The sequence below is a fragment of the Bombina bombina genome, chromosome 3, assembly GCF_027579735.1.
Source record: "Bombina bombina isolate aBomBom1 chromosome 3, aBomBom1.pri, whole genome shotgun sequence".
NCBI classification, from domain to species: domain Eukaryota; kingdom Metazoa; phylum Chordata; class Amphibia; order Anura; family Bombinatoridae; genus Bombina; species Bombina bombina.
In genome coordinates, this window is record NC_069501.1 from 814,494,171 (window position 1) to 814,638,349 (window position 144,179).

A 144,179-nucleotide genomic window follows, 5' to 3' on the forward strand; every position below is an offset into this window, starting at 1 on the left:
GATGTCATCCAAGATGGCGTCCCTTAGATTCCTATTGGCTGATAGAATTCTATGAGCCAATCGGAATTAAGGTAGTATCATGTGTGATCCATTCTGATATTTACAGTGTTATGAATGTTTTTTAATTTGATTGATTTTAACAATTGCTGATTGGTGGCTGTACCTTTACATTAAGGGTCAGTGATTTAACATACTATCCTATGGCTAAGTACTAACAACAGTCACAAAATGCGTAAGGATTGTTCAGGGGCTCCCCACCCCCTGTCATTTTTATGCATTCTCATTAAAAGTTATATTTTAACCTTTATCTTGGATTTGTTGTGCGGCTGCTCTTTTTTTCTTTTAAATTTTCCTAGTCACAGGCTTCCACAGGCTTTCAATCACAGAATCAGAGAAACCCATATGTCTTAGAGCTAAACGTTCAATTTCAATACCATCAAGCTTAGATACTTGAACTAGATGGAAAAGTTTAGGAATAAGAGGCCTAGCCCCAGAGACAGAGTAAAACAAAGGTAACTGAACCTCTGTACTATGATTACTAAAACCACCAATGTTCTTCCCAGGCTCAGCTTGAAAACCATTCTGAGCAGAGGTACCAACAGCTACACAGGCTAAAACAACAAGATAAGTAGTAGAACAATTACTAATGCTATGTAAGGGACCCTGATCCTTACCAAGTGCCTGAGATGTTTGTTCAATGTCTGTTTGAACACCTGCTGAAGAAGAGACCTACTACTCCTCTATGAAAAAAACTGAGGACTGAAGAAAAAAAAATTCCTAGATTATTATTTCTAGAATTAGAAGTATCAAAGCTAGACAACAAGTATTATTTAGCTAAGAGGGGATTCCTTATCACCAGGAAACTGATAATTCCCCTCAGATGGATGACATAAGTCACTACTGTGACCCTGCCTTACTGCAAGAGGAAAATAAACTTTCTTTTCAACAGAGGCTAAACCTAAAGTGCTTTGAAGGTTGCACAGAGATTTAGAATTAACATTGGACACCAGACCCAATGTACTCTCCATGACCTCCATACAAATGACAGGATCTTTAGAAGCAAAAACTTGAATCCCAATTTCAGGAGAGACTGGAACACAAATTGAACTTCTCTCTAGAGTCTGTAGTCTGAATTCTATCTGATGTTTCTAAAGAAATTTGAGCAATAGGGGTAGATTTAATAAGCAGCGGATAGTGCTTTCTACCCACAAAGTTTCCGGCTCGCCTGAAAATTAAGTTAAGAAGCAGCTGTCATAAGACCGCTGCTCCTTAACTTGCCCGCCACCTTTTAGGCCCAGCATTTGTTAAATTTAACCTGTAGCCTGAGAATTTGGACAGACTGAAACTAAGCTTCTTAAAAAAGACTTAATCTGCACCTACCAGAAACACTGGATCAGGGACCGCATCTTCATGCGTTTTTATTAGCAGGAGCAGTTTTCCTAGCCTGCTTAGACTTATTCCAGTTAGCACTGGGTCTCCAAACTGAACCAGAAGTACTGTTTTTGATCAGAGGAAACTTCAGCCATTTGATTCTTAGGGGCCTATTTATCAAGGTCTGTTGGACCTGATCCGACAGTGCGGATCAGGTCCGACAGACCTCGCTGAATACAGCGAGCAATACGTGGTGCAACGCCGCTCCCTGCAGACTCACGGCCAATAGGCCGCCAGCAGGGGGTTGTCAATCAACCCGATCGTACTCGATCGGGTTGATTTCCTGAGATGTCTGTCCACCTGCTCAGAGCAGGTGGACAGGTTATGGAGCAGCAGTCTGTGAATAAGGCTCGCCAGAAACACGGGGCATTAAGCTCCATTCGGAGCTTGATAAATATGCCCCTTATTCTGGTGAAAGGAATGGAAATGATTAAAGGGCTTAGATTTTTTATCCTGAGGAAGAAAGTCTCCTTTATCCCCGGTAACAGTAGAAATAATAGAATCTAAATCTGAACCAAACAGTTTCTTACCCTTACAGGAAAGAGAACACTAACAATCTAGATTAATACACCATATCAGGAGACATAGAAATATAGAAATATAGAATTTGACTGTAGATAAGAACCAAAAAGGCCCATCAAGTCTACCCATATTACATGTTACTATTTTCTTAGGATAGCCTTATGCATGTCCCAGGCATGTTTGAATTCCTTTACAGTATTTGTGTTTACCACCTCAATTGGAAGTTTATTCCATGAATCCACTATCCTTTCTGTAAAAAAAACATAATTTATGCTTAACTAATAAATGTATTTCTCTTGTGGTGTATCCAGTCCATGGATCATCCATTACTTGTGGGATATTCTCATTCCCAACAGGAAGTTGCAACAGGACAAACACCATCAGACAAACACTACATCTCTGTTTACTCCAAACAGAAGGGCAGACACGTTTGGAGTAAACAGAGATGTAGTGTTTGTCTGATGGTGTTTGTCGTTTCCTTTATAAATATTACTGGTTTACACAGCATGAAAGGTGGCAGGGATTGCTATAGATGCACTTTTCGATATTGGGGAGCGATTGTTCCTTGGCACTTTTTGCTGTTATTCCCACATCTCTATTGTGAGGGCCAGGTAGGCGCCTCTGGACCCCCTATGTTTTGTTATATATAGAACATAGCGAGACCTCTATTGGGGGTTGGTATTTATGCTTGGGTTGCTATGGCAACCAGGTAGTTTGATGTGCAGTGGTTCGCTATGGTGTTACGGCGATGATCTTGGTATGGTTTTGGTTTTATAGCATTATTTTTGTTAAGACGATGAGGCGGTGCGATCTCCGGGCACTACAATTGTTGACGGTATTAGGGCGATGGGATTCAGCTCGGCTACCACTGTGCGTGTTTGTTTGTTTATATTTGTTGCCAGGACAACCGCCGGAGCTTGTATACGTCGCGGCGTGACGTTTGCGTATTTATGATTTTGTTAGACGCGGTAAGGTTGCGATATATGGAAATGTTTACTTGGGTTACCAAGACAACCGTTCACATTGCTGCTGTTTGTGACGGCTTGCCATCTGCGTCTAGTTAGCCAATTAGAACGCTTGTGGTCTTCAGAATGTTTGACCAATAATATCGAACAAGGCGTGACCACCAATGACGAATCTGCCTGACCTATCAAACCACGGGGGTATGTCATTTTCCACCTATCAGGCATTTTGTTGTTTTTATTTTTATGAGATGTCCGATATAGTTGTTTTATCAGGTTCAGTAGATCGGTCATGTCTTAGGGGCTATCAGACATATTTGTAGTTTGTTCACATAGGATCACGCATAAGTTTATATACATTTACTTATTTATAACATTATTCACTATATTTTACCCTAATTACAGGGACCTGTGCTTGTTTTGCACACGGAACATTCTCATTGGTAGTTCACCTAGGGGAGTGTTATATGTTTGGTTTTTTCACTTGTTGTTTGTCAGAGGAAGGGACGCTGTTGGTCCCGAAACGTCACAATAAATTCTATTTGATGTAAATTGCTGTCTACAGTCCAGTGAGTGCTTTCTACTTTTCGCTTTTACATACCTGGCTACAGCACCCTGGCAAGTTGTAGTGTGTTGGTGAGAGTGCATATACTACTATACATCTTTTTATATATATATATATATATATATATATATATATATATAAAGAAAAGCAGTAAAAGTTTCAAAACAGAACCACAAGACTATAAATTCAACCCCAATTCAACAAAACTCGCACACTTAGTCATAATGCATAAAGCATAAACGTATTTATTACTACACCACCACCACATTACAAATAACAGTTGTTTGACCGGTCACAAAATAATTCATAAACTCTATAAGGGAAACAGCACCATCCCAGGAGGTGTAATAGATCCAGAATGTCAAGAAAAAAAGTTGTAATAAACCCAACCATAATAATAGGGTATTCTGACTTGCAGGGCAAATAGCCCACAGTATCCTTTGAAAGAGTTAATGTAGCAGAGTGCCATTCACTTATAAGGTAAGGCTGTCTGTAAGAGGGAGCTATTGTCTTCCTGAGGTCCCTGTGTGTATGTGCAATTATTTAAAACCTCCTCAGAGATTTAATTATAGCCAACAGTATAAACCTGCTAGGGGTGGTGATATGAGAAAAATCCCCAAGTTGAATATAGAATTATCCACGGATACCCTTATCAGGCATTACCTCACACCTGACTCATGCTTAGATGGTCCATACTGATCCTTATTACGTTGAAATAGCTTCCACTTGACTCAGTAATGCAATTTAGCACTCACCACTTTGGATATAATCGTCCATCACAAACAAAACAGATACAGGGACCAAACTCCTGCAGGAGTTCTACTGACAACAGGGGGTAGCAGCTGCACCCCTGTTCTTTGCCTGGCAGTTGTTTTTCCAGCACCGGTCATGAGGTTGTAGATATTCCGTCCCTGTATCTGTTAAGTTTGTGACAAACGATTATATCCAAAGGGGTGAGTGCTAAATCACTTTAATTTCTATACATGGGAGTCAAGTGGAAGCTATTCTAATGTAATAAGGATCAGTATGGACCATCTAAGGATGGGTCAGGTGTGAGGTAATGCCTTAAAAGGGTATCCGTGGATCATTCTATATTCAACTTGGGGACTTTTCTCAGATCATTACCCCTAGGAGGTTTATAATGTTGGCTATACTTGAATCTCTGAGGAGGTTTAACAAGCAGAGGGAATGACTATGACCAGAGAGTCATAAGGGATGGGCTCCTAGATGGAATAGCTGGGGAAAAAAGGGGGGTGGAAAGTCACAGGAAGAATAGAGAGGGATGTAGATAAGGAACATAGGAGGGACTACAGAGATAGCTAGTAGTGGGTGAGGAAGAGGTATATAGGTGCCGAAAAACAGGAAAAGCATCATACTAACCTAACCTTTTTTGTTTCCAGGTGCTGCTTGTAGCTGTGTTGCAGAAAGTGTTGTTGAAGATGTTGACTAGGATCAGGAAGATTCCCAAGCGTTTTGTTACTGACGATGAGACCCTCTGGAGGACGACAGTGATAAGGGCGCAGAAGAGTCTGGAATATTTTTTTAGAAAAAGCAGAAGGAGAGTCAGAAGCAGCAGGAAGGATTTCCCAGTTGAGAGGAGGCGGTAATACCCCCTGAGAAAGTGAATGGGGCCAGCAGAGATGTAAGTATGAATAGGGCGATAGGGGAGGATGAGGGGGCCCTTCTGATGCATCATGCATGAGTATGGGGGAGCTAGTGTTATACAGCGATACTGATCGCTCATCCAGCCCAGACATACCTCTTGGCCAGGGGGACAGGTACGGGCAACTGGAGGGTAGAGGGGTAGCATCACCGGGGGAGTAAGGGGCGGTCCACTTCACAGGGGATTACGGAGCAAACTGGGAGGGCCAGCAAACAGGTGGGGGCCATGCTGGCAGCAAAAAGAAGAGTCAGGTGGAATCCGGAAGGCCTTTACCCGGGGAGGAGGAGGGCGTCCTCCATGTTTTTAGGCAGGACCGTAGCGTTTACCCTCCTCCTTCTCCGGCAAGAAAGTCACGCAAACACACGCCCTTTGGACGTCGGCGTGCATGTGACATCATGCCGCAAAAAGGGGCAGGGGCGGCCAGGGATAGTCAGGCCTACATGGGAGCCGGAGCCAGGGAGGTTTCGGTTGTGGACCCGGCGGTCCAAACTGTTCTTCCCGGGAAGGAGCAGGGAAGGGGGCAATGAATAAAAGGAGGGATGGGTACAGGGGGCCTCTGGGATATTTAGAAGTGTTTGATAGAAAGTCAGTTGAAGAGCAGCCCAAAAAGAGAGTGAGACAGGAGGTAGTTAGGGCAGAATGCCCCAGGATAATCAGGGACGTAGAGGGTAATACTTATATGATGATGGATACGGTGGAAGAAGGGGAGGGAAGGGAAGATAGGGGAGCAAGTGAAAAGTTGTACAGCAACTTAAGGGCCGGTCTGTGGCAAAACTTTTATAACAATAGCGGGGGGGGGGAGATTTTAACTCAAATATGGATATTTTACAGAGAAAGGACAGAGGGCATTCAATGGCAAAAGGAGCAAAGGACAATGCTGGAGCCGGGGACAGTGCGGCATTACAGGGAGTGCAGAATTATTAGGCAAGTTGTATTTTTGAGGATTAATTTTATTATTGAACAACAACCATGTTCTCAATGAACCCAAAAAAACTCATTAATATCAAAGCTGAATAGTTTTGGAAGTAGTTTTTAGTTTGTTTTTAGTTATAGCTATTTTAGGGGGATATCTGTGTGTGCAGGTGACTATTACTGTGCATAATTATTAGGCAACTTAACAAAAAACAAATATATACCCATTTCAATTATTTATTTTTACCAGTGAAACCAATATAACATCTCAACATTCACAAATATACATTTCTGACATTCAAAAACAAAACAAAAACAAATTAGTGACCAATATAGCCACCTTTCTTTGCAAGGACACTCAAAAGCCTGCCATCCATGGATTCTGTCAGTGTTTTGATCTGTTCACCATCAACATTGCGTGCAGCAGCAACCACAGCCTCCCAGACACTGTTCAGAGAGGTGTACTGTTTTCCCTCCTTGTAAATCTCACATTTGATGATGGACCACAGGTTCTCAATGGGGTTCAGATCAGGTGAACAAGGAGGCCATGTCATTAGATTTTCTTCTTTTATACCCTTTCTTGCCAGCCACGCTGTGGAGTACTTGGACGCGTGTGATGGAGCATTGTCCTGCATGAAAATCATGTTTTTCTTGAAGGATGCAGACTTCTTCCTGTACCACTGCTTGAAGAAGGTGTCTTCCAGAAACTGGCAGTAGGACTGGGAGTTGAGCTTGACTCCATCCTCAACCCGAAAAGGCCCCACAAGCTCATCTTTGATGATACCAGCCCAAACCAGTACTCCACCTCCACCTTGCTGGCGTCTGAGTCGGACTGGAGCTCTCTGCCCTTTAACAATCCAGCCACGGGCCCATCCATCTGGCCCATCAAGACTCACTCTCATTTCATCAGTCCATAAAACCTTAGAAAAATCAGTCTTGAGATATTTCTTGGCCCAGTCTTGACGTTTCAGCTTGTGTGTCTTGTTCAGTGGTGGTCGTCTTTCAGCCTTTCTTAAATTGGCCATGTCTCTGAGTATTGCACTCCTTGTGCTTTTGGGCACTCCAGTGATGTTGCAGCTCTGAAATATGGCCAAACTGGTGGCAAGTGGCATCTTGGCAGCTGCACGCTTGACTTTTCTCAGTTCATGGGCAGTTATTTTGCGCCTTGGTTTTTCCACACGCTTCTTGCGACCCTGTTGACTATTTTGAATGAAACGCTTGATTGTTCGATGATCACGCTTCAGAAGCTTTGCAATTTTTAGAGTGCTGCATCCCTCTGCAAGATATCTCACTATTTTTGACTTTTCTGAGCCTGGCAAGTCCTTCTTTTGACCCATTTTGCCAAAGGAAAGGAAGTTGCCTAATAATTATGCACACCTGATATAGGGTGTTGATGTCATTAGACCACACCCCTTCTCATTACAGAGATGCACATCACCTAATATGCTTAATTGGTAGTAGGCTTTTGAGCCTATACAGCTTGGAGTAAGACAACATGCATAAAGAGGATGATGTGGTCAAAATACTCATTTGCCTAATAATTCCACACTCCCTGTACAAAGAGCGGCGGCAGCGGACAAGGAGGGACAGAAGGAGTTTGCCAAGCAGCAGCAGAGACAAGGTAAGAAAAAATATTGTAGTGGCAGTAGTGACTCTGATTCATCTGAAAGTTCTACCAAAATTGATTCTGAGGAGGATAAACGTAATGGTAACGGTCATAGGAAAATATAAAAAAATTGTTAGAAGGATATATGCTAAGCAAGGAAAAGGAAAGGTAGTGAAGAGGAGGATAGCAGCGATAATGAGGTAAATTTAGATGACGAGGTAGCGGAAACCAAGCTTCTTCCCCTTGCCACTCATTTGAAGGCAACAGTGGTAAAGAAAGCGCAGAAGGGCAGGTATGTAGACGTGTTCGAGATGACTAGGGATGCATTGGCATTTAAGTCCAGGGGGGAGGAAGTTAAGGGGAAGAAGGTAAGGCAAATGTTCCCAGAGTGGGTGAAGGGAATATTCCTTTATGTGGAATGCTTTATAACGGCTAACCCTGAAAAAGCAAAGGGAGTACTGTGCTACATTTACTTGATAGCTGAGTGCTATACGACATATAGTGGTTTTGCCTGGAAAGATTACGATAGGGAATTCAGTAGGTAGTATTCATTTAAAAAGAAACCTTGGGTGGATTTGATTGTATCTCCCCTGGGAGTGGTACCTAAAAAAGAAAGAGGAAAATACAGGATGATACAGCACCTGTCTTATCCCAGGGGGAATTCAATGATGCAATTGATAAGTTGGATTCCTCAGTGCAGTATCAATCCTTTGATAGTGCTGTGAATATAGTAAAACAGTTAGGGAGAGGAGCCTTGATGGCAAAGATTGATGTGGAACCTGCCTTTAGATTGATACCTTTGAACCCGACTAGCTTTACATTGATGGGATGTAAGTTTGAAGGTTATTATTATATAAATAAGTGTTTGCCCATGGGGTGTTCAGTTTCTTGTTCAATTTTCAAAAAGTTCACTTCCTTTCTGCATTGGTTGTTAAAGGAAAAGACTGGGTGTGAGAATATAGCTCACTACTTAGATGATTTTCTGGTAGTTGGGAGGGCCGACGCTGTAGAATGTAGAATTTGGAAGGAGGAGTTGGAATTAATGTTAAAGGAATAGGGGGTGCCAGTTGCAGAGGAAAAGTCAGAAGGGCCAGGAACAAGGCTTGTTTTTCTTGGAATTATGATAGATTCGGTGAAGGGGCAGTGCGAGCTCCCAGATGATAAGATTGATAAGGCAAGGCAGATGATTAAAAGGATGATAAAGAGAAATAAAGTTACACTCAGGGAGATGCAGAGGCTGCTGGGAGTTTAAAATTTTGCATGCAGGATAATACCAGTGGGCAGGATATTTAAAAGAAGGTTGGAGATGGGAACGAAAGGGTCTAAGCAGCCGGAGCATATGGTTCGAGCAAATAAAGAAATGAAGGAAGATCTCAGAGTATGGGATTCATTTTTGAATGATTTTAATAGTCAGGATATGAGAAGAGGTGACATCAGTGGAGGAGTTAGAGTTGTACACGAATGCATCAGGCAGTATTGGTTTCAGGGCCTATTTGCAGGGTAGTTAGAGCATGGGTGAATGGCCAAAGGATTGGAAAGAGAAAGGTTGGGTAAGGAATTTGACACTGCTAGAATTATTTCCCATTATAGTGGTAATAGAACTATGGGGCCATATATAGTGGAGAACAAACGAATAATATGCTGATCTGATAATAAAGCAGTAGTTGATGTAATTAATCATTTATCCTCTGGCCCAGTAATTAAATATTTGAGATATCTAGTCTTGAAGTGTGTTAAGCATAATATCTGTTTCAAAGCTCAGCATATACCAGGGTATAGGAATGTGGTGGCTGATGCATTGTCACGTTTTAAGTGGGATGAATTTAGGAATGTTGTGCCAGGAGCAAAAAAGGAAGGTGATGCCTTTTTCTTTGGCAGATTGGCAGTGAATAGACTGAATCAGGGAAATGGTTGAAGTCTGTGGCGCCAAAAACATGGGCGTTATACAAGAAGTATTGGGAACAGTGGAGCGAATTTAGTAGGAATATAGGGCGGAGGGAGGAAACCAGGTTTTTGGAATGGCTATAGGTATTAAAGCAGGGTGGTATTAAGAAGGGACAACTAGGTACAGTGCTGGAAGGGGTAGCATACTTCACCCAGCTACACAGGAAAAGGGATTTCACAAGGGGATTTGTGGTGAGGAAAGTAGTAAAAGGGTGGGACACAGGAGAAAAGAAGGGAAAGGACAAAAGGGAGCCTATAACAGAAGATAGACTTGTGGAGATGATAGCGGTGCTTAAAGAATTATGTTTTGGTATGGAAGAGGCACTGATATTTAAAGTGGCATTTTTGTTGGCTTTCCATGCAGCATTACGGATAGGAGAATTGTTGGCTAAAAATAAAAAAAGACACAGATAGAGATTTAAAGCAGGAAGATGTTAGATGGGGCGAGTGTCAGGATGCCAGGAATAAGACTGAGATGAGAAGTGCAAAAATAATCACACCTTTATTAATAGCAAAAAAATAATAAAATGTCCACAAGTCAAATAACAAGCCAGGAATCAAAACCAGAGCTGGTAGTCAGACGAGCCGAGTCAGGATACAAAGCGAATAGTCAGACGAGCCGAGTCAGGAGCCAAAGCGAGTAGCCAGATGAGCCGGAATCAGGAACAAGGAGAACAAAAGAGTCAGGAACAAGCCAGGGATCAGGAACCAGGAGGGATGTCAGACAGCCGGTTAATACACAGGAGCTCACACAAACAGTTCTGAGACAACGCAAGGGCAAAGCATACTGAACAGAGGCCCTTTAAATAATAAGTGATGACATCACAATTCTGAGACTGCATCCTGTCTCACACGGATGATGTACACCAGTCTGGCCATAAAAGGAAGTGCAGAAAATGAACAGCATCATACAGTATGCACCAGAGTCAGCAAGAGAGGCAAATAAACTTGCTGCCAGCAGCACATGGCAAACAAAACAGGGAAAAAACCCTGACAATACCCTCCCCTCAACGACCCCTTCCCCGTGGGAGGGCAAAAGGCTTATTGGGGAAATGGGCATGGAAGGCAAGGAGGAGGGCGGGAGCATGAACATCAGAGGAGGGAACCCATGAACACTCCTCCGGACCGTAGCCCCTCCAGTGAACCAAATACTGTACGCGGCCCCTGGACATATGAGAGTCAATAATGCTGCTGACCTCATACTCCTCATGGTTGTCAACAAAGATAGGATGGGGACGAGGCAACACAGTGGTAAACCGATTACAAACCAATGGTTTCAAGAGGGAGACATGAAAAACATTGGAGATGCGCACTGCAGGAGGAAGGTCAAGAGCGTAAAGCCACAGGATTGACCCGTCGGAGTATTCAAAAAGAACCAACATAACGGGGAGACAGTTCATTGGAAGGCACACAAAGGTTCAAGTTGCGGAAGGACAGCCAAACCCTCTCACCAACCTGGTAGGAAGGCACGGGCAGAAGCCTACAATCAGCCTGGAACTTTTGGCGCTGCATAGAACGATGAAGGCAATCCGGAAACTGCACCCACGTGGAACGGAGATGCCAGAGATGCTCCTCCAAAGCCGGAATACCCTGAGACATGAATGAATCAGGCAACAAGGATGGTTGAAACACATAATTCGCCATGAACGGGGATAACTTGGAGGAAGCATTAACAGCACTATTACGAGCAAACTCTGTCCAAGGTAACAGTTCAGACAAATTATTGTGGTGATCTGCAACATAGCAACGGAGGAACTGTTCCAGAGCTTGATTAGACCGTTCCGCAGCCCCATTGGATTCATGGTGATATGCCGAGGAAAAGGAAAGCTGGATCCCCATTTGAGCACAAAAGGAACGCCAAAATCTGGAGACAAAATGGCTACCCCGGTCCTACACTATCTCCTTGGTTAGCCCATGTAAACGGAAGACCTCCCGGGCAAAAATTGAAGCAAGCTCCTGAGCGGTAGGCAACTTCTTCAAGGGAATGCAATGTGACATTTTAGAAAAACGGTCAACCACCATAAGGATAAGAGTACTGCCATTGGAAACAGGGAGCTCGACAATGAAGTCCATGGAAAGATGTGTCCAAGGATGCTCACCATTAGCAATAGGTTGAAGAAGACCCACAGGAAGACGTCGAGGAGTCTTATTCTGTGCACAAACTGAGCAGGAGGCAACATACGCAGCAACATCAGAACGAAGACCTGGCCACCAGAATTGCCGAGTGATAGACCAAATCATTTGGTTCTTTCCTGGGTGACCTGCGGCTTTAGGATAATGGTAAGTGTGCAAAAGTTTCGTTCGAAGATTCTCAGGAACAAAACATTTACCACTAGATTTCTCAGGAGGTGCATTGGTTTGTGCAGCCAGGATCTTCTCCCCCAAGGGAGAAGTCAAATTAGGACATATGGTAGACAAAATATGGTCAGGAGGTACAACTGCAGTAGGTACAGATTCCTCCTTGGACAGAGGCGAAAATTGTCGAAAGAGGGCATCAGCCCTAACATTCTTACTACCAGGCAGGTAGGAGACCACATAATTAAACAGAGACAAAAATAGCACCATCTGGCCTGTCTAGGCGACAAACGTTTTGCTTCAGATAGATAAGTTAAATTCTTGTGGTCAGTAAGAACGAGCACCGGCATGCTAGTATCCTTGAGTAGATGCCTCCATTCCTTGAGTGCTAAAATTATGGCCAGTAATTCCCTGTCACCAATTTCATAATTGCACTCTGCTGGAGACAATTTCTTAGAGAAGAAACCACACGGATGCAAGGAACCATCAGGCATAGGACGTTGAGACAAGAGGGTACCTACTCCATTTTCAGACGCATCAACCTCAAGAACGAAAGGCAGGACAGGGTTAGGATGAGCCAGAACTGGAGCGGCAGCAAAGGCAGTCTTAAGACTATCAAAGGCCTTAATGGCAGTAGGTGACCAATGGAGTGGATCATTCTCTTTATGGGTCATGTCAGTGATAGGTTTGACCAAAGAAGAAAAGTTTTTAATAAACTTTCTATAGTAATTGGCGAACCCCAAAAAACATTGAATAGACCGAAGACCAACTGTGCGAGGCCACTGCAGAACTGCAGATAGCTTGTCAAGATCCATGGAGAACCCTGCAATGGAGATAACATAACCTAGGAAGGTTACTTGAGTCTGATGGAACTCACATTTCTCGTGTTTACATTCTCACATAGTCTCTGAAGAACCCGTGTAACATCAGAACGATGAGCCTCAAGTGTGGGTGAGTGTATGAGGATGTCGTCTAAGTACACCACAACACACTGATGCAACATATCTCCTAGGACATCATTAATAAATTCCTGGAAAACAGCAGGAGCATTAGATAGGCCAAAGGGCATTACAAGATGCTCATAATGCCTGCTCCTGGTGTTAAATGCTGTTTTCAATTCATGGCCCTCCTTGATCCTAACAAGATTGTATGCTCCTCTCAAACCAAGTTTAGTAAAGACCGTAGCTCCCTTGAGGCGGTCAAAGAGTTCCGTAATGAGCGGAATAGGATACGCATTCTTAATGGTAAGATGATTAAGACTCCTATAATCGATGCATGGTCTTAGCTCGCCACTCTTTTTATTCACAAAGAAGAAGCCAGCCCCTGCAGGAGAGCAGGATTTGCGGATGATCCCCACGACAGAGCATCGGCAACATACTCCTCCATAGCACAATTCTCTGCAACAGACAGAGGGTAAACCCAGCCCTGAGGAGGAATGGCTCCGGGTTGCAGGTCTATGGCACAATCGTAAGACCGGTGAGGAGGCAACGTACCGGCACACACCTTGTCAAAAACATCTAGGAACTCTCGGTACTCCTCTGGTAATTGAGATACAGAAGAAGCGCACAAGACTTTAACTGGTTTCCGAAGACAAGTAAAAATACATTGCTGGGAGACCACGACAAAATTTCTGACCTGCTCCAGTCGAGACTGGGATTGTGCTTTTGGAGCCAGGGATAACCCAGAACAACTGGAAAATGCTGAGAGTTTATCACCTTGAACTGGAGGGTTTCAAAATGGAGAGCCCCAACAGCCATGGATACCGGAGCAGTTTTGTGAGTAACGAGTACGGGTTGAAGGGGCCTGCCATCAATGGCCTCAATAGCAAGTGGAACAGACCGAGGCAAAACAGGAATGGAGTGCTTTGATACAAAAGCACTGTCAATGAAATAGCCCGCAGCACCGGAGTCAACAAGAGCCTGTGTGTCTATGGAGGACAACCATGACCAAAGGTTTCTCCTTTAGCGGTTCCGGGGATAAGGATAAACCACCCAAGGTCTGCCCCCAAAAGGACCTAAGGTGTGAGCGTTTCCCAGTCGTGTAGGACAAGACTTCAAAAGGTAGCCCTGTAACCCACAATAGAGGCAGAGCCCCTCCCTCCTCCTAAAGGCCCTCTCCGCCTCGGAGAGACGCGTGAATCCCAACTGAATCGGCTCAGCAGTTCCTGGTGACTCGGGACCAGGAGGCATGGGAGGAGAGGGAGGCATGGGTGGGAACGAACACGTAGGAGACAACGGAAAAGGAGGCTCCCACAAGCGCTCCTTGAAAGAGGGCCTCTCTCTGAGTCTGATGTCAATTAGGATAAAAAAAGACACCAATGCCTCGAGATCCTCTGGTAAATCTCTGGCAGCAACTTTGTCTTTAATCGCATCAGAGGGCCCATGAAAGAAGGCAGCAACAAGGGCTTCATTGTTCCAACTTACCTCTGCAGCAAGCGTACGGAACTCAATGGCATACTGAGCAACAGATCTTGTACTTTGCTGAATGGACATGAGTTGTTTAGCAGCAGAGGAGGAGCGAGACCCGGAACATCAAATACCCTTCAAAAGGAGGCCACAAATTCAGGGTAATTTGAAATCACAGGTTTATTAGTCTCCCACAAGGGATTAGCCCAGGCAAGAGCTGTGTCAGAGAGTAACGAGATGAGAAATCCCACCTTAGCTTTGTCAGAGGGAAACACCTGAGGTAACATCTCAAAGTAAATGCCTACCTGGTTTAAAAACCCTCTTCACTGATTAGGATCGCCTCCATATCGCTACGGTAGAGGTGCAGAACCGGACATGCTCCTGGTAGGACTAGGTGCAGCAGCGGAAACAGCAGCAGCCATAACTTGCGGGACACTTTGGTCCAAATGTGCAGTGCAAGTAAGCAGGATTTGCAGGGCTAGTGCAAATTGATCCAAGCAGTGATTCTGTTCATCCATCCTGGAAATTATGGCAGGTAAAGGTGGATTATTAGCACCATCAGGATTCATGGCCCTTGCATAATGTCAGGATGCCAGGAACCAAAGCAAATAGTCAGACAAGACGAGTCAGGAGCCAAAGCGAGTAGTCAGACGAGCCGGAATCAGGAACAGGGAGGACAACAGAGTCAGGAACAAGCCAGGGATCAGGAATCAGGAGGGATGTCAGACAGCCAGGTAATACACAAGAGCTCACACAAACAGGTCTGAGAAAACGCAAGGGCAAAGCATACTGAACAGAGGCCCTTTAAATAATAAGTGATGACATCACAATTGTGAGACTACATCTTGTCTCACACGGATGATATACACCAGTCTGGCCATAAAAGGAAGTGCAGGAAATGAGCAGCATCACACAGTATGCACTAGAGTCAGCAAGAGAGGTGAGTAAAATGGCTGCCAGCAGCACATGGCAAACAAAACAGTTAAATAACGCTGACAGCGAGAGTGCAGTATTGGTTTTGATCAGGAGGTCAAAGGCGGATTTTGCTGGTAAAGGGGCATGGGTGTCAATGAAAGCAGTGGAAGGATTATCCTGTCCAGTAGTGGCCGTGAAAGAATATATGTTAGCGGAAAGAGCAGGAGACATGCATTTCGTAAGACATAAGGATGGGTCTAGTGTCACAATTTTTCATTTCCGAAGGGTATTGGAGCGGGTGGTAAGGAAATTAGGCTGGATAAATGCGTATTTTGCTCCGCATTCATTTAGAATTGGGGCAGCAACCAGTGCGGCAAGTAGTGGGTGCTCGGCGGAGCAGATTAAAAAAATGGGGAAATGGAAATCTGCAGCATACAAGTCATACATCAGGTTGGATAGGGGCAATAATAGCATCTAAAAGAAGGGTTTTCTCCTTAATAATGAACCAGCCTAAATGACAATATTTTTCTCCATCTTTTGGCAGGAAGAGCTTTGATGATATGGGTGGTAGGGCACTCATATGTATACTGGGCACAAGTGAGGGCCGCGGCATTGGCTAAAGGAGCTCATTTAGGTTTTAGGCACACTGAGGCCAGTATTAGGTGGATAGGTAATCGGGGAATGAAGTGGGACAAGTTGGTAGGCACCATACAGCAGGCAAGGCAGAGATGGGGACGCCCTTATGTGCTGATTATACACTTGGTCGGTAACGATATTGGGTCATATCCACTGAGAGAATTGGAAGAGAAAATAAAGGAAGTAATGAGTTGGTTGGCATTATCATGGCAGGGCGTAAAAATAGTATGGTCAAACATGATCTCGAGATTGTTCTGGAGGAATACGGACACGCAAAGGGCGGGCTATAGATCTAGAAGAAATATTAATCAGGTAGCAGCCAAGGCAGTGAGGAAAATAGGGGGTTTAGTGCTGGAACATCCTTTAATAGCAGCAAACAGGGAGGAGATATTCAGGCAAGACGGAGTGCACCTAAACAATGTGGGTAATGACCAGTTCCTGGAGGACATCAGGAGGATACTGGAGGATATGATAAAGGCGAGGAAAGGTCATGGGAATGACTAAGTGGTATATTGGTGGAAAGAGTATTTTTTGTTGGCGGTGAAATTGGGATCTGGCACGTAGGTGGGGCATATGAGGGGTGGAGGGGATCCTGTAGCATACCCCAACCTAAGTCGTGATTTGGTGGTCTAGCTAATGGTTGTTCTATGCTAGTAGGTGACTCGAGTGGTCTACACTAGTTGACGGTGATAAGATAGAACATGCAGCTATAAATATACGCATAAGTCTGTGATACAATGTTCGAAGTTTGCAGTGAAATTGGGATCTGGCACGTAGGTGGGGCATATGAGGGGTAGAGGGAATCCTGTAGCATACCCCAGCCTAAGTCTTGATTCGGTGGTCTAGCTAATGGTTGGTCTATGCTGCAGGTTCTCTCCCCCCCCCCCCCCTTGCTCTGCTACAGTGTTTTTTTGTGGTCCCCCCCCCCTGGCACGTGGGATTCAAGTTCATGTTCAAATGCTGGTGCATTTTGTGTAGTTGAATTTGATTTGGGGTATGTTATTACCCAATAAGAAATGTAAATAAATTATTAAATGTGACCTTTCCATATTTAGCCAAACTCTGGTGTCAGTGTCTTTATTTCAGGTGTCGCCATAATGGCAAGGTTTGTAGAATTGTGGGTTGGTCAAGTTACAGGTGTAAAGGTTAATGGTATATGAAAGATAGATGGAGCCTCTAAGACGTTATGAGGAATTACACATACATACAGGGACCTTAGGAAGACATTAGCTCCCTCTTACAGACAGCCTTACCTTATAAGTTAATGGCACTCTCCTGCATCATTAACTCTTTCAAAGGATAATGTGGGCTATTTGCACTGCAAGTCAGAATACCCTATTATTATGGTTTGGTTTTATTACAACTTTTTTTCTGGACATTCTGGATCTATTACACCTCCTGGGATGGTGCTGTTTCCCTTATAGGGTTTATGAATTATTTTGTGACCGGTCAAACAACTGTTATTTGTAATGTGGTGGTGGTGTAGTAATAAATAAGTTTATGCATTATGCGTTATGACTGTGTGCAAGTTGATTATTTGCATTTTCCTGAGTGACATTTGTTTTGCTGCTGGGGTTGAATTTATTTAGTATTATAGGTAGTGCTGGCCAATATAGTCTTGTGGTTCTGTTTTGAACCATTCTTTTTTTTTCATATGATTATAAACACTATTGCCAGGCACCTCCAGTCTGCTCCATACTTATTTACTGCCCCAATTTTGTTATTACTAGCATTTAGTGCTATATATATATATACTTAAAAATAAAACTATACCACATAGTGGCCATAACATAGCTATAGAGTGTCTTAAATAACAATAAAAATAATACTTACCAGTCCACCATCTAAGCCAAACCAGTACTAAAACATCTTCAATAGAGGATATGGAATAGCAGTATATTTTAGATCAATAAAGGTAGGAAACAGAAGAGTACTCGACCAGTTATAGAAACATCCCTCTGACAAGCAATGCACTCTTAAAGGGCCAATGAACCCAAATGTTTTCTTTTGTGATTCAGATAGAGCATGCAATTTTAAGCAACTTTCTAATTTACTCCTATTATCAAATTTCCTTAATTCTCTTGATATCTTTATTTGAAAAGCAAGAATGTAAGTTTAGATGCCAGCCCATTTTTTGTGAACAACCTGGGTTGTTCTTGCTGATTGGTGGATTAATTTAACCGACCAATAAACAAAAGCTGTCCAGGGTCCGAACCAAAAAATAGCTTAGATGCCTTCTTTTTCAAATAAAGATAGCAAGAGAACTAAGAAACATTGATAATAGGAGTAAATTGGAAAGTTGTTTAAAATTGCATGCTCTATCTCAATCATGAAAGAAAAAAATTGGGTTCAGTGTCCCTTTAAGTGAAACTTGGCCTCAAAAAACACTGAAAAAAATCTTCTCTCTGTAGAAAATCATGCACATCTTCTGTCTTCAACCACCTCCAGCAAAGGCAAAGAAAAGACTGAGATATGTGTGAGGTGGGTGGGGTCATATAGAGGGATTTGGGAATCTTTCCATTTTCCAAGTGGTAGTGAAGGTAATTGCAATGAGTAATGGATCATGAACTCTCACCTCCATGAAAGAAATGAATTTATCAGGTAACCATAAATTGTTTTTTTTTTTGACTTGCGTAAAAGATCTGATGGGAACGTTCAGAACATGATTTTAGAAACAGAAACTTGGCATTAGGACAATAGGATATTTGATAGTTAATATCAAAAACATTATGCAGAACAAAACAACTTCATTCTATGCCAGTAAGGAATCAACCTCAAACAAGCAGGACAGTATGAAAATGTGGCACATGATGGTTCACATTCAACTCAGTCATAGCAATCTGGCACTGCAACAGACATATGCACAGCCAACTGCCCAGTCAGCAAACCCTCATAAAAATGTATTGCCATGAATAATATAACAAGTTGTTGAAGAAATGTTTAGTAATGATGACACTAAGCAAATATTTAGGAAAACCAATCGTTTTTCACTTTTATTTTTTGAAAGTTTTGATCATTGCTTTCTAGCTATTCCAAATTATTATATATTTTTAGATACATACCACATATATTCAACATTTCACATCAAAGTAAAATTTCTAAAAGAACCAAGAATAACAGTGGATAATATTTTATTTTAAATAGCTCAGCTAGATATTCTTAATAACTTACCAGATTGGTGGTTACTTTTTTTTACACAATGAAAAATGTAATAAACAATATAATATTTTCATTTTGAGAATAGAACTTTGAACACACTGGCTTCCAAGTTGGAGTATAATTTATGTCCTTTTCTGTTGTTGAAAATAACATATAATAATAGCATATACACAAATATAAATATATATATTAGAATATATAATGTAAGTTCTTAACAAATTAGATCCATCAATATATATACTTGTTTAATTTTCACAAGTTTTATAGTTTTTCAAAACATAATCCATCTCAATAACACAAATATTTACATTTTTTTGTCTTGATGATAATACAATTCAATTTTTGAACAGACCAATTATCTTATAAATCATAAATATTTATTACAATAATGTACTTTTTTAATAAGCCTAGAGTCCGTCCTAAGACAAGGGGCCTACAATTTTGTCCTCCATTGCTTTTTAATATGGCCCCCACTTCTGAAGTCCCTATTGCTCCTCCTTGCCTTTTGTTTTCATAGAATTTGTCATGTCTTTTCAACTGGATCTGTCCTGTCTTTTATGTACATTTTTGTTTCTTTTGATAGAAAATGTGAACACTAGAAATGGACCAAAATGTCAGCTATTTTCTGTGCTGGAATGATCAGATATATCACACTGATTTATCTGGTACTAAAAAGAGCCAAATGCCGCAGCCTGTGGCGATATTTGGCATTCGTTTAGCAAATAACAAATCCAACATTTTGTCCATGTCTAGTGATCACTGATTCTGAGAGTGGAAAAAAAATATGTCATGGCCCCTCTTTTGAATAGTTTGGACACCCTTTGTTTGACCACTAACATACTTTCTACATAATTTTATACAAAACGGAAACATCCCGATAGTTCTGCAGAAATAAAAAAAAGTATTTTTTTCTGATTTCATACAAAGCTCAATAAATCTTCATGACATTAATATAAAGCACCTGGACATTTTTTTCATGTCATTTGTTATATACGTCAGATAGGTGGACATGTGCATCAACAATCTATATATCTATCTTTAGTTGGTACTGGATAACTTTTAATGGCTTTTTACAAGGTATAAACACTTTAAATGAGTTCCTTTCATTACAATCAAGTCTTTTTGTTATACTTACACCAGCAGATTTCTTAAGCTTTATCTAGTTTGATCTGTGTTGCTGACTCTGCCCTTTTAAGCTAAGAGCAAGGTCAGCTTTTAAATCAGTGCTAAAAATGTTGATAAAAAATATATATTTCTTATGTGTCTCAATAATATATACCACGTTTCTAACTGTTCTCCATGTTGTCTATAAAAGGCAAAAAAATAAGTCTAAGCTAAATTATCTCATGATCGTTTTTTCAGTTATGGTTCTACATGAAAAAATTTAGAAATATTTTTTCTTTCAGTAAGCTAATTTTAAACAACTTGTGAGTCTGAAGTTTTTACAATAAAAATATTATATCTGCAAAACCAAGAAGCCAGATGGTATACTGTACAACCTATACATTTTGCTATACATCTATTGTAATTTTCTAGGCAATTCGACATACTCCAGACTTGGCTGTGCTGTCATTCGCAACTGAACCTCTCCTTACATCATTTAACTCTGCTTCTAATTCCTCAAAAATACCAGTTTCAATCATTTCTTCTTGCCAGGGTATGGGTATATTTCCTGAGGCAAATTCATCAAAAAATTCCTTATCATTTTGCTCCAAGTTAACGCCTTTCACTGTTGAAAATGCCCCTACATCCTGAATATCTTTAGCATAGACTGTTTTTGAGTCTGGGGCAAAAGGTGGTGTGAGAATACCTATTTTGGTGTGAAACAGAATTTCATTAGCATACAATTTCACATTTAGCTATGGGAAAAAAACTTAAATAACATTTTGGTATTTATTTATGTTGGTATGAAAGAAAGAATTATGTAAACATTTTGCAGACAAAATATGAACAGAAAATCATTCAAAATGTTTTAGTTGAAATTGAGGTGATAACACCCTTATTCACGCTCTAACCTGCATGTCAATAAGCCCCCTACTCTAGCCACCCATAAACCACCACTTAGCCCACATCGCAAACTGCCTCGATACACTATTAGCCCCTAAATGCCATACCCCACATTGCAAACTGCACCACTATGCTATTAACCCCTAAACCACCACACCCCCACATCGCAAACTACTCTGCTTCCCGATTAACCCTTAAGCCGCCACACCCCCACATCGCAAACTACCCCCTAACTTAATAGCTAACCCACTAACCCAATTACCCCCTATGTTACAAAAAAACTTATACATTAAAGAAAGCAAAAATAAAAAACCCACAGTTATGCCTCTTCTAAAACTGAAGCCCCCCTTAAAAAAAATACCCACAGCAATATAAAAAACCTTATACTAACACTAAAAGTTACTATAGCAATAGAAGAGCTTTTTGCAGTGCATTGCCCTAAAGCAGTTTAGCTATTTCTTTCATGCAGTTGGCAAGAGTCCATGAGCTAGTGACGTATGGGATATACTATCCTACCAGGGGGGGCAAAGTTTCCCAAACCTCAAAATGCCTATAAATACACCCCTCACCACATCCACAATTCAGTTTTACAAACTTTGCCTCCTATGGAGGTGGTGAAGTAAGTTTGTGCTAAGATTTCTATGTTGATATGCGCTTCTCAGCATTTTTTTCAAGCCCGATTCCTCTCAGAGTACAGTGAACGTAAGAGGGATGTGAAGGGAGTCTCACTTATTGAATGCAATGGTTTTCCTCACGGGGATCTATTTCATAGGTTCTCTGTTATCAGTCGTAGAGATTCATCTCCTACCTCCCTTTTCAGATTGACGATATAAACTCATATTCCATTACCTCTACTGATAACTGTTTCAGTACTGGTTTGGCTATCTGCTATATATGGATGGATGTCTTTTTGTAAGTATGTTTTCATTACTAAAAACACTCTCAGCTATGGTTTGGCACTTTATGTATTTATATAAAGTTCTAAATATATGTATTGTACTTATATTTGCCATGATTCAGGTTTTCAGAATATTTCCTTTTTTGCAGACTGTCAGTTTCATTTCTGGGAAATGCTTTTTTATGAAAAAATTATTTCTTACCTGGGGTATAGTTTCTTTTTCAAATTGACTGTCTTTTAAATTCGCGGGCAAAATTAGGCTCTCGAGGGCGCAAAATGCCAAAATTTATTGCGTCATTCTTGGCGCAAGATTTTTTTTGGCGCGAAATTACGTTCATTGACGCAAATTCGTCATTTCCGGCGTCTTAGTTGATGCCGAGTCCTTTACAAGGTTGCGTCATCTATGATGCAAGTGTTTAGTTTCCGGACGTTTTTGGCGCCAAAAAATATTTTTCTGTTTGTTGTGCGTTATACTTTTCATTATTTAAGACCCCATTCCTTTTGCCTCTGGCCTTTTTTTCTATGTCAGAGGGCTATGCTGTTTGCATTTTTTCCCATTCCTGAAACTGCCATATAAGGAAATTGATAATTTTGCTTTATATGTTGTTTTTTTCTCTTACATTTGCAAGATGTCTCAATCTGATCCTGTCTCAGAATTCACTGTTGGATCCCTGCTGCCTGATAACAGTTCTACCAAAGCTAAGTGCCTTTGTTGTAAACTTGTGGAGATTATACCTCCAGCTGTGGTTTGTAATAGTTGTCATGATAAACTTTTACATGCAGAAAATGTATCCATCAGTAGTAGTTCATTACCTGTTGCTGTTCCCTCAACATCTAATGCACAAGATATACCTGTAAATTTAAAAGACTTTATTTCTGATTCTATTCAGAAGGCTTTGTCTGCCATTCCGCCTTCTAATAAACGTAAAAGGTCTTTTAAAACTTCTCATAGAGTTGATGAAATTTCAAATGACCGGCAACATACTGATTTATCTTTCTCTGATGAGGATCTATCTGATTCAGAAGATCCTGCCTCAGATATTGACACTGACAAATCCTCTTATTTATTTCAAATGGAGTATATTCGTTCTTTATTAAAAGAAGTGTTGATTACATTAGATATGGAGGAAACTAGTCCTCTTGATATTAATACTAGTAAACGTTTAAATTCTGTTTATAAACTTCCTGTGGTTATTCCAGAGGTTTTTTTCAGTTTGTGATGCTATTTCAGATATGATTTCTAAGGAATGGAATAGGCCTGGTACTTCTTTTATTCCTTCTTCAAGGTTTAAAAAATTGTATCCTTTGCCAACTGTTAGATTGGAGTTTTGGGAAAAGATCCCCAAAGTTGATGGGGCTATCTCTACTCTTGCTAAACGTACTACTATTCCTACGGAAGATAGTACTTCTTTTAAAGATCCTTTAGATAGGAAACTTGAATCTTATCTAAGGAAGGCTTATTTATATTCAGGTCATCTTCTTAGGCCTGCAATTTATTTGGCTGATGTTACAGTTGCTTCAACTTTTTGGTTGGAAACTTTAGCGCAACAAGTATCAGATCATGATTTGTCTAGCATTGTTAAATTAATTCAACATGCTAATAATTTCATTTGTGATGCCATTTTTGATATCATCAAAATTGATGTTAGATATATGTTTTTAGCTATTTTAGCTAGAAGAGCTTTATGGCTTAAATCTTGGAATGCTGATATGACTTCGAAGTCCAGATTGCTATCTCTTTCTTTCCAAGTTAATAAATTATTTGTTTCTCAGTTGGATTCGATAATTTCAACTGTCACTGGGGGGAAGGGAGGGAGTCTTTTTGCCTAAGGATAAAAAAACCTAGGGGGAAAACTAAACCTTCTAACCATTTTCGCTCCTTTCGACATAATAAGAAACAGAAATCTAATCCTTCCCCAAAGGAATCTGTTTCCAATTGGAAGCCTTCCTCAAATTGGAATAAATCCAAGCCTTTTAAGAGATCAAAGCCAGCCCCCAAGACCGCATGAAGGTGCAGCCCTCATTCCAGCTCAGCTGGTAGGGGGCAGCTGTCCAAAATTATTGGATTCAGAGTATTGTCTCTCAGGGGCACAGAATAGGATTCAGAGTAAGACCGCCTGTGAGAAGATTTTTTCTCTCACGCATTCCAGCAAACCCAGTAAAGGCTCAGGCTTTCCTGAAGTGTGTTTCAGACCTGGAGTTATCAGGGGTAATCATGCCAGTTCCGTTTCAGGAACAGGGTCTGGGGTTTTATTCAAATCTATTCATTGTCCCAAAGAAAGAAAATTCATTCAGACCAGTTCTGGATCTAAAGATTTTGAATCGATATGTAAGAGTACCAACTTTCAAAATGTTGACTATAAGGACTATTTTGCCTTTTGTTCAGCAAGGGCATTGTATGTCCACAATAGACTTACAGGATGCATATCTTCATATTCCAATTCATCGGGATCACTATCAGTTCCTGAGATTCTCTTTTCTAGACAAGCATTACCAATTTGTTGCTCTTTGTTTTGGCCTAGCGACAGCTCCAAGAATCTTTTCAAAGGTTCTCGGTGCCCTACTCTCTGTAATCAGAGAGCGGGGTATTGCGGTGTTTCCTAATTTGGACGATATCTTGGTACTTGCTCAATCTTTACATCTGCAGAATCTCACATGAATCAACTAGTGTTGTTTCTTCGAAGACATGGTTGGAGGATCAATTTACCAAAAAGTTTCCAGATAGATTTAGTGTCCATGACTTTGTCTCTAACAGACAAGAGATATTTCAAATTGGTTGCAGCCTGTCGGAACCTTCAGTTTCAGTCATTCCCTTCAGTAGCTATGTGCATGGAAGTTTTAGGTCTTTTGACTGCAGCATCGGACGTGATCCCTTTTTCTCGTTTTCATATGAGACCTCTCCAGCTTTGTATGCTGAACCAATGGTGCAGGGATTATACAAGGATATCACAATTGATATCCTTAAATCCCAATGTTCGACTTTCTCTGACTTGGTGGTTAGATCACCATCATATAATTCTAGGGGCCTCTTTAATTCATCCAACCTGGACTGTGATCACAACAGATGCGAGTCTTTCAGGTTGGGGAGCTGTTTGGGGATCTCTGACAGCACAAGGGGTTTGGAACTCTCAAGAGACGAGATTTCTAATCAATATTTTGGAACTCCGTGCAATTCTCAGGGCTCTTCAGTTTTGGCCTCTGTTGAAGAGAGAATTATTCATTTGTTTTCAGACAGACAATGTCACAACTGTGGCATATGTCAATCATCAGGGTGGGACTCACAGTCCTCAAGCTATGAAAGAAGTATCCCGGATACTTGTTTGGGCGGAATCCAGCTCTTGTCTAATTTTTGCGGTTCATATCCCAGGTAATTGGGAAGCGGATTATCTCAGTCATCAGACTTTACATCCGGGAGAATGGTCTCTCCACCCAGATGTGTTTTCTCAAATTGTGCAGATGTGGGGGCTTCCAGAAATAGATCTGATGGCATCTTATCTAAACAAGAAATTCCCAGGTACCTGTCCAGGTCCAGGGATACTGAGGCAGAAGCAGTGGATGCATTGACACTTCCTTGGTGTTATCAACCTGCTTATATTTTCCCGCCTCTAGTTCTTCTTCCAAGAGTGATCTTGAAAATCATCATGGAGCAATTGTTTGTGCTGCTGGTGGCTCCAGCATGGCCTCACAGGTTTTGGTATGCGGATCTTGTTCGTATGTCCAGTTGCCAACCTTGGCCACTTCCCTTAAGGCCAGACCTTCTATCTCAAGGCCCTTTTTTCCATCAGGATCTCAAATCATTAAATTTGAAGGTATGGAAATTGAACGCTTAGTGCTTAGTCATAGAGGTTTCTCTGACTCAGTGATTAATACTATGTTGCAGGCTCGTAAATCTGTTTCTAGAAAGATTTATTATCGAATTTGGAAGACTTACATTTCATGGTGTTCTTCTCATAAATTTTCTTGGCATTCATATAGAATTCCTAGAATTTTACAGTTTCTTCAGGATGGTTTGGATAAAGGTTTGTCTGCAAGTTCTGTGAAAAGACAAATCTCTGCTCTTTCTGCTTTATTCCACAGAAAAATTGCTAAACTTCCTGATATTCACTGTTTTGTACAGGTTTTGGTTCGTATCAAGCCTGTCATCTAATCAATCTCTCCTCCCTGGAGTCTTAATTTGGTTTTGAAGGCTTTACAGGCTCCCCCATTTGAGCCAATGCATTCTTTGGACAGTAAACTACTTTCTTGGAAAGTGTTGTTCCTTTGGCCATCTCTTCTGATAGAAGAGTTTCTGAATTACCTGCTCTCTCTTGTGAATCTCCTTTTCTAATTTTTCATCAGGATAAGGCAGTTTTGTGGACTTCATTTCAATTTTTACCTAAGGTTGTGAATTCTAACAACATTAATAGAGAGATTGTTGTCCCTTCTTTGTGTCCTAATCCTAAGAATTCTTTGGAGAGATCTTTACATTCTTTGGATGTGGTGAGAGCTCTGAAATATTATGTTGAAGCTACTAAAGATTTCAGGAAGACTTCTAGTCTATTTGTTATCTTTTCTGATTCCAGGAAAGGTCAGAAGGCTTCTGCCGTTTCTTTGGCATCATGGTTAAAGCTTTTGATTCATCAAGCTTATTTGTAGTTGGGTAAAACCCTGCCTCAGAGAATTACAGCTCATTCTACTAGATCAGTTTCCACTTCTTGGGCTTTTAAGAATGAAGCTTCAGTTGATCAGATTTGCAAAGCAGCAACTTGGTCTTCTTTGCATACTTTTACTAAATTCTACCATTTTGATGTATTTGCCTCTTCGGAAGCAGTTTTTTGGCAACTGTTTCAGTTTGATTCTTCTGCTTCTAATTTGAATTTTTTCTTTTCAATTATGAGACTAAACTTATGATTTGGGTTGTGGATTAATTTTTTTCAGCGGAAAATGGCTGTTTTTATTTTTTATCCCTCCCTCTCTAGTGACTCTTGCGTGGAGTTCCACATCTTGGGTATTGCTATCCCATACGTCACTAGCTCATGGACTCTTGCCAATTACATGAAAGAAAACATAATTTATGTAAGAATTTACCTGATAAATTCATTTATTTCATATTGGCAAGAGTCAATGAGGCCCACCCTTTTTATGGTGGTTATGATTTTTTGTATAAAGCACAATTATTTCCAAATTTCTTTGTTGATGCTTTTTACTCCTTTCTTTATCACCCCACATCTTGGCTATTCGTTAAACTGAATTGTGGGTGTGGTGCGGGTTGTATTTATAGGCATTTTGAGGTTTGGGAAACTTTGCCCCTCCTGGTAGGATTGTATATCCCATACGTCACTAGCTCATGGACTCTTGCCAATATAAAAGAAATTAATTTATCAGGTAAGTTCTTACATAAATTATGTTTTTTCTCAAAAATATACAACCCCATTCTGCAATAAAAGTAATCCCCCACGCCCCCATAAAAGCCTATCTAAATAAAATTAAAAAAATAAACTTACTCTAAAAATTGCCCTGATAAGGGCATTTTGGTAGGGAATTTCGCTAAAGTGATTACAGCTCTTTTTAAAAAAAACAAAAAAACATTGTCTACCGTTAAACCCCAAAGATGGAGCTGTATTCATCCTAGTGGTGGGGGGAGTAAATCTTCATTAAGGTGATGTTCCTCTTCTATCTTTATCCTGGAAGCGTGGTCCATCCTCATCCATCTTCTGCCGCCCTCCGCTAGGGAAGTCTTCATCCATCTTCCACCTGAAGCGTCTTCTTACCTTTTTTTCTTGTCATCTTTGGCAGAAAGGAAGACCCATCAGGTAGAAGATGGATGAAGACTTCCCCATTGGAGCGGGGGCAGAAAATGTATGAAGATGGACCATTGCCAGGATGAAGATAGAAGATGACCGCCGCCTCCATGAAGATGAGTCCCCGTCACCATGAAGCGGAGTACCACAGTTGGTGATCATGAAGGAGCAGGATTCAAGGTTGATGAGTACCATCTTTGGGGTTTAACAGTAGGCTTTTTTTGGGGTGGGTGTTTTTTTTTGTAGAATAGAGGGGATTTTTTGCACTGCCAAATGCCTTTTTCAGGGCAACCTTTTTTTAGGATAGGTTTTTTTAAGAATAGGTTTTTTTATACTGGGCCATAAAAGAGATTTAGGGCACTGCCCTACCAAATGCAATTTTATAGGCAATGCCCAACCAAATGTTTTTTTCAGGACAATCTTTTTTTTAGGATAGGTTGTTTTTTTTAGAATATGCAAACAACAAACAAGAGGGTGCTTCATAGTGTAACCAGACTTCTGAAGTCTGGTTATGCTATAAGGTACCCTCTTGTTTGTCATTTGCAGAATGTGAAGAGGTTTTCCCAGACCATTTGAAGAGGAGCAGACTCTTTTTTAGCATTTTCCGGATTTTTGCTTTATGAATACCATCATATATCTTTAATATATTTTTAATGATGATTATCTTATTTTAATTTTTTTTTCTACTTCGGTGTTGAATGCACAATTAGTTCATTTTTATTTCTTAAAGTTCCTTAGTGCCCCCTTGGAAACAGTTCTGTTTGAGCATTGATGCATTTTTTTAGAATATTTTTTTCCCATTGGGCAGCTTTGGGGCACTGTCCTACCAATTACTCTTCTAAGGGCAATGCCGCACCAAATGCCCTTTTTTAGCACAATCCTTTTTTAGGATAGTTTTTTTTTATGAATAGTTTTTTTGGGGGTGTTTTCGGTGGACAGCAAAAGAGCTTTAGGGTACTGCTCTACCAAATGCCCTTCTAAGGGCAATGCCCAACCAATTGCCCTTTTCAGAGCAATCATTTATTTAGTATAATTGTTTCTCTGTTGGGCAAAAAAAGAGCTTTAAAGCAATGCCCTACCATTTAAATGCCCATAGGGCAATTTTTAGAGTAGTTTTTTTTTGGGGGTGGGGTAATTTTTATTGTAGAATGAGGTTGTATGTTTTTTGAGAAAAGAGCTAAATTGCTTTAGGTTAATGCCTTACAAAAAGCCCTTCTAAGGGGCTTTTGCTATAGTAACTTTTAGTGTTAGTATAGTTTTCTTTTATTTTAGGATGGGTTTTTTTAAGGGGTGCTTTACTGTAGTTTCAGAATAGGCATAACTGTGGGGTTTTTATTTTTGGTATTTTTTTAATTTTCTGTAATTATAGTCTGTATAATTTTATTGTCTGTGATGTGGGTGTGTGGCAGTTTAGGGGTAATAGTGAAGCAGTGCAGTTTGTGATTTTGGTGTGTATTGGTTTAGGGGTTAATAGTGAGTTAAAGGTTATAACTTTATTATAAAGCAATTACCTCTATCATACATATTTAATTAACAATTACTTAATAATCTAGCCCTATAGTGAAAAAAGAAGCAAAAATGGGGACAGTTACTAAAATCCCCTAGAGGTAAAGCTTAATCAAACCAGAGACCACACAGCTCTAATTTGTAGTTTTTAAGTGACCTGTTTAAGAGGTGAATCCTAAGTGCCATGAGGAATTATTATTATTATTTTATTATTGTTATCGGTTATTTGTAGATCGCCAACAGATTTTGCAGCGTTATAAACATAGGCGGTATACAAGGTAGCAATTATAGGGATGAAATGGGCCCTGTCTAGAGTCACACTGTTGTAGTCACTGTCAGCTCTTGTGAAGGTGATCTGCAAGCAGTTGGGCTGTTAGGCTTACATTCTAAGGGGATTAATGGCGGATAGCAATGGAGGAGAGAAACTATTTTTAGGAAAGGTTAGTGTAGGTTGTATGCATCCCTAAACAGAAGAGTCTTTAAGGAGTGCTTGAAGCTTTCAAAACTAGGGGAGAGTCTTGTGGAGTGAGGCAGAGAGTTCCACAAGATGCGAGCCAGTCTGGAGAAGTCATGTAATCGGGAATGTGAGGAGGTAACAAGAGAGGAGGAGAGAAGGAGGCTGTGAGCAGAGCGAAGTGAACAGGAAGGAGAATATCTGGAGACAAGGTCTGAGATATAGAGGGGAGCAGTGCAGTTGAGGGCTTTGTATATCAAAGTCAGAGTTTTGTGTTTAATCCTGGAGGCAAGAAGAAGCCAGTGAAGGGATTGGCAGAGAGGTGCAGAAGATTAAGTGTGATGTGTAATGAAGATGAGCCTGGCAGATGCATTTATTATGGATTGTTAAGGAGCTAGACAGCAGCTAGAGAGACCAGAGAGGACAGAGTTGCAGTAGTCAAGGCGGGAATGGATGAGAGAGTGGATTAAAATCTTAGTTGTGCCTTGTGTAAGGAAATGTCTAATTTTTAGAGATATTTTTACGGTGGAAGCGGCAGGATTTAGCCAAAGCCTGAATGTGAGGAGTGAAAGAAAGATCTGAGTCAAGTGTGACCCCAAGACATCAAACATAGGGGTAATGATGGAGTTGTCAACAGTTATAGAGAGATGGGGGGTGGGGATTTTAGATGAAGGGGGGGAAATAAGGAGCTCAGTTTTGGAGAGATTTAGCTTAAGGTAGGGAGAGGACATCCATGAAGAGATGTGAGAAGACAGTTAGTGTCACAAGTTAGCAAGGAAGGAGATAGGTCTGGAGCAGAGATGTAGATTTGAGTGACGTCAGCAAACAAATTATATGGAAACCCGGGGGACTTTATTATGGAACCTAATGATGACATGTAGATTGAGAAGAGAAGGGGACCGAGGACAGAGCCTTGCGGTACCCCAACAAAAAGTAATAACGGGGCAGAGGAAGCCCCTGAGAAGGCTACACTAAAGGTACGATAAGACAGGTAGGAAGAGAACCATGAGAGGGCTGTGTCACAAATGCCAAAGGATTGGAGGGTTTGGAGCAAAAGAGGGTAGTTAACAGTATCAATGAACCTGCTGAAGGAGAATTTAGTTAAGTTCCCTTACCAATTTAAGTGACACTAAGAGCAAATGAGAAGGGAATTGCTTTTATATAATAACCCCCTTATTAGAGTAGGGAGGTTTTAGGACAGTGGGTCTCCAGCACACCTTGGCATGGTCAGAGTATTGCCACTGTCAATCCTATAGGTCATGGGAGCTGCATCACTTAAAGCACTAGTAAATAATGTATTTTATAGACTCAGCAGCATAATTTAAGTAGGCAACCTTATAACCAGTTACAACCCAAGTGGTTCTAGTAAGCCTATGACAAATAGATTTCAACCTTGTAGTGAGGCAGTGATCCCTTAAAACCAAATGTATTTAAATGTTATTTATAGTTTCACATATAATTCACACTTCTTAAATATAGTGCCCCTGTTATTGAAGTATGTCCTAAATACATACCAGCTTCTAGTTTCCTCCAGTTGATTTCTCTGAAAAAGGGCACAACACGAAGCTCATCACAATTTCCATCTTTAAAACCAATTCTTTTCTTAGGGTCTTTTTCAAGTAAGGCTTCACAGAAAGACTTGCACTCTTTATTAAACTTTTCATTGTATGTTACTGGATCATTAAGAACTCTATTTTTTAAATCCTTGTTTTCAACCTGAAACAAGAAAGAATTAATAAACAATACAATTTGTTTTAATGATAATACACAACTGAATATTCCAGTTTTTTCTTTTCAATAAATTTGCATACTTATTAAAACATAATTTGTCATTATGGGGTATTGAGGTTAGATTTACGTGAAAAAAAATATTAATTTCAACAATTTTAGCATAAGGCTGCAACATAAAAAAATATGAAAATATTATAAGGTCTAAATACTTTCTGTCTGAATGCACTGTGTGTGTGCGTGTACATATATATATATATATATATATAAATATATATATATATATATATATATATATAGAGAGAGAGAGAGAGAGAGAGAGAGAGAGAGAGAGAGAGAGAGAGAGAGAGAGAAAGAAAGAGAGAGAGAGAGAGAGTCAGTCCAAAGCACAGGCACTCAATAGTCTTTGTATAAAAAAATCCAGTTTTATTGAGTCAAAATTTAAAAGACATAACGTTTCGGCACGAAATTGTGCCTTTGTCAAATGTCAAAAAGCAGCAGAGAAAACCTAAAATCACTGACAAATATGTATAAAGCCTAACCTTTTATACCCATTTTGCAGCCTCTTACTGCCCAAGCGTTCCGCCATTCAACACGTGCGTGTGACTTCATCAAAGTACGCCGACGTCAATGACATCATGACGTACGTGGCAACGTTGCTATAACAACGTACGTACACATTAACATATGTAGCTATGTTGGCAATCAGCAGGGTAAAGGGTAGGATAATATATACCTATACTATTTTACACTGCGCACTATTTCTGTAACAGAAGGGAAAGGGGCAAAAATTATCAGTGATTAATGCATTGCACTATATTAGGCACACAGCGATATAGCATGTTAGTGCTACAAATCAAGCCCCACTATTACAGCAAATAGTATGCAGTAAAAAATAAGGAATGTACACACTTAAAACACAAGATGTTAAATATCACATTATATGGCATTGCGCATAATATGAAATTAGTAATTGCAACATCAAGTTACAAAAGGGTTGTATATCAAATAACAAAGCCAATGTTAATATGCACATGATCCCACACTATTAACAATAGAGACCATATAATACCCAAACATCAAACAAATAATACTAAATAGATTGGACTACTTCAAAGCCCAATGGAGTATGTTAGAAACCTTTATGTACAGTGAGAACCCAAACGATATCCAGATCTCATACCCCATCCTTCAATAGAAGGGACTGAAATCCAGGGAGGTATTAAGGCCCCTTGGGGCTAAAGTGTCCATCTGGTAAATCCATTTACTCTCCAATTATAAAATTTTTTTAGCTCTTTTGCCTCCCCTAGGCATGGGGGACATGATTGATCAGCATCGATCGCAGGCTTGAAACACCATGTTTGAACTTTATAAAGTGGCGTGCCACTGGCTGGTCTGATTCACCCTTGGTAAGTGCTTCACGGATGGCACAACGATGATTGGCCATCCGCTCATGAAAGGTGGTTATTGTTTTCCCAATGTATACCCTAGAGCACGGGCATATCAGCATATATTCAACAAACATACTTGTGCAAGACAACCTATGACGTATCATGTATCTATGGTTGTTATGTGGTGGTTGTTGGAATGTGTTGCCCCTAAGCATACCATTGCAGGTGATGCAGCTGCCACATGGGAAACAGCCCATCTTAGCTGATTTCAACCATATCTCCTTTTTGTAGTGTTTCACAGGATCGGTTTTGACCAACAGGTCTCTCAGATTGTTGGTCAAAACCGATCCTGTGATACACTATAAAAAGGAGACATTGTTGAAATCAGCTAAGATGGGCTGTTTCCCATGTGGCAGCTGCATCACCTGCAATGGTATGCTTAGGGGCCCCACATTCCAATATCCACATAACAACCATAGATACATGATACGTCATAGGCTGTCTTGCACAAGTACGTTTGTTGTGTATATGCTGATATGCCCGTGCTCTAGGGTATACATTGGGAAAATGATAACCACCTTTCATGAGCGGATGGCCAATCATCATTGTGCCATCCTTGAAGCACCTACCAAGGGTGAATCAGACCAGCCAGTGGCACGCCACTGTATAAAGTTCAAACATGGTGTTTCAAGTCTGAGATCGATGCTGATCGATCATGTAACCCCCATGCCTAGGGGAGGCAACAGAGCTAAAAAATTGTTACAATTGGAGAGTAAATGGATTTACCGGATGGACACTTTAGCCCCAAGGGGCCTAAATACCTCCTTGGATTTCAGTCCCTTCTATTGAAGGATGGGATATGTGATCTGGATATCGTTTGGGTTCTCACTGTACATAAAGGTTTCTAACATACTCCATTGGGCTTTGAAGTAGTCCAATCTATTTTGTATTATTTGTTTGATGTTTGGGTATTATATGGTCTCTATTGTTAATAGTGTGGGATCATGTGCATATTAACATTGGCTTTGTTATTTGAGATGCAGCCCTTTTGTAACTTGATGTTGCAATTACTGATTTCATATTATGCGCAATGCCATATAATGTGATAATTAACATCTTGTGCTTTAAGTGTGTACATTCCTTATTTTTTACTGCACACTATTTACTGTCATAATACTGGGGCTTGCTTTGTAGCACTAACATGCTATATCGCTGTGCGCCTAATATAGTGCTATGCATTAATCACTGTGATCATTTTTGCCCCTTTCCCTTCTTTTACAGAAATAGGCCTAGATTTGGAGTTCGGCGGTAAAAGGGCTGTTAACGCTCCACGGGCTTTTTTCTGGCCGCACCATAAAATTAACTCTGGTATCGAGAGTTCAAACAAATGCTGCGTTAGGCTCCAAAAAAGGAGCGTAGAGCATTTTTACCGCAAATGCAACTCTCGATACCAGAGTTGCTTACGGACGCGGCCGGCCTCAAAAACGTGCTCGTGCACGATTCCCCCATAGGAAACAATGGGGCTGTTTGAGCTGAAAAAAAAACTAACACCTGCAAAAAAGCAGCGTTCAGCTCTTAACGCAGCCCCATTGTTTCCTATGGGGAAACACTTCCTACGTCTGCACCTAACACTCTAACATGTACCCCGAGTCTAAACACCCCTAGCCTTACACTTATTAACCCCTAATCTGCCGCCCCCGCTATCGCTGACCCCTGCATATTTTTTTAAACCCCTAATCTGCCGCTCCGTAAACCGCCGCCACCTACGTTATCCCTATGTACCCCTAATCTGCTACCCCTAACACCGCCGACCCCTATATTATATTTATTAACCCCTAACCTGCCCCCCACAACGTCGCCGACACCTGCCTACACTTATTAACCCCTAATCTGCCGAGCGGACCTGAGCGCTACTATAATAAAGTTATTAACCCCTAATCCGCCTCACTAACCCTATCATAAATAGTATTAACCCCTAATCTGCCCTCCCTAACATCGCCGACACCTAACTTCAATTATTAACCCCTAATCTTCCGATCGGAGCTCACCGCTATTCTAATAAATGGATTAACCCCTAAAGCTAAGTCTAACCCTAACACTAACACCCCCCTAAGTTAAATATAATATTTATCTAACGAAATAAATTAACTCTTATTAAATAACTTATTCCTATTTAAAGCTAAATACTTACCTGTAAAATAAATCCTAATATAGCTACAATATAAATTATAATTATATTATAGCTATTTTAGGATTAATATTTATTTTACAGGCAACTTTGTTATTATTTTAACCAGGTAAAATAGCTATTAAATAGTTAAGAAATATTTAATAGTTACCTAGTTAAAATAATAACAAATTTACCTGTAAAATAAATCCTAACCTAAGATATAATTAAACATAACACTACCCTATCAATAAAATAATTAAATAAACTACCTACAATTACCTACAATTAACCTAACACTACACTATCAATAAATTAATTAAACACAATTCCTACAAATAAATACAATTAAATAAACTAGCTAAAGTACAAAAAATAAAAAAGAACTAAGTTACAGAAAATAAAAAAATATTTACAAACATAAGAAAAATATTACAACAATTTTAAACTAATTACACCTACTCTAAGCCCCCTAATAAAATAACAAAGCCCCCCAAAATAAAAAATTCCCTACCCTATTCTAAATTAAAAAAGTTACAAGCTCTTTTACCTTACCAGCCCTGAACAGGGCCCTTTGCGGGGCATGCCCCAAGAAGTTCAGCTCTTTTGCCTGTAAAAAAAAACATACAATACCCCCCCCCCAACATTACAACCCACCACCCACATACCCCTAATCTAACCCAAACCCCCCTTAAATAAACCTAACACTAAGCCCCTGAAGATCTTCCTACCTTGTCTTCACCATCCAGGTATCACTGATCCGTCCTGGCTCCAAGATCTTCATCCAACCCAAGCGGGGGTTGGCGATCCATAATCCGGTCCAGAAGAGGCTCCAAAGTCTTCCTCCTATCCGGCAAGAAGAGGACATCCGGACCGGCAAACATCTTCTCCAAGCGGCATCTTCAATCTTCTTCCATCCGGTGCGGAGCGGGTCCATCTTGAAGCAGGCGACGCGGATCCATCCTCTTCTTCCGTTGTCTCCCGACTAATGACGGTTCCTTTAAGGGACGTCATCCAAGATGGCGTCCCTCGAATTCCGATTGGCTGATAGGATTCTATCAGCCAATCGGAATTAAGGTAGGAATTTTCTGATTGGCTGATGGAATCAGCCAATCAGAATCAAGTTCAATCCGATTGGCTGATCCAATCAGCCAATCAGATTGAGCTCGCATTCTATTGGCTGTTCCGATCAGCCAATAGAATGCGAGCTCAATCTGATTGGCTGATTGGATCGGCCAATCGGATTGAACTAGATTCTGATTGGCTGATGGAATCAGCCAATCAGAAAATTCCTACCTTAATTCCGTTTGGCTGATAGAATCCTATCAGCCAATCGGAATTCGAGGGACGCCATCTTGGATGACATCCCTTAAAGGAACAGTCATTCGTCGTTCAGTCGTCGGTCCGGATGGATGTTCCGCGCTGGAGGTCTTCAGGATCCTGCCGCTTCGCTCCGGATGGAAGAAGATCGAAGATGCCGCTTGGAGAAGATGTTTGCCGGTCCGGATGTCCTCTTCTTGCCGGATAGGAGGAAGACTTTGGAGCCTCTTCTGGACCGAATTATGGATCGCCAACCCCCGCTTGGGTTGGATGAAGATCTTGGAGCCAGGACGGATCGGTGATACCTGGATGGTGAAGACAAGGTAGGAAGATCTTCAGGGGCTTAGTGTTAGGTTTATTTAAGGGGGGTTTGGGTTAGATTAGGGGTATGTGGGTGGTGGGTTGTAATGTTGGGGGGGGGGTATTGTATGTTTTTTTTTACAGGCAAAAGAGCTGAACTTCTTGGGGCATGCCCCGCAAAGGGCCCTGTTCAGGGCTGGTAAGGTAAAAGAGCTTGTAACTTTTTTAATTTAGAATAGGGTAGGGAATTTTTTATTTTGGGGGGCTTTGTTATTTTATTAGGGGGCTTAGAGTAGGTGTAATTAGTTTAAAATTGTTGTAATATTTTTCTTATGTTTGTAAATATTTTATTATTTTCTGTAACTTAGTTCTTTTTTATTTTTTGTACTTTAGCTAGTTTATTTAATTGTATTTATTTGTAGGAATTGTGTTTAATTAATTTATTGATAGTGTAGTGTTAGGTTAATTGTAGGTAATTGTAGGTAGTTTATTTAATAATTTTATTGATAGGGTAGTGTTATGTTTAATTATATCTTAGGTTAGGATTTATTTTACAGGTAAATTTGTTATTATTTTAACTAGGTAACTATTAAATAGTTCTTAACTATTTAATAGCTATTTTACCTGGTTAAAATAATAACAAAGTTGCCTGTAAAATAAATATTAATCCTAAAATAGCTATAATATAATTATAATTTATATTGTAGCTATATTAGGATTTATTTTACAGGTAAGTATTTAGCTTTAAATAGGAATAATTTATTTAATAAGAGTTAATTTATTTCGTTAGATAAAAATTATATTTAACTTTGGGGGGTGTTAGTGTTAGGGTTAGACTTAGCTTTAGGGGTTAATACATTTATTAGAATAGCGGTGAGCTCCGGTCGGCAGATTAGGGGTTAATAATTGAAGTTAGGTGTCGGCGATGTTAGGGAGGGCAGATTAGGGGTTAATACTATTTATGATAGGGTTAGTGAGGCGGATTAGGGGTTAATACATTTATTATAGTAGCGCTCAGGTCCGCTCGGCAGATTAGGGGTTAATAAGTGTAGGCAGGTGTCGGCGACGTTGAGGGGGGCATATTAGGGGTTAATAAATATAATATAGGGGTCGGCGGTGTTAGGGGTAGCAGATTAGGGGTACATAGGGATAACGTAGGTGGCGGCGATTTGCGGTCGGAAATTAGGGGTTAATTATTTTAAGTAGCTGGCGGCGACGTTGTGGGGGGCAAGTTAGGGGTTAATAAATGTAATACAGGGGTCGGCGGGGTTAGGGGCAGCAGATTAGGGGTACATAAGTATAACGTAGGTGGCGGTCGGCAGATTAGGGGTTAAAAATTTTAATCGAGTGTCGGCGGTGTGGGGGGACCTCGGTTTAGGGGTACATAGGTAGTTTATAGGTGTTAGTGTACTTTAGGGTACAGTAGTTAAGAGCTTTATGAACCGGCGTTAGCCCAGAAAGCTCTTAACTCCTGCTATTTTCAGGCGGCTGGAATCTTGTCGTTAGAGCTCTAACGCTCTAATTATTTTAAGTAGCTGGCGGCGACGTTGTGGGGGGCAAGTTAGGGGTTAATAAATGTAATACAGGGGTCGGCGGGGTTAGGGGCAGCAGATTAGGGGTACATAAGTATAACGTAGGTGGCGGTCGGCAGATTAGGGGTTAAAAATTTTAATCGAGTGGCGGCGGTGTGGGGGGACCTCGGTTTAGGGGTACATAGGTAGTTTATAGGTGTTAGTGTACTTTAGGGTACAGTAGTTAAGAGCTTTATGAACCGGCGTTAGCCCAGAAAGCTCTTAACTCCTGCTATTTTCAGGCGGCTGGAATCTTGTCGTTAGAGCTCTAACGCTCACTTCAGAAACGACTCTAAATACCAGCGTTAGAAAGATCCCATTGAAAATATAGGCTACGCAAATGGCGTAGGGGGATCTGCGGTATGGAAAAGTCGCGGCTGAAAAGTGAGCGTTAGACCCTTTAATCACTGACTCCAAATACCAGCGGGCGGCCAAAACCAGCGTTAGGAGCCTCTAACGCTGGTTTTGACGGCTACCGCCGAACTCCAAATCTAGGCCATAGTGTGCAGTGTAAATTAGTATAGGTATATATTATTCTACCCTTACCCTGCTGATTGCCAGCATAACTACATATGTTAATGTGTACATACGTTGTTATGTCATTGACGTTGGCGTACTCTGATGACATTACACGCACATGTTGAATGGCGCTTAGGCAGTAAGAGGCTGCAAAATGGGTATAAAAGGTTAGGCTTTATACATGTTTGTCATTGATTTTAGGTTTTCTCTGCTGCTTTTTTGACATTTGACAAAGGCACAATTGCGTGCCGAAACGTTATGTCTTTTAAATTTTGACTCAATAAAACTGTTTTTTTTTATACAAAGACTATTGAGTGCCTGTGCTTTGGACTGACTCTGTATATGCTTTGCAGGGCACCGTGGCACTTTAGAAATTTTTTAAAATTGTGCTGTCCTTCTTTGGATATATATATATATTATATTATGAATTAAATCTCAAATGCATTTGTGTTCTGATTTTTTTATGTATCCGTTGTAATAGTCAAGAGAAACAATACATGAATAACAAAAAAACAGAATTTCTTCTAATGAACATTACAATAGGATTTCCTGTCCACAGAAGATCAGCACACTTCTTAGAAACAACAGTATTTACAAATAATAATCTTCTCTACTTGAATAACATAAAATTGTCATTACCAGATTTACAAAGCTAAACTACTCTATACATCTATATGTTCAAGTACGTGGCTAATATGATTTATAGTAGTGTTTCTCAACTCCAGTCCTCAAGTACCCCTAACAGGCCAGATTTTTATTATACAGTAGCTGAACTAGAGCACATGTGAAATAATTAGCTGATGGGTGAGAGCAGGTTAGTAACCATGGTTACTGATCGGCAGATTATTTCACCTGTGCTCTAGTTCAGCTATAACGAAAACCTGGCCTGTTCGGGGTACTTGAGGACCATGGTCGAGAAACACTGATTTATAGCAGGAGAGCCTGGGTGTGTGCATAAGGGTCGGAGTATGAAGTGAGGCGCTGGCAGATTGCCAAACAAGATGCACCAGACTGCAGCTAATGTGTGTGTTACAATTATATTTGAATGTTGATTTTTAATTTTTATAACAATAAAGTATTTTGATTTTTATGGATCAGAATATGGAGTCATTTTGATAAGAGCACAAGAGTGTACGCTAGAGTCTGTGAGCAAGGGTGGGAGTCTAAAGGTGCAAGAATGAGAGACTGCTTGGTGGTTGTATATGACTAGGAAAAGGCTTGGCCCTTCAAGATGATCACTTGCCCCTAAAACTTGGGAGGGGCGATCAACTAGATAGATAGATAGATAGATAGATAGAAATTCTGCCCCACTTTCATTTTGTAAACTGGAGTGTGAATAAGGTAGTGTTTTAGTTGGGGCTATATCATATATACAGGGATATGTTGAAGAATACTGATGTGTATGCCACCAATAATATATGCCAAGCAATAAATATGGAGTCAGAAATCCCAGGTAACCATCAAAATGGTCATCAACAATTTAATACTAGAGACAAAACACCCTGGGCATAACCTTATAAGTCAAGGTCTGTATGATACAGCACAAATGGTTACCAGGGAACAGCACTACCAAAAGCATCAATAGTTTTGCCTCAATGTGTATTATGCAATGTCATGTGTAAAGCGTGTGGTGGCAGTGTGATGGTAATGATATGAAAACTGTGCCTAAGGTTCTGGTCAAAAATTATATTTTGAGATCCTCAAACAATCACTACTTTTAACATAAAAAAGTGTGAAACAAAAAACAAGTTAAAATGATGTATTACAATAAAAAATGGGACTTTATTATCTCATTATCTCTAAAAAGTGGTTAATAAGTAAAATATAATTCAAATGTGGTTTTTCACTGAAAAACCACAAGATTTCAAAGTACAGCTTTTTGTCTGAGATAAGTTATGCACTAACTCACAGATTTATTAGCAAGTTTTAAAACGACACATTTTCTATGATGTTATTCTAAACATATTTACTAAAATTTGGAGAGTTCTTTCATGCTATAGTCAATTTGCTTTACAGAATAAAATAAACATTTGAAAGATTTGCCTAATTGAACGGGTCACTGTGTTTGTATGAATGTTTATACTAGTGCTATTCCATTCATTTTTAGTCCACTTAGAGATCCATGTTATACGTATGACAACTTGCATCAACACATTTGCCTTTTTTTTTTAGAGATTCTTTATAGAAATAGTTATATTTACAACCAAAGTTTACTTTAAATTTAGGCAAGAGATAGATGCCGGTATTTCTAAAACTCTTTAAAAAGAAAAATACAAGGAAATATGATCATTACATTTTCAATGTACACACTGCACATTTTTTACATGATTGTCATATTTATTTTATAAATGATTTTTCACACTTATTGGAGTATATTTTTTTCTCCCTATCAAAAGTTGTTAGGGAGAGTAATTAATGTGCTTTAAATTGTTATACTTAACAACACAATTCTCTGAAATGCATGTTGAACTAAATGTTCTTTAAAATGTTCTTAATTTATACATTGTAAGTATCTAAATATGAGAATATTGCAAAAGCTATTAAAATTGATAAAAAAATGGTGAGTTGGCTCTGGCTTACTATGAAATCACCATTACTGTATAATCTGGTACTTAATTTTAAATTAATATAGAGAGTTTTTTAGTATAAATTGCTGAATTATATATAAAGGTAGGTGAGCAAATATTCCCACTACCTTCTTGTTAAAGGGATATTAAACAGATCTTTTTTAGTAAACACAAATATGTTAAATCAAGTAAACATAGAAAGAAACATACTGTGAAAAAAACAGCAAATAACCCTCCTTACTTGCAAAATGAGGGCTTAAATATTTTTTATGTAGCCACTGCCCTCAGAGAAATAAGAGAGTCGACATATTTGCAACTTATGTTGCATTCTGCCTATACTGAGCATGGGCCCATCTGACTCCCTGTTTATCTAGTATTCACTTAATAGTAAACCAGCTTATATTACTCTAGAAGTTTTATGACATCAAGCTAGATATGCCTTCCTATAGAGTCCTCAGTCACCTTGTAGGACTCTGACATGAAGTAATGGCCTCTGCACAAATGAAGTTTAAAAATAATAACTACAATGCAAAATACATATTGCTATTTCTATTAATTATAAGCCAATCATGACATTTTAAACAAATTTCCAGTGCACTTCTATTTTCAAAAATTTTTTATTCTCATGGTATCCTTTTTTTGAAGAGTAGGCTTAGGAGCAGCAATGCACTACGAGGATCTAGCTGAACACATCTGGTAAGCCAATGACAAGAGGCATATATGTAGGGTTTCCACCTTTTCTTGAAAAAAAATATGATAATAGAAGTAAATTGGAAAGTTGTTTAAAATTGCATGCTCTATCTGAACCATAAACGTTTAATTTTGACAATACCTTTTAAAATGGGGTTTCAAAATTAAAACGTACTTTTCACTAATGTCAGTAACAGTTCTTTACTATGCTGATGCTCTTATGGGATTGGTTAAAAGCTGTATACTATTACATATCTTCATTTCCTTTCCTGTTAACTGCCATTTTCTACTATGGGAGTAGCTGTGTATTTCATTTTTATTCTGTCCTTAGTATTGTAAAATCTGCTGCCCACAAACTCATCTTTGCCTCATGTTTCTCACAACCAGAGACCAGGCACATGTTGAGAGGTCTTGTGCCACCACTAGACAGCAGGGGTCATTGGTTTGTAGTAAAATTAATAAATAAAACAGAGCATAGGAGTAGTAAGGCACATGCCATAGAGACAACTCACTAAATCCTGCTGCCCTAGACATAGGTCTAGTTGGCCTAGCTTAAAATATACTCCTGTATGGGAGAGAATAAAGATACAATAAATATAGTATTTGCCTAACATTTTAGAACAAACATGATCTAAATTATAAGGGAAAAAAAACATTTTCTGTTTAATTAGAAATATGAAATATATAAAATAATCTTGTACCTTTTCTCCTCTACAACGAAATGGTCCACGGGCTGCAATCATTTCATACAAGGTGACACCCAGAGAGAAATAGTCTACAGAATAATCATATTCTTCTCCCTGCAATAGTTCAGGAGCCATAAACCCTTAAAAAAAAAGAAAGGTTAAAAGTTAAAAGCCAGTAAAAATGGATCTAAAAACTTTATATAGGGAGCGGTAGTTTGCACTCATGTTCAAGCGTTAAAACCGCTAGAAGTATTATTTTTTTGCGCATGGAGATCCATACTCGTATCATGAGCTGAAAGTAAAAAGTTTGAGCTCTCACGTTTGTAAAAACGCGGTAACAAATAGACTTCGAGAAGTCACAAACACAAAATTGTATTTCTCACATTCTTCAATGGAGCCAAAAAAGTTGAAAAAAACAATCACGTCACACAAACACGATTGCGGTTAACTTAAGAAGATAATATTGATATTTCAAAATCCAATGTTCTGCACATAGCAGAATATGTTCTATTTATTCTTAAAGAGATATTTAAATATATGAAATTTATACGTAAAGAGTATCACACAATTAATACCCTGAACAGTAGTACTAGCAAATAGTTACAATTATATGCAAAGAAAGAGAAAGTAGCATCCCTTAAGCACTCTAAAGAATCAAAGTTAAATAAGTCCAAAAAGAAGGACACACAAAAAAGGGGGGTCTGGATCCTCAGAAAAATATTTTGGGGAAAAATGAAAAAATAATAAAACTTAAAAGTTATTGTATCAAAAAAATAAAAATGAGAGCATGAAAGGTCTAATTCACAGTATTGATTCTATATGCACAGTAAGGATCTATGCAGTCAAATGAAATTGATGTGGTCCACTGGCTAGTGACGTTGGCGTGGTAGACTGGGGAGGCTTGCCCTGATGTGGCCCGTTGCAGCATAAGAATTGATGTGCCATAATAACTCTCTTGTTTTGTCGTCGTAAAAGTTGTGAGAGTTGCGGATGGACGCTACGGCTAGCCATGATTGGCTGAATAGTACACACCTTCTTTTTTCACCTAACCAATAATAAGAATTGGAGGTGGGTGACGTATATATAGGAGAATGGAATCGTCACTTAGAACTGACCAATAGATAGATGTGGCCCTCGTGGGCCATAAGGGCGTGTACACTAATATATCTCTAAAGGTAGAGAGAATATTTAAGAATAAACGGGTAACAAATAACAAGGATGTCTCATATAATTAAAAACAGCTGATTGCAACCGTTGAGAGTGGTGTGAAGGATGATTGGCTTATTCCTGGTGAGAAGTAATCATTGGCTTTAACAGCCTATTTAAACTAGAAAATAACAAACAATTTGCCTTTGATAAAGCAGGAGCGAAACGTGCATCAGGCATTTTGTGGCATGATTAGGTCCTGGACCAGGGCTCTTGGTATTGGTATTGTATCTCTTCTGTGGTTCTCCTTAGGGAGACCTTATAGTCACTGGTAGACTGTACGTGAGGGCTCTTTTTGTTTCATGTTGCACTATATAATGGGGATAGTTACCTCCCTTAAACTTTTCTGGTATTAGGCTTTTCATTTGACTGTATAGATCCTTACTGTGCATATAGAATCAATGCTGTGAATTGGACCTTTCATGCCCCTGTGTGTTTTTTAATCTTTTTAGTGTTTTTAATGCAGTTTTAAATCTCTAATTTCTCTTGTAAGGTGTATCCAGTCCACGGATCATCCATTACTTGTGGGATATTCTCATTCCCAACAGGAAGTTGCAAAAGGACACCCACAGCAGAGCTGTTACATAGCTCCTCCCCTAACTGCCATATCCAGTCATTTTCTTGCAACTCTCAACACGCATGGAGGTAGTAAGAGAGAGTGGTGAAAAATAGTTAGTTTATTTTCTTCAATAAAAAGTTTGTTATTTTTAAATGGTACCGGAGTTGTACTATTTTATCTCAGGCAGAAGTAGAAGAAGAATCTGCCTGAGTTTTCTATGATCTTAGCAGGTTGTAACTAAGATCCATTGCTTTTCTCACATATGTCTGAGGAGTGAGGTAACTTCAGCAGGAGAATGGCGTGCAGTTTATTCTGCTATGAGGTATGTGCAGTTACAATTTTTTCTAGGATTGGAAATGCTAGAAAATGCTGCTGATACCGGATTAATGTAAGTTAAGCCTGAATACAGTGATTTAATAACGACTGGTATCATGCTTACTCTCAGGGGTAATACCCTTATATAAATACAATATAAAACGCTTGCTGGCATGTTTAATCGTTTTTATATGTGTTTCTGGTGATAAAAATTATTGGGGCCTAATTTTTTCCACATGGCTGGCTTTATTTTTGCCTAGTAACAGTTTCCTGAGGCTTTCCACTGTTGTAGTATGAGTGGGAGGGGCCTATTTTAGCGCTGTTTTGCGCAGTTAAAATTACAGACTGAGACATCCAGTTTTCCAAGTCCCCTGAATGCTGCAGGACATATCAAAAGGGCCTAAAGTCTTTTATTGGGGAAGGTAGGCCCACAGCAGAGCTGTGGCAGTTGATTGTGACTGTTAAAAAAAGTCTATGTTGTTTTTTTGATCCGTTGTTTGAACTAAGGGGTTAATCATCCATTTGCAAGTGGGTGCAATGCTCTGTTATTGCTCTGCTTATTATACACACTGTAAAAATTTTGTTTGTGTAACTGCCTTTTTTCACTGTTTTTCAAATTCTGACAAAATTTGTTTCTCTTAAAGGCACAGTACCGTTTTTTATATTTGCTTGTTAACTTGATTTAAAGTGTTTTCCAAGCTTGCTAGTCTCATTGCTAGTCTGTACAAACATGTCTGACATAGAGGAAACTCCTTGTTCATTATGTTTAAAAGCCATGGTGGAACCCCCTGTTAGAATGTGTACCAAATGTACTGATTTCACTTTAAGCAATAAAGATCATATTCTGTCTTTAAAAAATGTATCACCAGAGGAATCTGACGAGGGGGAAGTTATGCCGACTAACTCTCCCCACGTGTTAGATCCTTTGACTCCCTCTCAAGGGACTCACGCTCAAATGGCGCCAGGTACATCTAGGGCGCCCATAGCGATTACTTTACAAGACATGGCGGCAGTCATGGATAATACACTGTCAGCGGTATTAGCCAGGCTACCTGAATTTAGAGGTAAGCGAGATAGCTCTGGGGTAAGACGAAATGCAGAGCATATGTCTGATACTGCCTCACAATATGCAGAAGCTGAGGAAGGAGAGCTTCAGTCTGTGGGTGATATTTCTGACTCAGGAAAGGTACCTGATTCTGATATTTCTACATTTAAATTTAAGCTTGAACACCTCCGCATATTGCTCAGGGAGGTTTTAGCTGCTCTGAATGACTGTGACACAATTGCAGTGCCAGAGAAATTGTGTAGACTGGATAAATACTTTCCAGTGCCGGTGTGTACTGATGTTTTTCCAATACCTAAAAGGTTTACAGAAATTATTACTAAGGAATGGGATAGGCCAGGTGTGCCGTTCTCTCCACCTCCTATTTTTAGAAAAATGTTTCCTATAGACCCCACCACACGGGACTTATGGCAGACAGTCCCTAAGGTGGAGGGAGCAGTTTCTACTCTTGCAAAGCGTACTACTATCCCTGTCGAGGATAGTTGTGCTTTTTCAGATCCAATGGATAAAAAATTAGAAGGTTACCTTAAGAAAATGTTTATTCAACAAGGTTTTATCCTACAGCCCCTTGCATGCATTGCTTCTGTCACTGCTGCTGCGGCGTTCTGGTTTGAGTCTTTGGAAGAGGCTTTACAGGTAGTGACTCCATTGGATGACATACTTGGCAAACTTAGAGCACTTAAGCTAGCCAATTCTTTTGTTTCTGATGCCATTGTTCATTTGACTAAACTAACGGCTAAGAATTCTGGTTTTGCTATACAGGCGCGTAGGGCGCTATGGCTTAAATCATGGTCAGCTGACGTGACTTCAAAATCTAAGCTGCTTAACATTCCCTTCAAGGGGCAGACCCTATTCGGGCCTGGTTTGAAGGAGATTATTGCTGATATCACTGGAGGAAAAGGTCATGCCCTTCCTCAGGACAGGTCCAAATCAAGGGCCAAACAGTCTAATTTTTGTGCCTTTCGAAACTTCAAGGCAAGTACGGCATCAACTTCCTCTAATGCAAAACAAGAGGGAACTTTTGCTCAGTCCAAGACGGTCTGGAGGCCAAACCAGACCTGGAACAAAGGTAAGCAGGCCAAAAAGCCTGCTGCTGCCTCTAAGACAGCATGAAGGAACGGCCCCCTATCCGGTAACGGATCTAGTAGGGGGCAGACTCTCACTCTTCGCCCAGGCATGGGCAAGAGATGTTCAGGATCCCTGGGCGTTGGAAATTATATCCCAGGGATATTTCTGGACTTCAAAGCTTCCCCCCCAAAAGGGAGATTTCACCTTTCACAATTATCTGCAAACCAGATAAAGAGAGAGGCATTCTTACTCTGTGTACGAGACCTCCTAGTCATGGGAGTGATCCATCCAGTTCCAAAAAAGGAACAGGGACAGGGTTTTTACTCAAATCTGTTTGTGGTTCCCAAAAAAGAGGGAACCTTCAGACCAATTTTGGATCTAAAGATCTTAAAAAAAGTCCTCAGAGTTCCATCATTCAAGATGGAAACTATTTGTACCATCCTACCTATGATCCAGGAGGGTCAATATATGACTACAGTGGATCTAAAGGATGCTTATCTTCACATTCCGATACACAAAGGTCATCATCGGTTTCTCAGGTTTGCCTTTCTGGACAGGCATTACCAGTTCGTAGCTCTTCCTTTTGGATTAGCTACAGCCCCAAGAATCTTCACGAAGGTTCTAGGGTCGCTTCTGGCGGTCCTAAGGCCGCGGGGCATATCAGTGGCCCCTTATTTAGACGACATCCTGATACAGGCGTCAAACTTCCAAATTGCCAAGTCTCATACGGACATAGTACTGGCATTTCTGAGGTCGCATGGGTGGAAAGTGAATGAGGAAAAGAGTTCTCTATCCCCACTCAAAAGAGTTTCCTTCCTAGGGACTCTGATAGATTCTGTAGAAATGAAAATTTACCTGACGGAGTCCAGGTTATCAAAGCTTTTAAATTCTTGCTGTGTTCTTCATTCCATTCCGCGCCCTTTGGTGGCTCAGTGCATGGAAGTAATCGGCTTAATGGTAGCGGCAATGGACATAGTGCCGTTTGCACGCTTACATCTCAGACCGCTGCAACTATGCATGCTCAGTCAGTGGAACGGGGATTACACAGATTTGTCCCCTCAACTAAATCTGGATCAAGAGACCAGGGATTCTCTTCTCTGGTGGCTATCTCGAGTCCATCTGTCCAAAGGTATGACCTTTCGCAGGCCAGATTGGACAATTGTAACAACAGGTGCCAGCCTTCTAGGTTGGGGTGCAGTCTGGAACTCCCTGAAGGCTCAGGGATCGTGGACTCAGGAGGAGACACTCCTTCCAATAAATATTCTGGAACTGAGAGCGATATTCAATGCTCTTCAGGCTTGGCCTCAGTTAGCAACTCTGAGGTACATCAGATTTCAGTCGGACAACATCACGACTGTGGCTTACATCAACCATCAAGGGGGAACAAGAAGTTCCTTAGCGATGTTAGAAGTCTCAAGAATAATTCACTGGGCAGAGATTCACTCTTGCCACCTATCAGCTATCCATATCCCAGGTGTAGAGAACTGGGAGGCGGATTTTCTACGTCGACAGACCTTTCATCCGGGGGAGTGGGAACTCCATCCGGAGGTGTTTGCACAATTGATTCATCGTTGGGGCAAACTAGAACTGGATCTCATGGCGTCTCGACAGAACGCCAAGCTTCCTTATTACGGTTCCAGGTCCAGGGATCCCAAAGCGACGCTGATAGATGCTCTAGCAGCGCTCTGGTCTTTCAACCTGGCTTATGTGTTTCCACCGTTTCCTCTGCTCCCTCAACTGATTGCCAAAATCAAGCAGGAGAGAGCATCAGTGATTTTAATAGCGCCTGCGTGGCCACCCAGGACCTGGTATGCAGATCTAGTGGACATGTCATCCTTTCTACCATAGACTCTGCCTTTCAGACAGGACCTTCTTCTTCAGAGTCCTTTCCACCATCCAAATCTAATGTATCTGAGACTGACTGCATGGAGATTGAATGCTTGATTTTATCAAAGCGTGGCTTCTCCGAGTCAGTCATTGATACTTTAATACAGGCACGAAAGCCTGTCACCAGGAAAATTTATCATAAGATATGGCGTAAATATCTTTATTGGTGTGAATCCAAGGGTTACTCATGGAGTAAAGTCAGGATTCCCAGGATATTATCCTTTCTCCAAGAAGGTTTGGAAAAAGGATTGTCAGCTAGTTCCTTAAAGGGACAGATTTCTGGGCTGTCTATTCTTTTGCACAAGCGTCTGGCAGATGTTACAGACGTTCAGGCATTTTGTCAGGCTTTAGTTAGAATCAAGCCTGTGTTTAAACCTGTTGCTCCGCCATGGAGCTTAAATTTGGTTCTTAAGGTTCTTCAAGGAGTTCCATTTGAACCTCTTCATTCCATTCTTTTTTGGTAGCTATTTCCTCGGCTCGTAGAGTCTCCGAGTTATCTGCCTTACAATGTGATTCTCCTTATCTGATTTTCCATTCGGATAAGGTAGTCCTACATACCAAACCTGGGTTTTTACCTAAGGTGGTATCTAACAAGAATATCAATCAAGAGATTGTTGTTCCATCCTTGTGTCCTAATCCTTCTTCAAAGAAGGAACGTCTATTACACAATCTGGACGTGGTTCGTGCTTTAAAGTTTTACTTACAAGCTACTAAAGATTTTCGTCAAACATCTGCTTTGTTTGTTGTCTACTCTGGACAGAGGAGAGGTCAAAAGGCTTCGGCAACCTCTCTTTCTTTTTGGCTAAGAAGCATAATCCGCTTAGCCTATGAGACTGCTGGACAGCAGCCTCCTGAAAGGATTACAGCTCATTCTACTAGAGCTGTGGCTTCCACTTGGGCCTTTAAAAATGAGGCTTCTGTTGAACAGATTTGCAAGGCGGCAACTTGGTCTTCGCTTCATACTTTTTCAAAATTCTACAAATTTGATACTTTTGCTTCTTCGGGGGCTATTTTTGGGAGAAAGGTTTTACAGGCAGTGGTACCTTCCGTTTAAGTACCTGCCTTGTCCCTCCCGTCATCCGTGTACTTTAGCTTTGGTATTGGTATCCCACAAGTAATGGATGATCCGTGGACTGGATACACCTTACAAGAGAAAACACAATTTATGCTTACCTGTTGTTGTGTATCCAGTCCACGGCCCGCCCTGTCATTTTAAGGCAGGTAATTTTTTCATTTAAACTACAGTCACCACTGCACCCTATGGTTTCTCCTTTCTTTGCGTGTTTTCGGTCGAATGACTGGATATGGCAGTTAGGGGAGGAGCTATGTAACAGCTCTGCTGTGGGTGTCCTCTTGCAACTTCCTGTTGGGAATGAGAATATCCCACAAGTAATGGATGATCCGTGGACTGGATACACCACAAGAGAAATAAATTTATCAGGTAAGCATAAATTGTGTTTTTTTATTTTTTTGATACAATAAATGTTAAGTTTTATTATCCTCAAAATCTTTTTCTGAGGAATGAGACCCCCTCCCCCCCCCCCCTTTGATTGGACTTACTTAACTTTGTTTCTTTCTCTTTCTTTGTGTGTGTATACACACATATATATATATATATATATATATATATATATATATATATATATACAGTATATATAGGTGTAGATATATACAGATAATATATAGGAATATATATTTTAAAATACTTATATTCTGCTATGTACAGAACATTGGAATATAAATTTACAGTAAATACATAATTAAACACTTTATTAAATATGAATATTACGTAAATTATTATTATTATTTTGTAATCATTTTTATTAGATAGTGTTATTATGAATGTAATTGTACTGGTAAATGTATTTGTGTTTTGTGCAACTTTTTTGTCTTGTGTAACAGTTAACCAGATCTCTGAGGTCGCAATAATCATTCTAGCATAAATCGTGATTGCTCTAACATGCTTGCATTTACTTTCAACTTGCAATACTAATGGAATTTAACTTTCTCGAAAATGACCGTGAAAACCCAATATCGCTTGCACACAAACGATACCACACCACTCATAATCTAGCCCATAGACAGCTAATACTATTTGTATGGGGAAAAAAACTAATTTTCCTTGGTAATATTGGAAAACTACTAAGACTTTGTTTAATTCAATCAAGTCATTCCTAAACTTATATTTTAGGTTTATGTAAACCCCGCACAATTTGTCTCACCTGGAGTTCCTGCATAACCCTTGGTTTTTGTTTTCTTCTCCTTCAGCTGTACAGCAAGCCCAAGGTCAGAAATACGCACATTTCCTGAAAAGTAAACATAGAGTTTGTTTTCAAAGGCATAATTTTAAAATGAATAACTTTACATGATAACACCACACAAACGCTCATAAACATACAATTTTATGCAGATTCCATTTTTTTTTTATTTTGGGGGTTTGAGGGGGATGGGGGGTTGTAATTTTTTTTTTATTATTTTGTAATTTTGTTTTTTTATTGTAATTATTTATTATTTTTAAGTTAGTTAGTATATTTTTATTTTAGTTTATTTTAATTAGGGTTAAGGTGTTAGGTTAGGGGCTTAGTTTTTAGTTTAATACTTTGCGTTGTGGGGGGTTGGTGGTTTAGGGGTTAATAGGTTAATTAGTTGTTTGCGTTGTGGGGGTTGGCGGATTAGGGGTTATGACTGAGGGAAGTCTCTCTAAGGGTGATGCAGGAAGCTAGACGTGGACCCGTTGCTCAGTGTGCCTAGAGGGATATGGCTGCACCTCACTGAGAAGGCCCACAATAGGCCAAAACGTATGTCTGGGTTTTGCCGTTTCTCTCGTTCAGAGAGGGATTTCATGGTATTTCCGACCAGACTGAACTATTAAGTCAGGATCAGACTAATATATTACAGGAAAGTTCTTCTCTTTGAAAGGCACATGTTGTACAAAAAGAGGCTGCTTCTTGGGTGGTAACTAGCCATAGAACAAGCTATCATAATATTGTTCGTTTCCAGGTTTAGCACCTCTCTGTTTTTATTTATGCAAATTATGACCCTGAGGGAAGTTTCCCTTAGGGTGATGCGGGAGGCCAGATGTGGACCCGTTGCTCAGTGTGCCGAGAGGGATATGGCTGCACCTCATTGACGAGGCCCACAATAGGCCGAAACGTACGTCTGAGGTTTTGCCGTTTCTCTAGTTCAGAGAGGAATTGCCTGGTATTTCGGGACTGGACTGCACTGTTAAGTCAGGATCAGACTGAAATACTACAGGAAAGTTCTTCTCTGTGAAAGCCACATGTTAAGCAAAAAGAGGCTGCTTCTTGGGTGGTAACTAGCCATAGAACAAGTTATTATGCTTGTATTCGTTCTCGGGTTTAGCGCTTCTCTTTTTTTATTTATGCAAATTGTGACCCTGAAGGAAGTTTCCCTAAGGGTGATGCGGAAAGCCAGACTTGGACCCGTTGCTCAGTGTGCCTAGAGGGATATAGATGCACCTCACTGACAAGGTCCACAATAGGCTGAAACCTACGTCTGGGGTTTTGCCATTTCTCTCATTCAGAGAGGGATTGCCTGGTATTTCAGGACTGGACTGCACTGTTAAGTCAGGATTAGACTGATATACTACAGGAAAGTTCTTCTCTGTGAAATGCACATGTTGAGCAAAAAGAGGCTGCTTCTTGGGTGGTAACTAGCCATAGAACAAGATATTATGCTATTGTTCGTTCCCAGGTTTACCGCTTTTCTGTTTTTATTTAATAGGTTTATTAGGTAGTTTGCATTGTGGGGGGATGGCGGATAAGGGGTTAATAGATTAATTAGGAGTTTGCATTGTGGCGGATTAGGGTTTAATAGGTTTATTCAGTAGTTTGTGTTATTGGGGAATGGTGGATTAGAGGTTAATAGTTTAATTAAGTGAATGGGTTGTGGGGGGTTGGAGGATTAGTTGTTAATAACTTTTATTAGATATTGCGATGTGGGGGGATGGCGGTTTAAAGGTTAACATTGCACATGCGTTAGGTGTTTGATAAGGCTTCCAGTGAGTTATGGTGCTTTTTTACTATGCGCAAGGCTTGCTGCGCCTGCCTATGTGTGACGAGCAGAAAATGGAGTAAAATATCTCTATTCTGTGCGCGTAAGTGCTTGCGCTGCATATGCAATACCGTCTGTCGACACCAGTTCTATGTTAGTTTATGGGAGTAAAAACTGCGCCCGACATGTAAAATATACGCGCGTAACTTGTGTGCTACACCGGGTATGTGATCGGTCGATTAGACTAAAAATTGCCAACGCTCATTTTTGCGGACGTCACCAAGTATGTGATCGCGCCCTTATTTAGCAAAGTGCAAAACTTGGATGGATTGGGTAATGGTTCCGATACAAAATTGCACTCTACTCTGCCACCACTAATTCACCATTATTCATTAATGGGTGCAATGTGTAGCAAAATATACAGCACATAGTAGAAAGATAAGTGCAGCACTCCGGATTTTCAAAAGTGATAAAACATCCCTACTGACACCTTTGTCAATGACATAGCAAATAAAAACAACAGTTGCTGTGCCATTGACAAAGGTGTCCATAGGGACACTGAAAGGTTTGGGAAGCATGGATTTTTAATATTTGAAATAAAAGTGATATTTTAACACTTTTGAAAATCCGGTGGGTGCTGCGCTTATCTTTCTACTATGATGATATATATATATATATATATACAGGGAGTACAGAATTATTAGGCAAGTTGTATTTTTGAGGATTAATTTTATTATTGAACAACAACCATGTTCTCAATGAACCCAAAAAACTCATTAATATCAAATCTGAATAGTTTTGGAAGTAGTTTTTAGTTTGTTTTTAGTTATAGCTATTTTAGGGGGATATCTGTGTGTGCAGGTGACTATTACTGTGCATAATTATTAGGCAACTTAACAAAAAACAAATATATACCCATTTCAATTATTTATTTTTACCAGTGAAACCAATATAACATCTCAACATTCACAAATATACATTTCTGACATTCAAAAACAAAACAAAAACAAATCAGTGACCAATATAGCCACCTTTCTTTGCAAGGACACTCAAAAGCCTGCCATCCATGGATTCTGTCAGTGTTTTGATCTGTTCACCATCAACATTGCGTGCAGCAGCAACCACAGCCTCCCAGACACTGTTCAGAGAGGTGTACTGTTTTCCCTCCTTGTAAATCTCACATTTGATGATGGACCACAGGTTCTGAATGGGGTTCAGATCAGGTGAACGAGGAGGCCATGTCATTAGATTTGCTTCTTTTATACCCTTTCTTGCCAGCCACGCTGTGGAGTACTTGGACGCGTGTGATGGAGCATTGTCCTGCATGAAAATCATGTTTTTCTTGAAGGATGCAGACTTCTTCCTGTACCACTGCTTGAAGAAGGTGTCTTCCAGAAACTGGCAGTAGGACTGTGAGTTGAGCTTGACTCCATCCTCAACCCGAAAAGGTCCCACAAGCTCATCTTTGATGATACCAGCCCAAACCAGTACTCCACCTCCACCTTGCTGGCGTCTGAGTCGGACTGGAGCTCTCTGCCCTTTACCAATCCAGCCACGGGCCCATCCATCTGGCCCATCAAGACTCACTCTCATTTCATCAGTCCATAAAACCTTAGAAAAATCAGTCTTGAGATATTTCTTGGCCCAGTCTTGACGTTTCAGCTTGTGTGTCTTGTTCAGTGGTGGTCGTCTTTCAGCCTTTCTTACCTTGGCCATGTCTCTGAGTATTGCACACCTTGTGCTTTTGGGCACTCCAGTGATGTTGCAGCTCTGAAATATGGCCAAACTGGTGGCAAGTGGCATCTTGGCAGCTGCACGCTTGACTTTTCTCAGTTCATGGGCAGTTATTTTGCGCCTTGGTTTTTCCACACGCTTCTTGCGACCCTGTTGACTATTTTGAATGAAACGCTTGATTGTTCGATGATCACGCTTCAGAAGCTTTGCAATTTTAAGAGTGCTGCATCCCTCTGCAAGATATCTCACTATTTTTGACTTTTTTGAGCCTGTCAAGTCCTTCTTTTGACCCATTTTGCCAAAGGAAAGGAAGTTGCCTAATAATTATGCACACCTGCTATAGGGTGTTGATGTCATTAGACCACACCCCTTCTCATTACAGAGATGCACATCACCTAATATGCTTAATTGGTAGTAGGCTTTCGAGCCTATACAGCTTGGAGTAAGACAACATGCATAAAGAGGATGATGTGGTCAAAATACTCATTTGCCTAATAATTCTGCACACAGTGTATATATATATACATACACTGTATATATGGAAAAAATATAAAAATAAAGGGAGAGTATTCTTACTAAATGCACCTAAATTGTAATATAAAAAATATTAGGGAATTTAGAATAATAGATGTGCCAAAGTACCTGCAAAAAACAGGGCAGTCAAGCTCGGTTTTATTCTTTATAAAGAATAGGTTATGGTACAGACCCTCAAGTTAAAAATAGAACAATATTTGTCAGAAAAAGACCTGGTCTTATATTTTAAGACCCTTGCTTAACTGATCTTTAAAATATAAGACCAGGTCCTTCTAACAAATATTGTTCTATACATACATATATATATATATATATATATATATATATATATATATATATATATATATATACTGTAGGTATATAAAAACTAGGGAAATAGTAAGGTATATGTGGCAAAAAGAACCAATCAGTAAAATCCTTGTTATGAAAATTATAGCAGAACAATTGCCTAGCAATATGAGTTATCGATATTCTCATCTTTTATATTGTTAAATAATTATTACCATCTGCTATAATATATAAACCCAGATTAGGAGGAAACATAATTTATGTAAGAACTTACCTGATAAATTCATTTCTTTCATATTGGCAAGAGTCTATGAGCTAGTGACGTATGGGATATACAATCCTACCAGGAGGGGCAAAGTTTCCCAAACCTCAAATGCCTATAAATACACCCCTCGCCATACCCACAATTCAATTTAACAAATAGCCAAGTAGTGGGATGATAGAAAAAGGAGTAAAAAGCATAAAAAAAGGAACCAAAAATATAATTGTACTTTATACAAAAAAACATAACCACAATAAAAAGGGTTGGTCTCATGGACTCTTCCCAATATTAAAGAAATTAATTTATCAGGTAAGTTCTTACATACATTATGTTTTCTTTCATGTAATTGGCAAGTAATACCCAAGATGTGGTACTCCACAGAAGAGTCACTAGAGAGGGAGGGATAAAAATAAAAACAGTCATTTTCCGCTGAAGAAAATTAAATCCACATCCAAAAAAATAAGTTTTTCTCATAATTGAAAAGAAAAAAAAATTAAGACAGAAGCAGAGGAAACAAACTGAAACAGCTGCCTGACAAACTTTTCAAATACATCAAAACGGTAGAATTTAGTAAATGTATGCAAAGAAGACCAAGTTGCTGCTTTGCAAATCTGATCAACTGAAGCTTCATTCTTAAAAGCCCACAAAGTGGAAACTGACCTAGTAGAATGAGCTGTGATTCTCTGAGGTGGGGCCTGACTCAACTTCAAGTAAGCCTGATGAATCAAAAGCTTTAACCAGGATGCCAAGGAAATGGCAGAAGCATTCTGACCTTTCCTAGGACCAGAAATGACAACAAATAGACTTCCTGAAATCTTTAGTAGCTTCAACATAATATTCCAAAGCTCTTACAACATCCAGAGAATGTAAGGATCTCTCCAAAGAATTCTTAGGATTAGGACACAAAGAGGGAACAACAATTGCCCTATTAATGTTGTTAGAATTCACAACTTTAGGCAAAAATTTAAATGAAGTCTGCAAAACTGCCTTAACCTGATGGAAAATCAGAAAAGGAGCCTCACATAAGAGAGCAGATAATTCGGAAACTCTTCTAGCTGAAGACATAGCCAATAGAAACAACACTTTCCAAGAAAGTAATTTAATATCCAAATAATGTATAGGCTCAAAAGGAGGAGCCTGTAAAGCCTTCAAAACCAAATTAAGACTCCAAGGAGGAGAGATTGATTTAATGACAGTCTACGGACCAAAGCCTGCACGAAACAGTGAATATCAGGAAGCTTAGTAATCTTTCTGTGAAAAACCCCCCAGAAAGAGCAGAGATTTGTCCCTTCAAGGAACTTGCAGACAAACCTTTTTCCAAACCATCCTGAAGAAACTGTAAAATTCTTCCAAACTCTATAATAAATCTTCCTAGAAACAGATTTACGAGCCTGTATCATAGTATCAATCAAAACCTCTATGACTAAGCACTAAGCGTTCAATTTCCATACCTTCAAATTTAACGATTTGAGATCCTGATGGAAAAACGGTCCTTGAGACAGAAGGTCTGGTCTTAAAGGAAGTGGCCAAGGTTGGCAACTGGACATCCGGACAAGATCCGCATACCAGAACCTGCAAGGCCATGCTGGTTCTACCAGAAACACAAATGATTATTCCATGATGATCTCTGAGATCACTCTTGGAAGAAGAACAAGAGGCGGGAAGATATTAGCAGGATGGTAAAACCAAGACACTGCTAACACATCCACCAACTCCGCCTGAGGATCCCTGGACAAGTACCTGGGAAGTTTCTTGTTTAGATGGTAAGCCATCAGATCTATTTCTGGAAGACCCCACATCTGAACAATCTGAAAAAAAAACACATCTGGATAAAGAGACCACTCCCCTGGATGAAATGTCTGACGGCTGAGATAATCCACTTCCCAATTGTCTACACCTGAGAAATGTACCACAGAAATGAGAGAAAAGCTGGATTCCGCCCAAGAAAGTATCCAAGATACTTCTTTCATAGCTAGGGGACTGTGAGTCTCACCATGATGATTGACATATGCCACAGTTGTGATATTGTCTGTCTGAAAACAAATGAATGGTTCTCTCTTCAACAGAGGGCAAACCTGAAGAGCCCTGAAAAAAGCACAGAGTTCTAAAATATTGATTGGTAAACCTCACTTCTTGAGATTTCCAAACCCCTTGTGCTGTCAGAGATCCCCAGATAGCTCCCCAACCTGAAAGACTTGAATCTGTTGTGATTACAGTCCAGGTTGGATGAACAAAAGAAGCTTCTTGAACTATACAATGGTGATCTAACCACCAAGTCAGAGAGAGTCGAACATTGGGATTTAAGGATATTAATTGTAATATCCTTGTATAATCCCTGCACCATTGATTCAGCATACAAAGCTGAAGAGGTCTCATATGAAAATGAGCAAAGGGGATCGCGTCCGCTGCTGCAGTTATTAGACCTAAAACTTCCATGCACATAGCCACTGAAGGGAATGATTGAGACTGAAGGTTTTGACAAGCTGAAACCAAATTTATTTGTCTCTTTTCTGTTAGATACAAAGTCATGGACACTGAATCTATCTGGAAACCTAAAAAGGTGACCCTTGTCTGAGGAATCAAGGAACTTTTTGGTAAATTAATCCTCCAACCATGTCTTTGAAGAAACAACACTAGTTGATTTGTGTGACATTCAGCAAAATGTAAAGACTGAGCTAGTACCAAGATATCGTCCAAATAAGGAAACACCACAATACCCTGTTCTCTGATTAAAGAGAGTAGGGCACGAGAACCTTTGAAAAAATTATTGGAGTTGTCGCTAGGCCAAATGGAAGAGCGACAAATTGGTAATGCTTGTCTAGAAAAGAGAATCTCAGAAACCAATAGTGGTCTGGATGAACCGGAATATGAAGATATGCATCCTGTAAGTCTATCGTGGACATATAATGACCTTGCTGAACAAAAGGCAGAATAGTCCTTATAGTCACCATTTTGAAAGTTGGCACTCTTACAAAACAATTCAAAATGTTCAGATCCAGAACTGGTCTGAATCAATTTTCTTTTTTTGGGACAATGAATAGATTTGAATAAAATCCCAGACCCTGTTCCTGAAATGGAACTGGTATGTGGTATGGGGGAAGGATTGTTTTCTGTTCCTTATTCTGTCGAAAAGAACGAAAACTATTAGAAGCTTTAGATTTACCCTTAGATCTTTTATCCTGGGGTAATAAAAACTCCCTTCCCCCCATTGACAGTTGAAATTCTTAAATCCAACTGAGAACCAAATAAATTGTTACCTTGGAAAGAAAGATATAGTAATCTAGACTTAGATACAATGTCAGCATTCCAATATTTGAGCCACAAAGCTCTTCTAGCTAAAATAACTGAAGACATAGATTTAACATCAATATTGATTATATAAAAAATAGCATCACAGATAAAATAATTAGCATGTTGGATCAAGTGAACAATGCTAGACAAATCAGGATCTGTTTCCTGTTGCGCTAAGCTTTCCAACCAAAAAGTTGATGCAGCTGCAACATCAGCCATGGATATAGCAGGCCTAAGAATGTAGCCAGAAAATAAATAAGCTTTCCTAAGATAAGATTCAAGTTTCCTATCTAAAGGGTCCTTAAAAGAAGTACTATCTTCCATAGGAATAGTAGTATGTTTGGCAAGAGTAGAAATAGCCCCATCAACTTTGGGGATTTTTTCCCAAAACTCCAACCTAACTGCTGGCAAAGTATACAGCTTTTTAAACCTAGAACAGGGAATAAAAGAAGTACCAGGCCTATTCCATTCCTTTGAAATCATATCAGAGATAGCATCAGGAACTGGAAAAACCTCTGGAGTAACCACATGAAGTTTATAAACAGAATTTAAACGTTTACTAGTTTTAGTATTAAGAGGACTAGTTTCCTCAATATTCAAAGTAATCAACACCTCTTTTAACAAGGAACGAATAAACTCCATCTTAAAGAGATAAGTAGATTTGTCAGTGTCAATATCTGAGGTAGGATCTTCTGAATCAGATAGATCCTCATCAGAGGAGGATAATTCAGTATGTTTTTGGTCATTTAAAATTTCATCAACTTTATGAGAAGTTTAAAAAGATCTTTTACGTTTATTAGAGGGCGGGATAGCAGACAAAGCCTTCTGAATCGCATCAGAATTAAAATCTTTTATATTCACAGGGATATCATGTACATTAGATGTTGAAGGAAAAACAGGCATTGTACTAGTACTGATGGATACATTCTCTGCATGTAAAAGCTTATCATGACAACTGTTACATACTACAGCTGGAGATATAATCTCCGCTAACTTACAACAGATACACTTAGCTTTGGTAGAACGGTTATTAGGCATCAGGGTTCCAACAGTGGTTTCTGAGACAGGATCAGATTGAGACATCTTGCAAATGTAAGAGAAAAAAAACAACATATAAAGCAAAATTATCAATTTCCTTATATGGCAGTTTCAGAAATGGGAAAAAAAATGCAAACAGCATAGCACTCTGAGCATAAAAAAGGCAAGAGGCATATAGCAATTGGGGTTTAAATAATTAAATTATTTGGCACCAAGTATGACGCGCAACGCAAAATGAATTTTTTTTGTGCTAACAACATCCGGAAATGACGCAACCTTGTGCAAGGAAGCCTAACCTCAACTAAGACACCGGACATTACGAATTTGCATCACCGAACGTACCTTCGCACCAAAAATTTCTTGCGCCAAAAATTACACAATAAATATCAGCATTTTGCGACCTCGCAAGCCTAATTTTGCCTGCGAAAATTAAAGAAAAAGCAGTCAATTTGAAGAAAAGACTATACTCCAGGTAAGAAAAAATAACTTCCTAAATATATTTCCCAATTTTGAAACTGATAGTCTGCAAAAGGAAATATACATAAACCTGACTCATGGCAAATATAAGTACAATACATATATTTAAAACTTTATACTAAGACATAAGGTGCAAAACCATAGCTGAGAGTGTCTTAAGTATTGAAAACATACTTACAGAAAGACACCCATCCACATATAGCAGATAGCCAAACCAGTACTGAAAAAGTATCAGTAGAGGTAATGGAATATGAGAGTATATCGTCGATCTGAAAAGGGAGGTAGGAGATGAATCTCTATGACCGATAACAGAGAACCTTTGAAAAGATTTCCCATGAGGAAAACCATAGAATCTATAGGTGATACTCTCTTCACATCCCTCTGACAAACACTGTACTCTGAGAGGAATACGGCTTCAAAATGCTGAGAAGCGCATATCACAGAAGAAAATCAAGCACAAACTTACTTCACCACCTCAATAGGAGGCAAAGTTTGTAAAACAGAATTGTGGGTGTGGTGAGGGGTGTATTTATAGGCATTTTGAGGTTTGGGAAACTTTGCCCCTCCTGGTAGGATTGTATATCCCATACGTCACTAGCTCATAGACTCTTGCCAATTACATGAAAGAAAAACAGCTAGTCATAATAGTGTACACATATTAAATATAAATAATATATTTTTAATATTTCATTCCATAACTGTGGAGTAAAATGAACATACCATCATTATCTAATAAAACGTTTTCAGGTTTGAGATCTCTGTAGATGATCCTGTTTTGGTGTAAATGTTCCATCCCAGATATAATCTGTGCAGTGTAAAAACAAGCTCTAGGCTCATCAATACCTGGATTTTCTTCATCAACATTGTAAATGTGGAATCTAAAAAAATAAAAAAGTTAAAAGTACATTAATCACTACAGTAATGAAATAATGAAATAATCCTTATTAAAAATGATCAGTTACCCTAAAAAGGGCTAGATTAATTTTGATAAAGTGTTATATTGTGTATTTAGTGTAAATATTTCACATAAAGCACATAGCAAAGTATTTCTAAATAGATATTCCTATATATATATATATATATATATATATATATATATATATATATATATATATATATATATATACCTTTATATATATATTAATATATATATATATATATATACAAACACTCTGCTAATCCGCATCTCCAGACCATATGAAAAAGAAAAGAGTATATGTCAAATTGTTAAAAGTTGAAAAATACAGCTTTATTTGGTACAAAAAATTTTAAAAATCAGTTGCATGTAAAAACATGAAAGAAAAAACAAAAGGGAAAATCAGCTACAGTCCTGTAACTGACATAGAGCAGCAGCAGCCAAACATGTTTCGGGCCTAATGTCAGCCCTTGTTCACTGGCATAACTAGTGCTGGGAAAAGCCTTAATTTAAAGGTAAAGTTAATTATCAATTACATGCATCTGTTGAATTAACCCATGACTACTTAGATAGTCATGGTTAAAGGTAAATGATCATTAATTGTTTTTTTGATTTCTTATATTAAACATTTTCATTTTAAAGCAAACATAAATGTTAAGTGTGTTTATTTAAAACTGTCAGATGGCTAGATATATATGAAAAAAAAATTATTACTCTGATTTGTTCCTAAATGGATGTAGAACTAAATCTCCACTTAGAGATATTTTTTACTTAAAAATATTTTTTACTTTAATTCAATTTCTTTTTTGTTAAAAAGGAGAGAAAATGAAAAAACCAATCATTAATCTATTAGTAAAATAAATCAACATCCATTATGGAATTTAGACCAAAGGGGTGCTTTGTTTTGAGATGGAAAATCCAAAACACTTCCCTTTGGTCCAAAAGTCTCTCTCTATCGCCCCCTCTCCTGTGTCTAGGGACATGGTCAATGCCTTGTACTGTCAAGAGGGTATCATTGGAATTATGTTCCTCTCTAAAGTGCTTAGCTATTGGTGTATTACAATCCGGGTTGCCAATATCTCTGAGATGTTGTAAGAACCTGTCACGCAGAGCACGTTTAGTGCGCCCCACGTACTGTTTTTTACATCCTTGACATGTAAGTAAATAAATGACAAATTTGGTGTTGCATGAAATGCTGAAGCGTATGTCAAACTCCCTATTTGTTGTACTTGATACAAATTTGGGACCCTGTTGGATGTGTTTGCAGGTTTTACAAATATTTCCTTGACATTTCATGGAACCTAATCTTCTCTTTAACCAGGATTGGTTAGTTTGTGACGGTAGCATTGAGGGAGCTAATAAGCTTCCTAAGGTCTTTGCTTTACGTGCTGAAAAATTACAGCCGTGTTGAACTATTTTGCTTAACTTGGCATCACTTTTTAAAATTGGCAAACAGTTACGAATAATGTCACAAATTTTGTTATAGTCTTTACTGTAATTTGTTGTAAAATATGGTTTATTGTTGTATCTCTTATTCTGTGTTTTACTCACACATTTGGAAGTAAGAAGATCATCTCTGTTTAATTTATCCACTCTATTCTTGGTTTCCTTTAATAATTTCATATCATAACCTCGGGCTTCCAATCTGTGGCCGGTGTTGGCTGCATGTGATTGAAATTTGTCCTCAGTGGTGCAATTCCTTTTAGTCCTAATCATTTGGCCATAGGGTATAGAATTAATGGTGTGTTTTGGGTGACAGGAGGAAGAGTGAAGAATGGTATTACCCGCTGAACTCTTTCTGTATAACTCTACCTCCAAAGAATGTGTGTCAGTATGTGAAGTGAGTGTGATATCCAAAAAGTTTAGGCAATCACTACTTTCAAACATGGTGAATTTAAGGTTTAGATTATTGCTGTTGGCGTGTTCAAGGAACAGTTGAACCGAATGACTGTCCCCATCCCACACCAAAAGCAAATCATCTACAGGGAGTGCAGAATTATTAGGCAAGTTGTATTTTTGAGGATTAATTTTATTATTGAACAACAACCATGTTCTCAATTAACCCAAAAAACTCATTAATATCAAAGCTGATTAGTTTTGGAAGTAGTTTTTAGTTTGTTTTTAGTTATAGCTATTTTAGGGGGATATCTGTGTGTGCAGGTGACTATTACTGTGCATAATTATTAGGCAACTTAACAAAAAACAAATATATACCCATTTCAATTATTTATTTTTACCAGTGAAACCAATATAACATCTCAACATTCACAAATATACATTTCTGACATTCAAAAACAAAACAAAAACAAATCAGTGACCAATATAGCCACCTTTCTTTGCAAGGACACTCAAAAGCCTGCCATCCATGGATTCTGTCAGTGTTTTGATCTGTTCACCATCAACATTGCGTGCAGCAGCAACCACAGCCTCCCACACACTGTTCAGAGAGGTGTACTGTTTTCCCTCCTTGTAAATCTCACATTTGATGATGGACCACAGGTTCTCAATGGGGTTCAGATCAGGTGAACAAGGAGGCCATGTCATTAGATTTGCTTCTTTTATACCCTTTCTTGCCAGCCACGTTGTGGAGTACTTGGACGCGTGTGATGGAGCATTGTCCTGCATGAAAATAATGTTTTTCTTGAAGGATGCAGACTTCTTCCTGTACCACTGCTTGAAGAAGGTGTCTTCCAGAAACTGGCAGTAGGACTGGGAGTTGAGCTTGACTCCATCCTCAACCCAAAAAGGCCCCACAAGCTCATCTTTGATGATACCAGCTCAAACCAGTACTCCACCTCCACCTTGCTGGCGTCTGAGTCGGACTGGAGCTCTCTGCCCTTTACCAATCCAGCCACGAGCCCATCCATCTGGCCCATCAAGACTCACTCTCATTTCATCAGTCCATAAAAACTTAGAAAAATCAGTCTTGAGATATTTCTTGGCCCAGTCTTGACGTTTCAGCTTGTGTGTCTTGTTCAGTGGTGGTCGTCTTTCAGCCTTTCTTACCTTGGCCATGTCTCTAAGTATTGCACACCTTGTGCTTTTGGGCACTCCAGTGATGTTGCAGCTCTGAAATATGGCCAAACTGGTGGCAAGTGGCATCTTGGCAGCTGCACGCTTGACTTTTCTCAGTTCATGGGCAGTTATTTTGCGCCTTGGTTTTTCCACACGCTTCTTGCGACCCTGTTGACTATTTTGAATGAAACGCTTGATTGTTCGATGATCACGCTTCAGAAGCTTTGCAATTTTAAGAGTGCTGCATCCCTCTTCAAGATATCTCACTATTTTTGACTTTTCTGAGCCTGTCAAGTCCTTCTTTTGACCCATTTTGCCAAAGGAAAGGAAGTTGCCTAATAATTATGCACACCTGATATAGGGTGTTGATGTCATTAGACCACACCCCTTCTCATTACAGAGATGCACATCACCTAATATGCTTAATTGGTAGTAGGCTTTTGAGCCTATACAGCTTGGAGTAAGACAACATGCATAAAGAGGATGATGTGGTCAAAATACTCATTTGCCTAATAATTCTGCACTCCCTGTATATACCTACCAAAATAAACAATGTTCTCACGAAAGGGATTAGTATCCCCAAAGATGTGGCACAGCTCCCAAAACCCCATATACAAATTTGCATATGAGGGTGCGAATTTCGCACCCATGGCTGTGCTACGTCTCTGGAGATAGTACTTGCCCTCAAACATAAAAAAATTGTGTGTAAGTAAATATTCAACAGCAGTGTGCAAAAATTGAATTGTCAAAAAATCATAAGTAGTGAAATTCGTAAGGAAAAACATTAATGCTTGTAATCCCGTATCGTGAGGGATGGATGTGTATAATGATGTCACATCCATTGTGACTAATCTGTAATTCTCACACCAAGTTATGTGTTCGACCTGTGCAATAAGTGCTGTAGTGTCTCGTAAATAACCATATAGATTAGTGACTATAGGCTGTAAAAACGTATCAACTAGATCCGAAAGTCTTTCATTAAGTGAACCAATACCGGCCACGATCGGACGGCCCGGAGGGTTTTTGGGGTCTTTGTGAAGTTTAGGCAAGTGGTGGAATATCGGCATAGTTGGATGTTTAGGTAATAGATATTCCACCACCTTCTCAGAAATCACTCCATCCAGTTTAGCTTTGTGAACTATTTCAGCTAATGATCTACGAAAATTGTCAGTAGGGTCACAGATCAAGGGCTGGTATACAGCCTCATTGGCAAGTTGCCTATTGGCTTCTGCCACATAATCACATTTGTTTAAGATAACAGTATTACCACCCTTATCTGATTCCCTAATGACTATATTCGGATCATTTTTAAGATCAGTGATGGCTTTTCTTTCAAGTGCAGTCAAATTGTTATTTTTATAACCTTTACTAGTAGTGCTTTTGTTTTTGCTGTCCAATTCAATGAGTTGAGTCTCAAGTGTCTGTTGAAAGACCTGTAAGTTTAAGCCCCTACTATGTATAGGATAAAAATAGATTTTATATTTAAATCTACCAAGATCAATATCTTTTTCTGAGGGGCCAAATCTTTGATCAACATTGCTATCCCTCATTAGCTCCAGCATGTCTGTCATGGCTGCTTGGTCGTTAAAGTTAAAATTGAAATGATGTGTTGACTCAATAGTAGTACTATTATCACCATCTTTTTGTGTTACACTATGTTCCTCTGACTCATCATTAAAATAATGTTTCTTCAAAGTAAGGTCTCTTACAAATCTATTTACATCTAGAATGGTGGAAAATAAATCAAAACTACAACTAGGGGCAAAGCTCAAACCTTTTTGTAAAAGTGAAATTTCCTGTTTGTTCAAATTTCTAGATGATAGATTAATAACATTATTTAAGGAGGTGTTGTCCTGTAAGACACTCTTTTCCTTTGAGGATACCTCTTGTAATTTGCACTTTCCCCCTCTTCCCCAACTCCCTCTACGTATTTTCTTTTGCTTTTTGTTTTTATCTTTATATTTGGTTTGCTGGGGCCCACCCCGTTTTTTGACTGGGAGGATGTACTGGGGTTTGGGGGATCTAATACAGAAATGGTGTCTCCTGCTGAATTTCCACTAGATGTGTTTTGTTGTGATGTTTCCTGGTCAGAAGTATCATAGTCGTATTCAGTTTCACTGAATGTAACTTTTTTGGATTGTTTAGGCCCTGCATTTGTGTTACCCATGCCTTTCTTATGTGTAACTCTATTCTTATATGGTGTCCTATGTTCATTACTACTGGACCACTTATAGACCTTATTAAGTTCATAATCAAGCTTGTCCCTGTGCATTTTTTGTTGTTTGAATAACCACAATTCCCTTTTAAAGGACTTCATGTTGTCCTGGAATTGTTTATCATAATCTTTAAATTCCTTTTGATGTTGATGTTTTTTTAGGTCTCCCTGTAACTCCTGCATATGTTGGATAAGTTGCAATCTCTGTTTCTTTTTGTATTCAATCAACAAATCTATTAATGCTTTGGAACAGGCTGTCAATAAATCATTCCATTTGGTTATAAAATCTTGGCAGGTCACTTGAAAAGAGGGAAATTTAGAAATTCTCAGGCCTCGTGGAATCCTAGACTGTTGTTGGTAAATCTGAAAAGTTGTAATGTCCAGTTCTAGTCTAATATCCCTTTTTCTGAGATTATCCATTTGATGAAATAAGTCATCCAACACAGTCTCTATGTCATCCAAAATGTCCTCCATATCAGAGGAATCACAGTCTATATTAATGTCCTTTAAGACATAAATGCCTTCCATTTTTATATATATATATATATATATATATACGGTATATATAGGTATATATAAGTATTGTACCAAAAACAAATTAGATATATGTAGAATTATTTATTTATGAATAAATAGAACATATTCTGCCATGTACAGAACATTGGAATGTGAAATATTCATATTTTCATGTTGGGTTTAGCGCAAATATGCGATAAGGTTTGCACGAGTGGGTGTTTTTTTCAACTTTTTTTTTCCATTGACTTCAATGGGGGAATGCATGAACACGCATGCGATATTCTAACTTTAGCTTTTTGCGCTTGCCAGGATAGTGCGAAAGCGAAAACAGTTTACTTTCCACCCATAATACCCGACGTGCAAAAAGCTTACTTCTAGTGCAATTAACGCACAAGCGGAAGCGTTAATTTGGGCTCCACTCATAATATAGCCTATAATTAGCAAAAACACTGTGAAATTGAAGTGTTTTAATGAAGCATGTCTAAGGATAGGAGAGGAATTGATTAAAAACACTGTCAATACGGGGCGTGTCCGAGCTGTGCTCTGAATAGGACGCATTTTCTGTGGGCTCCAGAGGAATCTTTAATAATCCGCCGGTTATTAACTTTATTCAGCAAGAATAAGAACATATCATATCAAACCCCACGGTACTGGCTATTGTGGCTCTATATCTTCCTATCTCTGGCTGTTTTCATGATACTGGAGGTCCAGATCGGAACTTAAAGGCCTATGGCGGCGGCCTACTACTCCTAGGCAATCATTCCCCCCCCCGGATAGAGCCGGGTGATCAGTGCTGTCAGAGTAACCTGACTTACTGAGTCTCTACGATCCATACCACTAGCTGGACTGAGAGCTGATAAGTTATTTAACAGCATTCTACTCTGGCGGGCCCTCAAGAAGGGTGAAGAAACAACATATGGCGGGAGAGAACTGCATAATGCTCTGGGAGGACATCCCGGCAAAACTTGCATCCCTTATGTACAGGCTCATAGAGTCTGCACCTTACGACTATCTGATGGATCGGCTATACTTGGCAGAGAAGGATACAGGGCTCCGGATGGAGGAGCCTGCAACTATATCAGCAGAGCTGAAAACAAAACAATGCCCTAGTCCAGGTGCTGCAACTAGTGTCGGAACTCCACAATCCGCCTATAATAAAGAAAGCTCCGGCGGCCTGCTTGAGGAGGATTATCAATGTCTGCAACCCATTCCAAACAAGGAGCTCCCTTACACATATATTTCTAAGCCAATTTCTAATGCTATGAGCACCTGTCAGACTGATCTACAATGCCAAACACTCAAATACCTGGTCTCTCAGATCACTAACCTGCCTGCGAGCACCTCGCGCAACTATCAGACTGAACTACAATGCCAAACACTCATATACCCGGTCTCTCAGATCACTAACCTGCCTGCGAGCACCTCGCGCAATTATCAGACTGATCTAAAATGTCAAACACTTGATCACCCGGTCTCCCTGTTCACCAGCCTGCCTTATCCGGAAGATTCACCACTGCACCATGCGGCCTGGTTGAATAGCTCAGGAAAAAACACTTACACTCCCTCGCTGCAGGTCGCTGGAGACACAGTCTCATTGACTTTATTACACTCTGCATGCCAGGCGACTGGCGGGGACATAAAATCATCGGGTGAGAGACTGATAGCAACCGGACCAATTATATATGCGTCCGGGAGATACCTTCTCAATCACAAAAGTACACAGCACTCTCCTTGCACTTTAGCGGTGCTGAATCAGACATACATGAGCTTAGACACGGGATGAGGGGACTGCTGAAAGAAGAGTACTAACCTGCTATATTATATAACCTAGTGGCACTGTATGCAAGATATGTTCATGAGTTTCTATGTTTGTTTACTGTTTGCTGTTTTAATGTTTTTTATTTGGCAAAGTTATTAAGTTAAGGGGAGGTTCTGTATACGCAATTATGTAACATATGGGTATAATATGCAGAGACTACTGTTGTAATATATGGGAACACAATCTGAACATATTGTTAATATTACTCTCAGACATTATGGGCGGACGAGCTGCAAGAGGGGTCGGTAAGCTCTATTGTTTAATTGACGAACATGTTATTGACGCCCGGGCTGTTACAGAGCCTCGTGCGCGGCCGCAGGTGGGGATTTCTACATATAATTACAGACATGAGCTGTCATTGCTTAATAGCCTTGAGGGGAAGTGGTAAGTCTCAGCAACAAACCCCCAGCTATATCTAGAGCCTTGCTCTCTTCTCCACTTCTCATTAGACAGTGTTACGTCCTGATTGCAATTCCCTGCAGAGAATTTAATCATAGGATAGATGGCAGAGATACCGCAGGTTATAATCATTTTGTTCTATTTTACTAGAAAATAATTCTGCTCCTTAATATAGGCATAATTCTCCCCCATAGCTCATTCTCTATGAGGACCTGCCAGATATAACTCCAGTCATGCTTATATTTTATTAATAGCCAATCATCCTCACTATCACTTATTCTTATTCTCACTTAAGTTACATGTACAATATAAACCCCTGGACTTTCATCAAGATAACAGATAAAGTCCAAGAGTGGCCTGCACTAGTGTTCTGTGTTCTTAGGGGCTGAAAAATGAGGACTATCATTATTCTTGCATATCAAATTATTGCTGTATTATTTTCTTTATATGATCTGTTCACATTTGTTTTTTCCTCAATAAATTTAAAAAAAAAAAAAAACACTGTGAAGACAACTGGCTTTTTTGTGATGTTGTGATGTTAAGTGTTATCCTATAATCAGTAGGTTTATCTTATATTGGATATTGCTGATATAGAAAAAAGGCTAGATTCTCTGAGTAGATTAATTTATGTTTATGCTCTTTTATCTGCTTGAATGTAAATAGCCCTGAATTGCAATACTGACCGTAAGCTCTTTCATAACATAACATTTTCTGTTTTTTTCACATTCATTTCCACTGAAGCTACGTAAGAAAATTTATTTAACTTGCTTTTCTGCAATATCTATTGATTCATCAGCCAGTATGCTCATAACTAGTGCTTTATCATTTGTTTTTATCATTGTAGTGGAAATAAAATATATGGTCACTTTCAGAGAATTCCTAGAAATTGCTCTAATTTAAATACACTTGATGCATAAAGTAGTATTTTTAAAAAACAGTTAGCAAGCACATAGAGAAAGTATTATACTGCTATGTGTTGAAAGCTTAAAAACACCATTTATTGAGAGATATTAAAAGACAGATAGCAAAGCAGACAAGGATGACGTCCAAGAGTGGGTCTCTCTGATGTGTTTCGTGCCCCCTAGTGGTGCTTAGTCATAGACTCAATAAAAAAACAAAATGTATGCTTACCTGATAAATTCCTTTCTTTCCGTATATGGTGAGTCCACGGCTTGAATAATTACTGTTGGGAATATCAGGAGGAGGCAAAGAGTACCACAGTTAAACTATTCAGTATAACTCCCTTACCCACAACCCCCAGTCATTCGACCGAAGGGAAATGGAGAAAAAGAAGTAACACAAGGTGTAGAGGTGCCTGAGGTTATAGTCAAAAGAACAACTGTCTTAAAATAAAGGGTGGGGCCGTGGACTCACCATATCCGGAAATAAATAAATTTATCAGGTAAGCATACATTTTTTGTTTTTCTTTCCTAAAATATGGTGAGTCCACAGCTTGAGTAATTGTTGTTGGGAATATCACTCCTGGCCAGCAGGAGGAGGCAAAGAGCACCACAGTTAAACTATTAAGTATCACTCCCTTACCCACAACCCCTAGTCATTCGACCGAAGGGAAATAGAGAAAAAGGAGTAACACGAGGTGTAGAGGTGCCTGAGGTTATAGTCAAAAGAACAACTGTCTTAAAATATAGGGTAGGGCCGTGGACTCACCTACTATCCGGAAATAAATAAATTTATCAGGTAAGCATACATTTTTTGTTTTTCTTTCCTAAGATATGGTGAGTCCACGGCTTGAGTAATTACTGTTGGGAACCAATACCCAAGCTAGAGGAAACGGATAAATAGGGAGGGACAAGATAGGCAGTCCTAAACAGAAGGCACCATCGCTTGAAGAACCTTTCACCAAAAGAAGCCTCAACCAAGGCAAAAATATTAAATTTGTAAAATTTTGAAAAAAGTATGTAGAGAAGACCAAGTTGCAGCCTTGCAAATTTGTTCCACAGAAGCTTCATTTTTGAAAGCCGAAGAAGAGGAAACAGCTCTTGGGGAATAAGCCGTAATTCTCTCAAGAGGCTGCTGTCCAGCAGTCTCATAAGCCAAACAAATTATATTTGGTAACCAAAAAGAAAGAGTAGAAGCAGTAGCTTTCTGACCTTTACGTTTCCCAGAGAAACAGACAAAGAGGGCAGAGGACTGGAGAAAATCAAGACTCCTGTAAGTAGAATTTAAGAGCACGTACAACATCCAAATTGTGTAACAAACGTTCTTTGGAAGAAGAAGAATTAGGACACAGAGAGGGAACAACAATTTCCTGATTGATATTTCTATTAGAAACAACCTTAGGAAGGAAACCTAACTTAGTGTGAAGAACCACCTTATCTGCATAAGATAAGATAAGGGGAATCACACTGCAGAGCTGAGAGTTCCGAGACACTTCGAGCAGAAGAGATAGCAACAAGAAACAAAATCTTCCAAGATAACAACTTAATGTCTATGGAATGCAACAGCTCAAATGGAGCCAGCTGTAAAACTTTAAGAACAAGGTTAAGATCCGCATGGTCGCCATTCCATTGTTTGAGCATGCACAACTGGAGAGTTCTCAAATGGAATTGTGTAAAAGGAATGATGTTCACGGAAGCCACCATCAGACCGATTACCTCCATGCATTGAGCCACTGAAGGATGAGCAGAAGCCTGAAGAGGGAGAGGCAAGAGGAAATTATTTTGTTTTTCCTGACCTCTGTCAGAAAAATCTTCATCAATAGAGAATCTATTATGGTCCCTAAGAACACTACTCTTGTAGCAGGGGAAAGGGGGCTTTTTTTCCAGATTCATATTCTAACTTTGGGAACCAAGAAAAGACAACAATATCTCTGTGTGAGATTTTGCTAGTTGAAAAGATGGCACCTGAACCAATATGTCATCCAGGTAGGGTGCCACAGCAATTCCACAAGAACAGATTACTGCCAAAAGAGCCCCCAGAACCCTTGAAAAAATTCTGGGAGCCGTGGCTAAACCAAATAGAAGGGCCATGAATTGGAAATGTTTGTCTAGAAAGGCAAATCTCAGGAATCTGTGATGGTCCCTGTGAATAGGAACATGAAGATACACATCCTTTAGGTCTATGGTTGTCATGAACTGACCCTCTTGTACAAAAGGAAGAATTGAGAGTATAGTCTCAATCTTGAAGGATGGAACTTGAAGGATTGAAAAACTTGTCTAGACACTTCAAGTCTAGAATGGGACGGAAGGTATCCTCTTTTTGGGGAACCACAAATAGGTTGGAGTAGAACCTGAGACCCTGTTCCTGCACTGGAACTATCACTCCCAGGGAGGAAAGATGTTGTACATTTCAAGAACGCCTCTCTCTTTATCTGGTCTGCAGATAATCTTGAGAGAAGGAATATGCCTCTGGGAGGAAAAGTCTTGAATTCCAATTTGTAACCCTGGGAAACTGTCAGGATAGGAAAAGTCCAGAGCCAGACCCAAATGCTAGAATTAGTTTAATTACACCCTAGCACTGTGAGTGTAAACCAGGACCTGACCCCACAACAGCTTTAATATAACAAGTACTCACTGATATAGGGTGGTAGTTAGCTCAGCAGGATCAGGCAATGAGTCTTCATGCAGATAGGGATTAACCAAAATAGTCAAACCAGCAATGTCCAGCAACGTGTAATCAGGCAGGTAGAGGTTAACCAATAGAGTAATCAAGCAAGCAATGTCCAGCAGCGTGTAATCAGGCAGGTAGGGGTTAACCAACAGAGTAGTCAAACTAGCAATGTCCAGCAATGTGTTATCAGGCAGGTAGGGGTTAACCAATAGAGTAGTCAAGCAAGCAATGTCTGGCAACATGTAATCAGGCAGGTAGGGGTTAACCAATAGAGTAGTCAAGCAAGCAATGTCTGGCAACATGTAATCAGTCAGGTAGGGGTTAACCAATAGAGTAGTCAAACTAGCAATGTCCAGCAACGCGTTATCAGGCAGGTAGGGGTTAACCAATTGAGTAATCAAGCAAGCAGTGTCCGGCAACGTGTAATCAGGCAGGTAGGGGTTAACCAACAGAGTAGTCAAACTAGCAATGTCCAGCAACATGTTATCAGGCAGGAAGGGGTTAACCAACAGAGTAATCAGGCAAACAATGTCCAGCAACGAAATATCAGGCAGGTAGGGGTAAGCAGAATCGAAGTCAGACAGGCAAAAAGTTCAATATCCAAGAGTTCAATAATATGTACTCACTTAGCCACAGAATAGAACAAACAGGCACCGGAGGAGTGAAGACGCCGGAATAAGAAGCCGCTCTGACGTCAGCAGAGAGGGACGGCTCAGTACAGGAGTTGCTAAACAACACAGCATAGCGCAAAAGCGCAGAAGAGGGAAAAAGCGAGAGCGATCAGCTGAGTGATCGCGACAATGCCCCTCTTCTCAAGGACCCCTCCGGGGGACTCAAACTGGTTTTGAAGGATTCTGGATGTGGAACTGTTTGATCAAAGCAGAGGCGCGGACATGAGAAGCAGGTTCTGAGGAGCGTTCAGTAATGGGATATCCCTTCCAATGAACCAAATAATATAAGCGGCTACCCCGCAATTTGGAACCAAGAATTTGACTGATCTCAAATTCAGAAGTACCATGCACAAGAAACGGCGGAGGGACTTTAAATTTAGTGGAAAATCGGTTTGAAGCTACCGGTTTGAGAAGAGATACGTGAAATACAGGATGAATTTTCAGGTTTTTTGGTAAAGCCACCCGGTATGCAGAAGAACAGACTTTGGAAACAATCCTAAATGGTCCAATGTATTTAGGACCCAATTTAGCGCAAGGTTGCTTGAGACGAATGAATCTGGTGGATATCCAAACTTTGTCTCCAGAGCGGAAAGTAGGTGCCTTACTGAGTTTGCGATCAGCAAACCGTTTATACTTCTGAGAAGAGAGGAGAAGAATTTCCTGAATCTTTTTCCAGTGTTTACAGAGATTCTTCACAGTACGATCAGCTCCAGGAACTCCAGAAGCACTAGAAGACATAGGAAAAGTTCTAGGTTCGAATCCATGGGCTGCCTTGAAAGGAGAAGTCTGTAAGGAAGAATTGAAGCGGGAATTGTGGGCAAGTTCCGCTAAAGGAAGAAGTTGAGACCAGTTGGAGTGCTGATGATTAACATAGTGCCTGAGATAGGATTCAAGGGACTGGTTTACCCGTTCAGTTTGGCCATTGGATTGAGGATGATGGGCAGTAGATAGAGAAATGGTAACTCTGAATTGTTTGCAAAGAGATTTCCAGAATATTGAGACAAATTGAACTCCACGATCGGAAACAATGTCCAAAGGAAATCCATGTAATCTGGTGATATGGAGTATAAAAAGTTCAGCGAGTTTCTGGGCAGACGGTAATCCAGGTAAAGGAACAAAATGGTCTGCTTTGGAAAATCTGCCAACCTCTACCCATATGGTCTTGTTTCCAGCTGAATTAGGAAGGTCAGTTATAAAGTCCATGGAAATATGAGACCAGAGGTAATATGGTACAGGAAGAGGTTGTAAGAGCCCAAAAGTTAAACAAGAAGACTGCTTATTTAAGGCACAAGAATTACAAGCAGCAATATAATCCTTGACATCTTTGCTCATGGAAGGCCACCAGACATGTTGTTTGAGTTTCCATAACGTATTGCGCACCCCAGGATGTCCTGCCAAAATATTATCATGAGCCCAAAGAAGAAGTTTGAGACGGAATTTAGGAGGTACATACAGGATTCCAGGAGGTAGTTTATAGGAAGATGGAATCTTGGCTTGAGCAGACTGTAAAGCTTGGAAAGGAAAAGTGGACAACTGAGCAAGAACTCTAGATGGATGGATAATGGGTTCAGAATCCAACAATGCTGAATCAGAGGCCTGAAATTGTCTAGATAAAGCATCCGCCTTGGAGTTCTTAGAACCAGGAATATAAGAGAGGACAAAATTAAATCTGGAAAAGAACAAAGCCCATCAGGCTTGACGTGAGTTAAGGCGTTTAGCAGTATGGAGATACAAAAGATTTTTATGATCCGTTAGAATAAGAAACGGTTGAACCGTGCCCTCAAACAAATGTCTCCATTCTTTGTTACCAATGTCGTAATTCTGTTCTGCAGGATTAAACTTTTTGGAGAAGAACCCCACAGGAAGGATTTTAATAGTGACTGGATTTCTTTGAGATAACACAGCTCCTGCAGCTATTAAAGAAGCATCCACTTCAAGGATTAATTGGAGATCAGGTACTGGATTACAAAGAATAGGAGCCGAAGAAAATGCTGATTTCAAAGTTTCAAAGGCCTGTATGGCTTTATTAGAGCAATGTTTGCAGTCTTGACCCTTTTTAGTAAGAGCAGTAAGAGGCACAGTGATGTTAGCAAAGTCTTTTATGAATTTTCTATAGTAATTGGCAAAGCCAAGAAACCTCTGAAGAGATCTTAAGCAGGTTGGTCTAGGCCAATCTTTAATAGCCGACAATTTATAGGAATCCATTTCAAATCCAGACTGTGAAATTATGTAACCCAAAAAATGAATAGAATCTTGTTGAAAAGAGCACTTTTCAAGTTTGGCAAAGTGAGAATTCTCACGTAATCTCTGGAGTACCAGCTTTACATGGTGAAGATGATCCTGCGAAGTCCGGGAGTATATAAGAATATCATCAAGATAGATAATGACAAATTGATTAAGGTAGTCTCTGAAGATTTCATTAACAAAATGTTGAAAAACAGCAGGGGCATTGCACAGCCCAAAACTAAATATTCATACTGGCCAAATCTAGTGTTGAATGCAGTCTTCCACTCATCCCCTTTATGAATTCTGACTAAGTTGTATGCCCCACGAAGATCCAATTTGGTAAAAATGGAAGCACCTTGAAGACGATCAAACAATTCAGGAATGAGAGGAAGAGGATAACAATTCTTGATGGTTATCTGATTAAGAGCACTATAGTCGATTCTCGGTCGAAGACCCCCATCTTTCTTTTCAACAAAGAAAAAACCTGCTCCTACAGGTGAGGATGATGGACGAATAAACCCTCAGGCCAAATTATCCTTGATGTATTCTCTGAGTGAGATGTTTTCTTGACGAGAAAGAGGGTACGTTTTGCCTCTAGGAAGAGGTGCTCCAGGTAATAGATCAATGGGACAATCAAAAGTCTGATGAGGGGGTAAAACTTCAGCATCTTTTTTAGAAAAGACATCACGAAAAGAATGATATTGTACAGGTAAAGAATCAGGAATGTCCAGAACTGCCAAAACAGAACTTGAAGGTTTGTGAGTATTTTGAAGACATTGTTTTAAACAAGAAGTTCCCCAAGCAACAAGTTCCCCCTTAGACCAAGAGAAATCCAGATCTTGTAGTTGTAACCAAGGAAGTCCCAAAATCAAAGGAAACTGAGGAGAGGAGATGATGTCAAAACTGATGGTTTCGTTCATGGAGACGCTCAGAATAGTGATCATCTAATTTGATACATAAATTCTTCTAGAGAATCAGGAAGATCCCTATAGACCAGTTCATCTTTTAAACAGTCACAAAGACCTTTGCGGAAAGCCGCACTCAGGGCCCCATGATTCCACATACAGGGAGTGCAGAATTATTAGGAAAATGAGTATTTTGACCACATCATCCTCTTTATGCATGTTGTCTTACTCCAAGCTGTATAGGCTCGAAAGCCTACTACCAATTAAGCATATTAGGTGATGTGCATCTCTGTAATGAGAAGGGGTGTGGTCTAATGACATCAACACCCTATATCAGGTGTGCATGATTATTAGGCAACTTCCTTTCCTTTGGCAAAATGGGTCAAAAGAAGGACTTGACAGGCTCAGAAAAGTCAAAAATAGTGAAATATCTTGCAGAGGGATGCAGCACTCTTAAAATTGCAAAGCTTCTGAAGCGTGATCATCGAACAATCAAGCGTTTCATTCAAAATAGTCAACAGGGTCGCAAGAAGCGTGTGGAAAAACCAAGGCGCAAAATAACTGCCCATGAACTGAGAAAAGTCAAGCGTGCAGCTGCCAAGATGCCACTTGCCACCAGTTTGGCCATATTTCAGAGCTGCAACATCACTGGAGTGCCCAAAAGCACAAGGTGTGCAATACTCAGAGACATGGCCAAGGTAAGAAAGGCTGAAAGACGACCACCACTGAACAAGACACACAAGCTGAAACGTCAAGACTGGGCCAAGAAATATCTCAAGACTGATTTTTCTAAGGTTTTATGGACTGATGAAATGAGAGTGAGTCTTGATGGGCCAGATGGATGGGCCCGTGGCTGGATTGGTAAAGGGCAGAGAGCTAAAGTCCGACTCAGACGCCAGCAAGGTGGAGGTGGAGTACTGGTTTGGGCTGGTATCATCAAAGATGAGCTTGTGGGGCCTTTTTGGGTTGAGGATGGAGTCAAGCTCAACTCCCAGTCCTACTGCCAGTTTCTGGAAGACACCTTCTTCAAGCAGTGGTACAGGAAGAAGTCTGCATCCTTCAAGAAAAACATGATTTTCATGCAGGACAATGCTCCATCACACGCGTCCAAGTACTCCACAGCGTGGCTGGCAAGAAAGGGTATAAAAGAAGAAAATCTAATGACATGGCCTCCTTGTTCACCTGATCTGAACCCCATTGAGAACCTGTGGTCCATCATCAAATGTGAGATTTACAAGGAGGGAAAACAGTACACCACTCTGAACAGTGTCTGGGAGGCTGTGGTTGCTGCTGCACACAATGTTGATGGTGAACAGATCAAAACACTGACAGAATCCATGGATGGCAGGCTTTTGAGTGTTCTTGCAAAGAAAGGTGGCTATATTGGTCACTGATTTGTTTTTGTTTTGTTTTTGAATGTCAGAAATGTATATTTGTGAATGTTGAGATGTTATATTGGTTTCACTGGTAAAAATAAATAATTGAAATGGGTATATATTTGTTTTTTGTTAAGTTGCCTAATAATTATGCACAGTAATAGTCACCTGCACACACAGATATCCCCCTAAAATAGCTATAACTAAAAACAAACTAAAAACTACTTCCAAAACTATTCAGCTTTGATATTAATGAGTTTTTTTGGGTTCATTGAGAACATGGTTGTTGTTCAATAATAAAATTAATCCTCAAAAATACAACTTGCCTAATAATTCTGCACTCCCTGTAGTTTCAGCAGCTAAAGTCCGGAATTCTATAGCGTATTGTGCTACAGAAAGAGAACCCTGTCTTAAATCCAATAGTCCAGCTTCGGCTGCCGCAGACCTTCCAGGTTATCAAACATGGAAGAAAAAATGGATACACAAGAATCAATATCACTGAGCAAAGGATAATTTTTTTCAAACAGAGGAGAAACCCAAGCTAAGGCTTTACCTTTCATAAGAGACATCAAAAAGGTGATCTTGGAAGAGGAGGAAATAAACATTTGAGGGTTATTTCTGAAGTGAAGACTGCATTGATTAAGGAATCTTCGGCAGTCTTCAGGATTGCCATCATATTTATCAGGCAGAGGGATTCTGAGAATTAAATGTTATGCAGGTTGTGGTGGATTGTATGCAAGATTAGAACTGGCCGCAGGTACAACAGGAGTTGCTGAGGTTTGAGTAGGAGGAGTGAGATTATGCAAAATAGTAGTAATTTGATCCAATTTGGAATCCAGGGATTGCAGGTGAGCAGAGTGGGTTCCAAGAAACTGTCCCTGTAGAGCCACAGCTCTGGATAACTCATCAGGGTCCATATTTTGGCCTGTCTGTAATGTCAGGATAGGAAAAGTCCAGAGCCAGACACAAATGCTAGAATGAGCTTAATTACACCCTAGCACTGTGAGTTTAAACCAGGACCTGACCCCACGACAACTTCAATATAACAAGTACTTACTGATATAGGGTGGTAGTTAGCTCAGCAGGATCAGGCAATGAGTCTTCATGCAGATAGGGATTAACCAAAAGAGTAGTCAAACCAGCAATGTCCAGCAATGTGTAATCAGGCAGGTAGAGGTTAACCAATAGAGTAATCAAGCAAGCAATGTCCAGCAGCATGTAATCAGGCAGGTAGGGGTTAACCAACAAAGTAGTCAAACAATCAATGTCCAGCAACGTGTTATCAGGCAGGTAGGGATTAACCAATTGAGTAATCAAGCAAGCAGTGTCCGGCAACGTGTAATCAGGCAGGTAGGGGTTAACCAACAGAGTAGTCAAACTAGCAATGTCCAGCAACATGTTATCAGGCAGGAAGGGGTTAACCAACAGAGTAATCAGGCAAACAATGTCCAGCAACGAAATATCAGGCAGGTAGGGGTAAGCAGAATCGAAGTCAGACAGGCAAAAAGTTCAATATCCAAGAGTTCAATAATATGTACTCACTTAGCCACAGAAGAGAACAAACAGGCACCGGAGGAGTGAAGACGCCAGAATAAGAAGCCACTCTGAAGTCAGCAGAGAGGGACGGCTCAGTACAGGAGTTGCTAGGAAACACAGCTTAGTGCAAAAGCGCAGAAGAAGAAAGAAGCGAGAGCGAACAGCTGAGTGATCGCAACAGAAACTATGTCCACAATCCAGGGATCTGGGACATATCGTATCCAGGCTTGAGAGAACTGAGAAAGTCTGCCCCCCACCTGATTCGGTCCCGGATCGGGGGCAAATCCTTCATGCTGATTTGGAATTAGCCTGCAGTTTCTTTGATGGTTTCCCCTTGTACCAAGACTTCTTGGGTTTCCAAGAAGACTTGGATTGTTCCTGCTTGAAAGAAGAAGGGGAATACTTTCCTCTGAAGTTATGAAAGGAACGAAAATTACTCTGATGTCCTTTAGGCCTATTCTTCTTATCTTGAGGTAGAAAAGACCCTTTTCCACCTCTAATATCAGAGATAATTTCGGCCAAACCGGGTCCAAACAAGGTTTTGCCAGAAGTTTGACTTTAGAGGAAACGTCCGCAGACCAGGATTTCAACCATAACGTCCTCCGGACTAGGACAGCAAAACTAGAAGTTTTAGCCCCTAGTCTAACAACCTGTAAAATGGCATCTGCAATAAAGGAATTGGCCAATTTAAGAGGTTTAATCCTATTTCAAATTTCATCCAAGTCTCTACTTGAAGAGAATCAGACAAGGCGTCGAACCAATAAGATGCCGCACTAGTCACTGTGGCAATACACACCGCAGGTTGCCATTGGAGACCTTGATGAACATAAATCTTTTTCAAATAAGCCTCCAGCTTCTTGTCCATCAAATTCTTAAAAGAGCAGCTATCCTCAATAGGAATAGTGGTTCTCTTAGCCAGAGTGGAAATGGCCCCTTCAACTTTGGGTACAGTATACTAAGGGTCTTTAATGGAGTCCTTGACAGGAAAAACTTTCTTAAAAATGGGAAAAGGGGAAAAAGACAACCCTGGTTTATCCCATTCCTGTGAGATAATCTCCCTAGCAAGGTCCGGCACAGGAAAAACCTCTGAAGTGGAAGGTTCATCAAAGAAACTATTAAGTTTACTAGATTTCTTAGGAGTGACAATGACAGGGGTATGAGAGTCATCTAAAGTAGCTAAAATCTCCGTTAACAATACACAAAGGTGTTCAAGCTGAAACCTTAAGGATACCACCCCAGTCTCAGAAGAAGGAATTATACTGTCCGAATCTGAGGTTTCACCCTCAGAAAGTCCTGATGTATCTTCCTCATCAGACTTATGAGAAAGGGCAACTTGGGAAGTAGAACTGAGGACAGGCACCTGACTTTCTGAATTTCTAGATTTCCTCTTGCATTTTCCCTGTAATCTGGGAATGGCAGCTAATGCCGCAGATACAGCTGAAGATACCTGGGCAACAATTTCTGCTTTTAAATAAACTCCACTAGGAGTTATAGAGGAACCGCAGGGCACTGCATGTGATGCCGTCAAGGCTTGGGACGTAGCAGGAGAAAGCTAAGGTATTATTTAACAGCATCATCCTGAGAGACATTAGGCTAAAAACAATTACCTTTATTTTGCAAGGATTTCTTGACACATGAAGAACAAAATTGCAATTTGTGCATCTACACATAATAAGCATGAATTCATGAGGGCAGGCTCTTGATCCATATCAGACATGTTGTGAAACAGTAAATACAATTGTACTGATAAGTTTCAAAGATTTTAATATTCAATTAAAATAGGCCAAGGAAAAAAGTCACTTTAAATTTTATCCCAAATTAGGATTGATCCCCAGCTAAAATTATGTGAGAATGTTAAGAAAAAACATTTAATAAACTTCAAATAAATGTCTAAAATACCCCTCAGGCAACCCCACACCTCAATTACTGAGGTGCTTTACCACTACCAATTAAGACCAGATCACCCAGTAATGGAGAAAAAATGTTTTTCCTCAGAAACATTATAAAGTAAAGTCGGTCATGTGACCGGAACTGCCAAGCTCAAATTAATGCTGCGACACAGAGAGGCTCTAAAAATAGCTTCCTGGTACACTGAGTACCAGAAATAACCAATTTTTTTAAACCTGACAGTTTAAAATGTTGCATTGTTTTATTTTAAAGTAAAGGGGAAATGAATCAGCTGTTGCAATAGAAAATGCAGCCTTACTTTCAGTTTAAACTTGTATTGTTTTATCAAGTAAATATGTGTCAGAAAATAAAGCCTAATAAAAAACATTTGATCCTTTCTTTTGCCTGCTTCATGCCCCAGTGTAACCCATACACCAGGATTATCTATGTCCCAATAAAAAAGCAGTGTCTTTTAATTTGTTAAGTGCATGGTCTCCCCAACTGGAAGAAAAAGCACTTACCTGCTCCACTGTCCGGCATGGAGACAGTTACAAGGTATGATAAGACACAGTTCTTCACAGAGACCTTTGAAAAAGAAAGAACAGAGTAAGTAAGTACCTCTTTACAAGTTCCTAACTGCTTTAAAGCCACCAATACCCGACTGCAAGGAATGACATGGAATACGGCTATACCCCAAAACTTGCTTGTAGATGAAATCAAAAATTTTCTTTGCACACCTAAACTTCACCTCCTCCATGCACTGAAGGCAAAGAGAATGACTGGGGGTTGTGGGTAAGGGAGTGAAACTGAACAGTTTAACTGTGGTGCTCTTTGCCTCCTCCTGCAGGCCAGGAGTGATATTCCCAACAGTAATTACTCAAGCCGTAGACTCACCATATCTAAGGAAAGAAAACAGTTATCCTTTATCTATAACTAAGTCTGGGATAGAGAAAGATAGGAAATCAATAAGAAATCTAATTTTAAAAGTGAAAAAATAACTATAAAGAGAAAAATTAATGTAAGAATCCATAGCTTAGAACTCAATTTAATGTCAATTTTATATTTATTAAAAATTATATAACAAAGGATTGGAAAACATGCCAAAAATATCCCTTTTAAAAACAAATGCTAGATAGCCATTCAAATTGTGTGTTCACTAGTATACCTAATCTAAATTTTCACCTAGTAGTGTTGTTGAAAATAAATAGAACTAATTAAATTAAGTTAATAATTATGTGCTTAGAACCAATTATTTTGACATTAATCAGAAAAGGATGTAGTACTTGCCACTTTTTTATCATACAACGTAATAGTATCAAATTAAAATACCATTCTAATTATGCTATCTTTTTATTATGATGTAATTAAGGAATACAGTGCATAGGCAAAACTTTTTTTTCTTTGACTGATTTGAATTTGAATTGGAAAATCAAGCAATAGAAATGCCAGGACAGCCCTATAAGAACGGGAAACTGCTATTAAACTTTAATGTGCTGCTGAGACAGCATGAAGAAGGATCGGGTTAAAGAGGGTGAAAGATCAAATGGAAGAAGAAGAAGGTGCCAGACAGAACTGCCTCAGAGGACCAGGAGAAGAAGAGGATCATAGCTAGAGAAGACTGAAGAGGACTGCCCTGAAGGGCCCCTGCCACCCCTAAGGAACCGGATTCAAGATGGTGAGTAAAACTTGGGGTTCTATGCTTAGTTTTTTTTTCTTTGTTTTTTTACGGGGGTAGGTTTTAGGGGTTACATTAGTTTTAGGATAGGGTTTTCAGGGGGACTTTTTAAGGGTAATTTAGATAGTATAGGGCTTTTTTGACTGTTAGTGTTTGTTAGGGATAGGGTTTAAGGATATGGGTTTTAAGTGGAGTTTTTTTTATGTTTTTAGGGTACTTTAGTTTTATCATCTCTGATGAAGCGTATGTACGCATGCGCTAAACGCGTCAGATAGGAGTTACCTGGTGTCTCCTGTAGAAGCTTGTTTCCAATAAAGAACTTTTGTGGATCTACTGTAAGACTCGGCGCTTCTTTTTCCTCTTTGTTTATACTTTAGTTTTAGTATAGTTTATTTTTTATTTTTTTAAGTGCCTTTTACTCTTATTGTTAATTTTTATCTTAGGGGGTATATTGCAATGGGGGTTGTGTCAGTTTAGAGGTTAATAGTATAGGTTTTTTATTGTAATGGGGTTGTAACTGTTTAGGGGTTAATAGTGTTAGGTCTCTTTGGAGTTAGTTGTTAGGGATTTAGGGGGTTTATTGAGATTGGGGGTGTGGCAGTTTAGGGGTTAATAAAGAAGGGGGTTTAATGCAATGTGGGTTTTGGAAGTTTAGGGGTTAATAGTGTTGGTGATGTTTGCATTGGTGGTTGTGGCAGTTTAGGGGATAAGTAGTGTAACAGGGGTTTCTGCAATGGGAGTTGCAGTGGTTTAGAGATTAATTAATGTAGTGAGTGGTTTTGCTGAGTTGTGGCAGTTTACTGTGGTGGGTGTTTGTGATGGGGTTGCAGCTGTTAAAAGAGTAGGGTTTTTTATGATGGGGGTTTGTGGTGGTTTACAAGTTAAATAGTGTGGGCAGTTTTTTTTTATTATTTAAGGCATTTTATTTATTTTTTTTACAAAAAATTTTAACAAACAAATCTGAAACAAATTAAATACCTAACGAAAGATGGACAACTGAAAGGATTTTGTTGGTGTACATGTCTTATATTTTACCAAAAATTATTACCAAATATTAGTTAGTCATATATAGAAATATATATTTAAAAATGAAAAGAACATTTTTTTCTATTTGAAGAGATTTGGAATGCAATATATGCAGAACTACCTTTGGGTTTAGTGCAGTTGTCGGGTTAGAGCTCAAGCAATAAGTGGTAGGGTTTTTTTAATAGCGCGCTCTGTGGGGAGAATAAATTAACAAAGTTGCAATATCCAAATAACTGACTTTTGCGTGTGTCTGATTTTCCTTGAGTGCCATCCATTTACATTCAACTTGCAATACGCACGCTAACCAGAACGTGTTACAGCTTTACTTCCAGCTGTGTTATTGCAAATTTCTTCTCAAATATAAATAAACATTATCACACAGCTTACAATTTGTGTTTACTGTCACTTTTAAAGCCTGCAGACATAAATATCTTTTCAACAGAAAAGTTCCCAAAAAGGCCTTTTTTTCAGGATAGAAACTGGGAGGTCACCTGAAACTGACAGATACAATAGTTAATAGTTGTAATCTGGCCCATACTGTTTCACCAGAAGGGTTGAATGAAACAACAGATCTAGTGGTATGAAATAGTTTAAGCATTTTTACAATTTTTTTGTAAACAAGATCACTGTTTGGGAGCGGCGTTCATTTATAAAGATTTTTATAGCTTTTATTTTGTGGTACGTTTTCAGTTTATTAGATTTTACAACTACTTATCTAAAATATAATGGTTTTTAGATTGGGGATTATTTTTGTTAGTATTGAGTTTTCAAAAATTATTATTAGTAATCTATTTAAATGAAAAGATTACAAAGTTAAATGAGATACTATTATTTAATTCATACTTTTTAATATATTAAATGTTATGAAGGTAGTTTAAATAAAACTTATTAATGGTAGAAATCATTATAAATAGTATTATGGGTTATATTATTTTATCACTTTATCATACGTACGTAAATTATATATCTACACTGAGCACTAATATTGTTGGTAGTATATTTCTTTTATGTAATTAGATTTTTATTGAGTTTTCAAAATAACCATAACAAATATATACAATCCAAGGGAATACATGGCTTAAACTAATAAGAACAACATGAGGTACATACAGACAATAATAGATAATAGGCATCATTTGTTGTGGTTTATAAGTGTTGATTAAAATGTCCCAATGTTACTTGTAATTCCCATTAGATAAGGGCCTGTGGGGTATAAAAAAGCAATACTTTCAAGTCTTGCCTCCCTCAGGGATATTTTAATGTTTATAAGAATTGAAAAAAATATATTCCACTAATAATTATGAAACTAAAAATGTTATTGTTTTTAAAATAAAAGTTTTACTTTTTTTAGAAATAGTTTATTACCTTACTATTTATTTAGTTTTTAGATCTTTATTTTAACCCTATAAATGTGAAAGACGACCCATGGTCACCATCTGCACAATGTTTTTAAAGTAAATGAAGACCACTTGTCATCATTTTGGGGATCTTATCTTGCCTACTTTACAGATACACCACTTCCCTGGCGGTTATAGGGCTTTGGCATCACATAGTGAATCCAGGGATGCTGGGAAGAACAAGAAGGCTTAAGGGAGCTGTATGGAGGGATTGGTGTTAAAACCAGGGGTCAAGTCGAGCGGGAACGCATGGAATTGGAGTTCCTGCACTATTTTTGCAGGAGGAACTAAGTTCCCTCTGGACAGAGAACAGAAACACTCCAGTAAACACTGCTGCTGCTGGTGATGGGAGCAGCTGGAGCACAGTCTGGTTAGAGGGATAGTGAGATCCTCTAGTTATGGGCAGTAACACTTCCTACAATATACTAAATGCAAGCCTGTCAGCGGCCCTGCTGTGTGATCACCCAGCACTGTGTGTAATACATGGTGCTTACATTTATGTGTGGCTTACTCTGGGGTTATTTAGCTCCCCTTAGCAGAAATAGGACTATTGCACCTTAAGTGGGTGAGTTTCTGTGACAGAGGAGGATTCTCAGGCCCAAAGGCAACCAATCAACCCTTAATTGGTTTTAATTTGCTTTCATTAACCAAAGTGTATAGATTAATTATATAAATACAGTGTGTGTATGTGTATTTATAAATCAATATAAATTGTGAGGGGGTGGAAGTCTTGGTGAGTTCCCACACTTCTTTTTGTAGGACTTGATCCCTAGTTAAAACCCATTGATTTTAGCTACCTTAAGCCCTAGAAATACCTAAGACCCATATTTTGGCAGATAATTGCATGTTTTTCAAACAGTGTGTCTTTAAAAAAAAATAAAAAATACACTACTGGGAGCTAGCTGAAAGCTAAGTACAAGAGGAATATACATGCAGCCACCAATCAGCAGCTTCTAAGCCTACCAAGATATACTATTCAACAAAGGATACAAAAAGAACAAAACAAATTAGACAATAGAAATAAATGTAAAAAATGTATTTAAAATTGCATGCCCTATCTGAATCATGAAAAAAAAAATTGGGTTTCAAATCCCTTTAAGTGTTTTAGTATATGTTTTGTATTGAATGCATACATGTTATAAATATAGAGACATGCATGCAACTGTCTGTACTGCAGTCTTTTGTATTAAGAATATTGCTTTGTGCTATGTATTAATACTATTAGAAGTAAAAGTTTGAAATGATCTACTTACCGAAGGTCTCCTCCGTTCATTAGAGTCATGACTAGGCAGACATCATTTTTGGTTTGAAATGCATATGCCAGGGAGACAATAAATCTACTATGAACTTTTGCGAGAATCCTTTTTTCCACCATCGCTCCCTACAAACACAAGAGTGATAATTTAGTGCTTATTATATTTTTATAATATTTGGGAACTTGTCATCAGAAAAAAAAACATTTATTTTTGTTTCTCCCTACGTTATTTATTCAAACTAATTTCAATTGCTGAAGCTTAAAACTACACTTCAAACTTTTTTATTTGCCTTAACCCAATGCAATAATAGCATATACTCTAATGACCCACATCTTCTGTTTGTATTAAAATTTGTGACATTAATTATGAAACAAATTACAAGGTAAGCTTTTGACTCATAAGTCAATATATTTTGTATTAATTGAAGAAGACTCTTTAAACAAATGTGACCTTCAAATATCCCATCAACCTCCCATGAAGCTTCATGGACAGAGCATATTTTTATATTTAAATGGTAGAACAAATGTCCTTATTCACAGTTGTATCCCTAGCTAGTCAATTGCAATACTAAATGATTATAATGTTACATTTACCTATTTTGAACTGATATGGAGAAAAACAGATGACAGCAATTTTGACCATTTGAATGTTGATTCTCATAGACTTACACAATAATAAAAAGCAACATTAGAATATAACTTTAAATGTCATAGATAAATATTCAGAATGTCACATCCAAAATAGGGAAATGTAAAAAATGTTGCCACACTGAATGCCAGAGTGCAAACATTCGGCATTCATTGAGAACCGACAAATAACTAGAACAGTATCCATTGTTTAAAACAAATGCTCCAAGACATTCAATAAATGCTGTAATAGAGTGTGGGTGAGTGTGAACCAGTAAAAAGTATTCTGTGACCCAGTGCAACCCTTAGTTTGAAGAACCATGAAATGGGAAAGGACATTTTTTTTTGTTAACAAAGTGATCACAATCTTTCAGAGTCAAACATAGTTGAGATTGTTAATTCATGCAATATTCGATCTCTATTTTCCAACAATGGCACTCGATCAGTAAAAAACAAAAATTGGTTAATGCAGTTCATGGGGTCCATATTGTTTGTTTTGCAATTGGATAAAGTAGAATTTAAGTGTTAAACAATCTGAATTCCATTTGTATATGGGAATGTTGCGTATACTAAGAATGTTTGTTTAATGGGACAGTAAAGTCAAAATTAAACCTTTATACTGTAACTGATGAAGCATGCAATTTTAACAATTTTAACCCCTTAACGACCGAGGACGTGCAGGGTACGTCCTCTAAAGGATGTCAGTTAACGACCAAGGACGTACCCTGCACGTCCTCGGTGTGGAAAGCAGCTGGAAGCGATCCTGCTCGCTTCCAGCTGCTTTCCGGTTATTGCAGCGATGCCTCGATATCGAGGCATCCTGCAATAACACTGTCTGGCCATCCGATGCAGAGAGAGCCACTCTGTGGCCCTCTCTGCACCGGACATCGATGGCCGGTATCGTTGGTGGGTGGGAGCCGACTTGGGAGGCGGGTGGGCGGCCATCGGTGAGATGTGTAAGGTGGAGGGGGGCGGGATCGGAAGCGGAGCCGATGGGGGCGCGCACGGGCGCGCGCGTGCACGGGGGTGGCGGGCGGGCGCGTGCACGGGGCGGGAGCGGGTGGGAACCGCTACACTACAGAAAAAAAGTTAAAAGAAAAGTTAAAAAAAAATGAAATAAACTTTTTTTTTTTAAGCATCTAAGGGATCTGGAAGTGGTTGGGGGTTGGTCTTGGGGGGGGGAAAGCTACACTACAGAAAAGGGACATTTTTTTTAAAAAAAAAAAAGCATTTTTTTCACTAAACTGGGTACTGGCAGACAGCTGCCAGTACCCAAGATGGCGCACATTAAGTCAGAGGGGGAGGGTTAGAGAGCTGTTTGGTGGGGGATCAGTGAGGTTGGGGGCTAAGGGGGATCCCTACACAGAAGCATATGTAAATATGCTAACAAAAAATGCACAAAAAAGCCCAAATATACCTTTTATTTTAGTACTGGCAGAGTTTCTGCCAGTACTTAAGATGGCGGGGACATTTGTGGGGTAGGGGAGGGAAGAGAGATGTTTGGGAGGGATCAGGGGGTCTGATGTTTCAGGTGGGAGGCTGATCTTTACACTAAAGCTAAAATTAACCCTGCAAGCTCCCTACAAGCTACCTAATTAACCCCTTCACTGCTAGCCATAATACACGTGTGATGCGCAGCGCCATTTAGCAGCATTCTAATTACCAAAAAGCAACGCCAAAGTCATATATGTCTGCTATTTCTGAACAAAGGGGATCCCAGAGAAGCATTTACAACCATTTGTGCCATAATTGCACAAGCTGTTTGTAAATTATTTCAGTGAGAAACCTAAAATTGTGAAAAATTTTATGTTTTTTTATAATTTGATCGCATTTGGCGGTGAAATGGTGGCATGAAATATACCAAAATGGGCCTAGATCAATACTTGGGGTTGTCTACTACACTACACTAAAGCTAAAATTACCCCAAAAAGCTCCTTACATGCTCCCTAATTAACCCCTTCACTGCTGGGCATAATACACGTGTGGTGCGCAGTGGCATTTAGCGGCCTTCTAATTACCAAAAAGCAATGCCAAAGCCATATATGTCTGCTATTTCTGAACAAAGGGGATCCCAGAGAAGAATTTACAACCATTTATGCCATAATTGCACAAGCAGTTTGTAAATAATTTCAGTGAGAAACTGAAAGTTTGTGAAAAAATTTGTGAAAAAGTGAACAATTTTTTGTATTTGATCGCATTTGGCGGTGAAATGGTGGCATGAAATATACCAAAATGGGCCTAGATCAATAATTTGGGATGTCTTCTAAAAAAAAATATATACATGTCAATGGATATTCAGGGATTCCTGAAAGATATTAGTGTTCTAATGTAACTAGTGTTAATTTTGAAAAAAAAATGGTTTGAAAATAGCAAAGTGCTACTTGTATTTATGGCCCTATAAGTTACAAAAAAAAGCAAAGAAGATGTAAACATTGGGTATTTCTAAACTCAGGACAAAATTTAGAAACAATTTAGCATGGGTGTTTTTTGGTGGTTGTAGATATGTAACAGATTTTGGGGTTCAAAGTTAGAAAAAGTGTGTTTTTTCCATTTTTCCTCATATTTTATAATTTTTTTTATAGTAAATGATAAGATATGATGAAAATAATGGTATTTTTAGAAAGTCCATTTAATGGCGAGAAAAACGGTATATAATATGTGTGGGTACAGTAAATGAGTAAGAGGAAAATTTCAGCTAAACACAAACACCGCAGAAATGTAAAAATAGCCTTGGTCCCAAACGGACAGAAAATGGAAAAGTGCTCTGGTCACTAAGGGGTTAAACAACTTTTCCAATTTACTTCTAATTTATTTTTTTTCCCTTGGTATCCTTTATTGAAAGGGTCAGGAGTAGCTATGCACTACTAAGTTAGATGTTGATTGATGGTGACACCTACTTGCCTCTAGTCATTACCTAAATTGTTCAGCTAGCTCTCAGTAGTGCATTGGCACTCCTTTAACAAAGAATACCAAAAAAATAAGCTAATTTCGTTATAGAAGTAAATTGGAAAGATGTGAATAATTGTATGCTCTGTGTAAATCATGAAAGGAAAAAAAATGAGTTTCATGTCCCTTTAATTATTATGTTAAAACTATTGTGAAAAACATAATTTATGTAAGAATTTACAAGATAAATTAATTTCTTTCATATTGGCAAGAGTCCATGAGCTAGTGGCGTATGGGGTATACATCCCTACCAGGAGGGGCAAAGTTTCCCGAACCTCAAAATGCCTATAAATACACCCCTCACCACACCCACAAATCAGTTTAATGAATAGCCAAGTAATGGGGTGAAAAAGAAAGGAGTAAAAAGCATCAACAATGGAATTTGGAAATAATTGTGCTTTATACAAAAAATCATAATCACCATAAAAAAGGTGGGCCTCATGGACTCTTGTCAATATGAAAGAAATTAATTTATCTTGTAAATTCTTACATAAATTATGTTTATTTTCATGTAATTGGCAAGAGTCCATGAGCTAGTGACGTATGGGATATGAATACCCAAGATGTGGAACTCCACCCAAGAGTCACTAGAGAGGGAGGGATAAAAACAGCCATTTTCCGCTGAAAAAATAATCCACAATCCAAAATATAAGTTTATTCTTATAATGAAAAGAAAAATTTAAAAACATCAGCAGAAGAATCAAACTGAAACAGCTGCCTGAAGAATTTTTCTACCAAAAACTGCCTCTGAAGAAGCAAATACATCAAAACGGTAGAATTTAGTAAATGTATGCAAAGAGAACCAAGTTGCCGCTTTGCAAATCTGATCAACTAAAGCCTCATTCTTAAAAGCCCACGAAGTGAAGACTGATCTAGTAGAATGAGCCACAATTCTCTGAGGTGGGGCTTAACCCGACTCCAAATAAGATTGGTGAATCAAAAGCTTAACCAAAAAGCCAAGGAATAGCAGAAGCCTTCTGACCTTTCCTAGAACCAGAAAATATAACAAATAGACTAGAAGTCTTCCTGAAATCTTAATAGTTTCAATATAATATTTCAAAGCTCTCACCAAATCCAAAGAATGTAAGGATCTTTCCAAAGAATTCTCAGGATTAGGACACAAAGAAGGGACAACAATTTCTCTACTAATGTTGTTAAAATTCACAACCTTAGGAAAAAATTAAAAAGAAGTCCGCAAAACCACCTTATCCTGATGAAATATCAGAAAAGGAGATTCATAAGAAAGAGCAGATAACTCAGAAACTCTTCTAGTAGTAGAGATGGCCAAAAGTAACATCACTTTCCAAGAAAGTAGTTTAATGTCCTGCATAGGCTCAAACGGAAGAGCCTGAAAAGCCTTCAAAACCAAATTAAAACTCCAAGGAGGAGAGATTGATTTAATGACAGGCTTGATATGAACCACAGCCTGTACAAAACAATGAATATCAGGAGGTTTAGCAATCTTTCTGTGAAATAAAATAGAAATAACAGAGATTTGTCCCTTCAAGGAACTTGCAGACAAAATCGTATCCAAACTATCCTGAAGAAACTGTAAAATTCTAGGAATTCTAAAAGAATACCAAGAAAATTTATGAGAAGAGTACCATGAAATGTAAGTCTTCCAAACTTGATAATAAATCTTTCTAGAGACAGATTTCAAGTTTGTAACATAGTAATAATCACTGAGTCAGAGAAACCTCTATGACTTAGCACTAGGCGTTCAATTTCCACCCCTTCAAATTTAATGATTTGAGATCCTGATGGAAATACAGACCTTATTGGAAGTGGCCAAGGTTGGCAACTGGGCAGCCGAACAAGATCCGCATACTAAAACCTGTGAGGCCATGCTGGAGCCACCAGCAACACAAATGATTGTTCTGTGATGATTTTGGAGATAACTCTTGGAAGGAGAACTAGAGGTGGGAAAATAAAAGCAGGTTGATAACACCAAGGAAGTGTCAATGCATCCACTGCTTCTGCCTGAAAATCCCTGGACCTGGACAGGTATCTGGGAAGTCTTTTGTTTAGATGAGAGGCCATCATATTTATCTCTAGAAGACCCCACATCTGAACAAGCTGAGAAAACACATCTGGATGGAGAGACCACTCCCCCGGATGTAAAGTCTGATGGCTGAGATGATCCGCCTCCCAATTGTCGACACCTGGGATATGAACCGCAGAAATTAGACAGGAGCTGGATTCTGCCCAAGCAAGTAATCCGAGATACTTCTTCATAGCTTGGGGACTGTGAGTCCCACCCTGATGATTGACATATGCCACTGTTGTGATATTGTCTGTCTGAAAACAAATAAATGGTTCTCTCTTCAACATAGGCCAGAACTGAAGAACTCTGAAAACTGTTCTAAAATATTGATTGGTAATCTCGCCTCTTGAGATTTCCAAACCCCTTGTGCTGTCAGAGATCCCCAAACAGCTCCCCAACCTGAAGACTTGCATCTGTTGTGATCACAGTCCAGGTTGACAAACAAAAGAAGCCCCTTGAACTAAATGCTGGTGATTTAATCACCAAGTCAGAGAAAATCGAACATTGGGATTTAAGAATATTAATTGTGATATCTTTGTATAATCCCTGCACCATTGGTTAAGCATACAAAGCTGGGGAGGTCTCATGTGAAAACGAGCAAAGGGAATCACGTCCGATGCTGCAGTCATGAGACCTAAAACTTCCATGCACATAGCCACTGAATGGAATGACTGAGACTGAAGATTCCGACAGGCTGCAACCAATTTAAACGTCTCTTGTCTGTTATACAGAGTCATGGACACTGAATCTATCTGGAAAAAAGGTGACCCTTGTCTGAGGAATCAAGAAACTCTTTGGTAAATTGATCCTCCAACCATGTTTGAGAAGAAACAACACTAGTTGATTTGTTTGAGATTCTGCAGACCGTAAAGACTGAGCGAGTACCAAGATATCGTCCAAATAAGGAAACACTGCAATACCCCGCTCTCAGATTACAGAGAGTAGGTTACCTAGAACCTTTGAAAAGATTCTTTAAGTGGTTGCTAGGCCAAATGGAAGAGCAACAAATTGGTAATGCTTGTCTAGCAAAGAGAATCTCAGGAACTGAAAATGATCTGAATGAATCGGAATATTAAGGTATACATCCTGCAAGTCCATTGTAGACATAAAATGTCCTTGCTGAACAAAAGGCAGAATAGTCCTTAAAGTCGCCATTTCTTACATAACGATTCAAAATTTTCAGATCCAGAGCTGGTCTGAATGAATTTTCCTTCTTTGGGACAATGAATAGATTTGAATAAAACCTCAGAACCTGTTCCTGAAAAAGAACTGACATGATTACCCCTGAAACTCCAGGACACACGCGCACGTGCACGGGGGCGGGGCGGGCGCATGCACGGGGCTTGAGCGGGTGGGAACTGCTACACTATGGAACGTTTTCAATAATAAAGTGGGAGAGAGGAGGGAGGGAATTGGGATCTAAGGGATCTGGGAGGGGGTGGGGGTTGGGGTTTTTGCGGGGGAGCTACACTACAGAAAAATAGGGGGAAAAATGAAAAATAAAACATTTTATTGTAAACAGCTGCCAGTACCTAAGATGGCACAAATAAGGTAGAGGGGAGGGTTAGAGAGCTGTTTGGGGGAAGGATCAGGGAGGTTGGGAGCTGAGGGGGGATCCTACACAGCAGAATATGGCTTTTTTTTTTCTTTAAATATGTAAAAAAAAAAAAACTTTTATTTTAGTACTGGCAGACTTTCTGCCAGTACTTAATATGGCGGGGACAATTGTGGGGTGGGAGGAAAGAGAGCTGTTTGGGAGGGATCAGGGGGTGTGATGTGTCAGGTGGGAGGCTGATCTCTACACTAAAGCTAAAATTAACCCTGCAAGTTACCTAATTAACCCCTTCACTGCTGGGCATAAAACAAGTGTGGTGCGCTGCAGCATTTAGCGGCCTTCTAATTGCCAAAAAGCAACGCCAAAGCCATATATGTCTGCTATTTCTGAACATTTACAACCATTTGTACCATAATTGCACAAGCTGTTTGTAAATAATTTCAGTGACAAACCTAAAGTTTGTAAAAAAAGTTTGTGAAAAAGTGAACAATTTTTTTATTTGATTGCATTTGGCGGTGAAATGGTGGCATGAAATATACCAAAATGGGCCTATATCAATATTTTGGGTTGTCTACTACACTACAGCTAAAATTAACCCTACAAGCTCCCTAATTAACCCCTTCACTGCTGGGCATAATACACGTGTGGTGCACAGCGGCATTTACCGGCCTTCTAATTACCAAAAAGCAACGCCAAAGCCATATACGTCTACTATTTTTGAACAAAGGGGATTCAAGAGAAGCATTTATAACCATTTGTACCATTATTGCACAAGCTGTTTGTAAATAATTTCAGTGAGAAACCTAAAATTGTGAAAAAATTTGTGAAAAAGTGAACAATTTTTTGTATTTGATCGCATTTGGCGGTGAAATGGTGGCATGAAATATACCAAAATGGGCCTAGATCAATACTTTGGGATGTCTTCTAAAAACAATATATACATGTCAAGGGATATTCAGGGATTCCTGAAAGATATCAGTGTTCCAATGTAACTATCGCTAATTTTTAAAAAAAAAGTGGTTTGGAAATAGCAAAGTGCTACTTGTATTTATTGCCCTATAACTTGCAAAGAACATGTAAACATTGGGTATTTCTAAACTCAGGACAAAATTTAGAAACTATTTAGCATGGGTGTTTTTTCGTTGTTGTAGATGTGTAACAGATTTTGGGGGTCAAAGTTAGAAAAAGTGTGTTTTTTCCATTTTTTCATCATATTTTATAATTTTTTTTATAGTAAATTATAAGATATGATGAAAATAATGGTATCTTTAGAAAGTCCATTTGATGGTGAGAAAAACTGTATATCGTATGTGTGGGTACAGTAAATGAGTAAGAGGAAAATAACAGCTAAACACAAACACCACAGAAATGTAAAAATAGCCTTGATCCCAAACGGACAGAAAATGGAAAAGTGCTGTGGTCCTTACGGGGTAAAAGGGACAGTCTACACTAGAATTTTAATTTTGACTAGACTGTCTCTTTAATTTATACTTAGTTTATTTTTATTTTTAACCCCTTAACGACACGAGTCGTACAGGGTACGTCGCACACAACCTGGTCTTTAAAGACCAGCGACGTACCCTGTACGACTTTGGGGATTAAAGCGGCTGGAAGCGATCCTGATCCCTTCCAGCCGCTTTACAGTTATTGCAGTGATGCCTCGATATCGAGGCATCCTGCAATAACATTTTTCCCCCATCCGATGCAGAGAGAGCCACTCTGTGGCCCTCTCTGCACCGGCATCGATGGCCGCAATCGTTGGTGGGTGGGAGCTGACGTGGGAGGCGGGTGGGCGGCCATCGATGAAAGGCTGAAGAGAGAGGAGGGCGGGATCGCGGGCGGGGTTGTCGGGAGTGCGCACCGGAGCAAACTGGGTACTGGCAGACAGCTGCCAGTACCCAAGATGGCTCCCAGTAAGTTAGAGGTGGAGGGTAGAGAGCTGTTTGGGGGGGATCAGGGAGGTTGGGGGCTAAGGGGGGATCCTACACAGCTGCATATGTAAATATGCTATACAATTTTTTTATTTATTTTTTAAATACACCTTTTATTTTAGTACTGGCAGACTTTCTGCCAGTACTTAAGATGGCGTGGGCAATTGTGGGGTGGGGGAGGGAAGGGAGCTGTTTGGGAGGGATCAGGGGGTGGGATGTGTCAGGTGGGAGGCTGATCTCTACGCTAAAGCTAAAATTAACCCTGCAAGCTCCCTACAAATGACCTAATTAACCCCTGCACTGCTGGGCATAATACACGTGTGGTGCGCAGCGGCATTTAGCGGTCTTATAATTACCAAAAAGCAACGCCAAAGCCATATATGTCTGCTATTTCTGAACAAAAGGGATCCCAGAGAAGTATTTACAATCATTTATGCCATTCTTGCAAAAGTTGTTTCAGTGAGAAACCTAAAATTGTGAAAAATTTTACGTTTTTTTTTTATTTAATCGCATTTAGCGGTGAAATGGTAGCATGAAATATACCAAGATGGGCCTAGATCAATACTTGGGGTTGTCTACTACACTACACTAAAGCTAAAATTAACCCTAGATGCTCCCTACATGCTCCCTAATTAACCCCTTCACTGCTGGGCATAATACACCAAAATATACCAAAATGGGCCTACATCAATACTTTGGGATGTCTTCTAAAAAAAATATATACATGTCAATGGATATTCAGGGATTCCTGAAAGATATCAGTGTTCCAATGTAACTAGCGCTAATTTTGAAAAAAAAGTGGTTTGGAAATAGCAAAGTGCTACTTGTATTTATGGCCCTATAACTTGCAAAAAAAGCAAAGAACATGTAAACATTGGGTATTTCTAAACTCAGGACAAAATTTAGAAACTATTTAGCATGGGTGTTTTTTGGTGGTTGTAGATGTGTAACAGATTGTGGGGGTCAAAGTTAGAAAAAGTGTGTTTTTTTCCATTTTTTCCTCATATTTTATAATTTTTTTAAAGTAAATGATAAGATATGATAAAAATAATGGTATCTTTAGAAAGTCCATTTAATGGAGAGAAAAACGGTATATAATATGTGTGGGTACAGTAAATGAGTAAGAGGAAAATTACAGCTAAACACAAACACTACAGAAATTTAAAAAAAAGCCCTGGTCCTTCAGGGAAAGAAATTGAAAAATGGCCTTGTCCTTAAGGGGTTAAAGTAGTGTTAGGTTTTTTATTTTAATAGTAACTTTAGTGTTTTGTAATTTAGGTTCATTTAGGGGGTGTTAGGTTTATTGGGTTGTGGGCTTTCGCGGTTTAGGGGTTAATACTTTGATAGGTTTATTGCATTGTGGACTTTGGTGGTTTAGGGGTTAATACTTTAATAGGTAGTTTGCATTGTGGGTTAATGGCGGAATAGGGTTTAATAGTTTTAATAGGTAGTTTGTGATGTTGGGGTTGGCGGATTTAGGGATTAATAATTTAGTTATTCCTTGCAGTGTGGGTTTGATGGCAGATATAGGGGTTAATACACTTTATTAGTTATTGCGGTGGGGGATTGCGGTTGACAGGTTAGATAGATATTACGCATGCGTTAGGTAGTTTCGGGAGTTACGGTGCTCCCATACTCAACACAAGGCCCGCTGCGGCTGCCTTGTATGGCGAGGTGAAAATGGAGTAAGATTTCTCCATTTTCGCCAATAAAGTCCTTGCGATGAATATTGGATATTGATTTGCGACGCAGCCCCATGTTAGCTTATGGGAATAAAAATTGCGGGCGACGGGTGAAATATATGTGCCGCATTTATATGCTGTGCTGTATATAGGATACCAAAACAGCACCGCATATGTAATTGGCCCCTTGGAGAGAGCAAATTAACATTATATACCTTATCTCTCCAACCCCCACTGCGAGTGTAATTTCTTCTGCTGGCTTATGTCAAAAATAAACTTTAATGATTCAGATAGTGCATGTAATTTTAAACAACTTCCCAATTTACTTTTATCATCAAATATGCTTTGTTCTCTTGGTATTCTTTGTTAAAAGCTAGACCTAGGTAGGCTCATATGATAATTTCTTAGTCCCTAAAGGCTGCCTCTTATCACATGCCTTTTTATTTGCTTTTCACAACAGGGGAGTACTAGTTCATGTGAGCCATATAGATAACATTGTCATCACGCCGGTAGCTTGTGGAAGACACTGCACTAATTGGCTAAAATGCAAGTCAATAGATAATAAATAAAATGTTGTGTGATCAGGGGGCTGTCAGAAGATGCTTAGATGCAAGGTAATCACAGAGGTAAAAAGTATATTAATATAACTGGGTTGGTTATGCAAAACTGAGGAATGGTTAATAAGGACATTATCTATCTTTTTAAACAATAACAATTCTGGTGTAGACTGTCCCTTTAAGAAATTTACAGTATAGGTGGGGACACCAAAGGCAAAAGCCACTATTTCAAGTTAAATTATAAAGTTAAATGAGCTATTTGTAAACAACTGAATACACTCCAGCAGGTAAAATGGGAACAAATTAAAGGGGAGAGATTGTTATTGTATGCTGTCCCTTAAAAGGTCAGTCTACACCAGAATTTTTATTGTTTCAAAAGATAAAAAAACATAATTTATGTAAGAACTTACCTGATAAATTCATTTCTTTCATATTAACAAGAGTCCATGAGCTAGTGACGTATGGGATATACATTCCTACCAGGAGGGGCAAAGTTTCCCAAACCTTAAAATGCCTATAAATACACCCCTCACCACACCCACAAATCAGTTTAACGAATAGCCAAGAAGTGGGGTGATAAGAAAAAAAGTGCGAAGCATATAAAATAAGGAATTGGAATAATTGTGCTTTATACAAAAAAATCATAAACACCCCAAAAAAAGGGTGGGCCTCATGGACTCTTGTTAATATGAAAGAAATGAATTTATCAGGTAAGTTCTTACATAAATTATGTTTTCTTTCATGTAATTAACAAGAGTCCATGAGCTAGTGACGTATGGGATAATGACTACCCAAGATGTGGATCTTTCCACACAAGAGTCACTAGAGAGGGAGGGATAAAATAAAGACAGCCAATTCCTGCTGAAAATAATCCACACCCAAAATAAAGTTTAATGAAAAACCTAAGCAGAAGATTCAAACTGAAACCGCTGCCTGAAGAACTTTTCTACCAAAAATTGCTTCAGAAGAAGAAAATACATCAAAATGGTAGAATTTAGTAAAAGTATGCAAAGAGGACCAAGTTGCTGCTTTGCAGATCTGGTCAACCGAAGCTTCATTCCTAAACGCCCAGGAAGTAGATACTGACCTAGTAGAATGAGCTGTAATTCTCTGAGGCGGAATTTTACCCGACTCAACATAGGCAAGATGAATTAAGGATTTCAACCAAGATGCCAAAGAAATGGCAGAAGCTTTCTGGCCTTTCCTAGAACCGGAAAAGATAACAAATAGACTAGAAGTCTTACAGAAAGATTTCGTAGCTTCAACATAATATTTCAAAGCTCTAACAACATCCAAAGAATGCAACGATTTCTCCTTAGAATTCTTAGGATTAGGACATAATGAAGGAACCACAATTTCTCTACTAATGTTGTTGGAATTCACAACTTTAGGTAAAAATTCAAAAGAAGTTCGCAACACCGCCTTATCCTGATGAAAAATCAGAAAAGGAGACTCACACGAAAGAGCAGATAATTCAGAAACTCTTCTAGCAGAAGAGATGGCCAAAAGGAACAAAACTTTCCAAGAAAGTAATTTAATGTCCAATGAATGCATAGGTTCAAACGGAGGAGCTTGAAGAGCTCCCAGAACCAAATTCAAACTCCAAGGAGGAGAAATTGACTTAATGACAGGTTTTATACGAACCAAAGCTTGTACAAAACAATGAATATCAGGAAGAATAGCAATCTTTCTGTGAAAAAGAACAGAAAGAGCAGAGATTTGTCCTTTCAAAGAACTTGCGGACAAACCCTTATCCAAACCATCCTGAAGAAATTGTAAAATTCTCGGTATTCTAAAAGAATACCAAGAAAAATGATGAGAAAGACACCAAGAAATATAAGTCTTCCAGACTCTATAATATATCTCTCTGGATATAGATGTACGAGCCTGTAACATAGTATTAATCACAGAGTCAGAGAAACCTCTTTGACCAAGAATCAAGCGTTCAATCTCCATACCTTTAAATTTAAGGATTTCAGATCCTGATGGAAAAAAGGACCTTGAGACAAAAGGTCTGGTCTTAACGGAAGAGTCCACGGTTGGCAAGAGGCCATCCGGACAAGATCCGCATACCAAAACCTGTGAGGCCATGCCGGAGCTACCAGCAGAACAAACGAGCATTCCTTCAGAATCTTGGAGATTACTCTTGGAAGAAGAACTAGAGGCGGAAAGATATAGGCAGGATGATACTTCCAAGGAAGTGAAAATGCATCCACTGCCTCCGCCTGAGGATCCCGGGATCTGGACAGATACCTGGGAAGTTTCTTGTTTAGATGAGAAGCCATCAGAACTATTTCTGGAAGTTCCCACATTTGAACAATCTGAAGAAATACCTCTGGGTGAAGAGACCATTCGCCCGGATGCAACGTTTGGCGACTGAGATAATCCGCTTTCCAATTGTCCATACCTGGGATATAAACCGCAGAGATTAGACAGGAGCTGGATTCCGCCCAAACCAAAATTCGAGATACTTCTTTCATAGCCAGAGGACTGTGAGTCCCTCCTTGATGATTGATGTATGCCACAGTTGTGACAATGTCTTATCTGAAAACAATGAACAACTCTCTCTTCAGAAGAGGCCAAGACTGAAGAGCTCTGAAAATTGCACGGGGTTCCAAAATATTGATCTGAAATCTCACCTCCTGAGATTCCCAAACCCCTTGTGCCGTCAGATACCCCCACACAGCTCCCCAACCTGTAAGACTCGTATCTGTTGAGATTATAGTCCAGGTCGGAAGAACAAAGAAGCCCCCTGAACTAAACGATGGTGATCTGTCCACCATGTCAGAGAGTGTCGTAAAATCGGTTTAAAGATATTAATTGAGTTATCTTTGAGTAATCCCTGCACCATTGGTTCAGCATACAGAGCTGAAGAGGTCGCATGTGAAAACGAGCAAAGGAGATCGCAACTGATGCGGCAGTCCTAAGATCCAACATTTCCATGCATAAGGCTACCAAAGGGAATGATTGTGACTGAAGGTTTTGACAAGCTGATATCAATGTTAAACTTCTCTTGTCTGACAAGGACAGAGTCATAGACACTGAATTTATCTAGAAACCTAAAAAGGTTACCCTTGTCTGAGGAATCAATAAACTGATTGGTAAATTGATCCTCCAACCATGAACTTGAAGAAACAACACAAGTCGATTCGTATGAGATTCTTCGAAAATGAGAAGACTGAGCAAGTACCAAGATATCGTCCAAATAAGGAAATACCAAAACCCTATTCTCTGATTACAGAAAGAAGGGCACCGAGAACCTTTGAAAAAAATTCTTGGAACTGAGGCTAGACCAAATAGTAGAGCCACAAAACTGGTAATGCTTGTCTAAAAAGAGAATCTCAGACACTAAAAGTGATCTGGATGAATCGGAATATGCAGATACACATCCTGTAAATCTATTGTAGACATATAATGCCCTTGCTAAACAAAAGGCAGGATAGACCTACAGTAACCATCTTGAATGTTGGTATCCTAACATAACGATTCAATAATGATAGATCCATAACTGGTCTGAAGGAATTGACCTTCTTTGGTACAATGAAGAGATAAAATAAAACCCCAGCCCCTGTTCCAGAACTGGAACTGGCATAAATACTCCAGCCAACTCTAGATCTGAAACACATTTCAGAAATGCTGAGCCTTGCTGTGTCAATTGGGACACGGGAAAGAAAAGAATCTCTTAGCAGGAGGCCTTAACTTGAAGCCAATTCTGTACCTTCCTGAAACAATGTTTCTGAAACCAGAGATTAAGAACGGAATTGATCCAAATTTCTTTGAAGAAAACGTAATCTGCCCCATACCAGCTGAGCTGGAATAAGGGCCGCACCTTCATAGGTACTTAAGAGCTGGCTATAGGATTCTATAAGGCTTGGATATATTCCAAACTGGAAATAGTTTCCAAACTGATACCGCTCCTGAGGATGAAGGATCAGGCTTTTGTTCCTTGTTGTGAGGAAAGGAACGAAATGATTATTTACCCTGGAAAGAAAGGGAAAGCAAAGTTGACTTAGAAGACATGTCAGCATTCCAAGTTTAATCCATAAAGCTTTTCTAGCTAAAAGAGCTAGAGACATATACCTGACATCAACTCTAATGATATCAAAAGATGGTATCACCAATAAAATTATTAGCATGTTATAGAATAATAATAATGCTATAAAATTAGGATCTGTTACTTGTTGCGCTAAAGCATCTAACCAAAAAGTTGAAGCTGCAGCAACATCCGCTAAAAATATAGCAGGTCTAAGAAGATTACCTGAACATAAGTAAGCTTTTCTTAGAAAGGATTCAATTTTCCTATCTAAAGGATCCTTAAATGAAGTACTATCTGCCATAGGAATAGTAGTACATTAGCAGGAGTAGAGACAGCCCCATAACCTTAGGGATTTTTGTCCCAACAAACTCTAATCTGTCAGATGGCACAGGATATAATTTGCTTAAACGTCTAGAAGGAGTAAATAAATTACCCAAATTATTCCATTCCCTGGAAATTACTTCAGAAATAGCATCAGGGAGATAAAACACTTCTGGAATAACTACAGGAGATTTAAAAACCTTATTTAAACGTTTACATTTAGTATCAAGAGGACCAGTATCCTCTATTTCTAATGCAAATAACACTTCTTTAAGTAAAGAACGAATAAATTCCATCTTGAACAAATACAAAGATTTATCAGCATCAACCTCTGAGACAGAAACCTCTGAACCAGAAGAACCATTATCAGTATCAGAATGATGATGTTCATTTAAAAATTCATCTGAAAAAAAGAGAAGTTTTAAAAGACTTTTATGTATACTAGAAGGAGAAATAACAGACATAGCCTTCTTAATGGATTTAAAAAATAAAATCTCTTATGTTATCAGGAACACTCTGAAAATTAGATGTTGACGGACAGCAACAGGTAATGTAACAGTACTAAAGGAAATTTTATCTGCATTAATAAGTTTGACATGACATGCAATACAAATAACAGCTGGAGAAACAGATACCAAAAGTTTATAGCAGACTTAGCTTGGTAGCTCCAGCACTGTGCAGTGATTTTCCTGTAGTAACTTCTGACTCAGTTGCAACGTGGAACATCTTGCAATATGTAAAAGAAAAAAACAACATATAAAGCAAAATTGATCAAATTCCTTAAATGACAGTTTCAGGAATGGGAAAAAAATGCCAGTGAACAAGCTTCTAGCAACCAGAAGCAATAAATAATGAGACTTAAATAATGTGGAGACAAAAATGACGCCCATATTTTTTAGCGCCAAAAAAGACGCCCACATTATTTGGCGCCTAAATGCTTTTGGCGCCAAAAATGACGCCACATCCGGAACGCCGACATCTTTGACGCAAAATAACGTCAAAAAATGACGCAACTTCCGGCGACACGTATGACGCCGGAAACGGAAAATAATTTTTGCGCCAAAAAAGTCCGCGCCAAGAATGACGCAATAAAATGAAGCATTTTCAGCCCCCGCGAGCCTAACAGCCCACAGGGAAAAAAGTCAAATTTTTGAGGTAAGAAAAAATATGATAATTCAATGCATAATCCCAAATATGAAACTGACTGTCTGGAAATAAGGAAAGTTGAACATTCTGAGTCAAGGCAAATAAATGTTTGAATACATATATTTAGAACTTTATAAATAAAGTGCCCAACCATAGCTTAGAGTGTCACAGAAAATAAGACTTACTTACCCCAGGACACTCATCTACATGTTTGTAGAAAGCCAAACCAGTACTGAAACGAGAATCAGTAGAGGAAATGGTAAATATAAGAGTATATCGTCGATCTGAAAAGGGAGGTAAGAGATGAATCTCTACGACCGATAACAGAGAACCTTATGAAATAGACCCCGTAGAAGGAGATCACTGCATTCAATAGGCAATACTCTCTTCACATCCCTCTGACATTCACTGCACGCTGAGAGGAAAACCGGGCTCCAACTTGCTGCGGAGCGCATATCAACGTAGAATCTAGCACAAACTTACTTCACCACCTCCCTTGGAGGCAAAGTTTGTAAAACTGATTTGTGGGTGTGGTGAGGGGTGTATTTATAGGCATTTTAAGGTTTGGGAAACTTTGCCCCTCCTGGTAGGAATGTATATCCCATACGTCACTAGCTCATGGACTCTTGTTAATTACATGAAAGAAATAATTTTTTTATCATTCCCCAATTTTGCATAACCAACACAGCTTTTTAATACACTTTTTACCTCTGTGATCTAAGCATCTTCTGAAAGCTCCTTGATCACATGATTTTTTATTTATTATCTATTGACTTGCATTTTAGCCAATTAGTGCTGTGTTGTGCTGATTTTTAAATAATTCAACAGGCATGAACTAGCAGTCTCCTGTTGTGAAAAGCAAATAAAAAAGCATGTCATAAAAAGCTGTCTGTAGTGGCTTAGAAACAGGCAGAAATGTATAGGTTTAAATGTTATAAATTATATTAATATAGCAATATTGGTTGTGCAAAGCTGGCGAATGGGTAATAAAGGCGTTATCTATCTTTTTTTAACAACAACAGTTTTGGTGTAGACTGTCTCTTTAAGCTTAAAGGGACACTGTACACTAGATTTTTCTTTGCATAAATGTTTTGTAGATGATCCATTTAAATAGCCCATGTGGTAGTGTTTTTGTAACAGTGTAGGCCTCCATTACATATGCAGCGCCGCCCGCAAAATCCTCCGCCGCAAGATTTTACATGATTTTGGTATTACATATACGGCGTAGCATGCAAATTACGTGCGTATATTTCACCCATCGCCCGCAATTATTACTCCCATAGGCTAACATAGAACCGCGTCGCAAATCGGTATCCAATATCCAGAGCAAGGACTTATGTGGAGAAAATGGAAAAATCTTACTCCATTTTTACCTCGCCATAAAAGGCAGCCGCAGCAAGCCTTGCGCTGAGTATGGGAGCACCGTAACTCCCCTGAAAATGCCTGCAAAAATAAACTAACACCTAACGCATGCGCGATGTCTATCTAGCTGCCAACCGCAATCCCCCACCGCAATAACTAATAAAGTCTAATAACCCCTAAACCGCCATAGCCCACAACGCAATAAACCTAACCCCTAACCTAGCCCCCCTAAATAAACTAAAATAACCTAATTTACAAAATACTAAAGTTACTATTAAATTAAAAACACTACTTCTAAAATACATATAAACTAAGTATAAATTAAAGGGGCAGTCTAATCAAAATTCAGGAGTAGACTGTCCCTTTAAGCAAGAATTACAGAAAATAAAAAAATCTAAGATTACAGACAATAATAAATAAAATTACAAAATTTTAAATTACACCTAATCCCTATGGCCTAGATTTAGAGTTTGGCGACAGCCGTGAAAACCAGCGTTAGAGGCTCCTAACGCTGGTTTTAGGCTACCGCCGGTATTTGGAGTCAGTCAGGAAAGGGTCTAACGCTCACTTTTCAGCCGCAACTTCTCCATACCGCAGATCCCCTTACGTCAATTGCGTATCCTATCTTTTCAATAGGATCTTTCTAACTCCGGTATTTAGAGTCGTGTCTGAAGTGAGCGTTAGAAATCTAACGACAAAACTCCAGCCGCAGAAAAAAGTCAGTAGTTAAGAGCTTTCTAGGCTAACGACGGTTTATAAAGCTCTTAACTACTGTGCTCTAAAGTACACTAACACCCATAAACTACCTATGTACCCCTAAACCGAGCCAATAGAATGCGAGCTCAATCTGATTGGCTGATCGGATCAGCCAATCGTATTGAACTTGATTCTGATTGGCTGATTCCATCAGCCAATCAGAATTTTCCTACCTTAATTCCGATTGGCTGATAGAATCCTATCAGCCAATCGGAATTCGAGGGACGCCATCTTGGATGACGTCCCTTAAAGGAGCCTTCATTCGTCGATAGTCCGTCAGGCCAGCAGGATGTTCCGCGTCGGAGGTCTGCAAGATGGATCCGGAAGAAAGAAGATTGAAGATGCCGACTTCAGCCGGATCATGGACCTCTTCAGCTCCCGCTTGGATGATGACTTCAGCCGGATCATGGACCTCTTCAGCTCCCGCTTGGATGATGACTTCAGCCGGATCATGGACCTCTTCAGCTCCCGCTTGGATGATGACTTCAGCCGGATCATGGACATCTTCAGCCCCCCGCTTGGGCTTGGATCAGGACATCGGAGGAGCTCTTCTGGATCGATCGGTGAACCTGGTATGGTGAAGATAAGGTAGGAAGATATTCAGGGGCTTAGTGTTAGGTTTATTTAAGGGGGGTTTGGGTTAGATTAGGGGTATGTGGGTGGTGGGTTGTAATGTTGGGGGGGTGTATTGTATGTGTTTTTTTTACAGGCAAAAGAGCTGAATTCTTTGGGGCATGCCCCGCAAAGGGCCCTGTTCAGGGCTGGTAAGGTAAAAGAGCTTTGAACTTTAGTAATTTAGAATAGGGTAGGGCATTTTTTTATTTTGGGGGTCTTTGTTATTTTATTAGGGGGCTTAGAGTAGGTGTAATTAGTTTAAAATTGTTGTAATATTTTTCTGATGTTTGTAAATATTTTTTTATTTTTTGTACTTTAGTTAGTTTATTTCATTGTATTTATTTGTAGATATTGTATTTAATTAATTTATTGATAGTGTAGTGTTAGGTTTAATTGTAGGTAATTGTAGTTATTTTATTTAATTAATTTATTGATAGTGTAGGGTTAGGTTTAATTGTAACTTAGGTTAGGATTTATTTTACAGCTAATTTTGTAATTATTTTAACTATTTTAGCTATTGTACCTGGTTAAAATAAATACAAAGTTACCTGTAAAATAAATATAAATCCTAAAATAGCTATAATATAAATATAATTTATATTGTAGCTATATTAGGATTTATTTTACAGGTAAGTATTTAGCTTTAAATAGGAATCAGCCAATCAGAATCAAGTTCAATCCGATTGGCTGATCCGATCAGCCAATCAGATTGAGCTCGCATTCTATTGGCTGATCGGAACAGCCAATAGAATGCGAGCTCAATCTGATTGGCTGATCAGATCAGCCAATCGGATTGAACTTGATTCTGATTGGCTGATTCCATCAGGCAATCAGAATTTTCCTACCTTAATTCCGAATGGCTGATAGAATCCTATCAGCCAATCGGAATTCGAGGGACGCCATCTTGGATGACGTCCCTTAAAGGAGCCTTCATTCGTCGATAGTCCGTCGGGCCATCAGGATGTTCCACGTCGGAGGTCTGCAAGATGGATCCGGAAGAAAGAAGATTGAAGATGCCGACTTCAGCCGGATCATGGACCTCTTCAGCTCCCGCTTGGATGATGACTTCAGCCGGATCATGGACCTCTTCAGCTCCCGCTTGGATGATGACTTCAGCCGGATCATGGACCTCTTCAGCTCCCGCTTGGATGATGACTTCAGCCGGATCATGGACATCTTCAGCCCCCCGCTTGGGCTTGGATCAGGACATCGGAGGAGCTCTTCTGGATCGATCGGTGAACCTGGTATGGTGAAGATAAGGTAGGAAGATCTTCAGGGGCTTAGTGTTAGGTTTATTTAAGGGGGGGTTGGGTTAGATTAGGGGTATGTGGGTGGTGGGTTGTAATGTTGGGGGGGGTATTGTATGTGTTTTTTTACAGGCAAAAGAGCTGAATTCTTTGGGGCATGCCCCGCAAAGGGCCCTGTTCAGGGCTGGTAAGGTAAAAGAGCTTTGAACTTTAGTAATTCAGAATAGGGTAGGGCGTTTTTTTATTTTGGTGGTCTTTGTTATTTTATTAGGGGGCTTAGAGTAGGTGTAATTAGATTAAAATTGTTGTAATATTTTTCTGATGTTTGTAAATATTTTTTTATTTTTTGTAACTTAGTTCTTTTTTATTTTTTGTACTTTAGTTAGTTTATTTCATTGTATTTATTTGTAGATATTGTATTTAATTAATTTATTGATAGTGTAGTGTTAGGTTTAATTGTAGGTAATTTTAGGTATTTTATTTAATTAATTTATTGATAGTGTAGTGTTAGGTTTAATTGTAACTTAGGTTAGGATTTATTTTACAGGTAATTTTGTAATTATTTTAACTATTTTAGCTATTGTACCTGGTTAAAATAAATACAAAGTTACCTGTAAAATAAATATAAATCCTAAAATAGCTATAATATAAATATAATTTATATTGTAGCTATATTAGGATTTATTTTACAGGTAAGTATTTAGCTTTAAATAGGAATAATTTATTTAATAAGAGTTAATTAATTTCGTTAGATTTAAATTATATTTAACTTAGGGGGGTGTTAGTGTTAGGGTTAGACTTAGCTTTAGGGATTAATACATTTATTAGAATAGCGGTGAGCTCCAGTCGGCAGATTAGGGGTTAATGTTTGAAGTTAGGTGTCGGCGATGTTAGGGAGGGCAGATTAGGGGTTAATACTATTTATTATAGGGTTAGTGATGCGGATTAGGGGTTAATAACTTTATTATAATAGCGGTGCAGTCCGCTCGGCAGATTAGGGGTTAATAAGTGTAGGCAGGTGGAGGCGACGTTGTGGGGGGCAGATTAGGGGTTAATAAATATAATATAGGGGTCGGCGGTGTTAGGGGCAGCAGATTAGGGGTACATAGGGATAATGTAAGTAGCGGCGGTTTACGGAGCGGCAGATTAGGGGTTAAAAATAATATGCAGGGGTCAGCGATAGCGGGGGCGGCAGATTAGGGGTTAATTAATAAGTGTAAGGTTAGGGGTGTTTAGACTCGGGGTACATGTTAGGGTGTTAGGTGCAGACGTAGGAAGTGTTTCCCCATAGACAACAATGGGGCTGCGTTAGGAGCTGAACGCGGCTTTTTTGCAGGTGTTAGGTTTTTTTTCAGCTCAAACAGCCCCATTGTTTTCTATGGGGGAATCGTGCACGAGTACGTTTTTTAGGCTGGCCGCGTCCGTAAGCAACTCTGGTATCGAGAGTTGCAGTGGCGTTAAATATGCTCTACGCTCCTTTTTTGGAGCCTAACGCAGCCATTCTGTGAACTCTCAATACCAGAGTTATTTAAAAGGTGCGGCCAGAAAAAAGCCAGCGTTAGCTACGCGGGTCGTTACCGACAAAACTCTAAATCTAGCCGTATGAAAATAAAAAAGCCCCCCAAAATAAAAACACCCCCTAATCTAATAAACTACCAGTAGCCCTTAAAAGGACTTTTTGCAGGGCATTGCCCCAAGATAATCAGCTCTTTTGCCAAAAAACACACAAAGCCCCCCTAACAGTAACCCCCCCACCCACCAAACCCCCCCAAAAAAAACTAACACTAAAAACCCTAAACTACCCATTGCCCTGAAAAGGGCATTTGTTGGACATTGCCATTAAAAGGGCATTCAGCTCTTTGCTGCCCACCCTATCTAAATAAAATAAATCCCCCCAAAAACATCTTTAAAAACTCTAAGTCTAACCCCCAAGTGGTCCTCACCTGTCCTGAAGTTCAGCGGAGAAGGTCTTGTTCCAGGCGGTGAAGTCTTCTTCCAAGCGGCGACCTCTTCTTTCTTCGTCCAGGAACCAGCCAGAGCGGAGCGGAGGGTAGAGTTGAAGACCGATGACCGCGAGCAATGGGTAGTTTAGGGTTTTTAGTGTTAGTTTTTTTGGGGGGTTACTGTTAGGGGGGCTTTGTGTGTTTTTTTTGGCAAAATAGCTGATTATCTTGGGACAATGCCCTGCAAAAAGTCCTTTTAAGGGCAACTGGGGCTTTTTTATTTTCATAGGGATTAGGTGTCATTTATTTTAAATTTTGTAATTTTATTTTTTATTTTCTGTAATCTTAGATTTTTTTATTTTCTGTAATACTTGCTTAAAGGGACAGTCTACTCCTGAATTTTGATTAGACTGCCCCTTTAATTTATTCTTATTTTATTTGTATTTTAAAAGTAGTGTTTTTATTTAAATTTAATAGTAACTTTAGTATTTTGTAAATTAGGTAATTTTAGTTTATTTAGGGGGGGTTAGGTTAGGGGGGGTTAGGTTAGGTTAGGGGTTAGGTTTATTGCGTTGTGGGCTATGGCGGTTTAGAGGTTAATACTTGAATAGGTTTATTGCGTTGTGGGTTAATGGCGGATTAAGGGTTAATAGTTTTAATAGGTAGTTTGCGATGTTGGGGTTGGCGGATTTAGGGGTTAATAATTTAGTTATTACTTGCGGTGTGGGTTTGATGGCGCATATAGGGATTAATAGTTTAAATAGGCATATTGCGTTGTGGAGGGTTGTCGGTCTAGGGGTTAATACATTTAATATTAGTAATGAGAGGGGGGATTGCGGGTATAGGGGATTTACGTATCAGGCTTATTTTTGGGAGGCGTGTTAGACTTTTACGGGAGATTTGTTATTATTACTTTTCTTAGGCGCCAGCAGTTTCTAAAGTGCCGTAAGTCACTAGCGACTCCAGAAATTTGTATTTACCCTCATTTCTGGACATCGCTAGTTTATCAGACTTATGGCACTTTATGAACTGCCGGCAGGGTTTATGTAGTACCCCGATGTGAGAGGTGAAATTACGGGCGGCGCGGGTTCCCACGCTTGCGCCGAAACCTGTGCCGTATGTTTGATCACACCCGTATAGTTTTGTTGATTTTTTAAAAACATTGTGTTGATTTTCAGACTTCTAACCAAGCCCCACAGTGTCAGATGAATACACGCGTTTACACTGCTAGCTCCTGTTTATATTATCTGTCTTTTTATATGCAGGGAGGGGGGAGTAGTGTCTGCTCTTCTTGTTTTTCCAGCCCCTTTCAATGGGGGTCCCAGACTAACCTCATCAACTGTGCTAATCTGGGAGCCTTTAAGTAAGTTTTTAAACTGTTTTATACTGAATGTTTATATCAGTATATGTGCATATTCTTTTTTCTAGTAGTGTCGATTACATGCAGTTATATCCAAATTGGTGTTTACTGTCCCTTTAAAGCTGTGAAATCAGAAGGATCATACCTATTTATAAACAAAGCTATCTAGCTCCTGATCATTTAAGTCAGCATTACAATTTACAGTTGTAGCTTGTTTTTACCCAATATTTTTTATGGACATGTTTAGGCCTGAAGATGAGCAAGTGAACCTAGATTTCTTCATAGTGAAGCTGACAACACTGATTTCAAACAAGATAGATGGAGAGTCATATGAGGGTTCTATACTGACTAATGACTAAATGTATTTTATAATAGGACATTTCAAACACAACTGGCATTAAATGATTACTTTCTGTTATAATTTTTAAGCTAAACAACTAACATATTAAAGTTAATAAACATTAATTAAAACCTACTGACCTATATTTTCTCTAAAACAAAGTTTTATAATGTTCTAAAAGTTATATCGTTTATTCGCCGATGATGTCACGTTATCCTGCCCACTATTTTCAGCACTGCATGTTCAAAATACTTAAACCAATAACTTTGTGTTTAAAGCGCCATTTTGAAACCTAGGTATTGTAAACGGATTGGTACAGAGCAAAGGATACCCACGGAGTGGGTTTGGAAAACAATTAAATTTGCAGACAAGATTTCTGATATACGGTAGAGATATGTTAATGAAATGCTATTGATAAAAAGCGTATTTGGGGTAGTTAGTTAGTAACAGGCATAGAAAATATTTACTTACAGTGGCCCTTTAAAGAGCAATGGATTTATGCCTGAGAATAGCAAACTCGCTTGTGGGTGCTCAGTACAACCCTTTGTCAAATAATATGATTTTTTTTTACTGGTTTTATTAATTTAAACGTAAGAGAGAGAAAAGACGTTTGACTTTTGACATTGTTGTGTGGGAGTGAATGAGTGAGCTTAACAAATGTGTACTTATTAATTCATTTTTTATTGCATTACATTTCAAGTATGTGGATTTATAATAATGAACTGTTGTGGAATGTGGATCATTGAAATGTCCTATCATAGTATTGTGGTTGTCTTTGAGGTCCCTCTCCTAATATGAAACTTGAGCTCTGGATGTTAAAGGGATCCTTCAAGGGATATTAAACAGTACAAATATGTTAAATCAAAGTAAACATAAAAAGAAACAGATTATGTTAAAAAAAAACACACACAGAACAAAACAAGTTACTTGTTCTCTTGCAAAATGAGCACTTAGAAATTCTCAGTGTAGCCCCGGCCCTCAGTGTGATAACAGAGCTGACATGTTGGCATCTTAGGTTACATTCTGACTGATCTGAGCATGAACAAATCTTACTCCCTGTTTATCTAGTCTATTCACTTTATAGTAAATCATCTCATGTTACTCCAGAAGTTTTTAATAAAGTTCATTTAACAAACCTTTAGGGTTTTAATATTTAGATCGCAAAACATTCTCCCGATATATTTAAAGAAGGATCTAAAGGTCACCCACAAAAAATGAAAGATTACATTGGAGGAATGAGCAGTGCAGACAATGTTACTGAGCTGATTGTGCGGAACTGGCTGTGTAAGTTCTTAGTTCAGTGCTTGTGCTGTGCAATGTTTTCTCAAAGTTCATTTGTCCAGAGACTGAGGAGGGAAATAATACTTTTTACACTGCTTACTATACATTTATACTGTACATTTTACATTCTCCAGCCTATAGAAAATGGTTGTGTCAGTAAATTCACAGTTCAGTGTATAACTGACAGAAAATAATAAACCAAAAGATGCTGCACCTGAAAAACATTTCCTAAAATTTCCTCAGAGAAACTGGTTAACGCAATAAATGGAGCACCATCTTTGATCCATGACCAATTCCTCAAAACATTTTTTTGTGTTCTCATGAGCCTCATTTACATAAGCTAAAGATGACGTTCTACAATAAAATGTATCAACGTTCACAATTTAAAATCCCAACTTACTTGTTATAATATACTCTATTAAAGGGACAGTCTACTGCAGAATTTGTATTGCTTAAAACTATAGAGAATCCCTTTATTACCTATTCCCAGTATTGTACAGCCGACAATGTAATATTAATATACTAATTATTACTAAGTATATTAATATACTTTTTCCCATTGTCATTACTTTGTATCTAAGCCTATGTAGACTGCCTCCTTAGTTCAGCTCTTTTGACATACTTGCATTTTAGCCAATCAGTACTGACTCAGAAATAACTCCACGTTATCTATATGTCACTCATGAACTAGCACTATCTAGCTGTGAAAACTGTCAAAATGCACTGAGTTTGGAGGTGGCATTAGAAATTAATATATAAGCCTACCTAGGTTTAGCTTTTAACAAAGAATATTTGATGATAAATTGGAAAGTTGTTTAAAATTGCATGCCCTATCTGAATCATGAAAGTTTAATTTTTACAAGACTGTCCCTTTAAATGCATAATGGAGATGTTATAGTGTGTTTGAGCAACAATGTGTACCTCTAACAAATATTTGCTTAGGTTTTTTGATACACATACTCATAAATAATGGACACTTTTTATTTTATAGTTGGTCAGAAAACAAGTGCCCAGATTTCGGGGAGATGGTATACATGTTTGTATAGTTTTTCATTGTATGGAAATACTGAATGTAAAGAAATCACTACTCAACAATATAAACAACAAAAGTATCATTAATAAACATTACAGGTAGAAGGAAAGTATTATCTTACTAACACTTACTACTAAATGTGTCTTTTAAAACCACCATATCTTTTAAAATTATTAAAGTTGAGGTGATCATTTTGGCTGAATCTTGCTTTTGATTATGCATCTTATTTACCTAACATGCTTGATACACCTACCCCATTACCAATCAATCTTACTATCTATTACTCTCTAAAGAGTATTAGTAAATGTGTCTCTTTAGACCAACATATATTTTGAAATTATTAAAGTCTAGGTGATAAATTGGGCTGAAACTTACCCTTTGCTATCGATCTATTGTACCTAACATGCTTGATACACATAACCAAATATCTACCTATCTTGATCTACAGATCGATAGATAAACATTAATAATTTCAAAATATATGGAGGTTTTAAGAGACACATTTAGTAAAAACCGTTAGGGAGTAAGATAATATGTTCCGACTAATTATTTTAGTAAAAAGTGATTTAATCCTAAATAATTTACCAAGCATGTATGTATTTTTTCAAAGAATTCAGTACAATTTAAATTTACAAATTATTAGACTGGAGAAACCAATAATGGATTCTATGCAGAGTTGACATTTGGATTCTACATATAACTTCCTAGTGCATAACTATTAAGCAAAAAAAAAAACAATGTATAAACTACTAATTGTAAGCGGAGAAATATATCACTTTAGAACATTGGGGAAAGTATTTTAGTTTAATAAAAATATGATCACTCTTTAAATAAGAGTGGCTCAGCTTTATTTTAGCAAAACCTTAAAACTATTTCCTTATGATGATGGAATACAATTAATTATTTACATTATTATTAAAATTAAACTGAATATGTTGCTGTTGACTGTCCAATAAATTAATAATACTAGCAGAACACAAGAGGAACCAGAGGTTGTATTATTAAAGATAACTTTTTAAAAATGTTTGTTTATTACTTTCAATCTTAACTTTTTAAAGATTATTTAAATTTTTTAGATATTCATTGATTTATTTTAGCAGCGTTATTCCAGAGTATAAACCCTCCATTTGTGATTTAATGTTAAATTCACATTTTGTTCCATAATTTCCTTATTTTAACTTTTTTTTGTCCATTACCTTTGCTTTAAATATAGAAAAAGTAATGCTTAAAAAGAATATTTAAAAAAATAAAACATAATTATGTGACTTTGATATTTATACAATTTATAGTTACAATTATAATTTATATTAACTTTTAAAATTAATTTTATGATTTTTGTTTTAGAATTTCTTAGACAATTTCTTTACATTACAAATATAAAACACTGTAATGAAATAATATTTGTTTACTTTTAGACTGAGTATATGCAAACTATGGAGATTTTATAAATTATTTCTATTATAATTGTTATTCAGTACATTTGTATATAATAACTGGATTGGATAATTTCAAATATATATATATATATATATATATATATATATATATATATATATATATATATATATATATATATATATATATATATATATATATATATATATATACTGGCCTAAAAGAAAGGCTAGTCATAGCCACTACAAATTATGATTCTCCATACATAGTTAATCTAATTCAGTATGTAAATGTTTACAATGTATACTGCATACAGCTCGAAAATATAAAATGTATATCTGTCTCAACAACAATACCTACAAAATTTATATAAAACTTGCAGTAAACTATAGAGTATTTTGTGAGATAGACTATCTGTTAATCTTCTATTAATATAAAGGAAACCATAAACCTGCTAAAGCTGATATGATTAACTTTGACCTTCAGATGACTGTAGCTATTTGCGTATTAAAGCAGATCTAAGTCCTTTGGTCACATGCTTCCAAGTTAACAAAAGTTCTTAAAATCACATGGGGACATTTATATAATAATTGTATTTATATACGGCTAAATAAGTTGTTTTAGTGTTAAACTAAAATACTTACTTCAAAACCCTTCCTCTTCTTTAGTCGTTTTTTGTTGAGTTTCTTACAAGCATACATTTTTCCTGTGGCCCTCATTTGGGAGGCAGACACCTCTCCAAATCCACCTTTACCAAGAATCCTAAAATCCATAAACCATTCCTCTCCAATGGGTTGGGCCTCTAGCCATTTCCATTGAAGAAATTTAGAAAAGTAATTGCTGGACTTATACTGCTGGAAAGCTTTTTCCCTCAAATAGTCCATGGTAGACTGCAATAGCTGTTTAAAAAGGCCATCTGGTACCTTATTAAACTCATCCTTTACCTTTAGAATAGCCTTTTCATCTACATAGTTACAAAATAATGTTCCTTCAGGATCAATACTCCTGTTTATAGTACTTCTAGCTTTCTCCAAACGATCATTATCCTCTGCAATATCATAATCTTCAATGCCATTCCATAGTTCCAGTGCTGGTTGGTATTGATTAACTGTTCCCAGAAAATCCTGAAACAATCGTTTTCCAATTGGCTGTTTGATGCAAATACTTTCAAACTCCAAATCAAGCTTATCCTTCAAGTGCTCACATTCTGATATTGGTGGTAGCTTTAATCGGGCTCGAAATTTCTTGTTCCTTGTTACTTGTGGATTAAAACCTCCATCAAAACTACCCCTTGCAGTAATATAAGCTGAATTAGCTACCACCGTTTCGAGTGCCCCAAAATCCATCTTTCTTTGTTTACTATCTTGAACTGATCATGAACAACTGGGCAGCTAGGTTCAGCACAGATAAAGTGAGATCAAATTCTGCCCACTACAAACAGTGTTTCCCAGGCTTAGCAAAATCCCCTTGGTTGAGTTCGAATTATAGACTATGATCTCCAATAGGCAAACACATGTCCACTTTATACTGCTCATGAAAAAAATAACAGATTAAAATAATAGTGCCTTGGAATTATTTTAAAAATTAAAAAAAATGCAAATAAATGTAACAAAAGTTAGCATAACCCCAGTAGTGTTATAGAGAAAAACATCAGAGGAATAAAATGATAATCCAGATCCCCTGAGATATGATATAGGAACATTTTATTAGAAGAGATAGCTAAATGACAGGTGAAAGAAATAATCCCCCTGAGTCAACACCTCTGTAAACTCTTTATCCACTTAGGTAGATAATTCTCTTGTTCTCTCTCTCTCTTACTTGCTCTTATTAATTATCTCTTCAAATTATGCATCTCTTTTTCTTGCTACAAATATATTGTCAGTCTGTATTATGTAGATGATCTGACTTTGCATTCATTTAAAAATGCATCTATATATATATATATATATATATATATATATATATATATATATATATATATATATATATATATATATATATATATATTATAAACACAAAATACAATAGTTTAAATAAAGCAAATACATCAAAATAAAATAAGTAATGTAAATTTCAAACAAAGAAGTGACTGTTTGGATGTAAAATTAATACATTGACATATTCAAAGCACTACATTGACAAAATAAAAGGTTTGTTATGTATACCTATTAAAATATGTGCTCTGAAAAATACACTGTGCTTATTATGTTACTACTTTCAGTGTGTACAAATAGGATTAAAGTCTTTGAAGACATATGTAAAACAAAATCTCTGGATTACACCAAGACTGCTATAGTTTGTGTTACAGAGCAACTAAGGTGCATAATTTAGAAGCTAATAGCCATCAATTATCTAGATACTGTATCACATGTGTTATTTACATACCCAATTTACAATTCTATTATAAAAATTATTAATTGCAAAAGGAAGCTAAATATAATTTAAAAAACCCCCATTATTTACATATTCTATCTTATTAAAATAATTACTACTTGTACACAAACTGGCTTAAATATTCACAATTAGACCACTTCATAGCCACATCCTCCCATTTTACAAGACTTCCTTAGAGACCTTACACCGTTTGAAAAGCACTGCACCTTGGACAGCCCTGCGAGACACTCTCTATCACTAGCTAGGAAAATTATACAGGCAGACCACTCACACCAGCTCCCCTCATACACACAAAAGTGGCAACTAGACCTGGAATCAGATATCCGAGTCGAAGAATGGCAAAAAATCTTCATACATAACAAAAGGGCCTCAACCTCCCCTCAATCATTAGAACTAAACTTTAAGGTATTGAGGAGGTGGTACCTCACTCCCTCAAGGCTACACTCAATTTACCCCAATGCATCGGACCGATGCTGGAGAGGATGCACAGAAAGGGGTAGCTACCTACACATGTGGTGGGCCTGTGCCAAACTACTCCCTTTGTGGCGTGGGATAGAGAGACACTTTCAAACCCTACTGTCACAGGAGTTTACCCTATCGCCTCGCATAGCCTTACTTAACGACATTCCGAACCTATCCTGCAAACTCAGACAGACCCTTCTCCAGATAGGTCTAACGGAAGCCAAGGCCCTGATAGCCCTTCATTGGAAGTCCTTGTGTACCCCAACCATCGCAGACTGGTCAGATAAAATAGCCGACCTGCTGATTCTGGAGGAATTCGGCTACGCTAAACAAAACAAATTGAACTTCCTAGCAGAAGTGCCCTTCTTGTGGGAAACCTACCCTCTGCAGTATTAGGGAAGCCAAGACGGACATGTCAATTATGTCCCAAATCTCCCCACACCCTCCCATTCGCTCAATGCAACTTGACTCACACTACGCCATGTTAGATGACTCAATCACAACATGACAGCATCCAATTGCATCTCACACCACAACCCGCATTCTGTCAGTCCCAAGACCCTACATAAAACTAACCTATTCTCAACGTGCAGACCTTCCACACTCCATAATGCAGGACCTCTCACATCCAAAACTCACTTTATCACGGTGGAGCGCCCGAAGAGCTGACCCTCACCCCCTTCCCCCATTCCTTTCTCTTTTTCTTATCTTTCCCCACTTTACTCGCCCGTCTTCCGGGCTCTTATTTTGTGCAACTACAGAAACCAGAACCAGCCACTTACCTCCCCTGCGGGGGATGGTTTACTACCCTACTATGCCTTACCGGTGCCTGAAACTGTTTTAGCGTTAATGGTGCGAATTATTGATTGTTTGTCAATTGTTCTAACTTGAATAAAATCTTCAAAAAAAAAAAAAAAATTACTACTTCATAAAGATGTATGTATGGGGTACTTGTAAAGCGTGGCTAATCATCCGTAAGGGTCTCAAGGCGCTGCTCATTTTATTGACCTCGGATGGATGAAAGGCTGAGTGGACCTTGCCGGGGATCAAACCTGGGGGTTGCTACAGAGCTCAGCCACAGTGTCTTAGCATGCTGAGCTATCTGTCCAGATAAAAGTTAACTATAATATTATAATAATAAAAGACAGCAAAAAGTATGATTACAGGTCCTTTTATAGTAACATGATAATGAAGATAAATGATGAATGACAATACAAAATATTGTGTGTTAAAAACTGAGTTTATTAGCACTAAATACAGAAAGTGTATTCTGGTAAAATTAGGGCAAAGTCACAGTTGACCTCATTATGTTACCAGCCTTAGGGTTTATCCCAATCCATTAGCAGAGCCATGTGAAATATCTTACATGGATTTTTGTAAGAGTTTTTAAATTCACGGTCATCCCGATCCATTACAAAACCTGGTTATTATGTGGTTTTCTAGTGTTTTCATGCCACATTAACTTCAACAATAGCTTGCAATAACTGGACAGCAGTATTCTATTTAATCAGAAAACACTTATTTATCAGATTTTTGTTTTCTATTGAAATTTTTTTGGGCTTTTTTAACATTTTTATTATACTGTACACAATCATTTCCTGGTGTAATGAAAAATTAAAATATAACTCAGATCACACTTATATTAAATAACTAAATGTAATAATCAAAATGTAATTTATAATTGTAATTGCTTGAACTTTCAAACGTGTTGATTATAAATTTGCTCAAAACTATATGATATTGTTAATTGCCCATGCTATGAATTGATATTAATTGTTGAGTGAAAAATCTGTATTCAATAACAGTCATCAATGCTGATTAAGATGGTTCACATGTTTAACTTTCCCTCAAGTCACTTGTCTTTTACTTCCTTGAAAGTCTGTGACTCCCTGCAGGGTCTAGATAAATAATAAAAGTTAGTTCATAATCCATCTCAATTGAGCTGTAATGAATTGCAAGGTGTTTATGTTATACTCATTTCTCTTAATGCTGTCATTTAGCTAACTTTAATCTCTAATACCATCAGACAAGCAGGGCATATACTTTGTGGGAAAGTTTTGAAATCAGTGTTTTCCTTATGTACTGGAGCCTCTAACCCCTAATCTGCTGCCCCCAACGTCGCCGCAACTATATTAAATGTATTAACCCCTAAACCTAAGTCTAACCCTAACCCTAACACCCCCCTAACTTATATAAAATATAATTTAAATAAATCTAAATACAAATTCTTATCATTACCTAAATAATTCCTATTTAAAACTAAATACTTACCTATTAAAATAAACCCCAAGATAGCTACAATATAACTAATAGTTACATTGTAGTTAGCTTAGGGGTTATTTTTATTTTACAGGCAAGTTTGTATTTATTTTAACTAGGTAGAATAGTTACTAAATAGTTATTAACTATTTAATAACTACCTAGCTAAAATAAATACAAATTTCCCTGTAAAATAAAACCTAACCTAAGTTACAATAACACCTAACACTACACTACAATTAAATAAATTCCCTACATTAAATACAATTAAATAAATTAAATAAAATTAGCTAAATTACCAAAAAAACACCCCACTAAATTACAGAAAATAAAAACAAATAACACGATCTTTAAACTAATTACACCTAATCGAATAGCCCTATCAAAATAAAAAAGCCCACCCAAAATAAAAATACCCCCTAGCCTAAACTAAACTACCAATAGCCCTTAAAAGGGCCTTTTGCAGGGCATTGCCCCAAAGAAATCAGCTCGTTTACCTGTAAAAAAAAATACAAACAACCCCTCCAACAGTAAAACCCACCACCCACACAACCAACCCCCCAAATAAAAGCCTAACATAAAAAACCTAAGCTCATCATTGCCCTGAAAAGGGCATTTGGAAGGGCATTTAGCTCTATTGCAGCCCAAGCCCTAACCTAAAAAATAAACCCACCCATTACACCCTTAAAAAATCCTAACACTAACCCCCGAAGATTCACTTACCGGGAGAAGTCTTAATCCAAGCGGCAAGATGTCCTCAATGAAGCCGGCAGAAGTGGTCCTCCAGACGGGCAAAAGTGGTCCTCCAGACGGACAGAAGTCTTCATCCAGACGGCATCTTCTATCTTCATCCATCCGGCGCGGAGCGGCTCCATCTTCAAGACATCCGGCGCGGAGCATCCTCTTCCAACGACGTCTTCTTGATGAATGAAGGTACCGTTAAATGACGTCATCCAAGATGGCGTCCCTTAGAATTCTATCAGCCAATCGGAATTAAGGTTGAAAAGATCCTATTGGCTGATGCAATCAGCCAATAGGATTGAGCTTGCATTCCATTGGCTGTTCCAATCAGCGATTCCTATTGCAGCGATTCCGATCTTTTGAGTGAGCAGTGTAGCTGGGGTGTCCTAGTCTATGTTCTCGGTGGTAAGTTGTCTGAGCAGTATCTTGCCCTGAATTGTAACAGGGCTAGACAAGATTCCTCCCTTGGTGAAGGGCTTTTCACAAGCTGAAACCTGAAAATTGAAATAATCTTGTTTGATGTCCCACAGCAGACTTAGGCGGCATTGTATGTGAGACACGTTAGAATCAAAATCAAGATCTATCAAGCTTATGGCATGATCATCATAGGGAAATACTTTCATTACCTTCTGACTATTGAAAATGATCTTGTGAAGTTTGAGGTTTGCTATGGACAGCATTTCCTGTGTTCTAGAAAGGAGATCAATTGCTTCTTCACTTGTGGGTAAGAATTTAAGACCATCATCCTTGTAGAAGTTTCTTTCAAACTGACGAGTGTCAGATCCATACTCCTTTTCCCCTCTCTGGGCTGTCCTTCTCGATCCGTAGATAGCTACAGTGGGAGAGGGGGTGTTGCCAAAGATATGTTCCTTCATCCGGTAATCTATGACTTCCTTGTTGATGTCATTGTCTTTGTGCCATAGAAACCTGAGGTAGTTCTTTCTTGACAATAAAACAGTAGAACATTTGCTGGATGTCTGCCATTACAGCAACAGGATTTTGTCTGAAGCAGATTAGGACCCCTATGAGGCTAATTTTATAGGTTAGGGGCCAGTAAGTAGCTGGTTGTTGAGAGAAACACCTTCATGTTGAGCGCTGGAATCAAAAGACACTCTAATTTGGCTTGGCTTGCAAGGATGATACATGCCAAAGGATAGGAGGTACCAACATTCTTTTCCTTCTTTAAATGGTAGTGCAGGTTCAGCATGATCTTAAATATGTTCTGCATGAAGTCAATAAAGTGTTTCTTCATCTCTGGTTTTCTCTTCAGTGTGTGCTTTAAGGAGGGAAATATTGCAGCTGCTTGCTGTAGATTGTTAGGTAGCTTCTCTTTTGGAGAAAGGAAAGGTAGGGGTGCAACCCAGCTGTTGGCATAATCCTGAGAGAACTCTTTATCCATAAATTTGAGAAATTCCCTGTCTTCTCTTGCAAGTTTCAGTTTGTGGTTGTCACTGGTAGAATTGAACACCATTGATCCAAAGTTGTTGTCCCAGGACTGAAAAACGCTTATGCTATTTTGGTTGTTACACTGCCACTTACTGTTGTTCAATTTCTTTTTCACACAGTAGTGATGTGGGCATGGTTCAAGACAGGTGTTGCAACCATCTGGTAAGATGTGTATTTTAAAGGAAGAGATCTTGGTAGGTATCTTCATTTTGCCTATACAGACGTTGCCTATGAAAACCCAACCTAGATTAAGGCGTTGGGCGAATGGAGCATTATGTGGTCCATTAATTTGTTGACGTACCTTATGTACTCTTAGAATGTCTCTGCCTAGAAGAAGCAGGATAACTGTGTTCTTGTCGAGTACTGGTATTCTCTTAGATGAGAATGGTGAAGAGCAGCCTCTGGTGTAGGGATCGCTCCTTTGTTAGATGGGATCTGGCTGCACTCGATGAGTTTTGGTAAACATAACTCCAGATTGCCCCCAAGTGTCCACTGGCTCTTCTTCCACAGACCTCTGTAATGCCACTACATATTTACATTGAAATGATCAAAGAGTTCTGATCTTGCAAGCAATCGATTGCTCTGATATTTTAGCAAAGGACTTGTCTCAAAGGTCTTCTCCACAGATTTCTGTACAGGAAGAAGACACTTTTGTAGTTACTTGATCTGTAGCCTCCCCGCCGTGTTTTGTCACAGGAAGGAAGTCTGCTGAACATGCAGGGATGTACTGAGATGGATGCAGTGCCTGTACATGATCCTTACAATCGCACTCTAAGCACTTGATAGTTATCTTACAGTCCTTGGCAAAATGCTCAGTGGAAGCACAGCATCTGAAACATACCCCATATGAGTTCTATGCTCTCCTGGAGGTTTCTTTCTAAAGCCGGTGCACTTTTTGAGGGGATGTGGCTTCTTATGAATAGGACATCAGTTACAATTCTCAATCTTTTCACCCTGTTTGCTCTTATCTGAGGTAGGAGGGGGAAGAACATTAGTCTTTTTCACTGCTGGTTGTCATATGTCTGAGTAGGGAGGCCAGGGACATCAAACTCACTGTAGGAAAAACTGGGGTCATTCTTAATTTCTGAAATATCCCTGATGAACTCCCAGAAATAGGAGAATGGGGGAAAGGAGACTTGATTCACTTTTTTATACTTAGATCCAAGGGCAGCCCATTTTTCCTGAAGATTGTATGGCAGCTTGCAAACTATTGGGTTTACCCCACAAGCAGTGTCCAGATAGCTGAGGCCAGGTAGGTGAACATCTGCTTTAGCCAGTTGGTGCTCTAAGATAAGGTCACTGAGTTCCAAGAGATTTTGGTTGTCCTTGCTAGATATTTTTGGGAAATCCTGCAGTTGTTTAAACAAAGCATTATCTATGGCTTTGGGGCTGCCAAAGCTTTGTTCTAGTCTTTGCCAAGCAGCTTACTGTTGGGTTATAGATGTGGAGTACATCTCTGAGTCTTTTGACATGTTCTGTAGACTGTGGGCCAAGCTACCAGATCAAGCTCCTCAGCAAGTGTAATGCCAAGGTCAAAAAATCCTAAAAATTATTACTATAAACATGCTACAAACCCCCAGCATTAGTGACATGGAGGAAACGCAACTGTTAATGCAAATAGGAAAGGCTGCTATTAATAACAGTGCTGTAATTATGGGAGATTTTAACTACCCTAAAATAAATTGGGAAAAAGAAACTAGTAATACAGCTAAGGAAGATAGATTTTTAAATGCTCTCAGGGATAACTTCATGTCACAAATAATAGAGGAGTCAACTAGGAATAAAGCTATATTGGATTTGGTGCTATCAAAAAATACACAAATAATATCAAACATAGAAGTCAAAGAACATTTGGGTAACAGTGATCATAACATGATCACTGTTGAAATCACTTTCCATAAGCAGTGTTACAAAGGTTCAAACATCCAAGGATTAGTTTCCATTAAGGTGGAGAAATTTGGAAACTGGTTTTTTTTTCCCTATATACTAATATACTAAGGGAGAAAGAATGAAGGGAGAGGAAAAAAAAACAGGAAGGAAGGGAGAAACCTTCCCCACTCCACCCTGAGTCCACAGATCGATCTTTGTTTATGAATTCCTCCCAATAGAAACGTATCATTGAAAATAAGTCTTCCCTTTTAGATTTTAAGTAAGAATACTCTTCTAATTCCAATAGCTCATTTACTCTGGATATTAACATTTCTTTATCTGGTGTACCCGCTTTCTTCCAATTTCTCGCTATGATAGACTCAGTACCATTTAGTACATATGTTATAAGTTTAGCTTTAATTTTACAGATACCTTTAAAAGGTTTATTTATAAGAGAAGTGTATATGTCTAGTTGGAATTTGGCTTAATTTAAAATTAATTGATTACATGAGGAGGTATCCAACCATAGTCCTTTAATTGATGGACAGTCCCACCATATGTGTTTCATTGTTCCAATCATTCCGCACCATCTCCAACAATGGTTTGATATGTTTGGGTAAATACTATGTTATCTGGCTGGTGTAAGATACCACCTGGTTAATATTTTGTAATTAAGTTCTTGAATGTTTGAAGAGACTGAAGATCCAGCTGTTTTTGAAAAAATTTTGTTCCAGTCTGAGCTTTCCAGATGGATACCAGTCTCTTTCTCCCATTTGTGTATATATACATGATCTTTGGGTTTAGCCGGGTTCGTTAGGAGTTTATAACTAAAGGAGATTGTACCTTTTATTGAGATTCTTTTGTGACATATTTTTCAAAGGCAGTTAATTCTCTTAGCAGGTTAGCCCTTTGTGAGAGGTTAGTTAAAAAATTGCTTAATTGAAAATATTTTAGCCATTTTGAGTATGTTCCTCCTGCAAAGTTTTAAGATTTTGTTTTAATCTAAGTTTGCCTTGTTTTAAGAAATTCACTAGAGGCTCAAGGTGAAGTCCAAGAAATCCACCGACTATCAGAGGCAGAGGAAAAACCCAGTTCTGGATAGATAACCATCTGCTACTTCAGCACAATATAAAGTTTGCTGTGTGTGTGATCCCTGAGCGCTGATCTGGACTGCTGAGTTCTGTGGCGGTGGCCTACACTTAGGACTCCTTAGCACCCCCCCCCCCACACACACACACACACGGTAATCTGGGTAAGGCAGTTACATGGGAATACATATCTCTGTAATATAACTGAAAGACACAACCCTTAAAAGCTGATACGTTTCAGACCAAACGATTAGAGGAGACCACAATGGAGGCAGTTGATAGATGGGAGAGGACACTAACCAAGGCGATAAGCAGATATTTTATGGCACTGGAGCATAGCCTATCAGCGATGCTGCTACAATGGGAGAGTACAGTCACATTACCCCTCGCGGGGCAAGTACAGAGTAGCGGATCAGAGAACAGATCCGAGAGGGATTCTAGGGAGATGATTAACCACTACCAGCGACTGCAATTGGAGGGTGCTAAATTTCCATCTCCCTGCACCATCTCTACCAGCCCCTCAGACGAACCGAACAGCAATCTCACGGAGTTGCATAGCCCTCACCATGCTGGCTTAGGAATGGGAGTGAGCAGATGCAATCATTATCAGGAACCCCATGAAGATGCCATAGAAGAGACAGTGAGAGACATATTTAAGTCAAGCCAACTCTACAACAATTTGGTGTCTATGCAACTAATTTTTGCTAGATTTCTTGTTGGTGTCTCCCTATGCAAGAACTATTACAGACCTGGTCCAGAGGGATTGTATCTAGGGGCTTTACAATGGAAGCAAGGTGCTGTTACTATATGTAAGCCTACAACCACAAGGACTGGCGTGGGATAGATGTGAGGTACTTAGTATGGTCCTCAGAGGCTCTTTTTCAAAGTTCCCTGGGTATAGTGTTGAGCACATACAAACAGTGAATTTATATGTTTAATTCTTCTTGTTCCTAAATAGTATTGATACATGTACATGTCTGCCTTTTTATTTTCGCAGTAGATGTTTTTCATGATATCGGGCAGATATAACACTAACACTAGATCGCTGCATAATATTTTCTTAACATGTTTTTTTTCTTTTTTTCTTTTACACAACCAACATTCAGACCTTGGGTAGTAGAAACCTGGTATAAATGGCAGCCTTGTTCCACGTGGTTTTAACTAACCTTCTCCTTCTAAAATATTCTGAATTAGCTATATCAAGGTCTGAGGTCAGGCCGTGCTGCCAGCGGCGCATCTTAGTCATTAGGTTTCCTACTTTGGAACAGTCCTTACCCTAGTATACAGTTATTTATCCTATACTGAGGGAGATATAATAGATCTATACAGTGTGCCCATTTCCCCTTTTAGAAATGTTATTCTATATATGCTAGAACTCTGCTTCTTTCAATACATGTGTTGAGATGAGTAGATATTAGCTGCCTGAGAGTATGATCTAATAATAGTAAGGTTAACCTCCATATTTTGTCCATAATAATGCACCAATTGAGTCCCAACCCTGGTTGAATTAAGTTCTTTGGTCTGCTGGTTTGTTGATATGGTTAGTTTATTCATGAGTGTGTTCCCTTCCTATTTGTAAAGGCCCTAAAGGGATATTAGACTATGCTTCACAACCTACATAATCCAGGTACTTTAAGAGACTACAGACACACAAGACACTGCTCTGAGCTAGAGGAGGTTTAACAATTTATGAGCAATTGCTACTACCAAGGTCCATGAGCATATGTACCATATCTAATTAAAGCACCATAATAGTCATTTGTTGCACACTACTCCTAATGTTGGTATATCCATACCAGACTCACTGCCAATACTTTAGAGAGTATACAGGATACCCTAACATATAAGATAAGCAGAACTTTGCCTAACTTTTGAATTGACCACCTGGCTCCTAATTAGCTGTTAAACAACATTATTAAGTTATGTAGTTTACTCAATAGAGTTGTAGCCTTAGGTCTTCCTTATAAGTCACCTATAAATGTTCTATTTACAGTTGATATTTTTCTCATAAGGTCCAAAAGTGACCTTATGTAAATATAATCATCTTCTTATAAATCCTGTGAACTAAATGGGAGGTCTAAAAGTGGCCTCACTAGTTCTGAGGAGGTTGTAAAATGAGGGTTGAAATCCAATATTTTATGATGTTTATTAAAGGTACAATTTAGACAGCAATTGTATTACATATTCCCATGTATTCACTGGAATTACTAGTTTGTATTTCATTTAACTATCATGGGGAGTACTAATTGTATATCTTTTTATTTTATTTTTATTTTCTTATATTATTTCAATGTACCCATATCTTTATACAACTTTAACCCTCAATAAAAATTATTAAAAAAAAAAACAAAAAAAACACATGTACACTCTTGAGCTTTTTAGTTTAACAAATAGCCAAGTAGTGGGGTGATAGAAAAAGGAGTAAAAAGCATCACAAAAATGAACTGGAAATATAATTGTGCTTTATACAAAAAAAATAACCACCATAAAAAGGGTGGCTCTCATGGACTCTTGCCAATATGAAATAAATGAATTTATCAGGTAAGTTCTTACATAAATGATGTTTTCCTTCATGTAATTGGCAAGTGTCCATGAGCTAGTGATGAATGGGATAGTAATACCCAAGATGTGGTACTCCACAGAAGAGTCACTAGAGAGGGAAGGATAAAAAAAAAAACAGCCATTTTTCGCTGAAAAAATTAAATCCACATCCAAAAAACATAATTTATGTAAGAACTTACCTGGTAAATTCATTTCTTTCATATTTGCAAGAGTCCATGAGCTAGTAACGTATGGGATATACATTCCTAGCAGGAGGGGCAAAGTTTCCCAAACCTCAAAATGCCTATAAATACACCCCCCACCACACCCACAATTCAGTTTAACGAATAGCCAAGAAGTGGGGTGATAAGAAAGGAGCGAAAGCATCAACAAGGAATTGGAATAATTGTGCTTTATGCAAAAATCATAACCACCACAAAAAGGGTGGGCCTCATGGACTCTTGCCAATATGAAAGAAATGAATTTATCAGGTAAGTTCTTACATAAATTATGTTTTCTTTCATGTAATTGGCAAGAGTCCATGAGCTAGTGACATATGGGATAGCAAATACCCAAGATGTGGAACTCCATGCAAGAGTCACTAGAGAGGGAGGGATAAAAATAAAGACAGCCAATTACGCTGAAAAATTAATCCACAACCCAAATCAAAAGTTTCAATCTTATAATGAAAAAAACTGAAATTATAAGCAGAAGAATCAAACTGAAACAGCTGCCTGAAGTACTTTTCTACCAAAAACTGCTTCGGAAGAAGAGAAAACATCAAAATGGTAGAATTTAGTAAAAGTATGCAAAGAAGACCAAGTTGCTGCTTTGCAAATCTGATCAACAGAAGCTTCATTCTTAAAGGCCCAGGAAGTAGAAACTGACCTAGTAGAATGAGCCGTAATCCTCTGAGGCGGGGATTTACCCGACTCCAAATAAGCATGATGAATCAAAAGCTTTAACCAAGACGCCAAAGAAATGGCAGAAGCCTTCTGACCTTTCCTAGAACCAGAAAAGATAACAAATAGAATAGAAGTCTTTCTGAAATCTTTAGTAGATTCTACATAATATTTCAAAGCTCTTACCACATCCAAAGAATGTAAAGATCTTTCTAAAGAATTCTTAGGATTAAGACACAACGAAGGAACAACAATTTCTCTACTAATGTTGTTGGAATTCACAACATTAGGTAAAAATTTAAATGAAGTCCTCAAAGCCGCCTTATCCTGATGAAAAATCAGAAAAGGAGACTCACAAGAAAGAGCAGATAATTCAGAAACTCTTCTAGCAGAAGAGATGGCCAAAAGGAACAATACTTTCCAAGAAAGTAATTTAATGTCCAGAGAATGCATAGGTTCAAACGGAGGAGCCTGTAAAGCCCTCAAAACCAAATTAAGACTCCAAGGAGGAGAAATTGGCTTAATGACAGGCTTGGTATGAACCAAGGCCTGAACAAAACAATGAATATCAGGAAGATTAGCATTTTTTCTGTGAAACAGAACAGTAAGAGCAGAAATTTGTCCTTTCAAGGAACTTGCAGACAAACCCTTATCCAAACCATCCTGAAGAAACTGTAAAATTCTAGGAAATCTAAAAGAATGCCAAGAGAATTTATGAGAAGAACACAATGAAATGTAAGTCTTCCAAACTCGGTAATAAATCTTTCTAGACACAGATTTGCGAGCCTGCAACATAGTATTAATCACTGAGTCATAGAAACCTCTATGACTAAGCACTAGGCATTCAATCTCCTTACCTTCAAATTTAATGATTTGAGATCCTGATGGAAAAATGGACCTTGAGACAGTAGATCTGGCCTTAACGGAAGTGGCCAAGGTTGGCAACTGGACATCCGAACAAGATCCGCATACCAAAACCTATGTGGCCATGCTGGAGCCACCAGCAGTACAAATGAATGCTCCATTATGATTTTGGAAATCACTCTTGGAAGAAGAACTACAGTAGAGGTGGAAAGACGTAAGCAGGTTGATAATTCCAAAGAAGTGACAGCGCATCCATTGCTTCCACCTGAAGATCCCTTGACCTGGACAGATACCTGGGAAGTTTCCTGTTTAGATGAGAAGCCATCAGATCTATTTCTGGAAGCCCCCACATCTGAACAATCTGAAGAAACACATCTGGGTGAAGAGACCATTCTCCCGGATGTAAAGTCTGACGACGGAGATAATCCGCTTCCCAATTGTCTATACCTGGGATATGGACTGCAGAGATTAGACAGGAGCTGGATTCCGCCCATGCAAGTATCCGAGATACTTCTTTCATAGCTTGAGGACTGTGAGTCCCACCTTGATGATTGACATATGCCACGGTTGTGACATTGTCTGTCTGAAAACAAATAAACGGTTCTCTCTTCAGAAGAGGCCAAAACTGAAGAGCTCTGAGAATTGCACGGAGTTCCAAAATATTGATTGGTAATCTCGCCTCTTGAGATTTCCAAACCCCCTGCACTGTCAGAGATCCCCAGACAGCTCCCCAACCTGAAAGACTTGCATCTGTTGTAATTACAGTCCAGGTTGGATGAACAAAAGAGGCCCCCTGAACTAAACAATGGTGATCTAACCACCAAGTCAGAGATAGTCGAATATTTGGATTTAAGGATATTAATTGTGATATCTTTGTATAATCCCTGCACCATTGGCTCAGCATACAAAGCTGAAGTGGTCTCTCATGTGAAAACGAGCAAAGGGGATCGCGTCCGATGCTGCAGACATGAGACCTAAAACCTCCATGCACATAGCTACTGAAGGGAATGATTGAGACTGAAGGTTCTGACAATTTCAGACGTCTTTTGTCTGTTAGAGACAAAGTCATGGATACTGAATCTATTTGGAATCCTAAAAAGGTTACCCTTGTCTGAGGAATCAAAGAACTTTTTGGTAAATTGATCCTCCAACCATGTCTTTGAAGAAACAACACTAGTTGATTCGTGTGAGATTCTGCAGAATGTTAAGACTGAGCAAGTACCAAGATATCGTCCAAATAAGGAAACACCGCAATACCCCGCTCTCTGATTACAGAGAGTAGGGCACTGAGAACCTTTGAAAAGATCCTTGGTGCTGTTGCTAGGCGAAAAGGAAAAGCAACAAATTGGTAATGCTTGTCTAGAAAAAAGAATCTCAGGAACTGATAGTAATCTGGATGAATCGGAATATGAAGATATGCATCCTGTAAGTCTATTATGGACATATAATGCCCTTGCTGAACAAAAGACAGAATAGCCCTTATAGTCACCATTTTGAATGTTGGTATTCTTACATAACGATTCAAAATTTTTAGATCCAGAACTGGTCTGAAAGAATTCTCTTTCTTTGGAACAATGAACAGATTTGAATAAAACCCCAGACCCCGTTCTGGAAAGGGAACTGGCACAATTACCCCGGATAACTCCAGGTCTGAAACACATTTCAGGAAAGCCTGAGCCTTTACTGGGTTTACTGGAATGCGTGAGAGAAAAGAAACTTCTCACAGGCAGTCTTACCTTGAAACCTATTCTGTACCCTTGGGAAACAATGTTCTGGATCCAATGATTTTGGATTGAATTGATCCAAACATCTTTGAAAAATCTTAGTCTGCCCCCTACCAGCTGCGCTGGAATGAGGGCCGCACCTTCATGCGAACTTGGGGGCTGATTTTGATTTTCTAAAAGGCTTGGATTTATTCCAGACTGGAGAAGGCTTCCAATTGGAAACCGTTCCTTTAGGAGAAGGGTCAGGTTTCTGTTGCTTATTCTGACGAAAGGAACAAAAACGGTTAGCAGCCCTAAATCTACCCTTAGATTTTTTATCCTGAGGCAAAAAGGCTCCCTTCCCCCCAGTAACAGTTGAAATAATAGAATCCAATTGAGAACCAAATAATTTATTACCTTGGAAAGAAAGAGATAGAAACTTTGACTTAGAAGTCATATCTGCATTCCACGTTTTAAGCCATAAAGCTCTTCTAGCTAAAATAGCTAAAGACATATACCTGACATCAATTCTAATGATATCAAAAATGGCATCACAAATGAAATTATTAGAATGTTGAATTAGTTTAACAATGCTATACACATTAGGATCTGGTACTAATGTTTCCAACCAAAAAGTTGAAGCCGCAGCAACATCAACCAAAGAAATAGCAAGCCTAAGACTAGTATTTGTGTCACAACACAGTTCGCATAGCCAAGTTGTAGCAAAAGCTATAAAAAAGCACTGGCACATACTTAGGGATTGTAATCCTAGGATTGAACAGTTCAGGGATTACCCTTTAATGGCATATAGGAGGGTAAAAAACATCCGAGACCACCTTATAAGGAGTGACATTGGGTCAGAAAGAAGAGACACACAAACATACATGAAAGGAAAGAGAAATGGCTGTTATCCCTGTCTAGGATGTGTCAGCTGTAATTCAGTCATAAAAGGCCCAAACTTCTATCATCCACACAATGGCAGACGTTATGACATTAGGGGGTTTCATACTTGTGATACCAGCTATGTAGTCTACCTTATAAAATGCCCATGTTCTATGTATTACTTAGGAGAGACCACACAGAAAGTAAAAGACAGACTGAGCCAACACAGGTCTAATATAAGGAGAAAAAATTTGGAAGCACCTCTATCCAAACATTTTTTAGAGAAGGGCCATAGCATAAGCCAGCTATGCTGGCAAATCATACAACATATCCCTATTCAGCGCAATGGGACTAATAGAGAAAAAATCCTTCAACAACAAGAGATGAGATGGATATATCAATTGGATACTCTTATTCCCAAAGGGCTGAATAGGGATTTTGACCTTAGTTGTTTCTCTTAAACTGTTTCTCTTAAGGTATAAGTCTTAAACCCATTATCCTTATGATCATTTAAAATATAACTGTATGCAAAAAAGTTTAACATGAAAAGTTTAACATGATATGTTGCAAATAACAAGGGTACTTTTCCTATGTGTTTAACATTATTGAGATTTCATTGCAATAAGATATTGAAACTTAGAAAGATAGTTTAACAAAGTTAAATATTGAGACAAAATATGCATGTACAATAATGGGAAAGTCCAATATATATATATATATATATATATATATATATATATATATATATATATATATATATTATTGCCAGTGTGAACTGTTTAGTCAGATACATTTGTTTTTAATATTTTGTATAAACATTGTATTTAAGTAACCACTAGGGGGTGTGAAACTTCCAAAAATGAAGCCAATTGGCGCCAAAGAAAGGTATAAGTTGTTTGAAACAATGTGATACAATTAGCATGACTAAGTGGGTTCACCACGAAACGTTGCTGCTTTTAATGTAACCTCTAATAAAAGTATTTATATCCAAGACACTGGTGCTGGTGTTACTACGAGTGCATATCTATTACAGAGGCTACTGCAGCTACCTCTTACACCGTGCACCACTTCAACACATAGTGCTGTATTCATCTACTATTGCAAGCCTAAGCTCTTTAAAAGAAGTACTATCTGCCGTAGGAATAGTAGTACGCTTTGCAAGAGTAGAGATAGCCCCATCAACTTTGGGGATCTTTTCCCAAAACTCCAATCTATCAGTTGGCAAAGGGTACAGTTTCTTAAACCTTGAAGAAGGAGTAAATGAAGTACCCAGACTATTCCATTCCCTAGAAATTACATCTGAAATAACATCAGGAACTGGAAAAACCTCTGGAATAACTACATGAGGTTTAAAAACCGAATTTAAATGTTTACTGGTTTTAATATCAAGAGGACTAGTCTCCTCCATATCTAATGCAATCGACACGTCTTTTAATAAAGAACGAATATACTCCATTTTAAATAAATATGAAGTTTTGTCAGTTTCAATATCTGAGGCAGAATCTTCTGAACCAGATAGATCCTCATCAGAGATAGATAAATCAGAATGCTGTCGGTCATTTAAAAATTCATCGAATTTATAAGAAGTTTTAAAAGACTTTTTACGTTTATTAGAAGGTGGTATAACAGACAGGGTCTTCTGAATAGAATTAGAAACAAATTCTCTCACATTAACAGGAATATCCTGAACATTAGATGTTGGAACAACAACAGGTAATGGATTACTACTAATGGAAATATGGTGTGCTTTTGAAAGTTTATCATGACAACTATCACAAACTACAGCCGGAGGAACAGTTACCACAAGTTTACAACAAATGCACTTAGCTTTGGTAGAACCGACATCAAGCAGCAGGATTCCAGTAGTAGATTCTGAAACAGGGTCAGCTTGAGACATATTTCAATATGTAATAGAAAAAACAACATATAAAGCAAAATTATCAATTTCCTTATATGACAGTTTCAGGAATGGGAAAAAATGCAAACAGAATAAGCCTCTGGAAACCAGAAGCAAAAAGAAATAATGACTTAAATAATGTCAAAAAATCTGGCGCCATGTATGACGCCCAAACTGACAAATATTTTTTGGCGCCAAAAACGTCTGCAACAAACACGAGCGTCATAGATGACGCAACTACGTGAAAACTCTTGGCGCCAACTAAGAAGCCAAAAATTACATCATAACGTCAGCAAACGTAATTCTTGCGCCAAAAAATTCTCTTACCAAAAATGACGCAATAAATTATAGCATTTTGCGCTCCCGCGAGCCTAACAGCCCACAATTTAGAAAGAAAGTCAATTTGAAAAATTTTCAGGTAAGAAATAATCTTTCATATGCATTTCCCAAAAATGAAACTGACAGTCTGTAAGAAGGAAATATACTGATTAACCTGAATCATGGCAAATATAAGTATAAAACATATATTTAGAACTTTACATATAAAGTGCCAAACGATAGCTGAGAGTGTCATAAATAAAAGGAAACATACTTACCAAAAGACACTCATCTACATAGAGTAGATAGCCAAACCAGTACTGAAACGAGAATCAGTAGAGGTAATGGTATATAAGAGTATATCGTCGATCTGAAAAGGGAGGTAGGAGATGAATCTCTACGACCGATAACAGAGAACCTATGAAATAGATCCCCGTTAGGATGACCATTGCATTCAATAGGTAATACTCCCTTCACATCCCTCTGTCAATCACTGCACTCTGAGAGGAACCGGGCTTCAGCATGCTGAGAAGCGCATATCAACGTAGAAATCTAGCACAAACTTACTTCACCACCTCCATAGGAGGTAAAGTTTGTAAAACTGAATTGTGGGTGTGGTGGGGGGTGTATTTATAGGCATTTTGAGGTTTGGGAAACTTTGCCCCTCCTGGTTGGAATGTATATCCCATACGTCACTAGCTCATGGACTCTTGCCAATTACATGAAAGAAAAATATGTTTTTTTCATAATTGAAAAGAAAAAACTTAAAACATAAGCAGAGGAATCAAACTGAAACAGCTGCCTGAAGAACTTTTCTACCAAAAACTGCTTCGAAGAGGCAAATACATCAAAACAGTAGAATTTAGTAAATTTATGCAAAGAAGACCAAGTTGCTGATCAAATCTGATCAACTGAAGCTTTATTCTTAAAAGCCTACAAAGTGGAAACTGATCTAGTAGAATGAGCTGTGATTTTCTGAGGTAGGGCCTGACCTGACTTCAAATAAGCCTGATGAATCAAAAGCTTTAACCAGGATGCCAAGGAAATGGCAGAAGCTTTCTGACCTTTCCTAGGACCAGAAAAGACAACAAATAGAAGTTTTCCTGAAATCTTTAGTAGCTTCAACATAACATTTCAATGCTCTTACAACATCCAGAGAATGTAAGGATCTCTCCAAAAAATTCTTAGGATTAGGACACAAAGAGGGAAAAACAATTTCCCTATTAATGTTGTTAGAATTCACAACTTTAGGTAAAAACTTAAATGAAGTCTGCAAAACTGCCTTATCCTGATGGAAAAACCAGAAGAGGAGACTCACAAGAAAGAGCAGATAACTCGGAAACTCTTCTAGCAGAAGAGATAGCCAAAAGGAAAAACACTTTCCAAGAAAGTAGTTTAATATCCAAAGAATGCATAGGCTCAAAAGTAGGAGCCTGTAAAGCCTTTAAAACCAAATTAAGACTCCAAGGAGGAGAGATTAATTTAATGACAGGCTTGATACGAACCAAAGCCTGCACAAAACAGTGAATATCAGAAAGCTTAGCAATCTTTCTGTGAAATAAGACAGAAAGAACAGAGATTTGTCCCTTCAAGGAACTTGCAGACAAACCTTTATGCAAACCATCCTGAAGAAACTGTAAAATTATAGGAATTCTAAAAGAATGCCAGGAGAATTTATGAGGAGGACACCACGAAATATAAGTCTTCCAAACTTGATAATAAATCTTCCTAGAAACAGATTTACAAACCTGTAACATAGTATCAATCACTTAGTCAGAGAAACCTCTATGACTAAGCACAAAGCGTTCAATTTCCATACCTTCAAATTTAATGATTTGAGATCCTGATGGAAAAACGGTCCTTGAGACAGAACGTCTGGTCTTAAAAGAAGTGGCCAAGGTTGGCAACTGGACATCCAGACAAGATCCGCATACCAAAACCTGTGAGGCCATGCTGGTGCTACCAGAAACACAAATGATTGTTCCATGATGATCTTGGAGATCACTCTTGGAAGAAGAACTAGAGGCGAGAAGATATAAGAAGGTTGGTAAAAGCAAGGAACTGCTAACGAATCCACCGACTCCGCTTGAGGATCCCTGGACCAGAACCTGGGAAGTTTCTTGTTTGAAATGTAAATTTCTTGTTTGGATGTAAAGTCTGACGGCTTCCCAATTGTCTACACCTGGTATCTGTACGGCAGAAATTAGACAAGAGATACTTCTTTTCATAGCTAGGGGACTATGAGTCCCACCCTGATGATTGACATATGCCACAGTTGTTATATTGTCTGTCTGAAAACAAATGAATGGTTCTCTCTTCAACAGAGGCCAAACCTAAAGAGCCCTGGAAATAGCATGGAGTTCTAAAATATTGATTGGTAACCTCTTGAGATTTCCAAAACCCCTTGTGCTGTCAGAGATCCATAGACAGCTCCCCAACCTGAAAGACTTGCATCTGTTGTGATTACAGTCCAGGTTGGACGAACAAAAGAGGCCCCTTGAGCTGTACGATGGTGATCTAACCACCAAGTTAGAGAGAGACAAACATTGGGATTTAAGGACATTAATTGTGATATCCTTGTATAATCCCTGTACCATTGATTCAGCATACAAAGCTGAAGAGGTCTCATATGAAAATGAGCAAAGGGGATCACGTCCGATGCTCCAGTCATGAGACCTAAAACTTCCATGCACATAGCCACTGAAGTGAATTATTGAGACTGAAGGTTTCGACAAGCTGAAACCAATTTTATACATCTCTTGTCTGTAAGAGACAGAGTCATGGACACTGAATCTATCTTTAAACCTAAAAAGGTGACCCTTGTCTGAGGAATCAAGGAACTTTTTGGTAAATTGATCCTCCAACCATGTCTTTGAAGAAACAACACTCGTTGATTCGTGTGAGATTCTGCAGAATGTAAAGACTGAGCTAGTACCAAGATGTCGTTCAAATAAGGAAACACAGCAATACCCTGTTGTCTGATTACAGAGCGTAGGGCACCGAGAAACTGTGAATTTTCTTTTTTTGGGACAATGAATAAATTTGAATAAAACCCCAGACCCTGTTCTTGAAACGGAACTGGTATCAGGGCCGTCTTTAACACAGGGCAAAAGGGGCCCAGTTTCTGTTGAGGGGCCCAAGAGTCCTAAAAAAAAAAAAAAAAATTTGTTATGGGTCATACCATGTGACATGGGGAACACACACATTCAGTCCTAATACTGTCACAGTCAAAAGTATTCTGTTTATATATTTTTTTTTTTAAATATTGTGCCAGACCGTGCCGGTGTCATGTGACATGCCAAGCTATTGCCATGTGCTGTTTTAGAAATGCACTGTGCAGCACTGAATGCAAAGCCATAACTCAGCATCCAACCATTCCCACTGCATCAGAAAAGGTCCTTCTGGGGTTACCACTGTTACCAGGTCTCTGCTCTGGTGGTAGGGATTGTTTCTGGGTTGGGCTGACTGTAGGCACATGTAGCAGAAAGCTGGAGCGGCAAGGACGTGAGGATTTGAGCATCCGTGCAGCTGCATACACTGCTCTCTTCAGTCTTGAGGCTGTGTGACTCATCTCACACTGTATCCATGCAGCCTTGGACAGACAGCATCCAGTCTGCTGGTCCCCTTAGCCCTGCTCTTTCTGCTGTGGCCCTAAGATCAACTAACTGAAGTTTGTTAGGGGAACAGTGCTTTGTAGAAATGTGTCAGTGGGAAGAATAAGTGAGTGCACACATACCCCTCCCCAGGTAGCGTTGTCTAGTGCAAGGTGAGAGGGAACTTGTTCCTAGCAAAGAAGTGACATGTGCTGCTGTGGCTGATGTATAGTGTCATGCTGATGCTTTACACATTAATGTAAGGTTTATTTTTATAATTTTTGTTTTCTCTCTGTCTCAGATTTTACAGCTTCCCCATAGTAATTCTGCTGCTCCAGTCAGTAAACTTATATTTGTCTGCACCTCCATGTTTCCTCCTCAGTCTTTACCTTGCTTTGCTCCTGTTGGCTGTCCTAAATCTCTTTAACCAGCTAACCTCACACCAGAATAACATTTAAAGAATATTAAATGAATCCACAGTGGAGGAATTTATATATTTATTTACTTATTAGTACTGCTTAGGTCCAGTTTCACATATTGCAATTTTTTTTTTTTTTTAAATGATTAGCCCAGCAGTGGATGATCCACTGCGGGGCTAATAATAATAATAAAAAAATTGATTTAGTTATTTTTTAGGATGATGGGGTGGAGAGCGAAATTGCATGGGGGGGGCCCAAATAATTTTTTTGCCCAGGGTCCAGTCAATATTAAACATGGCCCTGACTGGTATGATTACCCCTGAAAGCTCTAGATCTGAAACACACTTCAGAAAAGCCTGAGCCATCACTGGATATGCTGGAATGTGTGAGAGAAAAAATCTTCTCACAGGAGGTTTTACTCTGAAACCTATTTGATACCCTTGAGAGACAATACTCTGAATCCATTGATTTTCAACAGAATCTGCGCGAGTGTTTTGGAAAAATTTGAATCTGCCCCCCACCAGCTGAGCTGGAATGAGGGCCGCACCTTCATGCGGACTTGGGGCTGGCTTTAGTTTCTTAAAAGGCTTGGATTTATTCCAACTTGAAGAAGGTTTCCAATTGGAACCAGATTCTTTGGGGGAAGGATTCGCTTTCTGTTCCTTATTCTGTCGAAAAGAACGAAAACTATTAAAAGCTTTAGATTTACCCTTAGATTTTTTATCCTGAGGTAAAAAAAACTCCCTTCCCCCAGTGAAAGTTGAAATAATTGAATCCAACAGAGAACCAAATAAATTGTTACCTTGGAAAGAAAGAGATAGTAATCTAGACTTAGATACCATGTCAGCATTCCAATATTTGAGCCACAAAGCTCTTCTAGCTAAAATAGCTAAAGACAAAGATTTAGCATCAATATTGATGATATAAAAAATAGCATCACATACGGGGGGCGGAGCCAGCAGCCGATGGAGCCAGTCGCACATTCTCTGAGCTCCTAGGCCATAACTTACAAAATACCTTTATTTCTGCTTAAAATGATCTAGACCCATGAGTAACTTTTCACCGACAGGTGTATAATGAACAGAGACTCTGACTAAATCGGATTGCATGACTAGATCTATGTATTCTGGGCTCTAGTGGAGAAAACTTCTGCGACACGTGTGGGGATATGCTCAGATCGGCCTCCATTGCTTCTAACTTAGGCTGTTATTGTGTGGAACCTACAGGCGTTGCTATCATGGAGGCGACTCAAGAGTCGCTACACACATTACTCCAGGATCTAGCCCAACAGTTTGAAAACTGCTTCTTGGACTTGTCAGACACGCTGAAGGCAGCAGTAAAGGGAGCAGCTAATAATATATACAACAGAGAGGGCATCGGAATCACAGAGAACAAGCCTCTAGCGGAGGCCTCCTTGCCATTCTCCCTCCGACCTCCTTTGCCTCACGGATCCGAGATGGCGCTGAGTGACCCATCACAAGACCGCAGCGATCAACTGAGAGATCTCTCTGAACCTCCTGAGGTAAATCCTACAGCGGTTCCGGAGCAGTGTTTACTGACTACGGAGCAAGAGTGTGCACCGGGCTTCACACTGCATTCCACAACGTACGAGACACAGCACTTCATTTCTGCTCTGGTAAGCAAAGAGGGGCCGGTCTCTATTACTATTCTACTTACCACGGCAATGGCAGGCTCAGAGGATCTAGCAGTCAGCGCTCCCTCTAACCTGGAGGCATGGGGATCACAATCACCCTGTGACCAGGTACTTCAGCTCTGCAGAATGATCTACCCGTCATACGGCCCTACACTACAGCCACAGACTCCTACTGTAAGCAGATCAGGTCTTAGCGTCCAGCCCCTCTGTAAAGGCATATCACTCAGCTCTTCTAGAGTCTTCAGACCATGTTATGAGCCGGCTTGGGAGACAGGGAGACACGCAACCCTCTTTAGGCTCAGGCAGCCTAAGGGAGTTGGTTGAAGCAGAGGAGACCCCTGACGATAGGAGAGATGAAACCGCAACCCTTTTAAACATCCCTCCATCAAACTCTTTACCTCTTGCCTACCTAGACCCTTATTGAGCTGTGGACTCTCCAAGTTGATATTGCTCCTTACACTACGATACATGCTCTCCCCAGTTTTATCTTCATTTTTATATATAAATATGTTCCCCGTGTCAGTTTAAGTTTCCTGAGAACTTTTCAATACGATATTAAAAAATGTCAGTTAGAATCTCTTATTATTTTAAATTTTATGCTTTTTTAACCTTAACTTTAAAACTACCTTCTTTGTAAAACCTTTATATTATGTGGCCCCCCTTGATTCACGGGTCATCTGTGAATATATAACGAGTGGACATTTCTGTGAGAACATTACAGTTGCCTCAGTTTGGCTGTTTAACTGAATTTCAATGTTTCATAGTATAACTACCAGCAGCTATTAAATGTGGTAGTCTAGGTTTGGTTCTCAGAAATAAGAACCAGGCACATACCGCCTAGTATCTTCTGATAATTCCTGTACTGTATGCATGAACTGTTCTTACACCAACTATATGTTTTGTGTACACTCAATAGCCTGCTACATGCCCCTCTAAATATAGCAATACCGCAAAGCAAGCTATCTTACCACTATGCAACTAAGATGAATGCTGGAGCTGTGTACATAGTATTTAATAATATACTATGTCATTTACTGTATTATGTTCCTTGTTTATGTGCACAGCTATAGAAGGGCTTAAAAAATGACATACCATATCCGTTTTATTGTTTATTGGGAAGAAAGAGAGAGAGATAATAGAAAATGCTGTCAATAGATAAGTAAGCATGTAAAGTGTAATATGCCTGTTAGCTTAGCCATATAAAGTATTCTACAGCTATTAGTCGAATGCCATCTCTCATTTGCTGAGACACTATCTTAGGCTTCTTTAAGAAGCTACAACCTATTTCATACCAGACTGCATATTGCCCTAGTCTACTATTAATCTCCCTCATTCAACTTGAATCTTCAACAGCTTTAACATATAGGTAGAGACCAGGTGTTTACATCCTTTCTTCCACATACCTCACGATCTGTATTTTATATATCATGATATTCCTTAGCTGCTCCATGTCGTTATGTTTTTTATTGTTTGCCTGCGGGGTAATAGTATACAGTATGACACCAAGAGAAATCAGCATTTATTGTTCTTTACCCTCTATAATTATGAAACTACTTGTAACCTATAAAATGATTTTATTCTCCATCCTTTAATGCTATTTTGGGTCAGGGGCTAAGTGTTTTAAGTTGATATATACCATATGGTTCTGTATATGAGGTTCCCCATGCACACCACATATCTTAGAGTAGTCCCGCTATAACCCCCATGCTCTCTGGCTTTAAATTTGCTCCCTGATCTCAGCAAAGTTATTATGACATCTGAAGTTAAATGGGATAAAGTTGACCTAATTACACTTGTAGTTTGAGCTTAAGTATATATTTTTTTTTTCAGGCTCCCTCTATAGAAGTACAAAGGTTTAGATGTGTGTGGTTATGTTCACATTAAGTAATAATCCTATAGTTCTACCTAAACTTACTTCTAGTACTGATATACTAACTGGCTCCGTCCTCCATCCCCCCCCTACCCCCCCTATTACATTTTGAGCGGCTCTCGCCCGCTGCATCCCCCTTCCCTATAAATCTATAGAGATAACTCCTCCCTAGTCTTACCCATATCTATATAGATACCTCCCTCTTCTTTGTATATAGCTGGGTGAGGACCATTTTTACTTATACTATCTTTATAATTCTCTAAAACAAAACCGAAGTCTTTTCTATGTGATTGCCCACATTTCCTGGAAATGCCTGAGACACTAGATTGCTTTGTTTTTCTGATTATGCTGTGTACACATTGGCTTGTAAATGTTTTGGGGCATACCCCATATTCTGTTTATGTTTATGACTTCAATAAAAATTATTTAAAAAAAAAATAAAAAAAAATAGCATCACATACAAAATGATTAGCATGTTGAAGCAAGTGAACATTGCTAGACGAATCAGAGTGTTTCCTGTTGCGCTAAGCTTTCCAACCAAAAAGTTGATGCAGCTGCAACATCAGCCATGGATATAGCAGGCCTAAGAATGTAGCCAGAAAATAAATAAGCTTTCCTTAGATAAGATTCAAGTTTCCTATATTAAAGGGTCCTTAAAAAAAGTACTATCTTCCATAGGAATAGTAGTGCGTTTGGCAAAAGTAGAAATAGCCCCATCAACATTGGGGATTTCTTCCCAACACTCCAATCTAACTGCTGGCAAAGGATACAACTTTTTAAACCTAGCAGAAGAAATAAAAGAAGTACCAGGCGTATTCCATTCCTTTGAAATCATATCAGAAATAGCATCAGAAACTGGAAAAACCTCTGGAGTAACCACAGGATGTTTATAAACAGAATTTAAATGTTTACTAGTTTTAGTATCAAGAGCACTAGTTTCCTCAATATGCAAAGTAATCAACACCTCTTTTAACAAGGAACAAATATACTCCATCTTAAAGATAGATACGTAGATTTGTCAGTGTCAATATCTGAGGAAGGATCTTCTGAACCAGATAGATCCTCATCAGAGGAGGATAATTCAGTATGTTGTCGGTCATTTGATGAGAAGTTTTAAAAGACCTTTTACGTTTATTAGAAGGCGGGATAGCAGACAAAGCCTTCTGAATCGCATCAGCAATAAAATCTTTTATATTTACAGGGATATCATATACATTAGATGTTGAAGGAACAACAGGCATTGTACTAGTACTGATGGATACATTCTCTGCATGTAAAAGCTTATCATGACAACTGTTACATACTACAGCTGGAGATATAATCTCCGCTAACTTACATCAGATACACTTATTTTTGGCGCCAATAATAACCGGAAAGGACATACTCGCGTCACTAATGACTCAACCGTGTGTAAGGCTTCGGCATCTACTATGACGCCGGAAATGACAAAGTTGCGTCATAGACGTATTTTTCGCGCCAATAAAATTCTCACGCCAAGAATGACACAATAAAGTCTAGCATTTGGCGCACCCGCGGGCCTAGTACCACCCGCAATTTGCAAGAAAGTAGACAATTGAAAAAAAGACTAAACCCCAGGTAAGAAAAAAATTTCTATTTTCCCTAAATATGAAACTGACAGTCAGCAGAAGGAAATACGTGGACCTGACTCATAGCGAATATAAGTACAATACATATATTTAGAACTTTATATAAATGCATAAAGTGCCAAACCATAGCTGAGGTGTCTTAAATAATAAAAAACATACTTACCAAAAGACACCCATCCACATATAGCAGATAGCCAAACCAGTACTGAAACAGTTATCGGTAGAGGTAATGGTAAATTGAGAGTATATCGTCGATCTGAAAAGGGAGGTAGGAGATGAATCTCTACGACCGATAACAGAGAACCTATGAAATAGACCCCCCTTAGGGAAATCATTGTATTCAATAAGTGAGACTCCCTTCACATCCCTCTGACATTCGCTGTACTCTGAGAGGAATCGGGCTTCAACAATGCTGAGAAGCACATATCAACGTAGGAATCTTAGCACAAACTTACTTCACCACCTCCATAGGAGGCAAAGTTTGTAAAACTGAATTGTAGGTGTGGTGAGGGGTGTATTTATAGGCATTTTGAGGTTTGGGAAACTTTGCCCCTCCTGGTAGGATTGTATATCCCATACGTCACTAGCTCATGGACTCTTGCCAATTACATGAAAGAAATTTATGTTAATACATAAAGTGCCAAACCATAGCTGAGAATGTCTTAAGTAATGAAAAAATACTTACCGAAAGACAACCATCCACATATAGCAGATAGCCAAACCAGTACTGAAACAGTATCAGTAGAGGTAATGG

General features: G+C 38.9%; 1 protein-coding gene across 1 annotated transcript; it reads right to left on the minus strand.

Moving 5' to 3' along the window:
• Positions 1–20,456: 20,456 nt before the first annotated feature.
• GRK1 (G protein-coupled receptor kinase 1) lies at positions 20,457–116,262 on the minus strand. Its single transcript, XM_053704905.1, has 7 exons — positions 115,561–116,262; positions 86,738–86,865; positions 61,056–61,213; positions 50,920–51,003; positions 42,615–42,739; positions 31,175–31,376; positions 20,457–20,825 (listed from the first exon to the last, which is right to left on the minus strand). The coding sequence occupies exons 1-7, from the start codon at positions 116,260–116,262 to the stop codon at positions 20,548–20,550; spliced, it is 1,677 nt and encodes a 558-aa protein (XP_053560880.1). The 3' UTR covers positions 20,457–20,547.
• Positions 116,263–144,179: the final 27,917 nt, after the last annotated feature.

Coding starts and splice junctions, on each gene's coding strand:
- GRK1 (XM_053704905.1), bottom strand. CDS start 116,262: ATGGATTTTGGGGCACTCGAAACGGTGGTAGCTAATTCAGCTTATATT. Junction 51,004..61,055: donor CGTTTTATTAGATAATGATG/GTATGTTCATTT, acceptor TTTACTTTTCAG/GAAATGTGCGTATTTCTGAC. Junction 42,740..50,919: donor GGGTTATGCAGGAACTCCAG/GTGAGACAAATT, acceptor TTTTTTTTTAAG/GGTTTATGGCTCCTGAACTA.